We start from the raw sequence: 144179 nt of genomic DNA on the forward strand, positions 1-144179 counted from the left end.
TTAACCGAGACCATTATCATCTCAGTTTCAAAATTTCAGTGGAGCAAGATGGTTAAGGGGGTGATAAAAATGTGCTATCGCAATAATAGTACTGAAAGGGGATTCAAGAAAACGTCAAAATGAAGAGTAACTTGTTTGGAAGCCATTCGGGGTATTAAAATTTTCTCATTTACGGCCACAGATGGTGATAACGGTAGCCGCAGACATTTTCCAATTTCCCTCTCGGCTCTCTCTCTCGAATCTGTTAGTCACGATTTCGTTATTTCAAGGTCAAGTCGACCTTCAAGCAATTGCAAATAAATCTTTTCCTTTTATATATGTGTGTTCACGCACTTGCAGACTATAATAAAAAAAAAAAGAAAGAAAGAAAAGGAAAGTGTACTGCTCGTCTGACCTTAGTCTACACAACACAGCGGTTGGGTTATTGCTATTTTTTTCCTACCTTCCAATCAACGGTATTAGATAAGAGGACTTACCTGCAGCTACGTTTATTTGTCCTTGATGAGAATTTCCGTTCCCTACTTTCTTGGGGGGTCTACTCCCGCGTCCGAATCACGTGACCACAGGAATTACACGCACGTTCCTCATCTGACGAAGGCTACCTTTGGCAGATTTCAAGTCTCCCAAATGCTAGAAAGAGAACGTTGTTATCCATAAGTGCTCTTCAAAAATAAGAATGTATAAAATGAGAAATTTTAACGCATATTCTGGATTACAGAATATGCAATAAAAGTAGTCCGATATGTCACTAATGCTAGCTTAAAAAAATAATAATAAACTTCCTCCACTTTATTTTGCTACTGCGCAGACATAAAATATAAGATCCTGAAACCTCCACCCCTCGCCATCCACATTTTAATTTTTTTAATGACAGTCTTACCACGCTTTCATTATTATTTTTTTTTTCTTACCCCAGTCTATTCGGACCGCTGTGGAATGGGGATGTACTCTCCCCTGAAATTTTCCATTAATAACAAAGCCACTTTCTTAATGAAGTCGTTCAGAACCAAATTCCATATCTGCTCCAGTACTTCCGAAATTGCGTGATCCCGCCAATTTCAGGCCGTGAACCCATGCTTTGCGTGCCTTCCCCCACCCACTAACTCCAGTCCACGTCAAGTAATCACCGGTGTCGTGTCCACAGATCGCTAGTTAAAATTTCCAGAAATTTAAGAGTAGAAGGATGCCCAACCAAATCACGTAGAACACCATGCGACCCTACCTTTGTAGACGCACCACCTTCGACAACCCCGCCTATCCGGACAAGCACGTTGAAATACGTGGACTGCATGTAACATTGTCCAAAAGTCCAAGGCGGGCGCACAAAAAAAGTGTTTGAACAGCAGAATGAGTAACTACTGCTACCAGATGTGTGGAGGCCAAGTTGGTAACCTTTGGTGGGTCTCTCTGGAAGTTGATAACAGTGCTCGGCTTCTCATAGCGCGTGACACCAACAGAGATTTCTTTATCTACGTTATTGGCTTGCCACACGACAGTAGATCACATCCATTACCCGCTGCAAACAAAATGGCTAAATTTGCAACGCTCCTCTCATGAATTCCAAAGTACTTATTATTACACATCCCATTTCGCTTCCGTGACAGTAGACTGTGTTTAACGATTGTCCTTTTGTGTAACCCTCTTGGTAGCCAAGTACGCTGGCATTTTTTTGTTTATTGTAACTACTTTGACATTATAAAAAGTATTTGCATAACGTTCTAAACTCCCATACTGCGCAGCCGCCAATCTTCCATCGGTTGAACTTGCTGTAAACGTCCTCCTCCTCCTCCCCCCACCCCACTTTGAATTTGGATGATTCTACCCTTATTAATACCCTTTCCTCTACATTTCTCAATTCTTTAAAAGAATGGAGAAAGTTTGCCTGTAAATTTTAATGAGAAACTCGTGTATTGCTATCACGTGTCTGGAGCCATTCATTCGGTAATAATATACCAAAATGTTGCTTTGTTCGTGTATTATTAACCAATCACGATTGCCGATTTCTGCCTTAAGTATCGCATCGTTCCCCAAAAATAGATGGCTATTAAACGGAGTAACTACGAGCAATTACTCGTTAATGACCAATTAAGAACATTAATCCATATTAATACAGGCAAATGATGATTACGTCATCAACCGCAGCAAAGAAAAATGAGACGAGTAATATACATAATGGCCAGCAGTGGATTAGCCTCGCGCATATGCAAACGATAAATGATAAACGCATAAATTTGAATGATGTGCAATTATGAAGATTAAAAACGATATTTTCGTGAAACACTTCCAAGCATATGCGTTTGGTTGGACTGATTTTTATTGCGAAACCAATAAGGGAAACTCATAAGTGAAAAGTTAAAGGCGATGGCGATCATTGATCAAAATAAGCTCGCCCAAACTACTATAAAATTCCTCGATTGCTAAGAAATAAGCAGACCCAATGAGGAATAAATCTTAATTAGGCTTAGCAACATCGCGCTTGAGTTAGGCCTAACCAACTGGCCATATTTTCAGAAACGAAATTCTAGCGAGAGGAATTTGTCTTATGAGCCGGTCCCGCGTGCCGGGTATTGTTGGCACGATATATCGCAGTCTGAAACTCCTTTATGGAAAAGGTTTGGTATCCCTGAAGTCTTCTTCAATCGTGGCTGAGATATTCCGGGTTTTTCATCCAGAATAACGCAATTCTATGTTAAATTCTTTGTTGTAAAAGTACAGCAGACCTAATTGCTTCAATTTACAGCTATTAATAATGCACAGCGTGTTAATATGTACTAGATGGATCTAAGTCGAGCATAATCGATACAAATTACCTTGAAATAGGAGTAAGACGTGTAGGACTTGCAACTTACCTACTATAGCTTTAAATTGCCATTACTGAGAGTTAAATTGTGTTTTAATTTTACGTTTGCTATTCCGTGATGAGAGAAAGAAAAAAAAAAGCTACTATTCTCTATCATGTCGAGGAAATGTGTGCTCAGTGCGAACATCATTAACCGTTCCCGGTGCAAAGGCACATACTCCTACACACGCATGTCTTCCTCCTTAATGCACGCTTCCATTATGTCTTATTTTCACAAATGATCGTCTATTTAAACATTGTTTTGTTAGGTGGACTTCTATATACGCAGTGCCTTACAATGTCATTAGCAGTTATATATATTTATCATGTCTTCCCACCCCTTCTTTCTTCTTGTAATATCAACCTTATGTTTGCCCTCCTTATACTCCACTGCTCTCTATTATCTACCTCACGTTTTCAGTTTAGCAGACGTTCCATCCCATAAATCTTAACGTCGACTGAGAATTAGCCTTTTGCATCCATGTTGTTTAGGGTTGCATGGCGTTACCGCTTTTTGCTAGAGAATTCCTGCTCTCTTTCGACTGTTCCCTCTTCATGCGCTTTTTGTCCAATTACAGTCAAATCATGCATGTAGGAGGGGAGGATATTTATGCGATGATTGGGGTTCCGGGTTGGTGGAGGAATTCTCCTTGGCAGCAAAACCTAACAGTGCTGGGAATGAGGGAGTTATAGTGAGGAAAATTCACGATCATGCATTGCTGCATGGCTTATTGTTCGTTAACTTCTAAAATATTAATTCAATGAGGACTATTTTACAATCTTCAACGTTTTGGCAAATACCGATGAATAAGTTAATTTGAGCACTAGTTGAGTCACTAAACTATTAAAATTAATAGTGAATGTGCGCGAGGCATTTTATTCCTTAGATTTTAAAATGAGAATGTGCAGTTTGGGACCCTAACGCTACTAGGAAAGAATTATTATTTTATTACCCATTGGCTGTTGCCAATGGATAATAAATCTTAATAAATAAGTGTTAAATCTTCAGCTTTATGATTTTAAAATCACCACTGGCATATACAATAGTCTCTTGTGACATTTACATAATACATTTTGGCTGTTAGTAACGAAAACAGAGAACTTCTTCGGGTATTTACAACCTTATGTCCTAAATTTAAATTGGATTACTTATGCCTATAAAACATATAGAAATAAGTGCAAATGAGACTTCATTTTTGTCAAATCTCTAAAAAATCTCTAAAATTCTCTGGAAAAAAAAATTACGTATGCTTGCTATTTCAACGAGACAGATGAAGAATTCTTTTAAAGAGAAAAGACTATTCTAAGAAGCTGCTTAGGAGAAACAGAACAGCTTGTTAAAAGCATTACTAATACGATCAAAAATACTAAAAAGATTTTTTTCAATAAAAACAGAACAACTCGATCGCACTTAATCCAGTTAGACATCTTTGAACATCGTCCACCTGCATATTCAAGACGATCTCTGAGTAATTGATTTAAAAAAAATAATAATAATAAAATAATCTTCCATGGGAGGAAATAAATTTAAACTCTTTCCTTCTTGCCACACAACGCATTTCGTGAAATAATTTCTAAAATGCAGATGGTTTATTTCGTCATCCGAAAACTGAAAGTATAGGTACACACGCAAAGAGAGATTCTTAGATCACATAAAGCAAGCTCTAGATGTAATAAACTAACCACTGCCAACTGTCTTGCACCAATCAATAACAAGAAAAAAAGGAATATTCCTCATCGTTTTACGTACGTTACAGTAAAAGAAATGAAAACATCGATACTTAACCACCCCTACAAATCGCATTAGTTATAAACACATTATATTCAACTGCCTATTTAAACACAAACGAAAAATAAAAACCTCAGCGAGTGTAGATCTAAGTCTAAATGAAACATCTATCATGGATGCTGAATACGAAATCATACCATCAAGAGGTGTCCATTCCTCGCGACTGTAGTTTAAATAAATTTAAAATACCTTAATTTAGTAAAAGACCCGGTTTTCTATATTCACCCTTGACTAGATTTTATTTAACAAATCTCGTAATATTCGCTTAACTCAAAGTTATCCCAATACTCACTTGTGGTGGTTCTCTTCCTGCCATTCTCCTACTCGGCAGGCCAAACATCAACGGCATCTTTGGTGAACCCTTTCCTCTCACGCACAAGATCGTACGGAGCGACTTACCTAGCAAAACCTTTTATGTTACGATTCGTCTGTCTTTAAAATAAGAGCTCATTATCTCTAATAAGCTCTTTCGAAGTCACGGCTAATCTTGAGCATCCTACGTACCAACCCCATAAAAGACAATCTGGAGCAACCTTCCAAACTCGCCCATCAAGAGCAGATGGCAGTGTTTACTCTCGACTAGTCGGCACACTCGATCTGTTCTCCGTAGCCTGTCCGTAAGAGCTGAGTACACACAGTACACCTGGCTTCGAGTGTCTCTTGGCCCTCCTCCCCCCCTCTCCCAGCTCTATTCCCGCCTAAAGTTTTCTTTTTCTTTTTTTGGTTCGCTTAACCATTACAGGATCTCATTTCATGGCAGTTGTCCCCTACCGCCCCCACGTTTGGTACCAAAGTCCGTGTGCGTCCAATGAATTGTTTGCTGCTGGCAGTTCACAAAACACGCGGTCATTAGCGGAAGCTGATTTTAACAGTACATATTTCGCTTCCATCCCTCCCCTTACCTCTTTCCTCCCTGAATAGGTCTCTAAACTCAAAGTTCACCTCGCCTACACTACTGTATTGTCTCTCTCGTGCGTGCAGACACTGCTGAGAGAGCCCTAATACATGATCGTGTGTTTATATCTGTAATTCAACCAGGCCTGAATACTTTATGTTTATATGAGATGTTTGTATTAAAAATAAACAGGAAATAGTTAAAGTAATTCCTAGCATAGAACTAATTTTAACTAATAAATAGTACTCTGATTGCCAGTTAATTACAATCAGAGTACTATTTATATATTCAAAAATCATCCAGTGTCTAGCAATCCATCCAGTCGTGTTGTATCTTTGTCCAAATCCATTTCGACGAAGAATCACGCTCAGATTTATCTATTCTTATTAAGAATTCAAAAGTAATTTAAAAAATAAATAAAATCATCTTACCAGAAATTTTATTTAACAACCACTTCGATTCGCATTGGTGACTACGTGACAACTTTTCTGAATACACCAGCTCGCATCAATAATGCCAAAGTTTTAAATGAAGGCGCACACTGTTGTCACTTGAACAATATCCAAGGGCAAATAAATCCAATGGATGTGCCTTTGTTTGATGAGCAGCTCGTGGTTTCAAGAATGTATCAGGCAAGTAAAGTAGGATATATTTCTCAATTTGTTATTAGTAATTTTGATAACTGATTGCCTATACTTGTCTCTTTTCTGTCTTAATCTGATTCTCAAAATTTTGAGGTTTCTCCTTTGATTTCTTATCTATTTACGCTTGATCTTATTACAAAATCGTCTTTATAATTCACAAGTGGGTACACAGTTGAGTCGTATGCTACGCCCATCTCCTGCCCCACCTTTTTATATATATATATATATATATATATATATATATATTATTATTATTATTCTGTCAAGCATATCCTACTAGGTTTCACTCTTCGCTAAGAAATGTTTGTTTAACTGCACTCGGATACAATTTCAAGGCTACTAGAACCGTGCCAAGTTTGTTCTTCGCGTACATTCATTTCAATGAATTAAGTTCTTCAGTGAACCCCTTTGTAAGCATTGGCTGGTTCACTATTCAGCATTCATGCCAATTACCTTTTATCAGTCTTAAAAAAAAATAAAAAAATACATATATATACGCTCAGTAATCATTGAATTATGACCACCCCATTCGCAATGGACTATGCTGCATAGTTTGCACTATAAAAACCCTAACAGCTTCGTACGCTGTAGCAGTGGTAATTTGCATTAACCGTGTAAGTGATGGAGCAGTAAAGATAAAGCAAGCATGATTGTGGATGCTCGCGCATTGGGTGCTTCTATATAGGAAACAGCATGTCTTGTAGGTTGCTCACGCCCACTGTGGTTAAGGTGTACAAAGAATGGTGTCGAACAAGTCAAAACCACCTCTTGCCAGTAGAACTGTAAAGGATTACTCCACGTGGATGATCCTGATAAGCAGAGGGTGCAGCGTTTTGTACGGACTCAACGGCAGATCACTGTTTGACAGTTGACATTGCAATACAATATCGGGAATGAAACAACAATATCCCAAATGACGATGCGCCGCGCACTCAGACGTATGGGGTTCCACAACAGACGACCCAAGAGATTCTGCTCACCGCTGATCATCGACGAGGGAGAATGCTGTGGTATGAACCACCAACTGGTTGGACATTGGAGAACTGCAAACGAGTGGGCTGATTGGATGAGTCTAAATGTCTGGTGACTCATTGGATGAGTCTAAATACGCAGACGGACACCGTGTGTGGCAATCCATGGAGCCCACTATCCAGGTAGGTGGTTGTTTAAGAGGGAGTATGTTTTGCTAGAAAGACCTAGGACCCCTGGTGTGTATGAACCAACGTACTGGTGAGGTCTACCAGCCGCCTCTTAGGAGACCATGTGCATCCTGACATGTTGCATTTTTCCCGGACAGAAACGGGACCTTCCAAGACGCGCCGTGTCATCAGGCCCGCGCTGTGCACGAATGGTTCAAGGAACACAGTGAAGACTTTAGCCATCTTGATTACCCTCTGTCCAATTGAATACCTGTGGGATGTTTTGGAACGGAAGTGAGCTGTATGGACACGCAACCATCATCCCTTCCGTCACTGTGGAAAGCCTTGCAGGCACAATAGCTGCAGATCCTTAAAGACATCTTCCGACATCTAGTGGGTTCAATGCCTAAGCGGATAGTGGCTCTTACTAGTGCGAACGGACGTCCAAGTAGGTAGTCATAATTCAGTGATCACTCAGTGTACATGAAAACGCGTCTAAAAAAAAAAAAAAAAGAGCAGTTTATCCAACTGCAGTATACCTTGGATTTGCAATCACCACGATTCTTTCGATGGCTATTACAATAAAGTAAATAAACATTGATATTCGTTAGTTAGCCTCTACGCATTCGCTATTTAATGGTTGACTAAGATTACTGGAATTTGAAACTCCAATTCTGTATTTCCTTTTCTCGAATAATTTTCTTTAAATAAATGTAAGCGCAGGAAAATGCGCGCCTTTTTATCCCCCCTCTTCCTCCGTCCCATTAATGAAATCGCATCGTTCAAGTCTAATTTCGTTCGAAGGAGGAATACATCTTCAGTCTTAAGAAAGCCCTTCTCTTGTTCAACTCGTCGAAGCGAAAATATAGAATTCTTCATACGACCAACTTGGTGGGTGGGGTCAGGTAGGAGGATGTTAAAGGATAGTCCCGCAGAGCGAAGTGCAAAGATCAATAAATATCGATGCACTCTCGAGAGAATGCTGTAAGACTCTACCCATGATGCCTCGGCATTTTCCTCAGATAAAACAAAAACTACACACCAGAATATCGAGCTACTAATTTTTCATTAGATAGAAACAATCCCACTTGTTAATATCTTTTCAATGCCTCGATTACGCAGGATAAAAAGGAAGTAGGGGGTGGAGAAGAGTAGAATGGTACAACTGTTATTGATTAAGCATTTGGGAAGTGGAGTCGTTGAACGCGTGCAACTTGAAGAATGGATATTAGAATATCAACAGTTCTTTGTGCGCTCTGGAATCTTCAGAGGATAAACTTTTTCATCTTGGGATGTTTGTTATAATAAAGTTAATGTCCTTACAGCGACGACTTAATAGAATTACTATATTGTAATTCGCGGCAACTAGTAGATGGATAGAAATTGCCACCTCTTAAGATGTATTGAAAGAAATTAAATATCCATTATGTATTGGCCCAACCAGTTCCCCCCATAAGTAATTAGGCCTGCCTTCATTTTTTTTCTTTCATTTATAACGCTCTGCTCGCATAAATCGAACACGGTTATCAGGTGTACTCAGTTTGGTGGTTTTATAAAGAGAAAAGTAGACCCAGTAAGTATGTTACAGAATATTTAGCTATTAAATTTTGAAAACATAGACAACATATGCATTACGATGTTAAAGCTTTGGATCCGCAAGGATACAAAGCTTTAACAAATTGTTTGACCAGTTCCAGCTTGATATGAAGTGGAAGCAAGGCTTTGTTTCTTGGAACAAAGGGAATGTTGACTATATTGAGTGCACCAGGCTACAACTGAATTCTGACAGACTATTCTGTTCCCTGAGCTACTCTTCTATAGGCAAAGAAAAGCAAGGGAACTTGGTGAAATCATCTGGTAAACTCAGAAAGCGCCTCAGAATCTTCAGGCCTCCACAGACACCATTTATAACGATCGTACTTTATCTTCTCTAATACAAGCTTCACATTTCAGTAACCTTCTTTAATATGAATAGAGTGGGCAATAGGGATTGATGATTGCATATTCCCAGTGTGCAAAAATACAAGTTTTTTTACTTTTACTTGAACTGTCTATGAAAACACACCGTAGTTCTGGATTTCCACCAATAACAATATCAATTTCTTTAAAGGGCCAATCAGAAATTAATAGAACAATAGCACACGAACTTGAACACTTTAAAAATGTGCCAGGTGACATTTTCTGTATGTTGTCTTGCAGCTGGAATCAAGTTGATTCTACTCTTTCCAATGAGATTTCTGGAGTTCTACATTGGATTTCATTAGAACTAAGTCCTTCACTAATAGTGACTTGGTTCTAACCGAAGGGAAATGTGGTGCATTTCTTGAACAGACTTCTAAGGTGTAATCCCAATTATGCTGGTCACCAGGTTCATAAATAACTTCTGAAGACTCTAGTCATAGCAAACTTTAAAAATCACTTTATTATAAGAATACCAGATGCTTCATATGTCACTGCTGTTTTACGGCTTGGGCGCATGAGCAACTTGGGCCATATTGCGCCGTATATATTGTATTCCTAAATTGCCCATGTTCTGTTGTCAATTTGTCTGTTTGCTGGATGAAAAATCATACAATATACACCGAAGAGGACATTAAAAGAAAATGTGACAGCGAATTGGTGGCGAAAAGTTCAACTGTGCTTAAAATGTTTCCTTCAGCACCATGAGCGATCTCACAAATGTGTAACTTCTCACAATTATTACTTTGAGAAATGTAAAATTCTTTTTTGAATTCCCATTTTTCTTTAAATCAAACTGTATTTCTCAAACTTCTAACCCAAGCGAACCCTAAAAATCTAAGACCAAGTGCTACCATTAACCCCAAAATTTTGAGAGCAATTCCCATTTAAAGTCAATTTACGATATTTGAAGACAATTACCATTTTACCATCTTTCAATTAGTTATATTATGAGTTCGTTCCAAGTGGAATTGATCCTATAAACTGGTCGCAGCACTCAATCATGATGTATCATAAAAAGTATAAGTATTATATATATATTGGACATTCAGACACCCATTGTGATTAATAAAATTTTTGTATTACTTCAAGTAATTGGTCTTCCAAACTTCATTGTCCATCCAGAAAAAATAACTTTGTGCATGTTAATACGTTGTTCATACTTCATGGATGCCAAAATCACTCTTATTGATTGCGCTGCAGCTATTTTTATTGGTTGTAAGTTTTACTGCTGCTTGGTTATTTCCATACAGACTTTTAATTAGATATAAGAGGCTATTCAGTATGCGGCTGGAGCTACTTAATGACCCATTATTATACGGCTTAGAGTAGAAGCATCCAAACATCGTTCGCTATTTATAGAGAAATACCATCATGTCTTCACAGATTGGACACTCATTAAATTTAAATACACGAATCCCATGTCCCAAGATGGGAAAATTTGACCATCATTTACATAGATGACAGCATGTAGATGTTGTGAATAACAAAAATATTAATGAACTCTGTCCCATTTGGGATTCATCGAGTAGCACAGCAATGAGCTCTGCTTCTGCTGAATAGATGGAGAGAAATCGTTTACTTTTTGCACGTTGTGTTATCACCACAATCTTAGTGGTACAGAAGTAAATACAAAGAAATGACGACGAAAAACTCCATCTCCATAATTGTATGTCTACCAACTCTTGTAAAAACTTTCATTTGCAGATATTTAAAAGATGTTTTAGCGTATTCGGATGACGCAAAGACCTTTTTTTTTTTGTGCCTTTCTCTTTTTGACAGCTTAAGAAGTCTAAGAGAGTAGAGATGAGGGCAGCGAGCTCTTTGAAGGGCTAATGTGATTGATGATGACAAAAAGGATAAGTAAAAGAAAAGAAGTTGATGAGCTGCTTAAAGAATGTTTACCGAAAGTGCGTACAGTATTTTAGCAAAATGTCCACTTGTCAGTAATGGAACGGATTACCATATAGACAGGTGAGTTAGAGCGATGATGGAGAAGCGCAATTTACCAATAGAAAAATTTGTAGCCTGTCGACATATCTTCGGAGGGTCGTTTTTTAAGGAGAAAAGACAAGCGATATTAATTGAGCTGAAGAAATTAAGCCCACGCTAACTTCTGTTAGCAGGACATACCACAGACCGCACAGTTATAGGCGAGAAATCCTGCTAGAAACCACAGATGAAATGCAACTCCCATGATTCCAAAGCATAAAGACTAATCCCACTATTTCCTTTTTCTGTTTATACTCTGGGACGGCTACACAGAGTATAGAGGAGTTTACAAGATAGAATATAAAAACTCCACCTTATTTAAGCCAAAAACACGATCAGCTCAAACTCATGTACTCTCACATTTGACATATCGGCTACGACAACCATCATATACAAGGTCATTCCAAATAGGATTAAGAGTAATTTCCTTATGACCATCAACCAATGAATCGCTGATATTATATGAAGGCTGTAGTTAATTTAAATTAAATATTTTAATTCTTGAATTTAAAATATAACGTAGGATTCGAGACTGTGGACTTACCTCTGTGGAAGGCTAGCAACCATACTGCATTTGTCGAATGGATCAGCTTCATAGAGAGCAGTTCTAGAAACAAAAAGTAGTAATTAAGATCATTGGACTTAGTGATCACTGTTTTAAATTTAAATACTTCAATTAAAATCTTAGCAAAGTTTACAAATTTCGAAATCATTTACAATTGTTGTTTTTCATTATTTCAACGTTTAAATTTTAAAACCACAAAAGGAGTACACTTTACAATTTGCTGCCAGAATGCATTTATTTAACACGCTGCTCGATTCATTATCAGAGATTGGAACCATAACTTTCTGAATGTGGTAGTCAATGGCAAATCAACTCAGTTAGTCGACTGACTTATTTATATTTTGTTTGTAAACTACGCGTATACTATAGTCGGTTCATCCCATTTTGCAGATTGTTGAAAAGCCCAAGTTTCCAAGAGGTGAAAAAAATTGCGTTAACCTTCGTCCGAGAGAGGGACTCCGCAACTGAGTGAACAACGGTCAAAAGTTCCTCACGCTTAGACTGAACTCGAACCCAGGCTTTTTGTCAACTGTCCTTCGGCCTTATCACTCCTTCACAACTAAATTATCCAACTATAAAAGAGTTCCACCAACATATTACACGTGTGGATTTCCTATAATTAGAAGAGTTCCCCTCTATACAATGAACCTCTTCAATAACGGCTTCAATCTGTTTAAATAAAAACTTGTTTCCATTACTTCCCTCGCATCAACACATCGGGAGTTCGTACGCCTCTGTTTACCAACCAAGGTGATAACAGTGAGTCACTGTAGCTCCAAGGTGTGACCTTTCTGCCACAAGGTCATACAAATACTGATAGCAAAAACACGCCAACCAGATTGCTTTATTCTTTCCAATGCGAAAAACCATGAAACTAAAACTTTGATACCTAATCCGAAGTTCGCATCGAAGATTACACAAATGGCTGATGGCTTGTGTTTGTTCACCTGATACTCACCAAGTCAAAACGAGGGTGGATTTAGTTTAAGAATACGATTGCAGATTTTCTTTTCGGGCCACTGACCAGAAGGACGGTAGCGGGTCCTCAGAATTTACCAGTGCTAACTGAGGAGTCGATCCAACGTTCAGGAGCGTCCCCTTCATCAAGTAGAGGCTCCGAAATGTTTATGTTCCCAATAAATTGGAAAGTTATTGCACTTACCACAAGATGGCGAAAGCAGCCATTGCGCAAATGTCACTAAGATTTATGAGGATAAAGATGTCGAGAAAAACGTTTATAAATAAAACGCGTAATAAGAAGAGACATTATTTCATTAAGGTAGTGAATTAGTATCGTAAAAGCCCTTCCACGAAAGGGATAAAGTATTCTTTCTCTGTCCGTGCTCAATCCATCTTCCACTTCCTGTGATCGAGATTAAGCGTGTTTTCTGAACAAGTCAGGTTTGCCCAAGTTGTTGACAACTGTCGTTTCAAGTCGTCTGATTCTGTATTAAAGATAAGGAGGCACACACACATGAGAGGACCACCGAGCGTTTGAATGTTGATCACGTGCTTCGGTAACCACCCCTGTGTTACAAGTAAGGTGACTTTCAGCAACCCCTACTTGTAATGACAGCGAAGGCAGCGCAATTAATTGACTCGGTGTAAGTTATGTGACGATTACAGAGAATCGCACATGAATAAAACTTGCGCGCGCCCGTTGGTAGCCTTAAGAGGGAAGTTGGAATTCCGACAGTGCATCAATGAATAAAAGCTTTTGCTAACAGAGAAAGAAATAAAGTTTTTTTGTTTTCTTTTTAACCGCTTACCATATCTGGCGAAGTTTGTTTTAGATTTTCTTGGATGTGAGTACCGAGGTTTCCTCTAAAATGCCCTTCCCCCCCCTTTTTTTTAATAAAATCCCTTTAAAAACTTTAACCGCATTTGTTTAACTACAGAAATCAAAGCAGAATGTACAGATTAAACTATTTCGGCTCCTGATGGCTGTTTCTTAGATTAAAATAAAAACGCACACAATGTTCAAGAATGGAACTTTATTAAATGCCAATAGACCTAAAGAATAGATCTCCAGCACACGGATACTGCGAGTCACTTATGGAAACAGTAAGGATGGGTCAGTGAGAAGGGCGCTTCAACTGGTACTAAAAAAATACAGCGGTTCTACGAATTGGTTTTCTGTTAAGCATTGTCCATGTTAGAGCCTGATGGAAAGATCTTCAAAGATTACCGTTGGATAGTAAAATTTTATCGATGCATCCGATGGCATTGCATTTGAAGCAGAGATGGCTGTTTCTTGTAAGCTGAATCGGTCATTGTATCGGCTGAGGATCTGGAATAGGAGTCAGGAGCACTCATTTAGCCAGGATCGAGTCTTTGGGATTAATGATAAACTGCGATGGAGGTTGGTGTCGTGGGGGGGAAGAGAAGATATGGTATACTAGGCATTTTATCACTGTCCACTCACCTCAAGATCCAGCACTCTGTGCTGTGAAGATCGAAGATATCAAGAGGAACCTGCCCAGCAGAAACAGAGAGTGATAGAAAAGATGATGGCCCAAATTTAAGCGTGGGCTATCCAAGTTAAAATCAACATAGAACAGGATTATTTTTAACTTTGTTAACTTCAAGGTGCGTGCAGAAGTTTAGTGCATTATCTCCAATGACTCAAGATTGCATTGGAAAGAGATTTCTTTGGATGGCCTTACCCTTAATGTTATTCGGACATTTGTTTGATACCGGAATTAAGTTGGCAATAACTTTTTATAATTTTAGCATTCTCCAAACTGACATTTTCTATACATGCTGGGAGAAGATGAAAAACTTGAGATCAAGGAGATGGGCAACAAAAAAGGAACCACGCTGCAACCAGTCCGATTTCGACAGAAAATGTCGCCGCTCGTCATTAACTTGGCAGGATGCAAGTCGATTATAAAATGAAATCTTAGATAATGACGAAGTTGTAATTGAACTGAGTGCTGCTACATTAATTCCTTTCTGTCTGTGTGGCCGTCCTGGAGTATAAACAGATTTACTTATTCATAAAACTACCTCAGTTCGTCCAAAAAATATTCTATGTGGATATGATTGAGTTCCTATGAGATATATCGTACAAGAATCACAATGAGATGAAAATAAGAAAACAGAAGACGCTGTTTTTATTGACGGTACGCCTGATCAATGAACAAGAAGAACTTTTATGTTAAGCACGGTCTTCCGAAACTCATTAACTCTTTCCGGTTTCCATTAATTGTTTAGAATGTGCTTAGGTCATCAGAATTCTTTACCAAGGTCTAGACAAGAGTCGTTCTCATACAAAAATCCAGTGCAGCTACCCTAAAGTAGAAGGGGATGGACCACTAAGCAATTTCGACTGCATAATTCTAACTCAAAAGTTCCGGAAATATCTGCCCATGATACGCATTCACAACTGGGTGGTTCCCCTGCCCTATTGCAACATCTGGAGCTAATTCTTCCAGTCCCTGAAGGAAGTCATAAGGAAGGCTTGTTCTCGTCACTTAGCGCTAAACGTTGGTTTCGAAGAAGGCACGAGGTATGGATTTCCCAACATGCTCCTAAACAACTTTTTTACGAAACTTTATTCGAAAAACTTCTCATAAGTAAAGGCTGGCCAACCTTTTCTAGGTAAATCGTCTTGTACCACACATTTTAAACTCACACTAATTATCGGGTACGTGGAGTTGTCTTTGTATGAAAGCATTTCTAATGATTTGTACTTTACCATTCATTGACTACCGGTTCTTTTTACTGGAATGTTGATATCGTTTGAGCATCATAAAAAATAGAGTCAAAACCCACCGAATGTCAATGTTTTACCATTCTTAATCTGACACGCTGATCGATGGGCAACTACCAAAATACGTCTTTATTCAAAATTATCACGACACAATAAGGCCCAAGTCAATTCTTACTAAACACACGAAAGGGTCTACACCTTTTCTACTTTTGAGCATAACTTCAAAATACATACTTAAGATTCAACGCTTCTCAATCGCTAGGGATTAAGGATGTCCGGGTTCTGGAGAAGGAAACAAACAAGTTGGGAAACAATGGCTTAGTAAAGATGTGATTAGTGGGGGTGGGCTTCTAGAATGTTTTAACCGGATAAAACAAAATTTCCCCGCAAAAGTCTTTGAAAAATAATGAAGGGTTCTTTTAGCTTTTGTCATCAATAGTTGAATAAGAAGGATATTAAAAATTTTTCACAATACCGCTCACGTGAAAAATTAGCAGTTATTCCGTGGTTCTATTCTTCAAAAAAATTCCCAAAATACTCACCCCATTTGCCTTTCTTCTCAAATCATAGCTAGGCCACAGTATTGCGTATATTCATCTCCACATGGTTAGAGTTATCTCGCGCTGTTTGGAATATCCCAAACCCTGGACTCAGTTGAATACCGATGTTGCTGATGGATAGAATCACTCTCATACGCGACCGAGAGAATACAAAGTTAACGCCATTCTAATTTACAGAACAAATCACTTAACTTGTTACTAAACGTAAACATTCAAATGCATTTCAGAGGAGTAACGTCCTTACGCTGACGGAAAGTTCGCAGAATGGCTTCCAACTGAATCACGGTTATTCCGCTTCCGCAGTACGAAGGACTTGCTGCATTTCTGCAGGTAGGTTGACTTAGCTACTAAGTAACTTCGTATTTTAAGATGATTTGATACTCACTGACCACTAGTGATTGTTTTGAGTGGTCAACGGCTGAATGCTCTGTAAATCGAGTCTTCCAGTTTCTGTTTTTGGAAGAGGAGGGTGGAAGTTTTGGCATATTGACTACTTAATAATGCATTAGGTGTGCTACTTCGTGTGGTTTTTACTTTGCAGCCTTGGCTAGGCTGGATTGAGTACTTGGTTGTTGTAATGGGTTATCGAGTAGCTCATCCTTTTAAAAAGATTTGTCAACGTTGGTGTAAAGTCATAAACTAACTTTAACTCAAAAATAAGTGGGAAGAACGCTTAGAAATATATTCCCCACAAAACTTCAGAGATTTCAAATTTTTAAATCAGGTAATAAATGTGCCATACCTTGGGAAGGGTATGCTAACCACCGTACCACTCTTACGAACAGAAATTCCTTCAAACTGCATCCTCTATAATCAGCACAAGAGGAACATTTGAAATCCTGTCGAAAAGTGGACATGCAGTCCTGCGTTGCATAAACGTGTCTGAATGCTCTTAGCAAGCCCTCTAGCGATTCTCATGAGTATTAACTGAGTGAAGAGCAAGCTTTTGTTAATTGCCATAGTTACCTCATCTCCGGCGCACCTAAAGTCGCGCCTACTACTATAGGTCTAAGAACCACAGAATAACCAGTCTCCTCTTAGACACGTGCGCTATGGCCACTCCCCGTCTGAGATGACGAGTTATAAGACTACGGTGACCTCACAACGACCTTAATTTGCGAATGTCAAGATTCCCGGCTCTTTATAATAGTAGGGGAATGAACCCGATGAGATCGAATGGTGTTTATCCGTTGTGTCAGGTGACAGATGCACACTTTAGATTTTTCGTGAAGAAATTTGCCTTATCAGGAATCCAATTACTCAAGACCAGTTTTATTCTTAACTCGGTTTTCCTCGAATCAGAAAATGTCATGCTTTTATACGCGTGACAAATTCGTTCTGCGTGCGCATGCGTGCATAAAGAGACAACGGCTTAATGAACAAAAAAAATACCGAGACTGATCTCGAGTTGAAATTAAGTTGCAACCAAGTATTACGTTGTAACAAACATCATTAAAGATCTTGATCGTAGGATTAACAGTACATTATACTTCTCTTGACTGCTGCTGCCTTACAAATGCATTTGTAGAAAATCGGCCACTGTTGGCTCTCCTTTTTGATACCCTGTAGTTAAACTCTGCTTACAGAAGTCTATTATTTAAAAGCGTAGAGAACTGTTGAAGGAATGGCAATTTTAGCGAAACCCATCATTCTCGTTCTTCACTTGCCATTTATAGAGATAATTTTCACTCCAGTCAGTCAATTACAGGTCTTAGAACCTCCGGTCCATTGTGATATTGTTTTTACTGTGCCAGTAGTCGGATAACAGCACCCCAGAGACAGATAGTAGAAAAAATACGTTTGATTTCGTTGCTGCAAAGTTACTTTACATTCCAATTTTACGAGTTGCAGTAGCTGACAACTGGAGTTTTATATCCTGGAAGCTCTCCTTTAAAATGCGACTTTAATCTAGTTTTATTCACAATAAAATCGGATACCAGGTGCAAATGTGATGTTTTATTTAGAATAGGGAATGCCAAAAATACCATCTGTGTAATATTTATACGAACTGTGCAATATTTCAAGTTTCTTTCATTTTACAGCTTGTTTTCGCTGACGGTTTTATTGCTTAAACAGATTTGGATGAGCTTCAAGGAAAGAGATAAAAACGGTGATTTCAAAGCCAGTCTGCTATTACCCGCTTTTAAATCTTTCGACTATTTTGCCTCATTTTATATTCAATCAGTGTGTCCACTGGATTTCCTTATCCAAAACAAATTTTGAATTTCAATATGGTGTTTCATACTAAAAACTGAGATTATCGCCAAATAGTCAAAGATCCAATTACAAGGATTTATTGCGAGAGTCAGATAGTCTTAATGCAGAAATGAAAAACAGAAATGCCACTACGAAAATGGGACAGGAAAGATGCATAACAGGAAGTCCAAAGGCAATAGACACTTTCAGGTACACGCAGTTACCAAAATAAGCGGGATACGAGTATTTAATGCTAAACTTATGATATCCGCATCCTCCTTTCATGTATTCCTTATAGAAACGTGGAAAAAAGACATTAATTTCTTACGTAGTTTGTCATAGATTTGTTGTATTTGTAATATCAATAATTAAGATTTCTGTGGCGTTGTTTAAATAATAATTATTTTAAAGGTTTACCTTCTCGGAAAAAAAAATAATAAAAGAGCGAGTCTGGAATATTCCCGTCCTTTGACCCTACCGCACGCCGGCTCACTTTAAATATACACCCCCATCAACCTCTTCCTATCAGCCGTCCTCTTTCGCAGCCTGTCTTTGTCTCAAATAAAACTCCATCACCTCTTGAGATACGAGGCAGCCTTACATCTTATTAAACGAGACAGGAAGAGGCAAGCAGCCTTCCGACAGTTACGTAGCGTTCATGTCTATATGGCATCAACGTTCTCGAGTATTTTTGGAAGGCCAGAGGGATCCAGATGTTCAGGAAGTGTCGAGACAGATGGATTTTGTGTAGCTGCATTGTGGAACCTGCACGCTCAGCTAGAAGACCCCTACGTGAGGTAAGACCTTGCCCTGTTCTCACTCTCCCAGAGGGATTGGCGCACCTTGACATAAACACGCACACATGCCGCAAAAGATACGCTCTAAGGCGTAGGTGACAAGGGATGCTTCGACAGCTCACTCTGTGACGAGTTCAGACCACACTTTACTATCGGAAAGCCTCCTGTGACAGGTGCTGAAGACTTTCTCTGAAAAACGATGGCGACATCCCATTCAACAGGGATGTGGGAACACCATAAAAAAAGCAGTAAAAGAAGACGCTGGGCGAGGCTTATTGCGGACTCCTAAAAAGAATATGGGATGCTCCCTTCATTAAATATTATTGCCACAGTTAACTCACTTTTCTTTGTCAAGCGCAGATGCACTGCAAAAGTATTCAGCTCAACATCCACAATGCCATATAAACTGCATCTATGGTAACACAGGTTACATTAATAATGCTTATGTTATAGGATTCTTCATCCTCTCTATATTTTAACGATGCTATCTTGTTTCTCTGGAACAATACGCCATTTTTAGACGCGTATTAACAGTTCTGCATTACCACATTGTCAACTTTTACTCGTAGAAATCAAGAAAAAAGTTCATTAACGGTCATGTGGTGTTAAGAATCCTCTCAAGACTAATTAAACAGATTTCTACGGTTGTCAGGTGTCCCGAAACGCTTATAAAATCCCTCAATGATGTCTGCCATCAATACATGGGGATTTACTCTGCTCTGATGTACAGAGAGAAAAAACAGAGCTGACATTATAAGCATCGACCCTCCCGTTGTGCTTCGCATCACATTTGTTTCATTAAGATTAAAATTCCATTTCGAGCATGACACTATTTTTGTTGTTGTTAATCTTTCTCATCAATATTTACCGTATTATTAAAGCTTTCCTTCGCTAGCATTATATTAAACTTTTTTTTACTCTCATCCCCGTACGATTCTTAATTCTTAGCAATGCACCAGTATTTATGGTAATATCCGAGATGATTTATTAAGCCATGGCCGAAAAAAGAAAGATGGAGAGTAGGAAACAGAAAGGCTGTGTTGAGAATTGTAGAAAAGTTAGTGCAAAATACGATACCTGCACAAAATGATGTTGTTGTACGAGGTGAGTAATCTTCGTGGTGGCGCACTTAAGGCTATTCCCATAGCCACGACCATAATTAGGAGTATTAAAGTATCGGATATGTCAGACTTCAGTACGCATGATGGACGATGCGGTTTCACGAGCGTCACTCATGCGCTTTACAGCTGATCTTGCTATCTAAACGCGAGATTTGGAGAGACAAATAAACAAAGGGAGAGGCAGGCCGAGCGTTTAGAAAAACGATAAGTTTATCTGGGAAATAAAATTATGGAACTCTCGCCTGCGTGAGACAAAGCGTCTCTCCCTCTTACAAAGCTCTATATATTTCCGAAACAGTAATTCGACACGTGCATGATAATATATCTGAAATAAATAAATAAAAATGGCGCTTATACTTTATACAAATTATCCTTAAGATTTATCGGCTTGGGTGGGAAAAAGAATATTCTATTTTTTTTAGGATGTCCCAAAAGTCACTATCTATTTGGCTAAATAAGAAGAATTTCATGAAAATGTCCAAATGGCATGATTATACGCATATTTTTCTACAAAATATAGGTATTTATATTGTTCTACAACTTTTAATAATTGTTTAATATTAGTTTTTCTTTCCAGACCCAAATATGTATACTATTGTCATAAAAACATTTTAAAAAAAAAAAATCGCCTTATTTAGCCTAATGGTAAACCCTGTCAATAAATTGTTTTAATACTGATAACCAACAGATAATCTTTAATAAAAAAATTAAAAAAAATTTTGGTGCTAGTTATAAAATAAAATAGGTGTATAAATAAATCCACGTTTTCTAACTAAACTTTTAATAAAAATTGCCAATATTTATAAAGTTTAATTTAATTTTATTCTTCAAATATTGTTTTTATAAAATTAATCATAAATAGCAGCATCCTTATGAAGATTTTATTCATAAACCCATTACTATTTCAATTTTTAAGTGAAATTTGGCGCCTGGTACACATCTGTACCAGGCACCAATGCTATATGAGGCTATTCTATTTTCTTTTTATACCATCCATACGGATACATACCAAAGGGTATTTAGAAACTTCATTAAGATATCGGTGTTCTCTGCCTACATAGGATTAACAGCCTTTGTCTTAATGTAAGTTCTGTGCACAACGTTCATAATTTATTTTTTCCCCCTCCTTGTTTTGGACCATCTGTTGGTCTAGCGTCTGCACTTCAATCGGAACCTATAAGGAAACGCTGGTCGCGTTCCGTCGCTTTAGGCAGCGATCTGGTCGTCAAACCCTGCAATCAAACAAGTAATAGGCAACTATGCCACTCTCAGTCGTTCCTGTTCCCTACTCCACCCTCCCTCCCTCCTTCTACTGCATTCAACCGAGGACTTGTGTATCTTAGAGAAGTACAGTAATACTGTAGATAGTGTAGAGATAATTATAAGGGAGCAGAGAGGGACTGAGGAAAACCAAGGGAGAGGACAGTGGGCTGTAAAGCTTCCATTCAAAGTAATGGAAGCAGTCAGAGTTTTTTTTACTGAATCACCAGAAACTTTATTGTAAATCTGTGTGAGCATTGGCCATTTCAACTAATGCAGTACCAAGTTTACTTTATAGGAAGTATGAATATTGTTCTCCACCGGATGAACGGAAATAGTAAATAATAATAATGAAATTGCAGGTACCAACAAGGTAGTAAAGTACAGGTACAAAATTAAGGTAAACTAAATGAACAGAATAAATAAAATTAAATTAAATAAAGTAAAAGTAGCTTTTGACTCGAAAGCTACTTTTGCTTTATTTTATTTAATTTTATTTATTCTGTTCATTTAGTTTACCTTAATTTCGTACCTGTAGTTTCTATTAAAGGTTCCTACCTTGTTTGTACTTGCAATTTTATTATTATTATTTACTACTTTCATAATTCCTATGCTAAGGTTTCCAAAGTTGGTTGGGTTTTATTGGCGCATTAGCAACTAAAGCTATATAAACATATTCCGAATTGCGAAGGTTCAATTTACTTCCACATGTCACACCCAGTAAAGTGGCTAGTATATTTATGAATTGTAAATTTAAATTAAGGTGTGGCATTTTAAAGTTATTTTATTACAAATAAAAACAATTTCTTTCTATTAAAATCGTGCATTAATCTAAATTTATTCATTTTAATAAATAAATAAAAAAAAGTGAAAAATCAAATCCGAAAAAAACAAAACAAAACAAACAAATCCGTGATCCGTGAGGTTTCACTATTGAGATGCAATGAAATAAATATTTAAGCACATTTTAATCGATTTAATGTGAATAATTCAAAATGCATGGTTATCAAAGTGCGCCTGAATGAATTTATGTCTGGAAAGACGAATGGATTCTAAATTAGATATTTCAACCTTTTTAGTACTTAAATAGGCCTACCAAATAAAAACAAAACACAAAAACGCGTCCCACTGGTGGTACCCGTATCGAAAAGAAATTGAAAATGCTTCCTGTAATCCTAACAGTGACCTTAACTTCTTCAAGGTCACTATAAAGAGAACTTCTGCAGTCTTCAGTCTCCGACCCCATCACTCCACCAACTCTCTTTTCACCTGTCAACAATCTCGTACAGCAGTGTTATCCAGACAGGGGCCATTAAAATTCTTCTTTGGCATGCTCAGACATAAGTAATGAAGAAAAAAAAAAAAAGGAGAAAAATGTAAGAAAACCTTTCTTAAGGAGGATAATAATCCCGGTACCCGATGTACCATATTCTTAACTGGAAATTTCGAGGAGCATGTACCAGAAAACTGCACGTGCAACACAAACGGTGATATTTATAGCGCCGGGGTCATTAGATTGCGCGCGCGAAATGTGAAACACTGATATAAATGCTATTCCTGTCTCTGTTCAGGCCCACAACAGGCGCTGCTATTAGGAAGAAAGCTACAACAGAAGGGCTCTAATTAGAACATGACAGTCATAATCTTCCTAGCTAAATTCTTTCAGTGAGCTGTAATTACAGACCAGCTTTTTTTTATCCCTTGAAATATAATATTCAGAACTTCTTTCTGAAATAAAGGGGAAATTGCCGCTTTTTATGCGAGAATGTCATGTGCAGGTCATTACTCAAACTAGCTCTTGTACAGTAAGAATTTTTTTTAAGGAATTCAATGGCCACCTTGCGAGTAAACATCTTCCTCTACAATCGGTTTCTTTTCTTTCATTCTGTTGGCTAAATTTGTCTTCAAATACTACTTCGGTCCCTGCATTTCATTGTTTTAAGCTATCATTAAGGCTAAATTAACGCTGGAAGGGCAGTGTTTTTTTTTTTTTGAAAGAAAAAAGGTGCTCTTCTCAAATTAGGATCCAGTTAAGAGGAAGTGACGAAGGGTTTTTTGTACAGGAAGTTTGGATATAGCAAATACCTTAAGAGATGGGTTTGATAATCATTTTTGGCTAGGAAGTAACATTGTTGCTTCTATGATAAAAAAAATAATAATAATATGTACGAGTCGGGGATTCAAAGCTACAACCGGAAACGGAAAACAATGAATTCATCGCGCATGCGCACTGGAGATTTCACATGGTGGAAATTATGAAATATTGCGCAGTTTTTGTTCCATATAAGTTTGACATGCATCTTGTCAAACCAAAGTCCAAAAATATGCTTCTAGCTAATAAGGAATAAATAAATAAAGATGGAGCAACAGCAGATGAATCCGTTTTTTCATATAATATATATATATTTCGTTTTTTATTTCATTTTAGTATAGTACCTTCTACTATACTAAGAAGCATAGTACCTTCTGGATTTTATTTCATTAAAAATCCAGAAGGTACTATGCTTCTGAGGATGTCGGATTTATGAGGTTCTACTTTGGATTTCCCAAAACGGGACGAGCTGAAGTCTTTTTACTAATATTCTCTAGGGCATCTTTAAGGGCCACAATATTTCAGATTCTGCTTGACAATTAATTAATTACAAAAAATCAATTAATTACAACATCTTTGTCCCTTTTGTAAACTGTAATATTGCGAGCAGCAGTGCATCGTAGCTGCAATTTAAATGGCAGAATCTCGGCCGAAAGGTCAAAACGCAAGGAACAAAAACTGTGCAAATCTTCAAGGATTCTCATAAATATCAGATAATGCACGATTTTTTTTTTTTTTTTAATTAGAAACTGAATATCGGTTCAAAAAATATTGAAACATTTTTATTATAATTTCTTTCACAACTTAAGGCTTTTGTTTTATTAATTAATTTTAAATTATTTAATTTTAAGGTTTTTATTCAATTTTAACAGATAAAATACCAAATAAACTTTATTTGCTGCCTGTAGTTTGACAATGACCAAGTTATTCACATCCTGTTTTAAAAATATATCTGAAGAGACTTTATTTGAAGCCTGGTGGCAGATAAAAGTATAATAAATTGAACGCCGTGAATGAATTTAGTGGAAAAGTTTTAGCATTTCATTATACATTTGAAAAAAGAAATATATAATTAATCAGAAGCCCTTTCACAGTCTATTAGAAAGTTAACAATAAACTAACTCCTAGTTAAACATGAAATATTGCACGCACGCACAAAGCTTTTATTTTATTTTATTTCTTTTTTTTAATATTATGAAAGGAAGGCAAATCGTTGCTTGGAAACAGTAACAAACTCAGAGACAGAATACGTTTTCAATATAAGCTTTTCGTTAAGCTAGGAGACGACTGTCATATTTGAAATAAATTACCTTTCGCTGGATGTCGGCCTATCTAATACTTGTCAAAGGAAATACCGTAAAAAAATCAATTAATTACAACATCTTTGTCCCTTTTGTAAACTGTAATATTGCGAGCAGCAGTGCATCGTAGCTGCAATTTAAATGGCAGAATCTCGGCCGAAAGGGCCCATTTAAGCCAGCAGTGAACGCGCTTCAAGTACAATAGAACCACTTAATCGAACCCTGTGAGTTTTGTAAATTGAACTTGCCCAATGAAGAGGTACAGACCCGAAGTCAGGAATCCGTTTAGGCAGATAGCGTAACAGAAAGAGAATCCATTCTTCGAATTCTTTCTCTTTTCTAAAGCACAGGGCAAACAACAGAAAATTAATTGACTTCTGAAGCGGAGATAGAGTGAATGAGTGGAAAGTGTTTTCCAGGTTTCGTAATCTCGCTCGATAACTACTACAGAAGTCCAAGTAGCAAGTTTATTTGTTTTAGATGTTCGTTTGTTTTAATTTCGTCTTAGGAGATTTTTTTTTTATTTTAATTTTCTTACGTTTTTCTTACTTTTTTTTTCAGTATTTTCTCCTATTCGGGCGTAATTACTTCTTTCTTCTTACTATGCAAAGTTTTAAAATTAAGTGACAAAGCACTTTCCATTTGTTTAAGGCGGTCTGGTTGCTGTGTAAACTTCTGAGATTAACGGAAGCATCTACAGTTTTTCCACGAGACCCTTGTCCTAAGAAGGGAATTCGGGTTGACTCTTCTATGCGAAACTTCCTCAATCAGCGTTTTTCGATTCCGGTTGCGATCTGAGTAAAGAGACACCTGACAAACTTAAATTTCCATTCAGAAGTTATGACCTTTATTCGACCTCTACAGCAGTTCACTACCAAAAAAAAAAAAAACGTATTTGATGTGGAGAGGTGGTTTCAGACAACAGACTGCCAATTTAATCGAGTTTTATACAAAAAAAATAAGGAAATGTTGTCATTGTAGTACTATGAGGGATGTTTGAAAAGTTCTGCCACTATCCACGCTTCGGTGATGTGAGCGAGGGGGTGGGGGATGGCACGTGTATCAGTAGCAATGGAGAACTGAAACAGTAGCATGGAGATCACCATTAAACCGATATAGAGATTTAAAAAAAGAAAGAAAAGAAGAGCCACTGCCATTACAGTAATGAGCATGCGGAAAAAAAGGGCACATGCACGTATCTGAGAAGCGGAAAAAACATTTTAGGAAGTGAATTAGATGTGAAGGCTGCTATTTCATAAAGGAAACTGTTCTTAACGCTCTACATATTACAGAATCCAAATAACAAGTACAGTCCCAGAACTCTTCAAACATCCCTCGTATATACTAATTCTTACTTGAGCAGATCAGGCCATTTAAATCACGGATGTATTTTCTTTGAGATCTCTGTAGGCAGTAATAAAAGAAGGGGAAAAAAAAGTTTTCTTCCACTGAGTCAGCTAAAGTTAATGGAAGAAACATTAAAATGCACAGGCATTAAGTGTGGGAAGAAACCTTGTAATTTTAAACAAGCAAATAAATCAAATTTTTCTTCCATTGTGGCAGAACATAAAAACAAAATTCGAAAGCGGAAAAAAAAATAAAAACGCAGCGCGTGTTCATTTTTTTGCAAGTTGTTAACAGAAGTTCACAAACAGGGGAAAATAAGTAGGAGAAATAATAAACCGAGAAGGACAATCCAGCTAAATAACAAGCAACTTAAGAGGAAACAAAGTTAAATACAGGAAGCAAGAAAAACCACGGTGTAATAAAACCTGGCATTAAAAAAATAAATAAATAAATAAAACCGCCTTTAATTCCTTCCAGCCAGAACAGTAAGGGAGTATTTTACTTTTTTTCTTTTTACAATTCAGGAGTTCAAACGTTGATCCGTTCATCGTAAAGGAATGAATGGTAGGAATTAAGGCAGCGAAAAGTAAATATAGTAACTGGCCGAGTTGAAAGCATCCTCGAACGTGTCCAAATTTCAGATTTGGTCCTCCTTGTAATACACAGTGTGGACTTTGATAGCACCTTCCCTTCATTCCACGATAAGTCTAGCTTGGGGCCAGGAAGTGAAGAAACCCTCTCTCATTTGTCGCGGCGTTGATATAATAGGTAGCAACCACAAGCGGAAGCTGTTATCAGGAGTTGAATACCTGACTAACTGGGCGTTCAATTGTTTTCCCCCTTTTTCTTTCTGTTCCCCTGTCTTCATTATACGATCAGAATAGGAGCGCCTAGAGGGATTCGTTGCCCTGTTAGCTTTGCAAGTAACTGGCCACAACTCACAGTCCAGCCACTCTCTTATATAGATATTTCTTTGTTTATTTTCTTAATCTTTCTCTCTTGTTCCAGCTATCAAGTTCCTTTCTTCTCGCTTCTTTTCCTGTGGCATTACCCCACTGTGTTAAAGGATATTATTTGCGTAATCGGAAATACTACATTAATGCTACTTCACAGTGTATACATGCCAGATTATTAATGGTAACCCTATTTTGAGCATTCAGAAATGGAGTGTTTTATTTTTTGTGGGCTTTTTTCGAACCTGAGACCTTCTTATTTGTGGTCGCGCACGCCAACTACTGAACCAGACACAATTTAATGAAAATAAAATAGTTATGGTAATTATTTATTTATTTATTAGGAGCATCAGCAACTAAAAAATTAATTTTGATCCGTATATACTGTCTGTAAATTGCGTGTGTTCTGAGATCGATTTGCTGGATGAAAAACCCTGGTTTATTGCAAGATTTTAGGGTGCAGGCTTCATCGGAAGCAGCTTTAGTAAATTCTATGCAGCCTTTAAACCATGGGAGGATGACGTACTGAGATGAGGGTGGTATACTGAATAGATCCTCGTAATATTCAGGACTGCAACGATCAGTGAGAAAGCGAACCTTAATTTCAGGTTATCCTTAAACTTTTAAATATTATTTAGGCAAGAATCGGTCTGATAAGGCAAACATCAGAAATGGCGATCGGTACAGGCGTGGCTGATCGCCAACTCCAAGCTGATGGCTACGGTTGGGCAATCCGTCAAGCACTGTGTTCCAAGTGGTTTGGCCGGGAGATCAGTGTATCCGTCATCTTTGCAGTGAAGACAAATTTGTTGATCAATCAAGTACAGTAGTCTTCTTATTTTTTGCGCGTTTTGCCAATTTATTTGTTTTCTGGGTGGAAGGAATCCGAAGATTATATGAAGCCAATCTCAGTAGCCAGTATTCAGCTGTTTAGAGTCTCTTAACCTTTGTTAGGGGTGGCAGATGTCCAGGTTTCAACAGCATAAAGGATTACTGAATACTAGGATGTTACCAATTCATGATCCTGGATGTAAATGGCACACACCGCATGGGGGGACAGGCGTAAGCGTGTGTGAGTTAAGCGCCAAAGCAGCTACTCTATGATGGGGCAAGTATGTTGTGTTTGTAATTGCCTGTATACTTCGGTCGGTTTGCTGTTTCCAACGAAAATCCTGGCTTGCGGGAAAGCAGCCTTTAACTGCATCAGCCAAAAAAATAATAATAAATAAATAAATAAAATAATATAATAAATAAAAATTCTACCATTTATACTTCCTTGTCGCCAAATAAATGTCTATCTAATCCCGCTTTGACCTTTACCAACCTGTCAACCTCGACCACTGTCGCAAGCAATTCTTTCCAATGATCTACAACGCTCTGCCCGAAATCAAACTTTATTAGTCCAGCTTCCTATTACTTCCCAAAATTTGTTCCTGTGTCCCGTGGATTGTTCTTCTGCCAGTGAAAATATATCTCCCTCGTTTATTTCACTGATTCTCTCCAAGGTCTTATATACATCTGTCAATCACCTCCTAAGTTATCATTGTACATATTGTATTTGTCAGTTGCGATCTTATCTGTCTGCTTTAGTGGATTTAAAAATAGAATTTCCCAAATGGGAGTGAGAGTGCGGCGCATTCCTCGTCCGAGACAAACTAACTAGGCCATGGTGTAATATACATTCTTCCCATCTTAACGGGATTCGAACCTAGGTCTTTTCGACACAGCATGGAAAGACAGCAATTGTAGCTACTGTGCTACCAGCGAGGGTGGGTACAGTTGCAATAGCGGAAATGGAGAAATTTGCAACGTGTTGCAATGGTATTCTTGGGGCCTGACGCATATTTTAGAACCCTAATATGAGGTCGCGAAGACCTTGGACCAACAGGAAACAATGCAATTGCATTTTCCAGTGTGCCCACTACCGTGGGTCCCTGGAACTACTGCGCCTTGGAAAAATTCACCTTGACAGCTTTTATACTACACAGGTTGGCATCTTTATAGATCATTATCTTAATTTGAGAGAGCCTCATGGCTAGCACAGTGATCGTCACCGTCCTCCGACATCGGGTGGAAAAGTTCAAATCTCCTCCATTATGCTAGGAATCTTTACAGGCTTTTTTTCATACAATGAGGGAGTTAGTCAGTACCAGGAGAGGGTTGCACGGTTTTTTCTCCCGGAAACTGGGATGGGTATGTAGGGTTAACACTGAGGATTTGCTAGAACACAGTTGTCGCTTCAAAACCAAAGGCCTTTTCTCACATCTCAAGATGTTCTGGTTGACAATTAGACGGCTGTATTTTCCAAATACTGTACTCTAAAGAGGCTCAGAAATTCGGTGGATGCAGGGAGAGGGGGTAGGTTCTGAATCTCCAACTATCAGCCTGATCTTACAAGGGTCCAAGTTTGCTCCCGAGATTCAGTGTACAGTTCATGGGCCTTTTGGACCATTTCAAAATATCTCTCACTGCGTATAGATATAGTGAAATCGTCTGGTGAATAGGTTATTTTCAGGCGTAGCTGTAATGACAGCATGGTTCTATGAATAGTGTATGGAGTAAGAGCCGGAATCCTGTGTTCTAGCAGATTAAAGAGTGCTGTTTTCCCTCAGCTAAGGAGAGCGCGTGTTTGGTTTGGTGTTGGTTTGTGTAATTTTAAGAAAAACCGTAGTACCGGGAGAGAACCTAGATGAATCCAAGCGGAATAACGACTTATTCGATGCTGAGCATAAAGAAAGACCGCATATGAAGATTTTTCTCTGCTTTCTAAACTGATTCGCATCGTTTTGTCCAATAATACTCCAAAGCATCGTTTATGAAAGAGAAAAGGAAATAGATTACAGCTTTAGATATTAATGCGCCACACGATAAACAGCCACTGGCTTTAATTCCATCTACCTGCACAGAAAGAAACAACCTTACTTTAATATTCCCATTCGTGTGGAAGACAATCTCGCTATCCATCATGCTGTTACTAACCTACTGCTTCTTTCGTGGGTGATATTTCCCCTGCAATTATTTTTTGGTTATTTTTCCCCAGCCGTCTCAATCTACCGAGTCAATAAAAACAAAAGAATCAAATTAAAGAATCCTTAATTAAATGCTAAGAAAAAAAACTCTCTCTCGACCGTATAATAATGAGAACAGGAGGAAGGGGAAGGAAAAAAATCTTCCACTAAACGTCTCCCCAATTAAATGAACTCTTTATGTGAAATTGGAAGCTAAATTAGAAGTTGATAATACACTCCAAGAAAATTGACTATTTCAGCTGCTGCCCGTTTTTCAGACACAAAACGTAAGCGAAGATTGAAATTATGCTCAGATTTGTTCGGATTTTGAAGTGCTTTTTTGCCAGATTCTTATTACAAAGAATGAACTTGTTTCTGCTATTACACTTAGGAACGACAAATAGCGAAAGATAATCGATATCTTGTCAGAGGGGATTGGTTTCACCGAACACGCCAATCGGAACTTTATCGAATGTATGGTAAGCTGCTAACTACAAATTGTAACTATATTTTGTGGTCCATCCAAGTAGCAATTAATCTTCCCCGTGATGGAAGCAAACGAAATGGATTTGTTCAATGAATTTATTTTCTCTGGATGAAAATCGGCTTTTACCGTTCTAAACTTGAACTCAACCAGGTAATCTTACGACCTGTAATATACAGTTTATTCACTAATATCCGTATAAACATGCACTGGGGGTGGTATTTATTAATTGTACAATTTAAAGTTACGAACCGGATCAGCTCGCACGCCAGAAGATTGTTTATTACTAATGCGATTAAGAACAAAAGATTAAATTAAGATGCCGTACCTTAAATTTCTTGAATTTTGGGCTTAATAATATAATATCTTGTACTTCATCATTTTTACTTTTATTTTTGGGATGATTCTTCTGTTTTGTTTTCTTCAGTCCTTTGACTCAATGATTTTGATTTGAAACTCTTTCAAGTTGAGTCATTAGAGAGTTGTTTCTTTCTCGCCTATTTTGATCCACGTAATTATGAAGGTCTGCGTTTCTGAGTGACCTAGTCACATCCCATCTTTTTATTAAAAAATGATCCACTCTTTCTCTCTGTTCTGCTTACTATTTATATATTTCCATGGGGCTTGCTTTTAGCACGTTAAATGCTAAAAATAAATCTTCAGAAATATGGACATATAGCCTTTGTACACTGCAGGGTTTTGTGCTTTATTTCCCTTGGAAGTGTTCAGCTACATTCATTGGGGATCTCATTAGATCCATCTCCATGAGACAATTATTTTCGTCAGGGTCGTCTGGTTGGGTTTCAGTCGCGTGTTTCAGTTATGTGTGTGTTCTTTACTCGATTTGCTATTTTATGGACGAAAACCCCGAGTTTCCTTGAAAAAAAAACCATGCTACTCTTGCCTAAGATATACAAACTTACCCACATTTTGAAAAAGACCCATGAAAATTCCTCGCGTCACTGATTGTATTCGAACTCAGGTCTTTTCTCCCCCGGTATGGGGGAGGACAGAGTTTATACCAAATGTGCTACCCACGAGGGCTCGGCACGATCAATGGACGTCTTTGGAGTGTTTATTGATTCCATATCTTTCAGGTTAGCGTAGAGATCTTTAAATGGCGAGCTGGTTATTTCCTACTTTGCTCAACCATCTCAAGAGTCTCTGTTTTGTGCTATACAACTCCTTTCATAGCAAGGAGAACAGAAACTAGATCTCACGGGCATAACGGGGTTTGGACAGTAAGCATCTCTCTTTATATGTGTTACTTTTTAAAATTATGTTCGATTGTGGATTTAATTGTTGTATGATTAAAAATACGATTTTTTTAAACTTATGAATGGTCTTTGAGAAACAAGTCTCGATCCCATATGAACCCTACATTTTTGTGCATTAAAAATAAATTGTTGCCCACTTTTCATTGTTGATTTTCAGTCCAGTCGAATTCAAGTCTTTGATGGAGTTGAATTAAAAACAGTAGAGGAAGAAAGGGATTTGGGAGTTACAAATATAACTGGACACGAAGTTCTCCCAGCAGTGTAGACAAGCGGAAAAGAAGGCCCTGGTATCCTATGGACGATTCATCGCACATCTGTTTGAAATGTAAAGATAGGGTCGTCATAATTCCACTGTACAAGGCAATTGTAAGACTGCAACTCTAACGCTAAGTAAAAAACAACCCATGGGGGAGGGGGGGGATAGGCCTCTCAATCACTGCTACTCGCAAAGATCGATCGAAAGTGGTAACAGATTGTAACCGACCAAGACCGACGTGTACCACATAATTCTCCCACTATATTTCATAGGACTGAAACCTGGACTCCGGTAGCATCCTCATCCATCATATACACTTGTTCAAATGAGAACCAGGTGCTACGTCTACATTTATATACAAGCCAGCTCTTTTACGATAATCTAAGGCTACACTTAACGGTACCCACCACACCAGATGTCATCAAAAGCATGGATAACGACCTAACATTTGTCAAGTACCGCAGTTACAGAAGGAGAATACCGTTGTATGTAGTTTAATGCTGCATGCAATAAAGATTATTATTATTATTATTATTATTGTTAAATTTAACATATACTATCCCTCCCAAAAGTATTAAAACACTATCACGTTTGGAAAAACACGAGTTTTAATGACTAAATTAATAAAGTGGAAACCAACCTTTTGCCCATCCGTCCGTCTAGAAACGTTTTCGACCAATTTCTTGTAGCGAACAGCAAGAATTTTTGTCCATTCCTTTTACAGGGAAGTCGCCAGTTCACCTACAGAAGAGAGGCATATTGACTGTGTCCTGATCCGACGTTCCAGTTCTATCCGATGGTGATCTATCGGATTCAGGTCTGGATTTGGAGCAGATCAAACGAGTTGCTGAACTTCATTTTCCTAAAAGCAAGCACGCTGTGCTGGAGGGGTTTTATCTTGGTGGAACATGGAGTGGGGAAGCTATTTCACAGATCTTCCAGAGTGTGAGTACCACGAAATTGTCCAAAGATGTCAGTGTTCAACTAGGCACTAGTGGTCTTTAGTAAATACAACCAATAGTCCGAAATTAGAAACAGCCCAACACCTGACTCCTGCCTCCTCCGAACCTGTATGCACGTAAATAATATTCATTTATTGCCGAATTTTGCCCTCACTACCTGCGGAAGTTGATGTTCTCAACATCCATAATTGACCATCAAATCTAAAAACTACAAAACGCGATTCGTCGTTCCATTCAAGGCCGATCCAAGACGATGAATTTGGCACCATTGCCTTCAGAAAACCGTAAACACCTTGCCGCAACTCAAGCATGTTTGAAATATCTCTAGTATTGTCTACAAACTTAAAACCTGTTCCTCCTTCTTTGGATACATCTCGTTCGAATTGCCCAACGCAATCAGTGGGACCGTACGAATACTTCTGATTGAGTAGCATCTGAACATACAAATCTAATACATGTACCTGTAAAACTTCTTGGTCATAAGGTATCCTTAGAGTTCAGTAATCCAACGCGTTTTACCTTATATACCACTGTGGTTCAGTGATAATAACAATGCAATAAATCTTCGACATACCATTAAAGTGAACTATTGAATTAAATGCACTTAAGCTTGGTCCTTCCATATCATTTTTTAATTCTCCACAGATTCAGCGTACAGAATCTTATTTGCGATAACCTATATTAGAACCCAGATCAGATGAGATCCTTCTAAAACAAGGCTTCTCACAGATGCAGACATCAAATATGAAAGAAATAACGAGGATTACACCAGAAATATGTTATAAATATACACTCTCACACACACACACAACTATTGTTCTCTTGCTAACAATGGGTCGTTATCAAACGTCAAGAGCGAGTGCCATGAATTTCAAGCATCATCTACAACTAAGGTCATCAAAATTGCTACCTAGAATGTGTGATAGTATTTGGTTGGATGCTCAAATATTGTGAAGTCACAACATCTTGAACAGATTTCTGATAAAGTCACTTGTTGACGACTTCTTAAATAGCATTAATTGATAACAGAAGTGTCTAGTGTATAAATTTATATAAGCCTTAACTCAGGTCAAAAGATAGGTGTATAACTAAATTTGCAGTTAGTAACCATTACTATTAAAAAATTATATTTCATTAATCTTAAGTAAATTAAAGAATCAAATGTGGTTTTATTTTTTAAGTTATTATTGTTTATTCTAATATTATGCTCCCCAGCCCGACAATAAAATAGAGTGGATACTCTTGAAGGTGTGGACACTGAGTGTGGTTTACGATATTGGTCATCAAGGTCCCCAGAAGTGTTGCTGTTTTCACTAGTAGGTGTGACCATTTCTAAATGCGACTCAAGAAACTTTTAGTCTGTGGTCCAGCATCTGTAATGGCAGAGACTCGTATCTGCAGTGAGATCGGTGCTCCAGGTTGGTCTCATTCTCTATTGGATGTTTAACAACTACTTTATTATATCTGCGGTTACGCCTTAAAATTTATGGTCCGAGACTCCTTAAAACGTCTCACGAGTTCCGGTCGCTAACAGCTCGCTTCATAACTGACGTTTATGGTGGTCCACAAGGAGACCAACTTTTCATTATGGGATTTCGTAGGAATGGTATTATGCTAGATATTTTCATTGAAAAGTTTTTTTAATTTAAAATATCCATTTATTTTTTCATAAGTGCTAAGAAATTAAGGTCATGAGGCTTCGGTATTGTGTTAATTGCGTGACTTCTATGGTCAGTTATTCCTGTTTTGCAGGATGAAAATCCGGAGTCAGTATTAGGAGAAAACGAGAAAAATATATTATTGCGTTGCTCTTTCACAGTTATAAATTACAGTATATGAAACAGCCATTTTTGGAGACGAATGCTGTATAAGGAAACCTACAGTACCGCTTAAAAGTTTTGGCTTCAGTGAAGAATTATGAATGCTGACGAAAAAGGGGATGCTATAAATGGCTTCGCAGATGAGTTCTATATTTTAAATAGGACTAGACTTTTAGAATGAGCAATGTCCTTGTCGAGTTTACTTTCGCATAGCCTTGGCGACATTCGTGGAAAACTAGGTGGGCCCAGAACTGGGCGCAAGCGCAGAAGACCATTTTCGTATAGAAAGTGTAATGAATATATATTCCAATACACGAGAAGAGGTGATTGGTTGATGGCCGATTGGTTGTGGCAAGTATAATTCTTTGTCCACTTCACGATAGCTCGCTTTAATAGGATTGGCCTAGTTAGGGGTTGCGCTGTAGATGGCACTATTTCGTTTCTCGGAGGCTGACATTAAAACCTCGATTTCTCGCCCTGTTTAGTGGTTCTTCCAGGAAGTTCGACCCGAATTGAATAACCCAATTAAAGTATTCAGCCAGACACAGACAATGTTTAAAATAGCGTGTTCACTACCAGGAAAGGGATTTTGTGTATTCTAGTTTGGCCACACAGACCGAGGTATGGAACGAAAAAAGGTGTGAGGGAAGATTAAGACAGGAAGCGAAGAGGCGGGGGAAAAAGCAAAGCAAAAAACATGTACTAAATGAGAGAAATCCAAAAGGCTAACGCGAGAGAGGAAGATTACCATTACTTATTATTAACAGTGGTGATTTGGACATTCAAAGAAAGAACCAGCAGTATGTCAGCTGGACGAGGCAAGTACACGATTATATGATCTACCTATCCTGTTTCAGTTTCTCTCCTGGAACTTGGAAAATTGCCCAATGAAAGCTCAGCATGACGGCACTTTTGCTTTAAGAAGGGTTTGATAGTTCTGAATACCAATGGCAGTTATAGGCTGTCTGACAGATGAGCCAAACTCATGAACAAAAATCCAACTCCATTTCATGAAATAGTTTCACAGATAATGTTGATAACATAATTCACTAACTGGCGTAGTGGCCGAAGCAGCTATTCTATACTAAAAGGTATACAAAAAGGTATACTAAATAAAGTGCTACGTCTTTTTTGAATCTGCTTCAATATTTGAATTTAAAGCTACCGTAATCCAGGAGCATTATGGACTTTTTGGAAAGGGAACTTTGCCAATTATACCTTAGTAGCTATCGCCCAAACAATTTCTTTTAAATCTGATATATCTAAGAGAATTTAAGCGTTTACATAAAATTAAAATGTTGGATATAGTGCGGTATGACGCGCTAGTATTTTATGGCATGATTTTTATGTGATAATCGCAGATGATTCAAGAAAGATCATACGGAGAGTGTAAGAAGCCATCTGGAGAAGTAAAACACTTGCCATACAGCAAAGCAGCTTTTACATCAAGTTTTATGAGAGTCATATCGTAACTAGAAGTAATGTACGACAAATTCGTGGATGGGGACCTTAACTGCTAAAATCAGTGGTTCCTAAGCTGTTGCGGATTGATTTCAATGGCAATCACTCTTTAGATGTGCCACGAATATAACATCTTTTAATTCCAAGTGCAACTCAAGTGAAAAAAAGCTCGGAAACCACTGTTCTAAGCTGAAGAATCTGCCTATTAAATGTTGGATCCATACACAGAGAGTGTCATTGACTCAATTTGAACAGCTACTCATTTGGTACGACCACTGTACATCAAAAGGACCTCTGATGGGGTTACAAACACATGAAAAAAAATAATAATAATATGAAGACAGAATGATTATGTAACTGATAATAGGTTGTCAATAAACCAATGGGAGAATGTCACGAATCTTTTACAAGAAAAGGAAATTAAAAAAGAGCGAAGAGAAAATAATAAGAGAAAAAAAAATCAGTCACTTCTTACAAAGAAGAAAGATTTAAATAAAGAACAAACTTCGTATTGGAATTGCTGACGGATAATGAAAGGTGTCTCCAAGCTTATCAATGAAATCATTGAAGAAAGACTGCATGCAATGTATTCATTATTTAATAGCCAGCATAGCTAAGGCTTACGTGATGGTGTTATTGTAGGTAGTTGGGTCAGGGCCAGTCGCATTGTAATAGCCCTGACAGGATTCTAGCAAGTAGAATTGACACTATGTCTAGGACACCAACCTTCTGTTGGAGATACTGATAGTGCGTGCACTTCCAGCGTACACCTCCCCCTTAAGAAGGGCAATTTATTAAAAAAAGAAGAAAAAAAAAAAGGCGTAAACATTGGAATGTTAAACAGCAATAACACGACCTCGTGTAAGGAACTCATTCAGAAGAATCCACGTGACATTTGTTTATGCAACACTTCCTTAGTCAATGGCGAGGTCAAAAAAAAAAAAAAAAGGCATTTTGACTTCCGCCATTATAAGAAATGAATGCCTAAAGAACCTTTCCTGCGTCAATTACCCGAAACTAGATAATGACGTCATTATCGCGTTTTCTTAGTGACGTCGCATCCCCCGGCCTTCTCAAATCCGTGGTGCCATGAAGAGCGAGTTCAAATAAGCTATTTCCTCTCCTCTAAGTGTCTTTTATATAAAACGATTTACATCTCTACCCCATTTTTTTTCTTCTTTACCTTCCCCTGCCTCCATTAGGTTCCCTAAGTACTGATTTCCTTGCGAAGAATCGAAAAAAAAAAAAAAAAAAAAGGGGGAAAAAGAGCAACAATTTTTCATTGACATCATTTCAGTTGAAGGAAAAATTCTGAACAAAACACCCGGGCTGCTCTGTGAAATTGACAGCAGAGAGCACGTGTTCAAACAATGGCTTTGAAACTAACAAAACGCATGCTTTACTGAGGCTTAGTGTCGAGAGCAGTTCGAAGAAGGGATTCGTTTCTCCATGAATAAAATAATTTCTGCGAATACACAAAAACACAGTTGTTGTAGAGAGTCAGATGAACGAATAATAGAATGAAAGCGGAAATAAATAATAAAATGCACGAAAATAATCAATAAATTTGAAGTGGGGAAAATGATGTTTCAGGGGAAAGAGTAGCTAACGATTTTGTTTTAAATGTTGACTATCGTGTTATTGTGAACTACAACAGAAACTGCAAAAGTGAACTCTTCTGTTGGAATGAAAGGGAAATACAACTTGGCCACAGTGCAAGAAACTATCATATTTTTATATTTACTTTTACACACGCATTTATATTCCTACCATTCCTCGTTCGATTATATTTTTGCTATTTTTCTTCCCAACATACTTTACTGCTTTCTATTTCGTTCTGTCCTCATATGTCTATTTCTCACTTTTTGATTGTGGACAATAGTGTGAAAGTTAGTGTGAAAATGTTGCTTTGATTAAACAATAATTATTAATATATTGTTTATAAAATAAGTCGGTAAGCTTTAAATTAAATTTGAATAGTGAAAACTAAGTTTATTTTTTTATTTAGAATAATTATTATATATAAATTAATTTGAACACCTCTTAATTTCTAAAGATAGCATTTAAAGTTATCTTACGCTTGAAAACTATTTGAAAAGTCTTCGATTTTGTGTAAAAAAATATTTTAATTTAGTTATATTTTCTAATTAATTAAAATATTGTAAACTAAAACGGACCAAAGAGCTTATGTATTAATGTAAGCTATCTTAATATTACTGAAATTATGGGTTGTACTATTGGATAACTCCTATAAAAATGATTTTTTCCGGAAAAACAACTGCAGGAAAAGTTATGATCAGTGAAATGCTTATATTAGCGACAATCAGTATAAGTTTCGTGTGTTCTAAGGCCACTTTGTTTAAAGGAACAAAACTTGGGCTAGGAAATCCCTGAAAATCGTATTCGCTACCCAATACTAGTTAACCCACTGCACCTCTAAAGTGACCACATAAGGTCTTTATTCACGGGTTAAAATTCCGTCGGTAACAGGATAAGAAACCGAGTACCGTATTTGTCGGAGTATAAGACGCACTTTTTTTTTCTTATAAATACCTTAAAAAATCGCCCTGCGTCTTAGAAGCTGAAAGTCGCAATACAGAACATCGCAAAATTGAGAGTTAACTACTATATTTCATTTAAAATAATAATAATAACGTCGTATTATTATTAATAATACGACGTTATTATTATTATTATTATTATAGTCCCGTATTATTATTAATAATAATACGGGACTAGAAACCGAGTACCGTATATGTCGGTATATAAGACGCACTTTTTTTTTTTTTTACTTATAAATATCTTAAAAAATCGCCCTGCATCTTAGAAGCTGAAAGTCGCAATACAGCACATGCGCAAAACTGAGAGTTAACTTATATATTTCATTTCAAATATCATTAATAATAATAATAATAACGTATTATTATTATTAATAATACGTTAGTACACTTTTCAATAATTACCAGGCTGTTGTTGGAGTAAGAAGTGAATTCCAGTTATATATTTAAGCTCTAATTAATGGCAGGTGCATCAAGAAGGCAAAATTATACTATTGGATTGAAGTTTAAAGTAGTACAATATGAGAGTGACAGTGATACTAATGAAGAGGATCGTGATGATGAATGATACTAAAATAATAAGAGTAATAATCCTATACCTTTTTTTTATTGACTTTCCAGTTTTATTGAATTTTAAATTTCTATTGCATTAACAATGTTTTTTTTTCTTAAATTTACCGTTCCAAAATTAGGGTGCATCTTCCACGACGCAGCGTCTTATAAGCCGACAAATACGGTATTTTGAAACGGCTTGTGAGTAGCAAACCCTATTATAGTAAAGGTGAAATACAACTTGGCCACAACGTATGAAGCTACCTTATTTTTAAAATTTGAGGGTTTAGTGTTAGACAACGTTAACTATAAAATTGCATTTTTGTTTTGAGACAACTTTAGTTTAACTTTATACTAACAATGCGTATCATGTCAAGTTACCTTGGGCTATAAGCACATTTCCCTTAAACCAAGAAAATGTAAAATTACTTTTTCTTGATTAATTACAAAAACCTTGTCTAGCACTAAACCCTCGATTTAGTTTTGCATGTGTTTTACTATGTACTTTTATTTATTTTTTCTTTTTTTTATCCATATACTTCACTATTACAGAGAAGCTTCACTCAGTCTGTTACGCCTTTGATAAATAGCCAATGTCTGGTTTAACACACTGCTGTTCTTGGGGATTATATTCCTACCATTTCTCGTTCGATTATACTTTACTATTTTTATTCCCTACATGCTTTACTACTATTAGTCTTTCTATTTCATTTTCCTACATTCTGTCCATATATACTGTACCTATATCTCAATTTTTGATTGTGGGAAAAAATATCAGGTTAGTGTGGAAAGTTCGTTTTTAAATTAACAGTCATTGATATATATCGCTTTGATTGAACAATTATTATTATTTATGTTTATTATAAAATAAGTCGGCAATACTTAAGTTAAATTTGAATAGTGAAAACTAAATAAATTTTATTATGTATTTTATTTACTATATGCAAATTAGTTTAGCACCTTTTTAATTTCTCAAAAGTGGCATTTAAAAGTTATCTTTAATATTTACAAATAAACGATTGTAGCCTACTATTGTAATGTTACAGATTAAATACTTTTTTCTTATATGAACTTTTCAAAGAGAAGAGAACGATGAAATCACAAGCAGCCAATCGAAAGATAGAGAAATTAAACTTAGCTTTATAAAACTGCACTTATGCTATTCAAACGAATGCGGTGCCCTGAGAAATTAGCAAATCGTGAGGTGCTAATATTAACGCCAATCAGTGTATTATTTGTGCAAGTTTCGTGTGTTCTAAGGCCACGTTGAAGAATGACAAAGGGAGGATGGAAAATTCTCAGAAAGTCCTATTCGCTGCCCAATACCAGTTAACTTACTTGATCTCTAAAAGGACCACAAGTTTACTCCCGGGTTAGAATTCCGTCGATAACAGGACTACAAAGAAACATTTTCAAACGGTTTGCGAGTGGCAAACCAATTTGAAAGGCCCAATTAGTCAAACATACAGTCCCTGAAAAATCATATTTTTAAATATGGTGTTTAGAAAGACCAAGACAACATCGCAGAGAAGCTATTGGAGATCAGGGCCCTTGACCGGGGAGCCAAAAACAGAAGAAGAATGAGGCAAAAAAAAAAAAAAGTCTTTAATAAATGGGCGCCCAAAAATGTCCCTGTCCAGGACGCTATATACCTTGGTCCGGCCCTGTTGGAGATTTCATTGTCTGTATTTATTTACTTTAAAAGGAACAGTTCTGTAACACTGCTGGATGGAAGGATGGAAGCACCCACTATCCTGATTTTGCGATCGATCACAAAGTAACCGTCTCTGTCTTTCTTTCTCTCTCTGTCTCTCTCTCTCTCTCTCTCTCTCTTGCTTTCATTATTCATTGATCATTTCTTAGGTTTGCTATTTCCTCCAACGAGCACTTATTTTTTTTCTAATTCCCAACTTGTTCTTAATGTTATTTTCAGCTTCTCAGTCACTTAACGTTGTTATTGTCAGATTTATCCTTACATTCATCGTTCTCTCCCTTGCACATTTGTTCGCCTCTTTTGATATACAAGTATCAGCTGACATAAGCCATTAAAGGCAGCATCGCGGGCAAACATCATGAACCTAGCCGCAATGTGCCGCTAGCCAAGGACGATTACGCCCACCTCCACAAAATACGATAGGCCAGGTTTCCTAGTTTGGGTCATTAAAAGCATTGAATCTCTCTCTTTCTCTCTCTCCCTGCTGCGTCCTTGTAATCAAAAGCAACCAAAAAAGCAAAATGGAAATGGATATTTGTAAAATGGCTTCCCTTGAATTTAGCAGAAACACTTCACGGTCAAGTATTTTTTTCCCTTCTTGCTCCCTCCCTTATTTCTGCACACCCCTTTCCCCCCTTATCTCACATCCCCAACGACATTACAGATTAGAAGGCCCAAGAAAAGAAATAGTACCCTGAGGTTAAGTACCTCAAACGAGTATTTCTATCTTCCCCCTGCTTTGTTGTCTGCGCATCCTTTTTATTTTTTTATTTTATTTTTTTATTCCTCGTTGCATTTAGTTCTTTGAACACTTTTTCATTTCCCCTGTATTATCATGCAGTCCTTGAATCGTCTTCAAGTGCTCTGCGCATGCGCGTCTGGATTTAAAACTATACAGTATTTCTTTTATCTTCAGGCACGCTAAAACAATGAACTTGATCTAAAACAATTTCTTACAACAATTACGTGTATTCTTTTATTATCGTTTGGTTTGCATTTGTTAGATCGTTTGGTTTGCATTTTTTAGATCGTTTGGTTTCATTTGCTACACATTATTGTAAAATGTCTACAAGAAATAATTATTACGTTTATTTAGAATAAAAAGCGTAATCCCTACGCAATTTTATTTTTACCTTTTTATACTTTGTCAGTAAATATCAATGTATTTAATTAGTTTTGGCTGTATTTAAGGAGAGAATGAAAGTGAAAAACGTTAGCCAAGAGAGAAAATGAATTTTTGCAGAACGTAGCTCTAATTCTAAACCAAAAAAAAAGAGATTTTTTTATAAAGATACATTGGTGTGTAGTTATTTAGTACCAGCATTGTCCCCTTCATCCCTTGACTGACTTATCTAATAATGGAGTAAAATATCAGCCATATAATCACTAAAGACATTAACGAATAAGTATCGAGGTAATGTAGCATACCAAGTTCTCCGACTTAAGTATTCATTAGGTATAAATTTCACACAAGGCGCACTCAAAAAAAGAGAGCCATAAAACGGCGGGAATTTTGGGCTAAAACGTGCAGCCGGAAAAAGAAGCCAGCCTAGCAATATAATGAATAAGAGAGATTACGTGTTAAACATGAATAATTCATTAACGTCTCTCAGTAAATACACGCTGTTTGATCCACAACAACACTTTAGGTTTTTATAGCTTTCAACCAAATTGGATATCCAGAAAAGTTTTATTTTTTCTCTCCCAGAAAGTGTACTCCCATGATGATCCCTTTGACTTCAGCACGTGCATTTAATGCTGCACTTATTAGGAGAGGCGTGGAATAAAATATTTCACACTTCTTTTCTTTTCACTCACTTTTAACATCATCTCGACAAGGTCCCTCTCATGAATCCAAATTGGTGACTATCACACATCGCGGATCCTGTTTTTACATCGTATTATTCGTCACAGGTGAGCGCGCGCAGTCTCTCGTTCTCTATCCATCTATCGCCGGTTATATTCACCACAGACTCTCATTTCCTGTATTTAAATTACTATTATAGGGAAGCTTCACTCAGTCTGTTACGCCATCGATAAAATAGCCAATGTCTGGTTTTAACACAACTGCTGCTCTTGGGGAAGGTTCGGGCTGGTAGTTACTGCAGGAAAAATCGCGTTTGATTGCCCACTTCCATTGCTCTGCGGTGAAATTTTAGCATCTTCTGTTCACCTTTGCGGTTCTTTGTCTCAGGTCCTAATCGTAAGGTTTCTTATCCACTGCTCTTGATTTCTCCTCAAAAGCATTAAAAAAAAAAAAATGGCGCGTGTGCTAGCACACGCGGTAGATGGTTTTATGTGAAACATCCTTCGAGTTTCTTTTAGGTACATATTTTGATTTGCATATGTTGATTACGAAATAACAATGGAATGTAACGAAAATACGAGACGAAAAAAGAAATTGTTGACAAATATTTGTATTGTTGCAATCAAACTGTTCAACAAATGGCTACAATCAAATGGGTAATTAGACTATTGGCTTGGATCTTGAGCCTCTTCGGATGACGTCACTTCCGTGACGCACTTTTCGTGACCGATCAGATTTACTTGGTTGTAAGTTACCCCAAATATGTTTCACATCAAAAAGATTTTGTGCAACACGAAGTCAGGTTAGGGCTGACAACGTACCTTTGGTTGATCCAGAAAGGGATCTCCCTGTTAGCTTAAGAAATGGCTTCCATAAAGACTGCTAGTCTTTTGAAAGGCCTGTTTGGATCCCTTCGATTACCGCTAGAATTGTTTTCATTAAATCTTTCTTCGATCTCGAAGAACGATACGCGGCGTGTAGAACGTTGAACAAACACGCTGTCCACTATAATCAAAACATATTAAGGTAATAATCATTCGCATTTTAATCTTGTTTTTAATGAGAAATTTGAATAAAAAAATTAGCAATATAGGCCTTATCACTTTCATTTCGCTTAATTCAAGAATAAGGTAATATAATTTATATTTATTTTTACTGGAAGAATAAATTTACTTTCTCATTAGCAAGGCAATCCCCCCCCCTGAAGTTTATTATTTCTATTTTCTCATGATATTGTTTCCTTTCCTTTTTTATTCATTCCATTTTCCCTTCATTGTCCTCGTTCACGCCTAACTCTATTCTGTAGTTCATCTCTGTTCTATTTACCGGCTTTTTTCCCCCTTTCATCTTTAACAGCTTCTTATTATTTATTTTCCTACCTATTTTATGTCTGTCTGCCATGCAATGGTTCCCTTTGCTTTACTAAGTTCTGTTTTCATTCGCTTTGTATTTTATTCGTTCATAATTTCCATATGGCATTCCGACATGCTTTTTTTCCACTCTTTTTTATCTGCAGCTAAACAATTCCTCCCGAATCCTCATTTCTCTGTTCTTCCAGGTCTCTCAGATTGCCTTCAAGCAATTTCCTTTCATCTTAGCGTCTGTGTACTTTGAACTAAATTAAAAGTCCATGTTCTTAGGAGCTTCCAGCTTTAGAAGTTAACAATGTGTATAGAGCATGTTTAGGACTCAAGTGTAGTGGTTGATGTCTGCAAGCAAGATGCCCTCCTCTGTCTCTGTTTACTGCCCCCTTCCCCATCTCCTTTATTTGTGTCTAAGGGTGCAGCTAAGCTAGTACAATGCGATCATTTCCTCTCTTAAGATTTCTTTTTCTTGGTCTTCGCATCGCACGGCATTTTGTATAAAGAAGGCAACATTATGATGTTTGGAGTTAAAGGCGAGGCATATGAATTCACTTTTGCTTTTATTAAAGTATTTGGCCATAAATGAAAATTCCGCGGAGCCTCTTGGAATACGGTAAATTGCAAAATGCTTTATGGGATAGCGAATTGTTGTTTAAGGGGAGGGGGGAAGGAATGCGATGTTACGCTAACTTTATTATAATTTGTACAGCCATAGTTTGAGGGTTAAGTACAATTAGGGTAAATTTCGCAAAGACTTACGATAATATGGAAATGAAAAAACTCATTTTCGTTGTAATTTGCGTCATCTCTTTTAGAACATTCGGAAGGGCTATTCTGAGATCGTTATATTTTAAAATGGAGGCATTTTATGTTCAGTTTACTGTTGATCTGAAAAGAAATGGACTCAAAATTACTTAAATTAAAATCCATATATTTTAGTACATGAAATGAGTCGATTTAGGCGACTCCAATTTGTTTTAAGAACGTTGGAAAAATGTCAATCCATTGAAACTCGCTTTAAAACCAAAAACATTTATCTAATTCTATCCATCGGCTCTTTAACTTCTGATAAAGAAATAATCTTATACAAATAATGGCTAATTATTGAAATAAGTTGCCTGCATGGGTGGTTGAGGCTGAAAGCTTGGGGCAGTTCATAGCCCAGCAGGATAGGCATCTATTGAGGTGGGAATCACATATGCAATTAAGTAACTTGCAATTAATATTTTCTATCATTTAATAGAAAACGAAACTCCAATTGACCTAACGTGGTGTACCACCATATGAAAATTAAAATACTGTTTATGTTAAAACGAATATTAAATTTATATTAAACTTATTACTAGCCCCCATTATTTATTAGTACTCATTATCAATTACCTTTAAATAAAGTAAAATTTAAAAATAAAATAAATAAAAAGGCATAAGTGTTCATCCATTATTGTGCTTATAATATGCCTATTGTTTGCGCATGCGCAACAGTTGCTTAAATTTTGGTTAATATCATAAACTCTAATACGAGTTTATAACAGTTTATAATAGATCAACAAAATCACGCAAAGTTTTCATCAAAAAGTCACTTTTAGAAAACTAATCAATTTTCCATCACGAAACTAATATTCATTATATATGTTTTTATTTATTTGGTGTTAACTTTCCATTAATAATTTTATCTCCAATAAATTAAATTTGTAAAAGCATTACACTTATTTATTTCTAAATTTTAAATTTCTTTTAATTTAATGAATAATTACAATTTAGACTGCTATGTAGTTAATAGACAAATATAATTTGCATTTAAATTTGGTACACCACACCTAATTGAATATAAAAATTACATATTAATACTTTATATATATATATATATAATCAACGCGTCAATTAAGATTTACAGACTTTCTTGATTTTGTTTGATCACACTGGACACACCATCTATGGAAGACATTGATTATAATTCGTGGATTGTCTATTGTTATCCGAATAATTCCACCGAGATACAATCCCGAATTAAAAAGGAAAAGCGTCCATCAATGAATTTTTAAAATCTATCGTGCAAAGTCAGCAATCCTCAACTCTGACAATAGAAGTGACCACGAGTGGGGATATTGTTTGCCACACGAGCTAAAAAAGATCAGATAAAAACTGTAGTTAACCATAATTACTGTTCCCCAATTTCCCGTAACCTGACTACGCTCCACCAATAAATTCCCTTTTCGGCAAGTCAGGCGTTGGTTTGATGGATTGCACGACTGATTACGTTTTCTGGTGGCGTTTAAGGCGTACGCCTAGCCAATTTCTGAAAGGAAATAGTTCTCTTGCTGCAGACAAGTTGAAAGCGTTTTTGACTGAGCGATGTCGTCCAATGCCAACGGAAAGTCACTCTTCCCCCCCATCCAAATCCCCCCCTCTCTCTCTCTCTTCCCATCTTACTTCAAAGTAAAACTTCTTTCTTCGCACTTTCTTTTCTTTTTTCTTTCCCCTCTTTTCACCTCCTCATCTTAGAAAATTGAAAGGTAAAATGTCAGCTCTGCAGAAGAGAGAGAGATGTTAGAGAAAATATGAATACTCTTCGAGATGGGAAAGAATCAAAGCATTCTGCGCGAATGTTTCAAAAATAAGACATATTAGGAGAAGAGAATTTCAAGAAGAGTTATTATCAATCAAAGCTCGATAGACAAATATTTATAAATGAACTTAAATTTGTTCTCAATATCTTTTGAATGACCTTTAACTGGACGAGGAGGATGCTTAGCCAGATCTTTTTCCACAGAGATCTAACGCCATAAGAGATGAAGTCAGAAAACTGAAAAGTACATTGAGGAATATTTGGAAAGTTTTTCTATAGCTCCTTCGTCTTTAGAGTGATTGTGGCATCAATTAGTGATGGCCACAATTTTCGATTTTAATTATAGCCTTAAAGATTGATCTTTTAGAAAACTATTCTTAATTGAAAACTATTCTTAATTGCCGTAAAATAATGTATTAATGACCATATTTCTTTAATGATTTTCAATTGAAAGCCTACGCAGTTTTACCATACGTGTAATAGGAGAATGCATTCATTCGTCAAACGCAGGTTGCTTAAAACTGGGACGTTTCAAATTGCACAGTTGCCGACTAATTAAAATTTAAAATAAAGTACATTATCCAGTTCATAAATTATAACTTGATTTCTTTAGAAATATTCTCGAATCTTGCATTCAAATTACCATCGCCTTAATTGTGTGTTCCAAATCTAAAATTAATCTTTAATTGTTTCCAGCATTTCTTATGATATAACGTAGCATTTCAGGCTGGTTCGATGATTTTCTTCAGTTACTCTCTTTTATTTCTGTGATTAACAGAAGTGGAAAGTAAATATAATTATCATTTAATTACTAAAATTATAACTTTATAGAATAGTTAGTAAAACTTTGCAGTTTTACGTCCTCTAAACTTAACCGTTCAGTTTAATTACAACTGTATTATATTTATATACTTTTTAAAAAGTCTCTTCTCTTTCTTTTCTCGACGTGCGCACCTGTATGTGGTGAAGTGGACCTCCCAGTGATTCTTCTGGCCTTCTAGATTATCATCACTAGGATCCAATGCCAATACTTTGGTTCCAGGGTTACATCATTGGAATCTGGCGTGTGCAGCCATGCACCACGACTCGTGGAAATTCGTAAAAGGGACTGTAGTGGGCGAGCGGTCCAGCCCTAATACATTACTTTGGTTCCTGCTTCGAGAAGATGGGAGGTCCAGGACCTAGCCAACCGGGATTAATTAGCGGGTGGTTCTTACTGCTAGAGTAAACTGTATTCCAATAAGTCTCATCCCCATTGGTCCTTGGAATGACTCAAGACTTACTAGAAATGTGGGCATGAGTCTCTGACCCAAACTGGCGTTCCATTCGGGTACGCAGTACTTTCTAGTTCACGAGTGGGCGTCCCCTGGCAGGGTGCCGTGGTGGGTGAAGTACTTAGGGCATCAGAAAATTTTATATTACTCCTATGAGTAATATAAATCTCTCTTTTCTTTCCTTTTTTTTTTTTCTTCTATGGCTCCAACAACCATTGGAGTTATCGGACGCCACCGATAACTACAATACAAAAATACCCCGAACTGAGAATGTACCATCAGTGACACCACTTTTCCTCATTCTACATTCTATCGAAGAGCAGGATATCTGGAAAATGTCACCCTTTTTCATCCAGAAAGGATTAGAAGGGTTGGCAAGATTCCCAAAATCTGTGAAAAGGCTATGATCTAGAGATCTTTTAGTGGAAGCCTCGTGTGTGAAATATGCCCAGCAATTTCTGAAAGCCATATCCATAGGGAGAACACCTATCACCTTACCCCGACTCTATAAAATTCTGAACTCTTCAGGTGGTATCATATTAGAGTGGGATCTTAATGTCTCTATAGGAAAGGTCTGCCCTGGACTGAAAGATCAGACTACTCGAGTTCTCATCATTACATTCAGCACCGCACAACTTCAAAGTTCCATCAAGGTAGGCTACTTAAACTGCCCAGCAAAGATATACATTCCAAATCCACTGTTTCGAAATGCCAAAGTACTGCCACTCTCAAACAACCTGTCGTGGAAACCCTGCCTGTGCTCGATGTGGTGCCAAAGACCACGAGAGCAAGGAATGTTCATTGCATACTCTCAAGCATGCCAGCAGTAAATTAGCAAAGTTGGTATAATTATCAACCTCCCCATACCGAACCAGAGTTCAGATCCCGTCAATAACGAGGAGAATTTCTATGGGTCTTTTTCATAAGGTGGCTGAGTTAGTCGGTCTCAGCAGATGATAGGATGATTATTTAGTCCAATAAACAGCATGTTATATACGGTGCAATATGGTCTAAGTTGCTGATACGCCTAAAACCCTTCAACAACCAACCAGCCAGCCAGCGGTGGAAGGAAGAAAAAGAAATTCAAAAGAAATTCATAAATTTCAAACCTTAAATAACAGTAATTAATTGCTGTACGTCCAGAAGGTTTTAGAAAAGTTTGCATCGGAACAGAAATAGTGATGATCATAGCAACGTCAGAACCATTTTATCCCCTTGCCCATCATTTACTGAGTTCGCTGAAACCAACTCAAAAGAGCCAATTAACTGCCACACCTATATCCATACTTCATGCACTACTACCTCCGAAAAAAAAGTGAGTGAGAAAAGGAAAAGCAGTCCAACCCGCTCCCGTCTCAACCACAAGAACAAATGGATGTAGAGCAGCCACAGAAAACTCAGTCTTGAAACTTTTTTTACGGAGGAAGAAACGGATACAGGACAGCGTTGATACCCCCCCCCAAAAAAAAAACAATAAATCCAAGGCTGAGAAAAACTAAGCCCTCAGCAATTGGAAAGCCGATCGACGGATCCACCAACACCATATAATGGCTAAATTCCTACAGTGGAATTTTTGTGGATTTCGGCGAAATGCTGATAACATCTAGTCCCTCCTGCAAAAATGAAAGCCAGTTAGCTTTGGCCTGTAGAAGACATATTTGAAGGCAAATGAAAAACTCTCCTTTCATAATACTACTATCATACATAAGGACAGAACTGGGGATGGACCTGACCATGTAGAAGGAGTTGTCCTTGTGAGCAACCCAGACCCATTTCAACCTACCAACGTAGAAGCGGTAGCAATTCTTCATAATGTAGGGTTTTATTAACAGTTTATAAGAATTATTTGCCATCTGGGACTGACATCTCCCAGAAAGACCTTGATGATATCATTGCGCAGCTGCCCTCTCCTGTCTTCGGGGATTTCAATGAACACGATACCCTGTGGGGTACTGCTGACATTAACGCGACATTACCCTCATTGGAAATAACTCTTCCTTCCAAACGTGAGAATTAACATCTTCTTCCATATGCCTACACGCATGTTTTCTGCTATTGATCTTTCTATATGCTCCCATTTTCTCTCCCTTTCCTTCACTTAATTAGAAGGTGGAGGAGACCCCGTATGGAAGTGATCATTTCCCCATGATAACCAGCCTATTTAATGGGAAACCATGTCTTCCTTTTAGGTTACCACAGTGGAAGATTGATCAGGCTGATTGGAATGCCTTCCAATATTTCGCAGCGTTTACCATCACGACACTCAGTCAAGCTTATCAATAATGCATTGGCATACATCACAGAAACCGTGTCCATGCAACTGCAATTACAATTCCGAAAAACCATCTACCCAGTTTCTAAAATCTCCCGAACCCTGTTGGAATCCAAAATGCACAGCATAGTGTACATAGTGTTGAGGGTCAAGCGTCATTGGGGGTTTGCCCCTTCAAAAAGGCTCAAAACAAAACTTGGGGAATATTTCGAATATATCCTATTACACTTAATCTCTTAGCCTTTAAGCGTGCATTGGATATGTATCCCGTCGTTACTTCCAAGTTCGTGTATCATCTACCTTCTGTCGCCCCTTCAGCCAAGAGGAGAGAGAGTACTCCAGAGATCAGTTTCAGCGTTACGCTTTTTTTGTCATCAAAGTGAATTCCATCACGGAACAGCTTCCTCCAGTTGTAAACTGTGCCCTCTGTGTTGACGAGTTCAACATATTTTCTCAATCCTGCAGCATGAGGGTTATCAATAGACAATTGTAACATGCTATTGATCGCCTGAACTCATGGGCAATGAATAATGGCTTCAGGTTCTCAACGCAAAATACCGTTTGCGGTCTTTGGCGTTGGAGTTTCCTCTAGTCAGATGCGAATCGAAATTTTAATGACTAGAGGATCCAAATTTGTCATATGTACTCTGGCAAGACTGTAGCCGAGTAGGTGAGTGAAGCTGATTTTCTAACTTTTTTTGTTCTTAAATCTGCTTCACTTCTTGGCCATTTCATCAAGTTTTCTTATTTCACGACATTTTGGTAAAATCAGAAACTTTCGGCATTTTTTTGAACCTCAACAGACAACTCGCAAATTTCTAAAATCATTTCTCTTTTAGCAATTGTATTCAGTATTCATTCTGCGTGTGACCAGTCCATTTATGTGAGAAGGAAGCCATCTCAAGCAATGTTAGAGTATAGGCTGCAAAGGAGAAGAGAAGTTCTCTGAAATTTTAGTTTCCTAATAGTTTGGAGGCCTCATTTTATTATACAGGGTGTTTCAGTTAAACGTTTCAGAACTTCTAAGAGGGGTAGGGTACATCCTGACAACTCGAAATCATATAGCAATGTGGGGTCGGAAATGCTTTCCTGAAGCGGTGTTGTACACAGAAGCACCATAAAGAAAAGAGACCGTAAGTGAGAAATCGTTTTAATAATACATGAAAAGAAGCAAAAGGTACATGGATTAAAGTAAGTGTTCGAAGTTTCTTCCACGGGCTACAATACACGCCTCACATCTCCGACGCATGGACATCCGAACATTCTGGAATACTTCAGGCGAATTTCGAATTTCTTCGGCAGCTACTGCGATTCTTGCAACCAGCTCCTCAGCATTGCCAACAGGGGTGTCATAAACTAACGATTTCATATGACCCCAGAAATAAAAATCAAGACATGATAGGTCGGGTGACCGAGCAGGCCAACGCACGGGACCACCACGTCCGATCCACTGTTGACCAAATGTGACATCCAGGTAGTTACGAACATCTCCGCTATAATGGGCAGGGGCTCCATCGTGTTGGAACCACATTGTCTGTTGCGTTGATGCAGAAATCTGTTCATCTCTCAAAAGTTGTGGCAATACTTGCTGCAGAAAGATCAAGTAGATAGGTCCGGTTAGACGACACGGTAACAGGTAAGGTCCGATGAGGTGATCTCCCATAATACCGGCCCATACATTGACCGAAAATCGAATCTGTGCTGCACGTATTGCATGCGGGTTCTCGACCGCCCAGATATGGTCGTTATGCATGTTGAAAATTCCTTCCCTTGTGAAGGATGCCTCATCGGAAAACAACACTTCAGCAGGAAAAAGGGGATTTGCAGCACATTTTCCAAGGTACCACTGTGCGAAAGCAATACGAGGTTGAAGAAACTTCGAACACTTACTTTAATCCATGTACCTTTTGCTTCTTTTCATGTATTATTAAAACGATTTCTCACTTACGGTCTCTTTTCTTTATGGTGCTTCTGTGTACAACACCGCTTCAGGAAAGCATTTCAGACCCCACATTGCTATATGATTTCGAGTTGTCAGGATGTACCCTACCCCTCTTAGAAGTTCTGAAACGTTTAACTGAAACACCCTGTATAATTCAATAGTTTTGGGCCGTCTTCACCATAGCTCCAGACTGAAGCAGTGTCTTCTCACCACTATACTGTCACTCTGGCAACATATGAAATCGAAAGAGGTGGTCAACCATTTACCAATGCAATCTTTTGTCGAACTTCCATCGTAACCGTGTGGTCAAACAAAAGGGTACATTTGTATACACGTTTGAGCTGACCATGAGTGAAGGTCCCGTGACTGCTAAATGCAGTAATGTTCTGGTATTCTCTTATTCTCCTTAAAGTCGGCTGTCCCGTACTTTAAACAGAATTCATGTGTTTTATTTGATTATTTTTTTAAATTGAATTCACAATTTCTGTTTTTCAACACGATTTTAGCAGCCAGTTGGATTTCGCAGTTGTGGATTTATATATAAGGTTTCCGGATTACAAAAAAAAAAGAACAAATAAATGGAAAATCCATTTTCCATTGACTCTTACTTTCTGAACTTAGGAGAGAATCTTGTTTGAGATTTTGATATATGAAATATTTCAAGGAAAAGTTGCTTTCAGTAAGCTTATAGGATCAAAGACCAGTCGACCTTCAATTGTCGGAATCGGATAGTATCTATAGTTTTTATTAGACATCGGAGTCAGAAAGAAATCTCCATATACATATTTTCTGATCTAATTGCAGCCCGTGATTTGGTTAAAACTGTTCTCCATATTCCACGTATAAGGGTTCCTCATTTCTCTTTCAACGATTCTGTAACCGTGAACTAATATCAACTAACATCGGAGCTCTTAAGGGTAGTTTAATCTCAGTACTCCTATTTTTCTCTTCATTCCCTTCTTTTAATTATACAATTTTTTATAGAGTACTGACGACATTATCTTGCTCATTAAGTCAACAAGGTTGACAAGGCTGCGATGAGTCTAGCCAAATCTGTGATTGATGATTTTGTTGACCACGAATCCTCTTTTAATTTATAGATTGACAACACCAAATCTTCATTTGCTCTCTTCTCCTTATCTCAAGAACTAAGTGAGAAGAAAAAAACTGTCATACTAGGGCCACCCAAGAACTAACTTGCATGTCCATAAATTGCATGTGTTCTGACGACCATTTGCCTGTTTTTTCTGGTCTAAAAATCGGGGAGAGACCGATTAACTCAGCCAAGGGGTTAAAAAACCAATAAAAATTCCTATCATTCACAGGATTCAAATCCCGTGCTTTTTCCACCTGGAAAAAGCACGGGATTTGAATCCTGTGAATTGATAGGACCTCCCGTCTTTAATAAGTGGGAGGGCAGTGATTATAACCACTGTGCCACCCGCGCAGATCTGTGTGGGCGAGGGAAACAATCATCTGTCAATGGAAGTCCGACTTCTTTGGTTGAAGAGGTCCAATTCCTTGTCGTAAATAAAAACGCTAAGACGCTTCATCTGAATTTTATCTGGGGTCACTACTATGCACCAAAACATCATTCATTTTTCTTCATTCCCTTCTATATGTGAAATAATCTAATAGGGTATAATTTCTGGTTAATTATTTTCTTCCTCTTCTACTCAAATTATTCAGAACTTCTTATCGAACAAATACAGCATAATAAACATCTGAGTTCGAATTCTGCCAAGACTCGAGAAATTTTTAAGGGTCTTTTTCACAACGTGGCCAGTTAAGTCGGTCTCGGCGAGTGCAGAATGGTTTTTTATCCCGAAAAGTTGGATTTTTCATCCAGCAAACAGAAAATCGATCACCGATACACGCGATTTATTTTTAATATAATTTTAAAACTATTTTGTATTTCAATAGGGCCACCTGTCGGACACTCAATGCTTTTCAGATGGGAAGGCTGACATTTCTCTAAGTCTGAATTCTGCTCTTGGTCTATATAAGCGTCTATATTCAGCACCACGTTCGCAGTTTATTTCATTCTAACTACATTATCAAAATAGCATTTGGTGGACTGCTGTGACTTATTCAGTATTTTATATTCAAAGGAGAAAGGTTTTTTTTTATTTTTTTTTCTCCAAAACTTCTTTTTATAACTCACTTTAATTTCTTAAGTCTGGGCCTTCTTCCAATGCCCGATATTACTTCGTAGAAAACTTTCTAGCTAACATTCAATGCAATGAGCGAAAATGTCGCCGTCGATAAAGCGTCCCAGGAGTATCTCTCTTCGATTTGCTCTTTGCTGCTCTTTTTAAACCCTGTTCCCCAATTTAAGCGACAAATTCCATAAAGGAACGCAACAAAAAGGTTTTTTTTTCTTCTGTATGTGTGTGCGTGCGTGTGTCGCTAATACCACGATGAAAAGACCGTCTTTTGTTTGCCCTCTCTGTCTTTCTCTCCCAATAACCTTACGGAGGAAAACGCTAAACTGTGAGAACACCCTTAAGTTTCTGAAAGACACTTTCGCCCGTTCTTCTTTAATAATTCATCATCTTTCAGTTGCCAGTCAGGCGGAAATTCGCTGCATTCCCTCCCCCAGTAACCCACGCTTTATCCTCCCCCTCCCCGCTCCCTTTTTCGTCCTGTCTTGCATGAATATTCATCCAACTGAATGGTTTCAGAATCGACGAGTGACGTGCAGTTAAAAACAAAAGAATGCTTTTACATAACAAACAGAGGGCCGATGCTCGCGCTGGGTGTCTGGTTAAATCTTCAGGTAGTAAACCAGGCCGAAGGTTTAGCATCGACCCATGGACAGATTTTCATGCTGAAGTTATAATTTAAATCATCGAATTTATTTGTTGCTTATAACTTGTTTGACGCGAGAAAAACAACCGAATCTTCTTGGATGAAGGTCTCATCCATAAAATAGGAAAAAAAGATTCAAAAATATTTTCTAAACTCTAATTCCAACATTTTTAAATAAATACGTGAAGGAAAATTATTAAAAAAACACTGCGCCATTTGTTTTAGAATGATAAAAAAAAATTTACGTTTTTTTTTTTTTTTGGGGGGGCATTTCTGCTGCCGCCGGGATTTGAACTGCTGGATTTTAATGCAATGGTCTTAAAATATTAAAGCATCTGAGATATTAAATTTTACTGTTAGCATCGGATAAACATTTAACAAGTTTAATAATAATTAACGAAAACAATTCTCGCAAATACTTAATTCTTTCAGTACTGCGAGTAACCAGGTGTGTGTCATCTTCGCGCTAATGAGATCATCCGTCTCATTAGCGTAAAGATTGGGAGTAATTATTTGCGCTCTTGGATTCGCTAGTAACATTTTCTGTTGCAACCGGTGAATAAAAGACCGCATTTAAATTATGGCTTTCGTATTCGTAGAAGAATGCTTTACAGTAGACCGAGGAATCAGTTACTTAAGCGGTGACCTGCACTTTAATATAGACTGCATTAGCTTCCTTGTGAAGGAATGGGGTGCTCTGTGACTCTGGTGAAGGCGCAAAGTGGGGAACGGCTTACATAACATTGCAGTTCGCACACATGGCGATCAGTTTTTGAGTGTCTGCGAGGAGGAATGGGTCAAAGACATGCAAGTTCCAGTATTCCACAATAGCCAACACGATTAAGTGCTCCCATTATGTGTTGTCACCGGTCTACCGTGACTGCCTCAACGGTGGTCGAACAATCAACCAAAAGTCACATGTGCGATCGACGAACGTAGTGAGTGTCGTATGTTTTGTCTCGTAACAGGGCGACGCAGCACACAGGCCCAACCAATAACCCAGTACAACGTAGGAATAGAAAAACTAATATCCAGACAGATTATATGCCCGACATTAGCTCGTGTAGTCTACGCAGTCGACAGCTGTCATGGGTACCAATGCTCACTGCGAAACACAAGAAATTGCATCTTACTTCAGCACATTTGTACCAACACTGGGGCGCCTCCGTAGCCAGGTGGGAAGGAGCAGCAGTGCGTAGTACACGCTTCTTGATTAGACCGGGGTTCGAGCCCGTCACCACCAAATACGGAGGATGCGGAAAGGTCAAGGAATGACCACCGCATATCCCGGAGCAATATGGCCTTAGTTGCTAATGCTCCTAAAAACCAAATAACTAACTAACTAACCAACACTGGACCACCGACACGTGGAAAATCTGTTGCCTGGCGTGATGAATCCCGTTCCCAACTTTATCATGTTGATGGGTGTGGCCGCATCTGAAGAAGGCAACTTGAGGCCATGACACCTGGATGCACTGTTGGAGTTCGGCAGGTACTGGGTCTGGGTCCTCCGATCACCATGATCAACGGCTCGATGGGAACGTCTACCTTTCCATCGTCGCCAAGTAAGTGTACCCCTTCATGATGACAGTGTATCCACACAACTGGGGCGTCTATCAACAAGACAACGTGCCATGCCACAAGGTCCAGCATGTTGCTAACTGGGAACATTTTTATAAATTTTCCGTCCTCTCGTGGTCCAACTCATCCAATCTCAACCCAGTCAAGCATGTTCGCAACCTACTGGAAAAGGACATTCGATGATACTACCATCCACCGGACAATATTCAAGCCTTACTGGACACATTGAGCAACTCACGGGTAGAACAACCACAGGACACCTTGCAACACCTTGTGGAGTTCATGCCAAGGCATGTATGGGCTGCTGTATCAAGGGCAGAAAGAGACCTCACGAGGTAATCAGATATAATGCCAAGCCAACTCACTGTAAATTTACGAAATGGTCAGCATCTACAAGAGAGAGAGAGCTACAAAACTTCTTGAATAAAATGAAAGTTATAGTTATAATGATATTTATTTAATCTGTATTGCAATGTATGTTCTTATACTAATGTGTTCATATTATAAGTAGTAATATGGGTAATATCAGAGGAGGAAAACAGCTCGCTCAGTCTTCGTTTTCTTTAATTTTGGCAAATAAAGAAGCATAAATCTAAAGCAACATTTCCAGGGCAAGGAAAAAATCTTTCAGGGACGAGGAAGAGGCCTGACAGACACCAAATCAGAACTTCTGGTCTTACCACGTACTCAAATGGTAAGATCGTAAAGTCATAGAAAACTCCACAAAAGCTAGCAAGGCAAAGTAACGTGAGACAGATTTCAAATTCGAATAGTTATCATATGTTTAAAAAAAACTGGTTATCGCCCACCTCAACGGCTTTCTTGTGCGCTGAATGATGATGATCTTGATCTGAGACTTCAGTTCCATGAATGAGTTTGGTCACACGAGGACAGGAAGTGGTTCCGACAAATATTATTACACCTTTTCTGACGAGACAGTTTTTCATTCGAACAGTCTGTTAACCGTCATAATATCTAATAATAGGATAACGCTAATCCGCACATCGAACCCTAAAACGAACTACGCCCTAAAATACACGACATTAAGATGTCTAATGTTGTCTGTCTCAATCGAAACGTAGGATTGGGTTTCCCGAACACAACGATCGTTTTAGATTAGCTCTAAGATCAAAACACGTTCTAAAAGGTCGGTATTTTGTTTTTTTTTTGGGGGGGGGGTCAAAAACGGGAGTTTCTCGGTTAAAAACCTGCGACCAACGCAGCGCTGCTCTCTGAGAAAATCCACGTAGTTTTACTACTCCGATAGACGACATCGGTATGTTATTCTTATCGTCTCCCTCTGCTCAACAGACTTTCATCTAAAAGCATTCGCTGCACTCACACGCGACCGCTTCAACCCCCTCATTCACATCCCAGATACGTGACAATGGGGATCGCAAGCGAGGACTACGTGACAAGCAAAAGCTGGAGATCAATTCTTCAAACAGAACGGGACAAAGTCCAGAAGCTAGTTACGTGTTTGCAAAACAAAAATGTTACAGAAAGGTGATGCATATAAGAGTACATTTAAATTGTTAATGTTCGTGTTGTGGGGTGTCTTCGATATTCTTCGCTGTTACCATCCCCAGTTTCGTATTTATTTATTTTTCCTGACCAAAACGCCTTCATAAATGGCCGTGTCCATTAGAGTTGAAGGCCAATTATGCTCCACCTTTAACTAAAGCCTTATCGATGTGGTTGCAGCGCGGACCTAAGGAGAAACTGATCTAATGGTAATACGATCCTTCCTTACGCTGCAGGGGGAGCCATGGAAACATGAATCTCCGGTAACGACCCAGTAAGGATGTGATGGGAACATCCAGCCAGTGGGCATACAGAAGAGAATAAGAAATAGCCACGATATTTTCTTTCCTTGAGCAGTGCCGTGTATTTCCTTTCCCACTGCAACTGAATAGGTACCCGAAGGGAAACGTATATCTCCCACCCAGGTGGAGCTTTATACTCGCCAGTGAAGCTTGCCCTTAGATGATGAAAATGACTATTAACAAAATGACGACTTCTTGGAATTTGAGAATATACAGGTAGCCATTTATTTATAATTCAAATGTAAGGTTAAGTTTCGGCCTTCCTACTGATTTTGTGAATATTCTTAAATATTGCACCTTTATTTTAATGGCATAAATTTTATAAACTTATTCTTGCTTGTATTTTGTAGGTTTTGCAGTCTCCGGATATAAAGTTGGCAATATTGGTACGTAGTAGCTGTCGTTTTCAAAATGGCAGTCAATCTTTTACTGTCTGAAGGAGTCGAAGTCTTAGATTGCAGTTTAGAGGCACGATCTACTGACAAGCATGCAGAATTTTTGGTTTTGCTCCAAAAGGAACTAATATTATGAAGCATTAATGTATTACTCTGTAAATTCCGTGTATTCTGTCATCGGTTTGCTTGTTTTTCTGGATAAAAAACCAGAGTTCCCGGGTTTTTCATCCAGATTTTTACAAATTTTCACGAGGAAAATCGTAACAATTCCTCCTGTGGACAGAATTCGAACTCGGGACCTTTTATACACAGCTTGGAAGGACAGCGACTCGCGAGGATGTACAACTACACCAGATGAACATCGGCCTAGTTGAATGAGTGATGCAACAAAGTTTGAATGAAATTTGTGATAAATTGAATTTTCTTCAAAAAATCGAAACTTCGGAAGGTCGAAACTTAAACGGAAGTTATCATATTCATGAATTAAACCCCACTTCATTTTCCCTGATCTTCTGAGGCTACATTTTTTTAATTTTAACATTCTTAAATGATTTAAAAATGCGCTTCTGAGAGCAAGTTCAAAATGAAGAAAACACGCTGTCAGGATTCTATCCTACATCAGTTCAACTGTGATGAAATCAAACAGGTTTGCCATCCGTCGGATTAAATATGTAGAGGTAAGAGTTAATTCTATCGAATTTACTTTCATCTGATTTGACTTTCCCTGGCATGTTGGAATTTCTAAAACACACCGCGGTCAAAAACGAACATGATACTTAATCACGGCCAGCGTGTTTATCAAGATAATTCTACCTTTTTCGTGTTGTTCAGCGCAGATTTAATGGAATTGTTTCAGCCACCCTGACAGTCTGTACACTGAGAAACGCGATGCATTGGTGTATTCTAAATTGAGTGCATTTTCAAGAGAATAACAAAAAACTGGGAATCGTTCTGTCTTTCGAATCTTAAGTAATAAATGGAGCTTAATGAAACAAACAATCCTTTTTTGTGTAAGGTAAGATAAGGGAGGCATTTGGGGGCTACCGTGGGGTGGGGGGAATTATATTAATCTCGGAAATATGAAACATTAGACGAAAACGCAATTCTGTATACGTTTTATGAGAAATAATGAGAGAAGATAAAGAAGGAAAAATCAATTTCTTAATGAGATTTGGAAGCAAATCAGACAACACCTGAACGATGTAAACGGGCGCAAAACGCGGTAAATGGTGAAATTTCAATTAATGGTGGGCACGAGCGAATGGAACTGCACTCCCACGATGTTTTTCCTCCCTATTCGTTTAAGGAAAAAAGGACACAAAACAAAAGATCCTTTTTATACCGCATTTGCTCAGCTGCCAGTTCGAACACACTCTCTGTTAGAAGCAGTTCAAAGCAGGCTACAGAGAGAGAGAGAGAGTGAAATTATTATTAGAAAGGAATTAAGAAGGAAGAAAATATCCGAAGACAAGAAACAAAAATGGCAGACAAAAGTTTAACACAAAAAATGGAATGCAGCCATGCGGGATTTCTCTTTTCCGGTTTTTTTTTTTTTTTAGATTTACTGTTCTAGGGGAAAAAAATTACTTATTGCATTTTATAAGCATTCCCTGACTCAAATATTAGTGTATTAAAATTCTAAATTACTCCAAATGAAGAATAAATTAAGATTATCCTAAGTTTAGTGACAATCTCATTTTATTTTCTGTTTAGGGGAAGACATTGTGCTCTCATCGATGTGATTAATCTCTGAGAAAATTTTTGTCTTACAATGCTACGCGCAGATTCAAATTTCTGTGATATGGTCAATTTATTGCCCATGAGCAGCAACATCCATCTGCGCAAAGAACTGACTCTATACGCCACAATAAAAGCAAACGTCGTTTGGAACGAGCTACGTTTCAAGAGTTTATCCTCTATCCCTTCTTCAGGCTGAATAAACTATTTATACAAGTACGTTTTTAACTAAATAAAAAACAGAAATATATTGTGGTTGAGATATATATTGGTTTTTTTTTCGATATAATTCTGGGAAAAGTTAAAGTATATGCATCATCACGAAGTGCACTGGGGGGAAGCAACATTCCTCGTTCCACTACTGTGTGAGGAATATCACAGACGAAAATTAAAATTCCAGCTAACGTTAACGGATTCCTCGCCTAAAGAGAGAAGATCAGAATCCATAGATTCAATCCATCTGATAATTAATTCTCCACGATCTTATCATATCCGGTATTTTAATAAAGAATTTACAAATCTTGATATGTATGCAGTAGCGCTACCTACCGACACAAGGATAAGCGAACTGAAGCTTAATATATTTATCCTAAAAATTGTGCAGTAAATTCAAAAATTTAATATCAACATGTCAGGCAGAAAGATGAGCGTTTCATAATAACCCACACTCGCGAGTTCCAAAGCCTTAACAAGTCTTTCATCAAAAAGGGTGACTTAAGAATACCGACCCAAACATCTTATCAAGTCTCACCGATATAACTTCTAAAGTCGAATTTAATCTAGAGACTTACCTAGAGGAGGGGACGAGAGTACGGAGGGTGGAACCATGAGGAATTCCCAAGGCGTCTCCCTTTACCTGTCCTGTTGTCCGTTCAGTATCTGGCACGAACTGTACGACAACACCTGATGTCAGCACCTTCTCTCTCCAAAAGGATCTTGCGCCAGTGTTGCTATGGTTACGAGGCCGGTCGACCTTCACCCTGCGGCGTTCTGTTCTTGGAGACGTTGGTTGTGGGGGGGTTGAGGTGGAAGGGGGGCTCCTATGAATGATAAGAGAATCATTGTTGTTTTAACTTATGGCGAAAGTGAAGAAAGTAACATAAAAAAAAATACAATTCTTAATTTTCCTCCTTCAAGATTATTTTCCCCATCCCGAGTTTCTCTTTTCGTAGACAGTGTCTTAAGAAGTTCCGGATTAAGCTCTTTTGGGAGCAAATACACCGAGCCGTAAGAGCTATTTTTAGAGTCACGAGCAGTGACGTAATCAGAAGTTAATCGACTCCAAACAATACAAAAAAGAAATCGATGGCCACACTGAGGGAAAGGGAAAAAAAAAGTGGGCAGGTATCAAAGCAAGGTGAGCTAGCACACAAAAAGGAACTCTGCGAGAGAAGAGATTGTCGTCAAAGAAGAGGCACACTGAAAGGAACGATTAGAGCGACTATGAGTATACATTCAATGAATTTCGCTTTCGTATATCAACTCCTATATTTAGAAGCCATTTGGATCATGCCTGGACCACAGAAGAAACTAAAACAATGAATATAATCATCACCCGAGACATTGGGAGAGCATTTGTGATGTTAGTAATTTGCAGTCCAATACATACAAAATACATCAAACTACACGTTATTGAAGTATTCGTGCACTGGAAGAGAAGATTGGTCATTTAGTAGCAATGTATCAGTTGGTTACCAGGCGACTAAGTGCTCAATGACCGATATTCTATCGTTAGAAATCCTCTTATACGTAACGTTAGCAGGAACAACTATAGCTGCTCTAAAATATAGGCTTAGAAACAAATAAATAAATACTACCACTACTCTAAAAGAAGAAACATCATAAAGACCACTTGTTTATGTAAATATATACCTTTCCTCTTAAAATGAGACCTGATAACGCTATTAGTTTATACTCTAAATAAGTTAGTGGGGAATTGGAAACTGCAAAGGAAAAGGGACGTGCGTATTGCAATGATGTGAATCTTTTTGAAGCACGTTAAATCTGAAGAATTTTGCTGCATTTGTTTGGAATCATTAACTTCGCAAAAGGGGCAAAAGCGTTTATGTTTATCCCCCTAGAATAAGCATAATTATATGAATTTAGTTTAATAAATTTAATGCTTTTAAATGACAGCTGAATACGCGTTTTAAATGACGCTGTTATACACGTGAATGTATTTTAAAATGTATTTACTGAAGTGTTGCAGCATCAATCTACACTTAAAATATTGACAACGTTTCGAGGTTCTACTGGGCCCCGTCTTCAGCTCTTTATAGGATGAGATACTCGCCTCAAGTATGGCTTCCAAGCAGCCTTTCCCCGCAAGTAATGTTTTAATATATATATATATATATATATTTAAATATTACATTTTACATTAATATCAAATTAAAAAATGAATAATTTGCGATCAAAACTCTCAAAAAAAAGTACAAATAACACGAATCTTTATAAGGGTAATTAATTTTAAATTCAATTGTTTTTTTAAGAATCTTAAAGCTACAGTTCTTTTTTTTTTTAATCTATCTTTTAACTACGATGCTCGTGGATAAAAACATGTATATCCACAATATCACTCATTCATCTGTACATGAACGTTCGCACCACTCTAAAAAAGTCGCAAAATATAACAACAGAACTCTAAAGCATTTTAATAATTTCTACAGTATTCACTCGATTATTTTCTTCTTCGGGTTACATATCACTTACAAAATATCACAAAAGAGCCGTTTCTGTATCGATCCGCATCTTACATTGTAATCAGTAAAAGAAATACGACTATTACTTTGTTGAAGCAAAACAATCAGAGAAAAAGAAATAAAATTCTTCCATTATGTCGCCCAGACTACTGAAACATTTGTAGAGTTCATATTTTAACGTGGTCGAACAAGCATTGTGGAATCTCGAAATTATACTTCAACATACAAAACTACCTCCAGAATACCATCTTTGTTTTGCCTCTGATGTGTCCAATAACAACGTTGAAGTGTTGCGATTTTATTTTTATTTAACTGAAACGCTCATGGCATGCAGTAAAGGCATACTAAGAAGTGGAATTTTACAATATTTCAGCTTCCAACCCGGTTTTTTGATCAGTATAAAATGTCGGTAGTAGTTTGGAATGATGACCATGCACTAATACAGAGTAATCCAGAGTCAAGGTATACTTTTATTTCTTCCTTGACAAAGTATAGAAACTGAAAAGGTTTATTATTTAATAAACCGAAAATTTGATATAGCGAGGCATGTAAAATATCAAAATGGCTTCCTTTAGCTTCATCGCATAAAAGCAGTCTTTTTGAACGTAAAATGTGATCATCTGTGGTGAGTTTATCAGTTATTACTCTTTTAAGATTCTCTTCAACATGTTTCTGCAATAGACAAGTAAAATTGCCACACAGAAAATAAATCTGCATGGGTTAATCTGGTAATATCAACGGCCACAACACCCCGTCCACTTGTTTGACAATTTTTCCTAAGCAATTTCCTAACTTCGACGATATATAAGAGAGGTCCTTTCCATCAATTTTGGGACAAACAAACCCTTGTAAGAAAGCGTTCTTGTGGATTTTTAGGGGGAATATCGATCCAAAGCTTTCTTAGCACGTGTAGCATTATTTTCTGTTTCAATGTGATATTCCGTTTCCAGGTAGATTACCAACACTTTCTCTCTCTCTCCTAAAAAGGAGAGAGAAATAGCTATCTCTTCATACTGTTTGGAAAAGACTTGAGTTCGAATCCAGTTTCGATGGAAAGCATCCTTGAATACTTCTTTTTTATCATATCATGGCCAAAGTAGTCGGTCTCAGGAAAGGACTTATGTGTTTTCTCCAAAAATGGGCAAATCGACCACGGAACACATACAATTTACAATACACCGACTGCTAACAACCTTAATTGCCTTGTCAGAAATTCAAGAACGGCGAATGAAAGGAGCCGTGTTTGTTAGGACATAATGGCTGAGCGCTGCACTGAGAATACGACTGCTAGTTATATCAAATCAGCAGTTGCAAGAGTGCTGCTGTGGTTTGGACCACGAACGAATCCACTGTACGAGTAGTTCCATATTCATTGACACGGAATTCATATTGCGCTTTGTACTATACATGAAAGAAACCACTCTGAATTTGGAGAATCTATGGCAACGGATATATCTCTGCAAGTTCCTTAATAACTTAATATTGACTTCAAATACATTTTTACTTAATGCAAATTAACGAGACAATGTAAATATTGGACATGAATGGAAAGGGTTTTAAGTACCTTGCAACATCGATAATGTAACCATCACGTGATGGAGTATTCTCTCATTCTACGAAAGTTACATATTTTAGTCGGCTGAGAGGTTTCAAGAAATTCAACTAGAGTTATCTGGAATGTATTCAGTAAATTAAATCAATCATCGTAGTAAATCGCATAATGAAATATCTGGTCCAGACAGATTTAAGTTTTGGATTCATTATTCAGAGGATGAAAGCTGGAATACTGCAAAAAGGGTTACTTCTGCTAGCTACTTCTCATATGTTTCTATCGTCTAAGAAGTAACTAGTAGAAGTATTTGTATTATCTTGTTTCACAAGGAGCACTTCTAAAAGTGGCTAGATGCTTCCTGTTTGATGCTATGGGCATCAGGCTCAATCAAAAGTTGAAGTCACTCGAGGTTTGAAAAGATATTTTATCTAATGGCTGGTTCTCATTCTCAAAATGATACATCTGTATAAGAAGAACTCATGGAGAGAAATTAGATGCGACTTTTAATCCATCATGAAAGATGTATTTCTGCACCATTTGGGAAGATTTGTACACAGAAATTGGTCTTTTAGAGTTTCCTCCGAAGCAACTAAGTCAGTACATCGTCGTGTCTGTAAATTGCTTGAAATTTGTAGTAGGCTTGCTAGATGAAAAGCTCAGGTCTTCGTGGGACATGAAATAGTCGCTCGAGACCAGCTCTACAAAGTGCGAAAGAAAAACATCCTGTAAACTGAACTTTGGTCGGTTTTATACAACAGCAGCGAGTTATTTTATTTTATTTTTTTTTAATATTTCTCTCCAGTTATCCAAAAGAAAATTTAAAAGATTTGCATCAGAGAGATTCATCAGGCTGTGCTGTCTCCTCTTCAATCACTTTTCTGGTCCCTTTAGAGCCCAAGCTGCTGCAAAAGGTTTCAGAGAGAACTTTGTGCCTGCTTTCACTGATGCTGCACAATAACATGCACCCGCACTAAGCAAAGATCTCCAAAGACTTCCTTCGAAGGGCCTTCTAATGTTGCTCGCTACCGTCTTACTTATCAAATATGAGACGTGGCACTGTCCTTCCCACATCTAGTAGAAAAAATTCTGGCTTCGTATGCCATTAATTACATGAGGAATTTTTAGGACCTTTTTCACACCATGGCTGAGTCAGTCGTTTCCAAGCAAGGATTGCATGGTGTTTCTTCTCAGAAACTCGGGTTTTTCGACCAAAAAACAGGAAAATCCACAACACAACACGCGCAATTTACAGCCAATACATACGGTGCAATATGATCTAAGTCCTGATGCGCCTAAAACTCCACAACATCAGATATGAATCCCGAAACATGTGTGTGAGATACTTCACAGTTTTTCAAAGTACATTCCCCTTCCAGCACGGTTGCGAAGCAATGGGACATATCAACTCTAATGAAGCAACCCTCTCAGCAATATAGTATGTCCTCACGAAAATGTAAGATGAGTTTACAGTAAGTTTGCTATTTTAAGATGGAAAAATCAAGTTTTATTCTAGTTCTAGAGTTCTCTCATAAGTAGCCAAGCTACTAAATTTAGTTTGATCCAAACTATATAATTTATCTGGTACATTTTTCCTGAATAGCACTTTTTGTATTTAATATACATAAGCTGTTTCAAACCTTTTGTTGGCTGCAAAAATCTGTTGTTGTGGAAGTTGATATCTTAAATAAATTCCAGGAAGAACTAGACAAACTACTGGGGAAGAATGGATAGGTGAAATGGGAAGTGTAAGTTTTTTGTTTGATGAAGTATACCCTTACTTTCTTGCATAATATGCCACTACTAATGTTAATACAAATTACATTTAATATTCAAAGTATCTCGCCAGCTATCATAGACAGATTAGAAAGATAAAAATTACCATTAAAAACTCACTGTACAGAATATTTATTTAATATTTTTTAACTTGATATAACTATAACATTCTTGAAATGTGATATACATCTTTATGAGTACGCTGACGTAGTCCCACTTTTCTAAATTGGATCAGTGTTATTTTAAGACCCATCAGAGTAATTTGAATTCTCTTTATGATTTTTGAGTGTTTCTAGGATTGTCCATTTGAATGTACAAATTATTCTGCATCAATTTCAATTAAAATTGGAGAAAAACAGCTTATGGAACGTACAAAATGCTTAATAGGGCATTCGGATGGTAAGTAGTGGGTAGAACGCGAGTTTTTTTTTAAGTGGTACACGAAATTCAAAAAAGGTTTCACCTCTGTGGAAGATGCAGAACGTCAAAATCGTTCATCCATGACCAATTCCACGATTTAGCTGGCTCATTTGTCAAAATTAGGAGTCTCCCCATATTTGGGAGTACAATTTGGACTCATCTATGGAACCAACTAAGTCAATCTGAAAACGAAGTTTGCAACATGTATTGACCGATGATGATTTCTGGCCAATAAATGGTTTCTGGATGACGATTGGATTTCTGGATTTCTGATGATGGATGATAATTTCTGGCCAAGGAATCATCATCGCTGGTTCTCGCATCTTCTGTACTCATGAGATTTAGCTTCTAAGGTTTTTATTTTCTACTTTAAATCGAAAGGGAGAATTCAACAAAATTGGAAAGCGCAACTGCGAGAGAGGAGTTCCAGAAATGCTTCCAGCAGTAGCCGCTGGACAAGGTGTATTACCTCGCGAGGGGACCATACTTAAAAGGGGACGGCATGAAATAGGTCGTAAGTGGAACCATATTTCATTTTTATTACAGTAGCTACGAAGAGAATTTCTGAAGTGATAGTCACAGTTTCAGAATTTACAATCTCGCTTTCAAAGGGCTCTACATTTAATAAAGGGAACACTTTAGGAGGGAGGATAGAAGGACGATGGTGGAGTAGAAATTGGCAAATGCATCATAAGAAACAGGATTATTAAGCAGTAAATCGAGTTGGAGCATACATAGCGTTATTTACACGAGCCTTCAGATTATATTGAGTTTTATGCGCCTTTGTGTGGGATCGAGGCAGTGGCCATTTTATTAACGTAGTGGATATGGATTTCTCCTGTTTAAACCAGCGAACAGCTGCCCTTTCAGACTTTTCCTGTAGAAAATCAGATCCGATTGTCAGCGGAAAATTCATAGAGACAATGCATAATACAACAGCAAACAATTGATTAATTATATATGATGATTGCAATTTCCACTCTGTGACTGATTTCCAGGATGGCTTTGCTCCCCGCTGCCGGGTTCAAGTTACAGTTTAATTCAACGCGCATATGGCCAAATGGAGCGGATGTGTATATCACATTGCTCATTACTGGATCATTGGTACGCTGCAATTGTACGACCAAATTCCCTCACTAATTAGAGGGAAACCAGTGAGAAATGTTAATAATTGGTTTGTTGACAATATTTCAGAAGGCTGATCAGGTTTCGCTAGCTGTGAGAAATCGAATTAATTTAATACGCGAGCAGATAAACTTGGAACAGCCTCTGGATAAAAATAGAGGCGATGGAATGTTATCTTGAAGTGAAAGAAGGTCTGAAACGAATAAAAATGTCCGTATTGTCACTCTTCCTGATGCACAAGGTAACATCATACTGCGGTTCATTACATGATGCATCCAGGGGGTGGAAAGGGGGGGTTCTTCCGCAACTTCGATCTCTGAACGAGTAGAGGTCATCCACGTGGCGAGATACCAGTTATTAACGGTTAACTACCGCTGTGCAAAGAGCCAGCTAACGGGTGTAATTCATCCCGTGCAAGACAAAGTTTCCTCTTCGTGTACAGCCAGACATTCAAATGCCTCTATTATAAAAGTTAGGATTTTTATCCAGCTGAACTTTCTTATATTTCAATTTCGGCCTTCGTGTTTAAAAGAAATGTAAGCCAATTCAGACAGATCTGTAGTCGGCCCTAAGCCGACGTCTACAAAACCAAGGTCTTGGAAGTTTTTCTCTCTTTCTTTCCAAGCCTTTCTCAAAGAACGCTGCTACATCGCTTATTCACCTGAGAATGCTGCATCGACAGCTTGCACGTGTATTTAAATCATCCGTTCGCTCAGTCAGTAATCCCGTAGGCGATGGGTTTTATACTGAATTTTGCTAAAGCTGGTGTAGCGTAAGTTGACAGATAAGATAGTAAATTTCTGGTCAAAAATCGGAATTTTTTTGGAGAACTACTCTCTCTCTCTCTCTCTCTCTTTCTCTCTCTCTCTTTCGATAAGCGCTGATCGTCAACACACGCGCATTCGGCAACGTCTGTCGTTTCAATCATCAATCGCTTATAGCCTGCGCATCGGGCGGCGTCCACAAAAAGTCGATAGCTGTTTCCAAGCCGATGACCCCCCTCCCCATCCCTCCGCTCCTTCCATTTCTCCCACTTTCTCCTATTCCCGAAGAAAAGAAAAGAACGTGTGACGTGCTACAAGGAATGAGTGGTACGTAGGCTTATGCCGAGTTGGGAACAGTCAACAAACATGGCACAACTTATTAACAATTGCAGTAAACTCTTTAAAACCCGACACCCTCGAGGATTGAAAGATATCGGATTTTAACAGTTTCCAGATTTTAGAGAGATGTATCCAGCTATTGAGCAGTTTTGGAGAAGTAGATTTCAATGAAAATTAATATTCCACTAATGTCGATTTTAAATGTGTACCCAGAAAGAATATCAACGAATGGGCTTTTGCGCAATAGTTTTGTGGAATTAAATCCATTGTTGGTATCCAGCTGTATACACACCGGACATTTTCTACTTCTATTCGGTCTCAGCTGCTTTAAAGTGGCGTCAAGCTGGTCCTAGGCTCACACAAGCGCTGTATGACCAGCCACGTAACAGCATTTTGCAAGAGCAGTAGTCGTATTGCTTTGAATTCAGTGCAAGTTTACAATTACTATTTATCTGGATAGTAACATAAAGGGCCACTATATCAAATAACAATATCAGAAATTTAAAATAAATGCAGTATATGGTTATTCTATTCAACTGGTATTGTTTGTATGATGAGCGAATGGCAAGACTGTGTTATAACCATTAAACAGGTTATGCAGCCACATTTAATTTCTTTTTTCTTTTGTTTTAATCAAATTTTTTCAACTGTTTTAAAAATACAACAATTTTGCTGTTGGAATCGAGCAAAACAAACTGCTCTTCAGTATTATATTTTACTTTTTTTCACTGCAAACTAGGATATATGATTTGAAAAACAAATTCCACTATATATCTTAAGCAATGAATAAGCTTGGAAGAACCGATTTCGGGTGCTTGGAATCTTAACGTGTGATATATATAACACTTGATAAATTATGTCCACAATGAATCAGAAAGACGTTCTATTGGAAATAATGCACATTCTGTGGTATGCAACAACATGTGGCATTTCTATTTTGGGACGAGTTAATATTAGAGCGGAAGATAACAGAAAATGGGTTCCGTTAAAGAAAACGGAATTGATGGAAAATCTGGTCGAAAGAAAATTGGTCTAAGAAAACAGATACAAGTGGAGAACACGAAAAGCAAGAAGAACGAATATATCACATTTTTTGTTTTTATTAAAAGTTTTCTTTTATTTTTAAATAACGTATAATAGATTTCTGAAGCATGTTTTGTAGAATGCGAATTAAAATGATGATCCAAGAAAAATCGATATAACACTTCTCTAATGATTTTAAATGGAAACATTTGAGTAATATAGAAATTAGTATCAGCAGTGGGAAATGATGAAAGGAAGCCCAGCTTCAGCCAAAAAAAAAAAAAATAATAATAATGATCATAAACACTATGCACCTCCTCTATCCATCCCATTTAATAGTTCTTCCTTAAATTTGTTGAAACTATCCATTTCCGCGACAGTCAATCAATCCTTTTTCAATTTGAGTTTGTCTCCTTGTACGCGTGTCTGAGAAGGAAAATATCACCATCATTAAGTTTAATCAATCCATTTAAAGCTTTAAACACTTTAGTCGGGTGCTCTCGCAATGCCTGGTCACCAAGTGCTGCAATTTGCAAAACCAAAGTCTTTTGTTGTAAGAGTACCAGTTTGTATTCTTGGTCAATCTGGTTGCTGTTGCCTGCACCTGTTCCAAGAGCTCCACATCTTTCTTAAAATGAAGATTCCAGACCTGTATGCAGTACTCAAGATGTGGCCTAACCATTGCCTTATACATTGGGATAATCACCTATTTTGTCTCTGCTGACAAAGTTCTTGTATATCGTTGACAGAATCTCCATGAGTTGTTCTAGCAGCCCATCTGCACTGCTCAGAGAACTTTTATGTCGGATTGTACAATTACTCCTAGGCCCTTTTCACTCTCTACCTTGAGTGTGTTCCCACCTAACTGGCATGTTATTCTGGGATTACTACTGTCCATATGTTATACCTTGCATTTACCAATGTTAAACCTTAGCAACTTCTCAGCGCATCTGCCAGATTTATCTAAAGAGTTACAGCACTTGATTCAATATATTTCTCAACTCTATCCTCCACCATGAATTGGGTGTTCTCACCTTTGTGACGTAATGGTCAGTTCCAAAGAAGCAGGTAGCAATACCAGTTAAAACCAGGGCATAAAAGACGTGCACAGTCAGTGTAGATGGAACAAAATGGGAAGAAGAAAAGATCTAAATTTCTTCACAAGCTGTGTGAGCTAAATCCAACTGAATATTCAACTGTTTTTTGATGTTTTGGAATCATTTAAGAGTCAGAACAAGATTTCCTAGTATTAGTAAGCTTATGCAGAAAAACAAATACTCCTCATATCACCTGTCCATCCCCACTCCAACAATTTGTCTGGTTCTTTCTCTCTATTCAAACTACCTACTTCCACAACACCCTTTGGAAATTTATTCCAACAGCCTACTACCCGCTGGATGAAGGCAAAATTCATTCCGTACATCTATCCTGCAATCATCCTTCCTCAATTTGAATTTATGTCTCTTCATGTGTGTACTTTGCGCAAGAGGAAGAATGTCATCGGTATTGAGCTTGCTCAATCCATCCAAAACCCTAAACACCTCAATAAACTTTCCTCACAGTAACTAGTCTCCAGATGCTGAAATTTGCAGAAGTGAAGTTGTTCTTGGTAACTGTACCCTATTTTCTCCATCCTTAATCTCGTTCCACTTGTCTGCACTCATTCCAATAGATTCATATCCCATAGTTAAAAAAGAAAATTCTTTTTTCTATCCAGGTGTTTTTTCCCAATAAATGTTGGCGTATAGTGCATATCATTTACATTTGAATGTAATGGAGAAGTAATAGACAAATGAAAACAAATGTAGTAAAACTGGTGATTTGGAACAGAAAACACTTTAATGGATCTCTCAGTGCTCTAAACTGATATGTTAATATTTGTATTTCGCATTTTTGTATTTGTACAGTTGTATTTTTCTCTTAACTCAACTGAGCACTTGCGCTATTTTCTATGCATAATATTTTCCATCAGGATAAATTGTAAACAGCGGTTTCATCCACATATGTATACATAGATGCGAATAACACGCGCAAATGCTAGTTGTCTGGTTAGAGAAGACTGAATAGTATCAGTCTGAATGAACAAATGGATCTGTAGGTTGTATGCACCGTATTTTTCTGTCTATAAGACTTGACAAAGTTTATTTTAAATCGACTCACCGTTATACTAAATCATTCGCTCTTTATTAATAACAATACTCCTGATTTGCTCTACTGTTCACGTCCTTTGATTTATTTTTGTTAAATTGGAATGTTACTGCCGACTTCAACCTGATTTCTTCATTTAAAATACAGTGTCCTTAAAATGAACCAGTTCTTGCTGATCTGCGATCCATCTGACTGATCTTTCCTGTACTTTTATTGATGGATGTTATTGTTCTAACCCTCGGATGGTACGACTTGGGAAGGGGGTGAATAATTTGTATTGAGGCGAGGTATGGTCAAAAAGCTCCCTGACTGTATTAAAAAAAAATTGGCCTTATCAGGTATTCCATGTCACCCATGAAATAGTCCCTGTAAGACTTGATGGGTCAGTGTTAAAGTGGTTTCCCTCCCCCTTTATATATCGTGATCGTAATTTGGTCGTGATTTTTGACGTTGATGGAATCGGGGGAATTTGTTCCATTGAGCTAAAGTCTCAATCAACATGCCTACAATCAAATTCTACTGCAGGTATTGGAATATGGGCTACGAAAAGGTCTGATAAATGGCGTGTTGGAGATTGGTTCTGCACCACAACAGCACTCCTGCAGAAACCATCCCTGAATGTGTGATAATTTCTGGCCAAAATCAGAAGAGCTGTGTCCTTTCCCCCCCCCACCTCTCATTCTGCTATCTCAAGATCTAACATCCTCTGATTCCTTCTTGTTCTTAAAACTAAATTTTTGGACAGAAATGGCAGAGATTACTGAAGGAGATGCTTCCAATAAGGCAGAATCGCTGGGCTCATCGTATCCTCACATTCCATTCCTCTCAAATGTATCTACGAGTAATTTTATATCATTTAGACACTTTACCATAATTTGGCAAGATCACACTCAATATAATGAATTCGTTCCATTTCTTTCAATATGTCAATAATGAAACCCACTTCAATCTTATTTCTAAATGGCCAATCGAAATATGAATATTCCTTTCCCCTCTTATTACATATACTTCAAATGCTATTTGATGTAGGCTGGGCTGTAAATAAGTTTCTTTGCGGCTTTATAAAAATACAATGGCGATCTTATAAGCCCACTTTGTCAGGAGACTAAAAATAGAAACAACATCGGTAAATAACTCGGTATTAAATCCCTCTCAGGCCCTTTTTTAGGTATGTATTTCAATAATGCTGTAAAATTTAACGATTTCATTATATGTATGTTGTATCTTTCATTATATGTCGTTTATTCTGACAACCCCCCTCGTCCATGTACAAGGACAAGCTGCCCACCAAGGCAGCAAGACTCCACTGGATTGCAAACAGCATTTATATTACCTATTAATGAAGTCACAACTACCAGAAAATATATAAAAACCACGGTATACGCTCCGCTTTTATATGCTGCAGAGGTATGGGCAGCTGCTGCCCCTAGCACAACTAGCGACTTTTCACTGCTCAGTTTTGGCTGTTAAAATGGGCCATATACAAATATAAACTTCCTCCACAGTTAAGGACAACTGAAATGGCCAGTTTGTTATAAATTCACAGACCCTCCCCCCACCTATGCTGATTAGGACGAAACGCTTACCACGACTGTTAAAATGCTCGTTGGTAAGATTCCAGCACCATCATTCTGGAAATTGTGTTCTTGGAGAGCCCCTCAGAGAGACTCCAACTCTGTGCCCACATTTCAGCCGTCTCCACCTATCTGAGAGATTTCTGCCTTTTCAGCTACTCTCATGTGCTCAGTCCTTGGATGCTGACCTTAAGTTTTCTAGTAACAGGAATACAGTCGCTGCATCCTTGAGTTTTATTTCCCTGTCCCTGATTCTTCTCCTCAAAGCTCATCTTAATACCATAAGCCAACAATAACCATCTGTTAAGAATGGGATACTAACTTAATCAGTATTACGATGAGTAATAATGAACTTACTTTTTATTCTTCAGTGCAAAGAACGTTACCTGTTCTGTATTACAACATGTTTATTTGTTTTCACTTACACTGTGCTTCCACTTTATTAGGTACACCCTGCTGTGCACACAAATGGTTTGTCCCACAACGTTGCAAGTCACATGATCACAGTTGTGGATATAAATGCAGCAGAACAACCTTTCTAGTATCAGTTAAGCATAAAAACCGTAGCAAGAATGGGGAAAAGGTGTGATCTAACGGACTTCGAACGTGGCATGGTAGTAGGTGAAAGACGTGCTGGACAAAGCATCTCTGAAACGGCAGGTCTCCTGAACTTTTCACGCACCACAGTTTCAAGGGTGTATCGAGAATGGTGCAACAAACAGAAAACATCCTCTCAACGGCACTCCTGTGGAAGAATATCGCTTGTTGATGAGAGAGGTCAGAGGAGGATGGCTAGAACTGTGCAAGCAAACAGATGGGCCATAATGTCGAACATCACGTCAGAATACAGCCTTGGTGCGCAGAACAAAATATCGCAACGGACCACTAGTCGCACTTTGTCGTGAACGGGCTACAACAGCCGACGGCCACATCGCGTACCTTCAGCAACACCAGCACTGGACTATGGAGGATTGGAAAACAGTTGCTTGGTCTGACGAGTCGAAGTTCCTGGTGAATCATGTTGATGGAAGGCTCAGAATTTGGCGAAAACAACATGAATCCATGAACCCGTCATGTCTGGCGACTACTGTGCAAGGTGGTGGGGACAGTGTTATGGTGTGGGGAATGTTTTCTGGGCACACGTTGGGTCCATTGATACCCATAGATTCACGTCTGAATGCCACATCATATCTAAACATCGTTGCTGACCAAGTGCATCCGTTCATGTTGTGACAGTTTATCCTCAATCAGATGGTTACTTCCAGCAGGATAATGCGCCGGTGCACAAAGCCTGAATCACTATGGAATGGTTCCAGGAACATGGCAATGAATTTTCTTTGCTGCAGTGGTCCGCTCAGTCCGCGGATGTGAATCCTATTGAACATCTTTGGGATGAGCTGGAAAGGGCTGTTCGCTGCAGGCCTACACCTCCGTCGAATCTCAAGAAAATGCATGACACACTCATGTCTGCATGGTACTCCATTCCTGCACATTTTCAGCATCTTGTTCAATCCATGCCTAGACGAATTCTGGCTGCTTTGAAGGCTAAAGAAGGCTCAACACGCTACTAGGTAGGTGTATCTAATAAAGTGGCAACACAGTGTATGTATTTCCTTATGTTTAATTTATGAATGCTCTCTGTTATACTGCTCGACAAAATTAACAGAACACGTGGAAAACGTTGTGTAACTCATGCAGCTTGCGATGAAGAGGAACAAAACATAGGGTTTGCGGATCTGTTCTCGTTACCTCTGTGTTGTTACTGTACCCTTTCAAAAACATGAAGAGGGGTGCTGCCGTTGATTATTATTCCGCTCCACAAACCGCCTCTACCGTAAGTGTCCCCTTTTCTGATGTTGAAGGGATAGTACCGCATTTCTAGTTGTCTCCAGATGAAATAACGTCTAGAATCTCCTTGCAGTCTAAAAAGGGATTCGGATAACAGAACTGTACCCTATTTTTTCAGGGCTCCAAGTCGCATGTTCATGGCACCAGTTCCGACGAGCTGTGCGGTGTTTTGGGATTAATTGGGTACAAACAACTGGCTTCCTTGCATAGAATCCACTTGAATTGAGCCTCGTCAACGCAGAAATGTTTTCACCTATGGTCGTAGCAATATCAAGAGACATTTGAAGATAGGACATCGTAGGGTTCCTTCTTGCTGTTAGAGCCAAACAGCGGTCCGTTCGTTCTGGCCGGCGTAACCCTTGGTCGACATTGGCCTGCTCTTCTTTTAATGGTTCCTGTCTTGGCACTGTGGAAGCAGTGCCAAGACAGGAACCATTAAAAGTGGCGAGTAATGCATAGTTTTTTCTCCCGGAAACTAAATATGTGGAATGGAGAACGACATCTATGATGCATGAAACATATCTAATTAAGATCCACAAATTTTATGCATTATTTAAAATCACGTTATTTCGAAGGAACTGTTAAGGTATTAAATTAAATTGTGGATTCTTTCATCACCAAATTTCTTCAGAACACACAGCGAAAATGAGATTGGTAAGAAGAGACACAAATCACAAGAACAGATTTGTTGATTAATTTGACAATCGGGTTAAAGAATACGAAAAACTGATCATCGTGACATCTTCATGAAAAATGATATTTATTACAGTATTTAACGCAACCCAGACATATTGGTAGACTTGGGTTCATTATAGCGGTAACCAGATGAAGGAAAAACAATAACAAAACAGTTGCTTTTTAAAGATGCAGAGGGTAATCGCCATGCACGCAACCATCAACAGTCTGGATAGCTAAGGGTTTAATTGAGAAAATAATCCTGGGAGAGTAAAGATTATTTTAAAATTAATGAGCCAAACGTTAAAATTATACCTGTGCAATATAAAGTCTGTTTGATCAATAACTTTAAAGTTTCATGTGAGGTAAGACTGATTTTGCTAACACTTTTTGTATATCAAGCACAGAAGAGAGTTTTAAAATCTCTGCAATTTCCTTTATCCACTGGTTTAATTGAAAATGAAAGTGGCCATAACTAACACTTGGACTGAAACTTTGTCCAAAAGGATTTTGAAACATTTCTTTCAATTCGGATAATAAACAGTGGAAGTTGAGATGAACTGAACCAGCTGTTAAAAAAAAATAATCTTGTTCTATCATGATTATGAGATCGATATTAATTAGATATATTCACATCTAATTTTAATATCGTTTATTAGTATCGAAGATTCACAAAATAAAGTTTTTTGTAATCTTTGGAACTAAATGAAAATTCAGATCATCTCAACAGTAAAATTCCCTTTAAGTCTTAGTTTTTCTGCAGGAATACCATTAGTTATATAACCTAATGTACAAACTTCTTTCTCTATCTAGTGACATACACTGTGGTCGTTGACGTTGTAGTAGGAGAGTTTTTCAAGAGAATCAGCGATTAAGGCCATATGTTCCATATATACTGTCTGTAAATTACGTTTGTTCTGAGGTTGATTTTCTGTTTGCTGAACGAAAAACCTGAGTTTCCGGGAGAAAAAAACCATGCTATCCTCGCCAGAGACTGACTAACTCAGCCACGTTGTGAAAAAAGCATATAAAAATTCCTCACGCCATCGAAGATTCTCGAACTCGGGTCTTTTCCGCCCGGTGTGGGGAGGATGGCGATCATACTAACTGTGCTACCCACGAGGGCCACTCTATGGTGGTACACTCCATGAAATCGTTACCATCTCCGTAACAAATGCCTCTAAGTGTACAGAAAACTCACTGAACATACCTCACACTGCAAAATATAAGTTAACCCACTTTAAAAAGAGATATAAAAATATTGGTATTAACTCTCCCACCCTTAACGCGCCCATAACCATAAATGTATTAAGCCTGTACAAGTGTATGTGTGTGTGTTCGCTAGTCGATTTGCATGTTACGCGGGCTGAAAAGCCCGGAATAACTAATGGAGAAATGAAAAATTAGTTTATTAATTGCTTTGACAATTCCTGAACTTATTACAGAGGTAACGTTTCAGGATTCTTGCTGAATCCCGTCATCGGCCCAAAATTTCACTTCTGCATTAAGTTTAGGAATTAGGTCAGGCTCTCCGCCTGTGCTCAGCCAACAACAGTCTCGGAAGAGGACTTTAGAAATTCTTCCAGTCATCGACGGGAATCGAACCCAGAACATCATGCCACATTCCGGAAATTATATGATGCTAAATGCGATCTATCTATTTAAACCAATTATAAAGTCATCTATAATCAATTGACGTAAGGGTATCATTGCTGTAAATCGTCCACTGATGATTAAACTGCAAACTCAGAGGAATAAACTTGTACCTCCCCCTCTAATTCCATTATTTACAACGATGTTCCTCCACAAGAATTTCCGGCAACCTACAGATATTCAAAGTCCATATTTAAGAACTCTTTTTTTAATTTTTGGAACTGCAGAGTAGTGTTAAATTAAATGTAAACAATCATTAGTCTTAAGAAAATATTATATCCTCTTAAAGAATCTACTTCTTTAGAATTTTCTTTGTAGACTGAACTGTCTCCTACCTATCCCTTTTATATCGCGAGAAAACAACTTAGATTTACACTTAATCGTTTCAATTTGGTTTCTATTAATAAATTTACCTACCGAAATAATTCAATTTTCCCCGTCGTCCGTAAAACGACCTTCGCAAGAAGGTCAATACTTGTGACGTCTCCACACTAATTAAGACCGCTACAGTGTCAAACAAGAGACGCAACAGGTATTTAAATATTTATAAAGTAGAAAGATCGTAGTAAGCACTAAACGAAGTTATCAGTTTGCTCTAAAGAGATGGATTTCTTTAAACCACGCTGTCGAGATATAAAATATGCATAAAAATCTTCACCTTTCATTCACGCAAGAAATGGATCTAATCTAGTGTAAAGTACGTCACCCCTTTTCTGGTTTTCACCTCCCCCCAACTCTTTAAGTCATTTCCAATAATTTCAATGCTGAAATTAGTTTTAAAAATTTGTATTGTTTTAACCTTGCCAAACATGGACGTTTGTGAATACCGGATATACCTGGCGCCACCTCTCGGAAAGCAGCGAAACTAACAGAAATGCGTTTAACAATGTATATTATTATCTGGTAATGTTTGGAGTAGCAGGTATTGGAGTAAAAGCAATTTTATCTGGTTAAAAGGAACTTGATTGCCACTAGTGATGCTACAGATTTTGTGGGTTGCCTACAAGGCCTGTGGCGACGTGAGGCAAATGATAAACGCCACTCACATTTAACAGTTTTTTTTTTTTAACCACCACAGTCCCATTACTTCAATCATTCGTTGGGACTTTCTCAGAAAACATTAACAGTTAGTCAAGGTAAACTACGCCTCTTATAAATCGTTAGGTAGCCATGTCTTCCACCTACAGAAACGTCCGCACCCTCGACCCCCAAAGGAGTGGGTTGAATGCTGTCATGGTTCGAAAGAGCGTAACGTCCACATGTTGAACAGTGACTAAGCGAGGGGGAGAGGAAGCATTTTCATCGCTTACTTACTCAAATATCCTGCTTGGATGATGCCGCCAACTCCCTCCGTCTTGTCACTCGATACGAAGCACTCCCCGAGCTACCCACTGTACTAAGAAGTTATAAGAAAAGACAGACTTTGCTTTTTAGATCTTCCATTTGTTTCTTTGATTACCTACGACACAGATGGATAGAGGAGTCCCCTTTCCTCCCAATGAGCAACTGACATTGGCACTTAGGGAATCTCCCACTTCTACTTTAAGTATGTTTATGATATTAAGCAGTGCCGGATTAAGGTACGGGATATCAGGGCCCTTGCCCGAGGCACCATTCTTTAAGAGTGCCAAAAACAGAACAGTGAGGGAAAAAATATATATCTTTAATAAAGGGAGCCAAAAAATCATTCTGCCCTGGGCGCCGATTTACTTTGATCCGGCACTGATATTAAGAGTTTGTTGTTTGTTTTGTTTGTTTGGTTTTTAGGAGCATTAGCAACTAAGGCCATATTGCTCCGGGAAATGCGGTGGTCATTCCCTGACCTTTCCGCATCTTCCGTATTTGGTGGTGACGGGCTCGAACCCCGGTCTAATCAAGAAGCGTGTGCTACGCACTGCTGCTCCTTCCCACCTGGCTACGGAGGCGCTGATATTAAGAGAACGAGAGAGAGCGAATGAAAAGAAAAGTTGTTTATGCTCCAATATGACCCTATAGGGACCAGAAGACCTCACACAGATACATCTACCGTAAATGACTAATTACTGATATTTTGTAGCTTCGTGCAGGTTTGAACACGCGATGTGTGAAACTGCATCTTCAAGTTACGACTGTCCTTAACGATTCAAAGCGGTTAGCGACAACAGGTTCTGCTTTGTTTGGAAGAGATAAGAGAATTGTTTACAATATAAGAAAGTTTTAAGAATTTTTTTTTTATTTTCTCAAACTTCTGTGTTCTTCCTCGGATTAGTTGGCAGCAATAAAGGATTGTTTGTATATAATATTTCCTTGATGTAAAGTTTTATTTAGAAAGGCTTAGTGAGGGAAGGTTTCGTGAAGATAAAATGATTACTCTCGTCTAAGGACAATTTTAAAATTAAGTATATGAATTTTTTTTTAAAAAAATAGCCAGGAATCTGAAAAAAATAAATAAGTAAAAAACTCTGAGCACACTAATGAGTACAGTTAATGGATTATGCTGGTAATATTTTCTTTTCTGTATTGAGACATAAAAGGAAGAGGAAAAACAGCTTATTATAAAACTTGAAATCTCTCCATGACCTCATTTTTCAATCTTTGATATCTTTAAGAAAAAAAAAACTAACTGTGGAGGTTCAATATTAAACTAGAGGATTTCAATAGCAGCATCGAGACAGCACAATGTAGTGGCTAAAAGAAGATGCAACGGACCACTGAGTGACTCACCAGCGAAAACAAAAAAACACTAAGCCACCTACTTTGGTAACCATGACCCCTTCCTGTCACTGAATGTCATTTCTAGCTCAGAAGAAATACTAAATGAATTACAAATGAACGATAAAGGTGATAAGGACAACCATTGCTCCTCACCCACACTCGCCTCTAAAATACTTTGTAGCTGACATTAGCAAAAAAGTCGCAGAAGTTGAGCCCACTCGGATGATGTCACTGCTATGAATTCTCAGCTAGAAAACGATTCTAATATGCTCAAGGACACAAAGGTTCAAATGACACGAAAGAAAACTGCTAGCTTAGTAAAACGAGAGGTCTTAAGTACTCTGATAATACAGGAAAATGGAAATTTCATGTTATAATGTCATTAGGCTAATGAGGATGGCAATCGAATATCCTTGTCGATAGTCAGATGTTTTTGTAGGAGCCGAATATCCACTGGGCTGGATTGTCTGGAATAATAAGAACGGGCCATGAACTATCAGTACTGTTCTGTTAAATTTCGCGTATTCTGAGATCGCTTTTTTATTGGTTTTGCGGGATGAAAAATCCAGTTTCGAGAGCGAAAAATAAAACCATCCACGTTCATCTGAAAAAGACTAAACTTGATCACTATGAAAACAAGTCCATTGAAATTTCTCCCATCGAGAAGAGGATTGAATCCAGGCCTTTTTCACGTAGTGTGTGGGAAAATTTGACGTAGCCATTGCGCTGGCTGAGAGACTATAAACTGTGAGTTTGTAAATTGAAAGACATGGATTGAAAAGGATGGATGATTGCAGGCCAGATGTGAGAAAATTGCCTTTCAACCAGAGGGTGACTAACTTGGGGGAAACTACCATCTGGTGTTGTGGAAGTGGGTAGTTTCAATAAATTTAAGGAAGAATTAGAGATATTATATAATGACAAAAGAAAGATGGTGCAATAGAGAGGGAATATAAATCCATGATTATGAGGATCGTATGGAGATACCAAATCAAGCTAAAACGATTTGTTTACGATTTGATTATCCGGTCTTTACTGGTAGATTATTGTTCACCGTATGTGTGTGGGTGTGGGCGCGCGCGCAGTCCCTTTCAGTCTCCCAAAGTAGTTTCATTAGATGAATATATGACATCCAGCCTCTTTGCCATTAAGCTAAGAATGTCGTGTCTAACCCAGGAAAGACTAAAACTTACTTGTGGTCAATTCTGAGTGCCTGTGTTTACCCCTGGGATAAAATGACTGCCATGTTTCCCTCGCTGTGTTGATGAAGCTTTCGTGTTTGCCGTAACCCAGTGGACGTGATGACAGAAGTGACACCAGGCGGATAAGAGGAGATGCAATGGGAAATCTCCTGAGAATAGGAGCCGAAGCATTTGACACTGATTGCAAGCAAATCTGTTTCTCTACTTTCGGTTTCAAACGATGGATAAAAAACCAAGAGTATATAGCAAAGAATAAAAAGCTCAAGCGACCACAGAAATGGACGTAAGAGGAAATCATCTGTATGGGTGACTTCTTCTTAATTGAGGCTTGCGGTTACATAGATACCATTTGGGAATGCAAGGAGGCTCCAGTCGAAAAACTAACAGTAAGATGAACACGTGTGTAGAGTCAGATACAAGAATAATAAGAATGTTTCTCTCCCTCCCCAGATGATTTGTTTCATATCCTCACTGGCCTTTAACAAATAACTCAAATTAACCATCTTAAAATAAAGATTTCGACGCGATACCAACGTAATATTTTTACGTTCCAGACTGATAAATTTCCAAGTCCCAAGATGAAAGAACCACTAGTTTTTGGATGTACATAGTTCTCTAGATTTTTAGTAGAAGACTATTATCAGGATTATTTATTTATTTATCTTAATTAATCAGAACAAGCTCAAGTGCAATCTATAGAATCTAGGAATTCCACATTTTATGGAACTTCACTGTTATTTGGAATATTTTGGTTATGATATGTCCTGGTGAACTTTAGATTTGTTTGGCTTTTTCTTTGTTCTTAATGTTCTTTGGTTTTATCATTGAATTCCCAGAGAATCATGTTTGATATTACGTATTAATCAGGAACCCACGAAATCCAGAAGGAGATGGATTTCGTGGGTTGCTGATAATATAGCCTCAGGAAGGATTAGGAATCCAAGTCGGCGAGGTGGAACTGTATCGAACTTTGCATATAATACTTAAGTCTTAAAGTATTATATCCAAAGTCAAAGACAATCATTTACGCCCTTAAGAAAGTTACACTCAATGCAAGTAGATATTGTACATATATGGATACAGGGTGGTTTCCGACTCCCTCAAGGAAATGGAGCCATCACGTGTGGTTATTTGCTGCAACTCTGCATTAGTATCCGAAATCTCTGACACGAGTTCAACTAGTGTGAAGATAATCACTCTGCTGTATACCGAGGATAGTTGGATAATTACCATGACACTCTGGCATCCGTGTACGTAGTGCCGTGGTAACGATGGATGGCTTTACCCCCTCCCCCCACCGTTCCAGTCTTTGTGTAACTTTACTGTTAATTTTCTTGGGCAAATCTTAAACACTTAAGGTTTGAAAAAGTGTTTATAAAATGATGCGCGCTAATAACCTGTTAATGGCGTAGTCTCAGTTCGCTTGTGATAAAGCACGTGACTGCATCGTTCGTTAACCCTGCAGTCGATTAATATTTTTTTGCGCGATGCAACTAATGGACCATAATTTCTCTTCCCAACTACTTTACCTTAACTACAGCACTTATCACGTGAACAGGATTAGGGAAACAAGAAGCAAACATTCTGCGAAAATCTACATCAAGATCCGACAGATATCACCAACAAGTAGATGTTTCAATTTAGTTCTTCAAAACTCGTGTGGAACTGAGTACCTTTTGGTAATTTCTCACTAGTCGGCGCTGCAGATCATTTAAGTGCAGAAATTCATCGTTCAGTAGCTTCTTTTCATCCTTTTTGTTCTTGGTTCTATTTTTATAAATGATAAAAACAAATATTTATCCCATCGTTCTGTTTCTGTCTTTGTTATTAAAGCTTTCTCGTGTCAGCTTTATATAGCGAGGGATAAAGTTACATTTTGAAATCTGTACAGTTAAGCCGGTGTTCACTTATCCGGATTTGTCTTAACACCAATTAATTCGGTTAATTGTCGCTCTAGGGTAGTCCAGTGAAGGGATGGATCGATTGACTGATTTGCAAGATAAAGGAAGGTAACGTGAAGCTAATTTAAGACTTCTCATCTCTTTCCAATGCTTGCACAGGCCTAAAGCAACTTCACTGTAGATACACCTGGAGGTCCACACATCGTATACGATGCGGAACACAAATCTAAGCAACCGTTTTCAATCAACAATACGGACGCAAAGCCATCTCCAACAACAAAGAGGTACTTTCAACCTCGTGAAAAGCACGAGCGTCGCCCCATACCTTCGACCACATTCACACGCGAGTCCGATGGAAGGGACATTAAGTGCCAATGCGTTAAGAGAAGCGAGAGTACGAAAGTGAGCGTGAGGGAGTGGGTATGTCTCTTTTTTTTTTCTCCCTCTCTCTCTCTCTCTCCTTTCTTTCACTCATTAGCTTCGCTCTCAGCAGCATGGTTTTCCTTCTTTCTTTCTTTCTTTTTTTTTTCTTTTCGTCCACTAGTTTTGTCAGCTGTTGATGATTGCCCCTGCAATGTAATGTCCGGGTCTTTATTGGCATAAGAAAGCGTAGTAGTAGTAGTAGAGAGAGAGAGAGACCGTCTATAATTTGCGAATTAAGGAAAAATAAATAAACCAGCAAATACTGTGAGGCGTTCCAGTAATCACTAAAGTTGTAGGGAACACGCCAATCACTCACCTTTAGTTTTAAGAAGACAACACAAAAGAAAAGCGAAAATAAACGGGGCAATAAAAGTGGTGCTAATTATTTCCACGAAGAATTTAAATAAGGAAAAATAAACTGTTTTTACACTCACGCCCTTTACTGTTTTTGAATAAAAACTAATCAGAAGACGAATGGCGAAAGTTGCGCTAATTTTCGATTTTTTTGTTTCTTTTTCGTCTCATTCATTCGCAAGAACAACGCCGAAATTTAATTTACCGCGGTGAGAATAAATAAGCGGAAGGAAACGGAAAATGCGCTTAAAAACACCTTTGAGCGCGGCTGGGTAGTTCGAAGTTTAAGTTCGGCCGCCAGGTGGCGCTAACGACCCCTGCCGAGAAGCCACGAAATGATCAATATCTGTTTTATAAGAAATGGCACGGAGTCAAAACGTAACGGATTTTAGTTATCCACGTGTATAATCCTCTGGTTGGTATCACTATGGAAACGCATTTTTGTACTCAGTCACGCGGATTTTAATTTCATAATGACAACTCTTCCTTATCGTCTCCTAATTGGGTATGCGTTAGAGAAGAGAAAGTTACTTCGAACAGAAGGCAGAAATCTGTTGAGAATCTTTGTGGTACTACCATAATCACTGGATTTAGAATAAGAAATAAAAAGTAAAACTTCGCGTGCGCAGTAGCCTTGACATTTAACACCAAACTTGGAAGGACAAGACCCACCTTCAACGGCTGAATGTTCTCGGAGGGACAGAAAACAGCTTCCTAGTGGTTGGGCAATGCTTACTTCACTGATGCCCTTCATCAGGAGGATTACCAATGAAGACAAGGAGTGTTTGTTAAGCTTTGTTCTAACTGTGGAGCTTTTAATGAACACGTTTCAAAATACGTTACAAACAAGAAGCATGAAATAGAGCGGTTAAATTATGAACTGTTAAAAGTTATTATGAACTGTTAAAGTTGTTATTATGAACTGTTAAAAATTGCTATTAGGAACTGTTAAATTATGAACTGTTAAAAGTTATTAGGAACTGTTATAAATGAACGGTTACAGTTGTTATTGGGAACTGTTATAAATGAACGGTTACAGTTGTTATCAGGAACTGTTAAAAATTGCTATTAGGAACTGTTAAATTACGAACTGTTAAAAGTTATTAGGAACTGTTAAAAATTGCTATTAGGAACTGTTAAATTACGAACTGTTAAAAGTTATTAGGAACTGTTAAAAATTGCTATTGGGAACTGTTAAATTATGAACTGTTAAAAATTGCTATTGGGAACTGTTAAATTACGAACTGTTAAAAGTTATTAGGAACTGTTAAATTATGAACTGTTAAAAATTGCTATTAGGAACTGTTAAATTATGAAATGTTAAAAGTTATTAGGAACTGTTAAATTATGAACTGTTAAAAGTTATTAGGAACTGTTATAAATGAACGGTTACAGTTGTTATCAGGAACTGTTAAATTATGAACTGTTAATATTAAACTGTATTAAAGTTGTGATATTAATCTCCATATCTATCAGGAATAGAAAATATGCAAGCTAAACTACTTTACCTATTTTAAATTTGGATTATACATAAGGTGTGACTATAATGAAACAAGAATCGTTGCTTACCAATTCCTTACTACTGCGCATGTCAAGAACATTCATACCGCGCTGTAGTCTGTTTTTTTTCCTGTACAGATCAGTTTTTGTTTCATAGCAATCGGTTAAGTTTTGATTGAACTGTGCCCATTAAAATTCCCATTTTTCTTCAATCTTCCGAGGACTTCCGCTGCTGTTTTAGATCCTGGAAATCGCGAATGGAGAGTACTTTGAAGATGATAAACATTGAAATAGTTGTATTTAAAATAAATGATTTTAAAGAAATATTTCTCATTTCTTTTTAGCCGCACTTTGTATATAATGTAGGTCCCCATTTAGCCCCCATCAACAGCATTACACAGGAATCCCGTCCATTTTGTCATAATTTCTTCTTGCAGTTGTTTCAAAAATGGATGGTATGGATCTGTACTCCGAAGAACTCGTTCCATCTCATCCCACAGGTGCTCAATTGGATTCGGATCTGGTGACGATGGAGACCACCGCAGAATTCGCTCTCATGTTCCTTGAACCAGTTTTCACAATCCTGACCTTGAGACATGGCGCATCATCCTGTTGGAAGAACCCATTCGCCGATGGGTACATTGCAGCCATTATGGGATGCGACGGCCGGAAATAATTTCCAGGTAACCTGTCGCATTCAAATGTTGCTCCACTGGTATTAAGCAAGGAAATGTACACCATAAAAACACTCCTCGCACCATTACACTGCCTACAGTGTTGCTATCAGGCAGGATGAGTCCATGGACTCATGATCTTTTTAAAAGTAGAACTGGGATTCGTCAGACCAGGCAATATTGTTCCAGTCCACCAATGTTGATATTGTTGAGTCCACTGTGCTCAACATAAGAACTGTTGAGCACAGCGCCAAGGTCACGAGTGAGAGATAACTAGCAATTGAAAACCAGTGAATCTGTGACTAATTAAAGTAATTCCCAATCAGTTCGAAGTTTTTCGCTTTTCTTTGTGGGGCTACAGCATTTGAGGGCTTCTCCAATTATACTTAGGCCTCTTGTAGGAGCCAACTGGGGTGAAAGATGCTCGTTTTCAAAGATGAGGTTTTTAAATATGTTCGACTATAATGGATCGATAATTATTCCCTGTTTTCATTTGACGTTATATTCTTTGCTTTGTTCAATCATGACACTCTCCTTAAAATTGAACGTTATCTGGACGAAAATCAGAATTTGAGGGAGAGAAAACAATGCAACCCTCTCCTGAACACGACTAACTCAGTCACGTTGTGAAAAAAGGCTATGAAAATCCCTCACGTATTTGTCCGGATTCGAACTCAAGACTTTTCCACCCTACGTGGGGAAGATGGTCGTTATATCCACTGTGCTATCGCGAGGGCATTGGGAGGATAATTATATCTGAAATCCCTAGTGTAGAATCACAATACTGCTGCGCGGTAATAGACTTCTATGACAGAACTGTATGAAATGTGTCCAATCCACAGTTCAAAGTCCATAATCTAAAACTCATCCATAAAAGTGTAAAAAGGCGTGATAATATTACTGAACAATGCTTTACAGATTAAGGCTGCAATGTGTTGCGTTTGCAGATGCAGTGCGTTCTGTGGTCGGTTTGTATGTTTTGCAGATGAAAAACACGCTTGAGAAAACAAAAAAAAAAAAAATTTTACAACCCTGGCTCGAAGAAGGGTCAGTTAACTAAAATGTGAAGAAAAAAAGCTCACAAAACATTTCCCCCGTATAAACGGGACTCGAATCCAGGCCCTTTCAACGTGGTATGGAAGAATAGCAGTCGTAGCCACTCTGGTAGCCACGGGGGTATATATTATACTGCAGATAAGGGTAGGGGAGGCAGAATAAAATCTTGTACACATTTCGCTAAAGATTTTGATCCAGTTTTCCCATCATTCTTCTTTGTTGTGTCTTAAGTAAAAAGTCTGTTGCACCCGGACTGCCACTGGGTGGAAGCAGTGAGAGCTGCTTGGATGCATGCAAGTGTTGTGAAAATGGCGTCAACTGAAGTGCGAGTGTTTTTGGTGGGACACGTGTTTCGTTATGGAAGTAATTATTCACTCACCACAATACAACACATTGATCACTGCCTGGTCAGAATGTTGGTGAATGGTACGCGACCTCACGAAGACGAGTAATCGGGTCCTATTTCTTTGACAGCACTATCAGCTTAGAATGTTATCCCGATATGTTTCTCTGTATTTGAATAAAAATTAAAATGCAACACGTATTTTACGTTCTGTGATTTAATGAATTAAAGCAATCACAACACATTCTGCAGAGTATAGTATGCTGTCAACACCTTAGTAATATACTTTACTTATTTCTTCCTGAATTTTAACAACAATCGAATATATTACGTATTTCACGTTTCTGCTGTGATTAATACAGTAGTCAAACAGCAACGATTCATGACATATATTTAGTAAACTGATAATAAAAAATCGAGCTCCTTAAAAAGCAAGGCGTTTTATACGGGAATTTTCATTTCATTCACTGCTGCAATAGTATATGAATAAATAGCCTATCTGATACATATGGAGGTAAAAAAAATACAAAAAAAAAAAAAAAAAAAAAAAAACAATACGAATAATAATTGCCTGAATTCTATTTGTACGATTTTGATGAAATTTAACGATGTTCTCACCTCTTTTGGTTAGAACAATCATTACAATTGCTTCTACACTTTTATAGGAAAGGCTTAGGTTTGAGTCCGGTCTAGAACTTTATGCTCTTTCTCACACCATAGCCAAGATTCTCGCTAGAGAATTACTTTTTTCCCCCCTTACAAAAAACTTAGATTTTTCATTCCGCAAAACAAATACAGACAATACTCCTCCAGAAATCTTAGATTTTTCATCCCGCTAAACAAATACCACAAAACGAACACAGTTTATAGACAACACGCAAGAGCCTTATGTACTTAGTTGCCTTGGTAAGGGATTTCAATGTTGAAAATTAAAATTGCAAATTCTGAATTGAAAAATATTTCCATCCTGTGCCTCCTTTAGATAATTTTATTCGAACTGAGCGCCAGCCTTTAAGTCACTAAATCAAAGAAAAACACGAACTTGCTTGGAAGAATAAAAAAAAAGGAAAAAAGGCAAAAAAAAAAAAAAGAAAAAGGGTTTTTTTTTTTTTTTTTTTTTTTTTTTAATCCCTAATTTCTCCCAACTGTGGTTCGCTTTTGGGTAAATACAAGCCCAAATGCCTGCCGATAATGTTCCATCCTTACAGGATTTGCGCGTGCGGGAATAAAAAAAAAAAAAAAAAAAAATACCAGAAAGTACCACGTAGTAGGGTATTTCGAAATCCAGGCATAGCGTGACTTTGCATCTGCACGCAGTATGCCGGTTGGCGATAACAGTATTATACTATAAACTCCTCGCGCCTTTTTCCGCACCTCAGGGACGCGGAGGTAATATTTTAGGATTACTTTCAACTCATTCTTTAATCCGTCTGACATCGTTAATGTTTTCATTCATATCCCATAGTCCCCTAAAGTTTCGGTAATAAATAGAAGTAGGGTTTTCATCATGGCGCGCACCATCGTCGCCATTGTGTTCCCGATGCGATGAACAAGCGCCACGTATAGGCGACAGGTGGCAATACAACTTATCTGACTTCGGCCTCATCCATCACCAGCGTTTGGGAAGCACTAAAGAAAATTATCTCTTCATATGGAAACTTTCCGAATAGTCCTCGCTTTGTTAGTTCATTCGCTCTCTTCGGCGAGAACGCTGCGCAGTCGATAGTCTCGATACCGAAGAATAAAAAAGTCTTTATCGGAGAGGCGGAAATAATCGGGATGTTAGCGTTTTAAACGGGTGTAAAAAAAAAAAAAAAAAAAAAAGAGAATATTTGGCCAGGGAAAATAAAATCGATTGGCAAAGTGATTAAGTAAGAAATGCTGTAAAGTTAACGATGTAATAGCTGGAGAGACAAGTTATGTTGTCTCACTTCGTCTGCTAATATTAAACGAAATCATAAATATATAAATTAGCGTCAATGTTTCTTTAACAGCAAGAACAAAATCCAACAACTGAATTAACGATGCTTCGGAGAGTCTTTTCTGGTAAAAACGCCAGTTTAATGCATAAATAAGTTTATTTTAACTTTAAGCTATATAGAGTTGTTATCTTTGCAGTTCCACTACGAAGTTTGCAAATAAAATATTGCACGTGGCCCGAGCACGCGCGATAGATGGTTTTATGTGAAACATCCTTCCATACTTGGCAACAATGGAATGTAACGAAAATGCGAGACGAAAAAAAGAAATTGGCGACAAATATTTGTATTGTTGCAGTCGTATGACCAATACTTGTATTGTTGCATTCGTATTATTGTGACGTCATTCTGTTCAACAAATGGCTACAATCAAATAATATATAAAATGTTTAAATGAGTTTATTTTAACTTAATTAGCGGTAAGCTATATAGTTTTATTCTACTACGAGGTTTGTAAATAAAAACTAGCGCGTGGGCCGACCACGTGCGGTTTTATGTGAAACATCCTTCGTTACTTGTCAACAATGGAATGTAACGAAAATGCGAGATGAAAAAAGAAACTGTTCACAAATATTTGTATTGTTGCAGTCATGACCAATACTTGTATTGTTGCAGTCATGACCAATACTTGTATTGTTGCATTCGTATGATTTGACGTCACACTGTTCAACAAATGGCTAATTAGGCTATTGGCTTGGATCTTGCATTTCTAGCAGAAGTCGCGGATGATGTCACTTCCGTGATGCATTTTTGTGACCGATCAGATTTACTCGGTTGCAGGTGTCCGTCCCCAAGGATATTTCACATCAAAAGTATAGGTTAAACGTAAAAGAATACATCACACATCATTGGGCCAACAATACACTGTCCAGCATTACTAACAATTGAGTTTGGACAACAATGGAATGGCAGACGTATTTCGCTGTTGAGTACAATGTCTTTATGCAACAGTATGCAGCCGACATTACTTGCATTATTGTTAAATTCTTCCCAAGTTGGCCTTTTAATTCCAAACAGAATATAACACCGCGTGGAACTCTGCTACTGCACTGGGTCGCAGAATCCATTAGGTGGCTGTGCAGTATTGCCATTTAATTTTCTGAGCCCGCGCGCTCTCTCTCTCTCTCTCTCTCTTTCCTACCTTCCCTTCCAAACACCGGTGAGGTCATTATCAGCTGTGCAACTTAATGAATATCATTTTTCACTATCAAACGTATTTCTGATGTGTCACAGCTATTAGTATCTCATTGCTTCGTCTCAGCGAAGGGAGAGGGGAGTACAGTTTCCCCACCCACACTCTTCAGTTGCTGTAGTAGCGCCAATGCTCTAACTCCGATTTTTATCTTCCGTCTTCCAAGTCAGGAGAAAAATCTCTCTTCTGCAAAGGGCCATAGGTGTCATAAATATGCGCACATCCACAGCGGAGGATGATTTGCGCACAGATGATTTTGACTGCGAACACTGCGACACGCTAAGAATGCAGTGAATGTTTGTTGCTAACTGCTCCAATTTAATTACATTAATGAGAGCTTAAACCAGTGTGAATTTAATTACATTGAAATTTAATTGTGGACAGTTTCTTCCATTTGATCAATGAATTTGGTCGCAGAGTTGTCACGTGAGACTAGTTCCGGTCGGAACAATAGAAGGAAGAGAAGTGCGATGTGGACTTCTACCCCTCCCCAGACACTTGAGATTCATTTCAAACGCACGGAAAAATAACTGAAAAACGTTCTGAGATTATTTTGGATGATGATGTTGGGCCATATTTATTATGTCTGTTAATCGCATGTGTTCCGTGTTGGATGAAAAGCCCAAGTTTCTGGAAGGAAAAACCATGCTATCCTCGCCTGAGACCGACTAACTCGGCCATTGTGAAAAATGCCCATAAAAAAACCTTGCTTCATTAACGGAATTCTAACTCGGATTATTTCCCTCCGTTGTGGGGAGGACGGCGATTCTACCAACTGTGCTATCGGCTAAGGTCGAAGTACAACTGCACTGCCCTCCAACGTCGACTGAACCACTAAAGACATTTGGTTAGAGAGGAAAAAGAAGACACGTGACAGTATACTGGTTTCGTCACTTGTCGCTCGTTTGAAGAGCTGAGTTCTAATCCCGTTATACACTGGACGAATTTCTAAAGGTCCATTCAAAAGTAGGGGCTTTTCTCGTAAGTCTTTCAAGGTTTTTAAGCACTCCCCCATAACATGCAGATCAGACCTTGAATTCCATACTTCTATAGAGATAATTCACAATGGCACATTATAGCCCAAATTGTTGATGTACCTAAGAGCCAAAAAACAGCAATCACACTGTTAACTTTAATGGCACTAATAATCCTCTGAAAGACACTGTCTACGAGATTTTTGAAAGCTGGAACCTTGCACCACTCCTCTCTGTGTGGTCCACACAACTTTCAAATGTGAGGTACATTGAGAGCTTTGTTTTCTGCTAGAACTAGGATGTGTTGTTGTAACCGTCAGTTGTTCTTTCAAAACGTCCCAAAAGTGTTTAGTTGAATTCCTATCTGGTCTCTGGGCTGGAAATAAAAGCTTTACCACATTACAAACACGGCCTGTCACAAAAGAATTGGCAGAATGCAGGTGAAAAAGACTCGTTCAGAAAATCAGGATATTTTCAGGAACTGATTTTGAATGTCCCAATCTTTCAATGTGGCGAATGTGAGACAATAGGTGACACCCTATTGTCTTACCCTTGCTGAAGAAATAAAAATCCTTTTCCAGTTCAATTCTATTGCCTCTACCTGTCACTGAGTGCACAGGCCTTTTATTATTTTGTTTCTGATGCTGCCATCTACTTGTCATGTGGACTATTGAATTAGCTATTACCTCCTAGAGGTGAAATACCCCAAATACATGTAGATGGACAGCGGATACATTCAGGTTGCTTAATGTATCCACAATTGCTGAAAATTTGATGGACACTCATGATTTCGATACTCCTGTGTGTTCTAGAATGACAACTGTCTGGTTCACTGGGTATCATTTTAAATTGGCACGAGTCACACGAGGCAATGGTAGGCATTTAAATTGGCCAACGGAGTCATCAGATTTAGATTCTACAGAGAACGTACAGGACCATCTTGAACAGAAAATGAAAACACAACAGCATCCATTAAACCTGAATGAATTATGGGCTCAATTATTTTCGAATGGCCTAATACTGGTATAAACTATTTCAGAGGTCCACTGAATCTATCCCAATGGGAATTCATAAAGTAATTCTCACTAAAGGAGACGTTACACGTTATTAATATAAAAATTACACAGGAGTCTAATTTTTTGCCCGGTGTCTATAAATACTGTATAAATAGAAGATGCCCTCTTATCCGACGTGATCGGGGCAAGCAACTGGTCGTTGAAACCGCAGAATCATAAAAAAGTATATACCTTAAGAATTTTATTTTCACTTTAAACATATACATTCATTTACATAAAATCAGCAACTTTCATCTGTTTAGATGATGAGCCTGTGTCGTGTTGTGTGTAATTTTTGCATTGCACAATTTTATTTTACAATAAATCTCCACCGATTTGATGAATACATTGTTCAATTAATTGCTGTGTATCTTCTTTGCTGTAAATCTTCCTAACCTTCAGTTGCTTGAAATCATTTACGAACCTAACGTTCTTCATAATCTTCTTATAGTTCTGGACTTTCATTAGATTTGTAAACCTCGGGCCAAAGATTTCTTCAAGATTCAGTAGACATTAAACTTGTAATTTCGTTCCATGCTAGCTCTAGACAACGAACACGTCTTTCAAAATGATGACTTTATCGATTCTGTAAGCCCTATATTCGTATCTTCTATTTTTCTCAACAATTGAGCTCAAAGATTCTGTCTCTGTCACCTGTTTACACATTCTAGAACCCCTTGATCCACAGGCTGAATCACGGATGTTGCGTTCGGTGGTAAAAACATGGCTTTTATGTCCTCTTCTTTGAGTTCCTCAAAGAAGAGGACATAAAAGCCATGTTTTTACCATGTTTTTATGTCCTCTTCTTTGAGTTCCTCAAAGAAGAGGACATAAAAGCCATGTTTTTACCACCCAAGGCAACATCCGTGAAAGAAGTGGACATAAATTTGAAATGTCAAGGGGCGTTATTTGAAAGACTGTAATGTAACGTGAGCATCAGACAGCATGCTTTAAGTCCTCGTGGGTAGCACAGTTAGTATTATCACCATCCTTCCCACGCCTGATTGCAAAGACCTGAGTTCGAATTCCATCGATGACGTAAAGAACTTTAAAGGCATTTTTGTAATGGGACTGAGTTAGTTGGTCTCAAGAGCCGGTAGCATGGATTTGTTTTATCAGAAAGTCGTGTTTTTCATCCAGCAAGTAAGCAGATCGTCCATCGAACACACGCTATTTACAGAAATAATATATATAAGGCGAAATATGGTCTAAGTCTCTGATGCGCCTGAAACCTTACAACAACAGTGTTTTAAAGAGGGAGTCTGGTGTCTGTTAATCTGACGATTCGGATTAAGGGAGTTTCTATTGTATTAACACAGCCTGAGCTTGATTCTCTAAGGAGAATTGGACTATTCGACATTTCTAGAACAGCAACCTTTGGCATTAAGTCCAGTGTTAATAATCTATTTGGCTTTTTATACTGATAACTTCGACTTTATCTAGTTCGAAACTAATTATTCAGTAGCTCATAGAGGATTGTACGAGAAGCCATCTAACAGACATGGATCAGCATCAGTATGGCTACTTAAGAGCTCACCTGAAACTCCATTCTGCATTAATTACAAAATTCAAAGTTTTCAGCTGAATCAGCAAACAGTCAAATACCTAATGATATTCTGTAAAGGCAAAGCGAGAGAGGAAAAGTATTTCTTCCTGCGGGCATTTCGGACGCGTCTAAAAAGGAAAAGAAAAGAGGAGGAGGGATGATTTAAAGCACGCGCTTTTAGAATTCTCTGTAGTCTGCTGAAACTGCACAGTTAGCGCTCAAGGTTGCAGTTTCAGGAGCGTTTGAGGACAGCGAGTGAGTGTGTGTGCGAGGATAAGGAGCTCATACTCTACATGCTCAGCCGTACCCACCACTCCACCCCCTCCCATTATTGTCGAGAGAACAGTTTAGAAGCTGGTGCCAAGTGGAGGACGATGGGAAGAGGGAAGGAAGGAGGGAGGGAATGAAAGAAAGAATGGAAAAAAAAAAAGATGAGTAGCCAAGAGCAGGGAGGGTGGTGTTGAGAGTGAGCGAAGGGCTGAGAGTATATTTGTGCTTGCACGCCTGTTGAAAGATATGCAGGCGAAACTGCCGAGTCAACAAAACCCACGCCATAGCTTCCAAAAGGTTCTTTCAAGCCGCGTGGTTCAATGGAAAATCTTACCTCTATTATGTAGAGATTGTCCGATATTACGAGAGACAGTTATCTTAGAAGATTCTGCACGCACAATGGATTTATCGCTCCCTTTTGTAGTGTCGTTAAACACATTTCAAACTGGGCTCCGAGGAATTAGTTTAGAATTCTTAGTTTTCAAGACAGTCAGCAAACTTGACTCTGAATGGCCGGCCACCAAGGTTCTTGTAGTGTCACGAAAATCTTGCTGACTGCATTCAAACACCCCCAAAAAACCTGTCCCAGGAATAGTTTTTATAATTATTCGTTACGTCCCTGCATACGAGGATGTGGATTTGGATTTATATCCCCTCCAGTTCCACATGATTAGAATAATAAGACCGATTATATTTGCCAATACTTCAAGACTGGTTTTTCCTCATCCGTTATCATCATATTTATACACTCTCTTATTAAAAAACGGGACGAGTTTTGAATGTAATTTCAGGGAGACCCCAGGAACTGAGGGTTCGGCCGAACAGAGAAATTAATACTGAACAACTGCATGTTCTTTGGAGTATTGACTACCTCTGTGTGTGTGTGCTGGCATTTTGCCAGAAAGATGGAATCAACAAACCATTGTGTTGGAGGCGAAGTAGCTACTAACTCGGGGACATACTTGAGCACACAGGATGTGTGTTCACCGTGACAGCTTCAATTCCTTTTTTCTGATAGTGGGGAAGGAATCCGAAATAATTTTTTTTTTTTGAACAAACATATAAGATGTCGCCCGTGTCTTGCTTCGCATTTAAAAAAACCCGAATTAAAAATAAAAAGTCAAAAAATGTCCACGAAGGACTCTAGAATTGCCGGAATAATTAAAACAAAAAAGAACACACTTTGAACATTCGCAAATTAGAAAACTAACTGTATTTATCTCTACGTGCAGACAGGGCATGCGTAGAAACAAGCAAGCAAGAAGCTATGGATGGTAAAAAGGTCTACTGTGACGACTCCTTCCATCCGGCCAATCATCGCCGGCAACCCCACATAAGAAACAACTACCAAAAACCCGGCGACCATCACGTAACGGCGTACAAAAGACACTTCTCCTTTTTTTTTTATTTTCATTTAAAGCGCGTGTTTGCTATCCTAAAAGTGGCCATTTTGATTAACAGTGTTCTTCAGTTTCCTGCACGTCTCCCGAACTTCATGCCAGTTAGGAGCGTGAACAAAGGCGCCATTGAGTAGTGCGGGGCATAAAGAGGCCGCATATTTTAGAAGTTATCACGTGACCACAATAAAACTTGCTTCTTGGGATTAGCGACGACCTTTCTTTTATTAACACGAAGCAGTCAATCCTCATTAGGAACTGCGGAGAACTGAACATGTGCCACGCCGTAAACTGCTTTTGTCAATTGTTGTCGATTTCAACGCTAAGTCCTCCCCGTGAAGCGAGACGAAAAAAAAAAATAAAATAATAAAAATAAAATAATAATAAAAGAAAAGAGAGCGAGAGAAGAAACGTGCCAAGCCAAAGAAACATGGAGTTATACTTAACAAAACAAGATGTATTCGCGTTGTATACGAGCTGCATAAATGGAAAGAGAGAAAAGCGAGCTTAGCGGTTATACTCGGAAAGTCGTTAATTTGTGAAAAGACGCCGGCTTTTCCAACCCTGCAAAATCAATATTTCGTGCGGGCCTCTTCTCATTAAACTTAATGATAAATTTGAGCCGGATATTTCGCCTTCATCTATCACTAATGCATTTTTATTTCACAATCTTTCCATTTGTTTATTTATTCCTATTCTGTTTTTCGAACACGATTTTTATTTATGCATTTAGGGTTTTATGTTTTATTTCGTAACCGAAACCAGCGTACTGTGCCTGAAAACTTTTATTCTATGGTTAGTTTGTCCTTCATCTGACAAAAAACCCAAGTTGCCGGAAGATAAAATCGTAAAACTCACGCCCGGGACAGACTAACTCAGTCACGGTGTGAAAAACGCCTATAAAAATTTCTCCCAGTCCATTTTGTTGTTCTTCTTGTGTTTCAGGAGCATCAGCAACTGAGGCTATATTTCTCTGTGTATACTGTCTGTAAATTGCGCGCTTTCTGTAGTCGATTTTCTGTTTTCTGGATGAAAAACATGCTGTCTGAGCCCGATAAACTCAGCCGCGTTGTGAAAAAAGGTCCATAAAAGTTCCTCCCATCCAGGAAGGACATATACGTCGCAATAAGGTCTAAGTTGCTGATGTGCCTAAAACCCTACAACAACAGCATGCACCAGTTTAGAAAGGGTTCGAGAGTTACTGATACAAGAAAACCATAACCAATTTTATGATGAAGTTAATGATTTGTGGATTATTGTGGTTTAAACTTCGATCCATCCAATTTTTATTCGTTAAAGCGAAAAAATTTACGCATTCTGAGCAGCACTCAGATGAACACGCATTCCCTTTTTACCAGCTTCCTTAAGAGCTATTATGATACTCTAGAGAGGTGAGATTATAATGAAGAAACAGTAAAAAGACGAGCACTTAAGGATATGATAGCGAACGTATCCAAAAACAGACTGAGGCGAATGCTCTCGGCTACCATGACTCATGAGTTCCTGGTTTTCCTTCTATCACGAGTACACCCAAAATACACTCTAGTGCCATTCACATTTTTTCTTATTTCTTAAATCAAAAATCCGTTAAATTGAGGTCATTATATCCTACGTTCGTAAATAGAGATCCATTATATCCGATGTTCGTAAATCGAGGTACGCTAAATTGAAGACTGTTAAACTAAGCTTTTATTGTATGTTGCAGGAAGTTAAGTTTGGTTATGCATGTCTTAGAGTATACCCTAATGCTCCGTGGTATCAAAGGACTTCTTAGTGTCAAGAGCTAAGGCAACAACGTTGCCTGTATTAGGGTAAGATGGTTACCGCGAGGATTAGATTGCAAGAAGTGAGTAACAGGAGCAGTACTTCTTCATCTGGTTGCTGGAACTCAACATAATATATTCTATCAGATTCTGAAGTGTTGCTTGTTGACGTCATTCTACCCGTCATCTTAGTTCAGCTAGAGTAAATAGCCGATTACAGGCGTTATTTGAGGTAGTGGGAAAGTATAGTTTTGCTTTCTCTCTTCTTAAATAAAGGAGAAAGTTGAAGATAGTTGGAAGAAAGAGTTTGAAGGAGAATTTAGCTATTTTCGAAATCGTTTATAACTGTCCGTTCCACTGGAGTGGAATGAGGCAGAAATTTCCCATTAAGATGTTTTATTTTTTTCCAGACAACTCTACTATCTGTATTTTTAGTAAAGGTGGAAAATGCGTGCGTTAAGTACCAAAGAAACCTAGGCTATGAGGCGTCAATATGTTGTGAATGTAAACTGGATGCATTATATGGCCGTAATCCTCGCCTGAGGTCGACTAACTCAGCTACGTTGTAAAAAAAAGCCCATGAAAATACCATAACATCGATTATGGTATTTTCATAATCGACAAAAACAAAATGGGTAAAAAAACACGATATAAAAAAGATGAGAGAGAGAGAGAGAGAGATAATAAGATTCTTTATTAATAAATCGTATATAATCCGCTAACTAGGACCTGCACTTACACAATTGTACTTTACAAACAGGAAGATAGGCCAAGATGTCATCTCGATATGCCTTGTCAAAAGACCACAGATCGATGTCAACGTTGAGCTAGTTGAAAGTGTTCAGAGTCACATTTGGGAAATGTTTCTTGAAATTCTGTGACCTTTGGAGAACAAGGAGGGAGTATTGCGGATGTTTCTTCCTGGCAAACGCCAACCAACCGTGTTCCAGATGTTGATGTCATCATGTTTAGATGAGCACAGATGAATGAACGCCTTTATTTTTAGCACATGGGCTCTGCGGACTGTGGGCGTGTACTGCAAGTTGGAGCAGAGTGCAGATTTAGATGTCGTGTAGATCTGGTGAGACCACAAGTTGGTCAGCACCTAGAATTCGAGGTCCTATAGTTTGCTGAGACTGTTGGGTGGTGCCGCAGACCAAACTTCCACGGCACTGGAGAGCACACTACTGAAGTAAAGTTGCGAGGTATTTCCTGATTATTTGTTTATTGTGAGTTCTGCACAGATCTATTTTCATTCCCCAGAAGGCTCGCAAGGCTTTGGAGTACTGAGCTTGGATTTGTTGTTTACAGGTGGGGTTCACATCAAGAATTACTCCTATGAATTTGACACACAGAGAAAGAGAAAGTTCCGAACTAATTTGCATATAATTGATTATTAATCATTTCATTAGTAAAATTGTCAATTATTAATCATTCGATTATTAATGTAGTCGAGTATCAATCATTCGAGAATGCCCATCGTATTGCGATGGGCATTCTCGAATGATTGATACTGAGGTATTGCGCCCATTCCAACCTTGGGCCCAAGAGCTAAATTCTCATCCCATCACTGTTTTTGACTAATAATACAAGAACGAAGCATTATACCAGACAGAAGCAGAATGAGGGGGGAAAAAAAAGAAAAGAAATTCACTGCATACTAGTGTCACTGCCTTCACGAACCGCATGCATACCATTGTCGCTTCACAGCGGGTTGCAACGGTTACTCCACCCTCGGCCATGTCTCACTACAAGGGGATTTTCCCTGCTCGCTGATGACAAAACACGTCATAGATTTATTCAGGCGTGACCCAGCAGTCGTCAATGGATCGAAAAAGTCATGTGGCATTCACAAGATGACCCCACACCCCTGTTTGTGGTTTACGGAGAAGACAGACGATGGGGTGGAGTGTGGAAAAAAGAAACAATGGAGGAAAAAAGTGAAACAAACCCACCTGTAATTGTATTCTTTGTATAACTGACATGAAAGAATTCACGACAAACGACACTTCGTTAGTTTATGGTTAAATAAGTCACGTCAGCCTTGAATTTAACAATTGAACATCCTCGGGACACGTCCGACCATCCATTATAGTCGTTATAACAAGATCTGTCATTCAGAAATCCATTACAGAAACTAATTTCAGCGCGCATGTACGCCATTTTGAATTTTAAGTGTGGAATGCCGATTTCGGGGCCATCATCAGCACCCGACAGATAATTGTCACTGTTAATTCCTTTTTGACCCTTCACCGATTATTTAAAACGTAACGGATACAAATTCGACTTGTTTGAATAATGAAATAGTTCTCAGTGGACTCGAGCTGACTCGCAATTTCAGTAAATCCTCCGACTCCTATCGAGCAAACGTTGCACGAGCCATTTCAATGATGATTTATTGGGATATGTTTCTTCTTTAGTGCCTCACATCATTCGTGCTGACATTGGACATACGATCTAGCCTTCTGGAAAGCTTACGTGATGAACATGTCTTTTGCTGTCGAGCATGCGTACAGCGAGAACCACTTTAGGTCTAGTGGAAAGCTATTAACTGTGTCTCTAGCGAACAGACTTAGTATTGAATATAAAAATTAATCTTAACTTTTGTCTTGTATTATTTGAGACGGGAAAATGAGTGTTGATAATAAAATCCCTGAGTGGGTATCTATGGCTCGCAAGACATGTCCGAAAAATGGAAATTATTTAAAAGTTAATCAAAAATTGGCTGAGAAAGAGGATTAATAATGTTTCTTACCAAACTCAATGCAATTTACCAACTTCTGGTGAGTGCAATGACATATCATACTTGTTAGGGAAAGTGCATTCTTCACGTGGGCAAACAAATGAAAAAAATCTCCCGTTTACCCTAACTGCTTAGAGTAAAAACAGTTGAAAAAGGCAACATGGTGGACTTTCAGGAGTAGCCAAAAGTTTTTTACCTTCCTGGAATTGGTGGCACTCAACCATCTTTGGAATAAAGATGTGAAACTTGAAAGAAAATGATTTCCGTCTTAGTCAGCTGTTTTTTTTTTTACGTTAGCTTGGACTTCATGAATCCGGGAACTGCCGGCATCCACTGGCATTCCACCATCTCCAGTGGATATGGACTCTTTGTGGTTTTTACCACCGACCGTCATAGTAGGGGATTGTTTTCATCCGTAAGATTTGTGCTACTACCTTTGGATGATGAATACAATCCATTGAGGATAGTACGTGTACAGATGTAGCCCGCCTCCTAGTGGCGTGGTCGGGAAGCAGCCTTCCTGGTGATCGCTGCTTCCGGAGTGCAGAATAGCCAGAAGAAACTAATCAACAAATAAACTAATCAATAAGACACACCTTGGAGGTTTACTTCTTATTTGTTAAAGCGTAAAATACAGCGACATTATAAAATGCAGTATTTTTGAGTATATCATAACCTGCAGAAGCGAATAGACCCAACCTATATATCATAACATGTCATGGGTCCCCGATAGTTCAATTTTTTCCGTGCAAACAGGGTTCTCTTGCTTAACTTGCATCGCGATTTGTCTTCATACACAAATTGACTAACAAGACTGTCTATTTTGACTCCTTTAGGCTATCAACTGTTATTGAACAATCATTAGAATCATTGGATATTTCTTTAGGTGTTGATTATCGAACGAAACTTTTATGGAGCTTATGTTTGGTGCAATCGTATAGTCGGTATTCAGATATCCTTCGACTTAACGAGGTAATAAGACAGTTAAGTGTGGAACAGGAAGACTTAAAAACCATTAAATGATTTCGCTGACCCAGTACAAGGCTGAATTTTAATTGAGCTTGTAGAGATTATTAATGGAGAAAAAATTATGTAATTTATTTCAGTTTAGGAAGCTCATGAAAAAAAAGCAAGGACGATCCTTAATTATCGAACAGTTCACATATACGTTAAGTCATCTTAGCGTGAATGTCCAGAACGCAAACTGAACACTTTGTGGATGACTGCAACAGATTTAGGATGACAAAGAAAAGGTTAATGGAGTTCTTTTTTATTTATTAATTTTGTTTAAATAGTTATAAAGACCAAAGCTTATTCAATCCTTAAAATTTCTCTTTTTCTTTTTTTTTGGACTAAAAGTCAAGCGGGTGGGATGAAGCATTAAGCAGTTTGTGCTCAGGTAGTCGGGAATGTCTTGTAAGATGCCAAGTTTGACAGAAAGGGGTAGGGATGGAAATAAAGGGGAAAAAACACGAAACAAAATTACGCCAACAAGACAAATACAAGAGGAGAGAAAATCCTGGTCGACCGTCTCGCGCTAGAGGGCATGACGGTCACGCTACGACATGCCTTGTGATTACAGAAAATGCAGAGATCACACGACCCTGAACAAGCCGCGGTGTATCTCAGAACCTATAATTTTTTGCCTTATCAGGTCATGGCGAGAAAACGCTGAATTCTAGAGGAAACGGGGAGACGCGCAGAAGATTAAGAAATGGATGAGGTGCTTTCAAAAGACATTATACATAATGGTTTACATAATCCCGTACAAGTCGTAGAGATCCTATGGGCGATAAGAGATAAATAGTTTTAACGATACCGAATAAAGGTCTTGTTTTCCACGAATTTGTACCGCCACTCTAACTGAGGTCAGCTTGTCAAACATCGCGGATGAACACGTTAGCTATCCACCTAATTAAAATCATCGTCTGTTTAACTGGTTTAAAGCTGACAGGCACACCCAGAGGAAAGGAACTCCATGGTCGAGCGCACAGTAGAAGAAATTAAGGATCTAATGACCTTGGGGCGGTCCGTTCAAGAGACATTTTGAAAAACCAATACAATTATAACACAAGAGCCAAACTATTAACAACTTTAGACAATTTACTTCGTTCAGAAAACTGTATAAACAAACAGAGGAAGACCATAGGTTCCATGGACTTATAACAACATTGCACAGTTTGCACTTGCAATGTTTTAGAAAAGATCCGATTCTAATAATTTTGCAGAGCAGTGTAGTGTTTGTACGTTGTTACTGGAGGATCCCTTTCCACATATCGATTTCTCTAAATATCATTTCTGCGTGTAGGATAAAAATGCATGGTGGTGGCACACATCCTTATCTAACTCCTTTCTTTATCCCTGATAATGTAAGATCTTTTGTTCTTATGACTGTCGTTTGGTTCAAGCAAAGATTAGCAATTAGTTTCGATTTTTTCTATCTATTCCTATATCTTGAATGCCCTTTATTATTTTATCATGGTGGACTCTGTCAAAAGCATTTTCATAGCCTACAAAACATATCAGAACATCGTTTGTCATTTCTATAGATCTTTCACAAATAAATGTTTCTTTTCCATTTCTATCTAAAGCAACTATGTTCTGAATCTACTTCAATATTCTATATACGGTGTGTATAGAATACACAGTATATACAATAAGCTAGATACGTTGTACATAAAACGCTAAGGCGTATCTATAAAAATGTCATAATTTAGCAAACGACAGAAGGGCCTCTAACGGGGCATTTTGGAACTACAGTTTAACGCTACACACGAACCCTTTTAAACTATAACGATGTCATCAGGGGCAAGTTGGTCCAGCGAATAAAAGCAAGAAAAAAAATTGTTATAAATAGCAAGTTTGATGGGAATGGGCCAGGGTCACGAATAAGATCCTAAGGGTTCACCACCTACTCCTTTACTGTTTCTGATATCCATTAACGACACTGATGAGTGTATAGCGAGTTTGATGATAAAGTGTACCGATGATAGAAAGAGCAGGAGGGTGGTTAACAGTTGTACCGAGGGTATACCGATTCGAAATGACCTAGATGGATTGTGCAGTATACTTGAAGTCTCCCGCTGATTTCCAGGGACTTAAGCAAACAGGATGGGCAGTATCCGCACTAATAAAATAAATTACAGGATCTGCAAAGTTATAAAATACATACTTCTACCGCTAAGGAATACATTAGCTGCCTTCATCTTCTTTTGCTTCTCACCACGATCTTAATAAAGTCGCCACAAACCAATCCAAGCCGGAGCTATTACTGCACGACACGATCTCAGCGAAATCCGAAGTTGATCACGTTCGGTTTTTTTATTGGTTGTAACCGGTCCGGGCTCGTGAGGGCGATAATTCCGGCTAAGCAATGAGCGCGTATATCTTCAGAACGGCATCTGCGATCAATAAGAAAATTGACTGGCGAGTGTACATTACCGAGATTGGTTGACGAAATTTAGTTTTTATTTGTCATTGGTTTGACACCCTGCCATACCCTACAGATGATATCACGGTGGAAACTTCTTTTTAAGAGAAAATGAAGAAGCAAGCTTTCCAAGAGTTTCTTCTTCACGGTATTATGAACTGTGACTGATGCTTTCCCATTTGTTCTGTGCTGTTATTCAGTAACTTCCTTTCAGTGAAGTCAACTGTATTCCAGTGCGCAAAAGAAAAAAAAAAAAAAAAACAGGTTAATGTACGCAGTGCGTTACAATTCAGCTGCATTTCATTTCCCCCCACCCCCCTTAAATTAACTGAATTTGGTCTTTTTCTTATAGTTATCTCCTTATTTAATTATATCTTTATAAAACACTTAATACAACTTCATAGTGTTATGTTTTCTAAACTTGGCCGTTCAAATTTAATTAAAACTGTATAATATTTATTGTTCTTTTCCATGTACAGTACTTTTAAAACCTCTCTCTCTCTCTCTCTCTCTCTCTCTCTCTCTATATATATATATATATATATCTGTTTACAAATGACACCACGTTCACGAGTTTTACATATCAATACACGCGAAGCGTGCACGGACTGTCTAAAGCCAACAATACTGCATTATAATTAAATTAAATTATATGAATTTCTCTTTTCTATTTAAGTGCATGAAAAAAAGGAATAATAATTACTGGATTTCTATTTTTACGATTTTAATGAAATTAGGAATGATTCGACAAATATTTTTATAAGGCCTAAATGTAAAATTTCATGAAAACTCGTCCGTTAAGAGTCGAATTGTTACTTGTGGACGGATAGACGAACATGGTGAAGACAACAGGCGTATATACATATGCGAGCGCGCCTAAAAAGAAAACATAAGTAGCCTTCGGTATTGAGATCATCACTTGTAGTTGAAGGTCATAAGAAAATCATTATGGAATAGCTGAAACAATACCGAATAACTGGTTAGCTATTGATTCTAGAGGCTCTTTTAACGATCTAAAGTCAGCTGAAGGGCTAAAATCCTGACAGAGTGGATAAATTTTTGTTGGACATTTAGAAACAAGATGGCTGCCATTCGAATTAGGAGCATTATCCTTTAAATGTGGTTTGGTTCGGAATCGAAGGATAACCAGACGTGGTCTTATTTAGATCAGCCATCTGGAAACTAGGTGGTGTGCCATAATTTCTACATAGAAATCCTTGTTCTGATCATAAGTGATTACATTTTGATCAGCTAACGAAATTATGGATAATTCTAATTGAATTATTGATAATCTTTCACTTATTTTTGAAATATATGCCGTGTACCCGGTACCCCGAAAAGGCCCGAATACGAATCCTAAGGACTGGATGCCGTTGAAAGTTAAGTACCAAGTATACACACATCACTTATAAATGGACTTCCAATTTCAAAAATTCGCAAATGTCCCTAGAGTGAACTCAGTGTCCAAGGTTCCACAACCGAATGAATCCAACACAGCATTCCCGAAGGAGGATGATTCATCAGGTATTTACAACCTTATATTCCTAAATTAAGAGCGTTTCCTGTATTTATAAGAATCCAAAGGGCAATGAAGAAGATGACGTATGCAATCACAAATAAAAAAAATAAATAAATTAAGGGATTAGAAACAGAAGTTAAGAGATGCACATCACGTAATTTATTACTCCAAATATAATTTGAGATCGCCAATTTTAAACCAAATTATTTAGTGGAAAAAGGACACGATTACATTTGTCATCCTCTTGACAAGAGAGCGATCATTTGACCCGAAAAACAAAATATTCGGATCTACAAAAAAATAAATAAAAAATAAAATAATAAGAAGAAAGGCTTATTGTACAAAAGAGAAGCTCAGCAATATTCTTTATGTACAGAAGAGCAAGTACACGAGTTCTGCGTATGTCTTCATTAGCACACTCCCTGAATGACATATAGGGGCCATCATTTCAACACTAACACCGAAACCAAGGTGGGCTGAAAGATACTCCACATGCAGAAGGGAAGGGATTAATGATAAAACATTCAGTTTCTCTTTCCATCCATTCTGCTTAGCAAACTACTAAATTACATCAACGGATTCGGCTCTCGGAAAACTCTTTTCGCAGACACGACAAAGGAACGTATTTCTGACTTCAATTCAGTCCCCCCCCCTCACATCCGTTACGTCATAACTATGGCGTGCGTCGTGATTACGGGCGTAATATATGGCTCTTGTCGTCCATTTCTCCGCCGTTAGGCGATGTTTGGAGGCAGCTCGATTGCCGCACTGCGTCCCCGTTCTGTGTACGGTCGCCAGTACATCCAAATTAGTCGGAAATTTGGAAGTTTTCTTCACGACAGGAGGAAAGAGAGAGAGAGAGAGAGAGAGAGAGAGGGAGAGGAACGAGACCTTATATCCACTGCTGCCGCACATCGATCGTTCTCTTATCGGGTCCTGCACGTGCCTGTTAGCGCGGTATCGATAACGTGAGATAGGAGTTTAAAGTTTCTTTATCATCCCCCCCCCCCTTGCCTCCTACTACTTCTCTCTAACCATCTCGTGAGTTGCACATGTACTGAGAAGAGAAAGAGAGAGAGAGAGAGAGCGGGCATGGGAAAACAGAAAAGGATACAAAGTGATAAAAAATGAAACGAAAAGATTAGAAATACAAGAAGAAAGAGCGAACAAATAAACTGAAAAAAAAAAGGGGGGGGCAATGAAAATAAATTAACCGAATCATAATTTGAAAAATGACAGATCAGTACTATTTATATCACTAGATGGCAGCAGCGTGGGTGGATGAAAATCCTTTTTTTCGCATTCGCGTGCGGGGGGGGAGGAAGGATTAAGTTTTAAAATAGTCGCCGAAGGAAGGCAACCCCCCCCCCCAGCATACTTTGTTTCCTTACAGTAGAATCTTGGTGCTAAGGGGGGGGGGCGCTGTTATTTACTCTCGCCACCAGGTTGGATTGGAATCATAAAGGATTTTGAGCGAATTAAATTCGGGAAAACTTTTGGTAGCAATTTTGTTTGCTAAGCGTCCATTAAGTTTTAATCTGTCTCTCCTATCTCGTTGACACACGGCGGAGCGAAACTAACAGCTGACGTCACTGTACACGCACGTCACAAGTGGATAATTGCAATCACCGAAGCAGCAACACTCTACCAAGAAAAGAGAGAGAGAAGAGAGCTACCAGGCAAATGCGAATAACGGCACGTGCTAAGAGCAGTAAAGAGAACACTTTATATCACTCGGTGCCCGAACAGAGGGAGATTAAAAGAGGTGAAATGCATCTAACTCAACGGGGATTGTTAGCTTAGAAATAAATCTGGTAGTTTTAGGCCCGGATGGCAGGATTAAGCATCCTCTGATTGAGTGAAAGAGGTTGGGTCTATGAAAAAAAAAAAAAGACTTCTGCATCCCCTCCCCAACGTGGTTTTTTTAATTTTTTATTTCGATTAAAGAAACAAAACAGGATATCCCAAACACTATCCTGGAACATTGTTGAATCTGAAAGCAGGACAAGACCCTAAAACAGATGCGCAAAATGGCTGCCATCATAATTCACGCGTGATCAGCCCTGGCTATTTACAACTAACACTGAGACAGCCCAAGTCCGTAGGTCACTTCGCTGTATGTACAGCTTAATATTCACTCACAACTTAATATTCACTCCAGGGTTTGCGATACTTTTTAATACGGCGCGTGATATGCAACATATATTCGGACTCTGAAATTTAATGAATTAAACAAATTAGTATGCTGTCTACGCTTTCGTAATGCACTTTACTTACTTCTTCCTGGATTTTAATAACAATTTAAATATAACACATATTTAACGTTTCTGCTGATTAATATAATAGAGATTCCTGATTTATGTGTTTTGTAAACTGATAACCAAAGCATGACTTTCAACAAACCGCAATGACTTATGCGCGAACCGAGAACATTTCGTTTCTGCGCATCCGCCATATTGCCAATTCATCGCCTCAATCAGCGACGCTAAATATTCCCTTCACGAGAGCTTGTCAAAATGGCAGCGTTCTTCTTCGGTATCCAATTTCGATTTGAGCCAACCACCTCTGAACCAACAATTAGATCCAGAGGTTAAAAACAGCTCAACGCATGACTGGCAATACCTCGTTGCCTAGACAACAGCGCCGATAGCATCGCTACTTCATATAATTAATTAAGCGCTGTTTACATTGCTACGATCATTTATTTTTGTGGCCGGCCATTATCGCATTTTGTTTGTAAAAACTATTCCCCAGATCTGTTTCATCAGCAATAAAAGTTATTTACCTTACTCGACCATGGAAAATAGGGCGTGACTAACACGAGCTGTTTATTCAAATTTTTCCAGAAAATCCGGAATGGTAACAAAGGAAAGTTATCTGAAAACAGCTCTAAAAATGTAATCTCTCTTCAACTTCAGTTAGAAGTTCCTTACGAAGACCAGAGATACGTCAGTTGCAGTTATGAAGACAAGATGAGCAAAGTTAACCTTATAATTTCATTTTAATATTATTATGGGAAATGAGAACTGGCAATGAAGAAACTTCAGAGGCATAAACTATCGAGATGTATCACAGTTGTTGTTGGTTTTAGGCGCATCAGTGATTTAGATAATACTGCGCCGGAATGGCCGGGATTCGAACCCAGCCTTTTCCACCTGAGGAGGACAGATGGACTCCTCACAACAATGTTATTAGTTCATTGCCGGCCTAACAGACCCTTATTGGATAAACAATGACAATGGACCCAACAGACAGCATCGCAGTGCATTATGGGAACATGACGAATGGGCAATATCCATTCCGGGAGTCTTAATCAGGGATGTGCTACCAGTTTGCTAACAAGGGGCTCGGATAACCACAAAAATTTTAACGAGGGCGTCCGGAGGATCCTGCACCTTCAGCACACACCTGGTACTGCTCTTTGGTCTTAAATTACATCTCTAACTGAAATATACATAGTGATGTAGGCCTATAAGCACAAAAGAAACACCTTTGTCTTCCTTCAAACTATCTGAATCTGTTACTTTTTATTTATTTTTCCCCAGTAAACAGCTCCGGCGAAAATTAAATACTAACGCCGGGAATTGCGAAGTTCGACAACGCCGTATGGATCGAAAATGCAATTTTTTTTCCGATGCCATGGTTACACACTTTTATCATTCGCTTTTTTTCCACTTATGCATTTTATAGAGCAATAGTTTCTTTATGGGGTAATTTGTGTAGCAATTTTTTCACGGAAGTTTTCCCGAATTCCATTTTCAACAAACCGTGGATTTCATCTATTTTTTATTATCCAAACTATAAGAAAACTTAATGTAAAGGCCCCTAAGAATTGCAACTAGTCTCGTGGAACATCTCGAAGACATCAACATATTTCGACCATTATTACTTCTATTTATACCCGTGCCCATAAACAGAAGTGGAAACGGGTTGGAAAATTTATTGCGCACGCGCCAATTTGCAACGTGCACGGGGGGGGTCCTAATTTATAAAGAAAGGATTGAAAAAAAAAAAGGTTGAGTTATTTACTTAAGATTTAATTTTCTTAAAAAATTTCTTAAAGACTAAGATTTCTTAAAATTTTCTTTATAAAATTTCTTAAAATTTTCTTTATAAAATTTCTTAAAATTTTCTTTATAAAATTTCTTAAAGGCTTTCTTAAGATTTCTTAAAATTTTCTTTATAAAATTTCTTAAAGGCTTTCTTAAGATGTGTTTATTTTGTTCTATAATCCTCCTTGAGTATTTACTATACGTTGATAAGTTTGTATTTAAATTTCGACCAATAAAGAAAAATATCTTGTCACAATTACAAGCTGGGAGGGAAAGGAAAGAAAGAAATTGTGCAAATACTTAAAAGAAAAATGCCTAAGGAGCTTGAGAATTTCTTCAGTTAAAACAAAACTGCAGTAAAAAGTAAAAAAAAAAAAAAGGTTACATCATCTCGCTGTTCTTAAAACACCCATGGGATAATAAGGGGACAAGGATACACGTATAAGAAATAAGAAAACTGCCACGTGTAGCTTGTTAACAAAGAGTTAGGTGGGGGGAGTTTAAGCTCGGGAAAAGAGGGGAGGTTAAGGCATTCACGAGTGCGAAGGGCGGAGGAGGAAAAGAAAAAAAAAAAAAAATCCAGCGTTGGACACATTGGCTTGCAGAGCATAAAGTGCGGAAGATGCAGTGATGGGGATCCCCCCTCCCCCTTTTTACATAAACGTCCTTGGCCCAGTTATTACCAGAACACAGTACGATACTGTATGTCATGTAAGTGTCTTCCAAGGATCGGCAGGCTTTCAAAGGCGCTCTGGCTCTCTCAAGACAAAGTTCAGATGGGTGCCAGAAGCTTATTAGCGAGTGCGCATGTATTTTAGTGCTAATCGCTTCAGCTGTTCCAGTTTCTATTTCCAGGCCGATCGTGAATGGTGTGTTGTGTAGACGTGTCACAAACGTCGTGTTTGATAACGGCAACCTCTGGGGGGTGCCGATCTTGTGGGTGTAGTGTGAATGAAGGGCTTATTTTTCTAATCAGGTAGCCCAATATGTAAACATGAGCTTGTAGCGGTCTGAATGCAGCAATGACATGTCAAGAAGAGATTATTTATACAGAGTCCCTCGGCTGGAACACATGAACGAAATGTTGACAGAGTAGTAGTAGTAGTAGTTACACGTATACGCGATAGATGGCGTTTGTAGCGTGGGGCTACGAGCAACATTATTGGGCAGGATTCATTATACTTAAGCCTACTTTCTATTTCTTTCAAAGTTAAGCCTATCTTCTATTGAAAACGCTTGGCAAGCGCCAAAGACTATAAACAAAAAATAATTTAAATATAAAGCCAAGTTAATACAAAAACGTAACGCACTGTGGTCTAAAAGAGATCACTTGGTAAGCCAAAACCACACATGAGAAACAAATTTAAAGGGGGACTCCTAAAATTAAAAAGAGGAGATCGAGAGTGTGTGGGTACAACTACTCCAGACGCTTCAAGTGCAACGGGCCTGCAGAATGCGGTTTCACCGACTGACTGCAAGCTTTCAACCACAGTATTAGATCGATATCGGCAACCCGCATCTGCACGGATGGGATCCATGACGCTCTCGAGACGCCAGAGAAAACTGCTAATCACCGAAAAGAATGGGATACCTCTCTGAGGCTAACCGCCGGAGTAGGTTAATAGAAGATGGAGAGGGAGCGCGTCTGAAAGGAGAAAAATCTAGCGGCATTAGTACCGGTACTTAATGTGCCAGCATTACTAACAACTTTGAAGTCCTTGTATTTATAGTTCAGGAAATACCGAGAATAGAAACCAAGCCCGTTAACTCATAATGTTTTCTTTTCATCTTACGTCTATATTTTGATTGCGTAGTTTCATTTAAAATAGAACTGAGTGCGCACCAGCACGCCTTCTGAAAGTACCGCGAAATAAATTCCACGCGCTACAACAAAATGTAAGTTAACAATTGGTAAAATTAATTAACAATTGTCGCGCGCGAAACAATGTTTCTTCTGTCAAGCAAATACCAATTGTTGCGTGGTACAACAATTGGTTTATTCAAATCATATATAAACAGCAATTGTTGGACAATTGTTGCGCGTACAACAATTGTCCAACAATTGCTTTATTCAATCTTTTTAGATTTTTAAAAATGTGCACTAAATAATTTAAATTAATCTGGCCAAAAATTAGGAGAAATAAAGTTGTTTGGTGTTTCTCAATGTTTAAATCTTCCAAGTAAGGCATATACAGCTAAATATAGCCGAAACATTTATTTATTGGTTTCAATTCCATTCTGGAGAGAGACTGCTCTTTTATGGACATGCTATAGACCAGATTATTCCGAGAAGATAAGTTAAAAAGAAAGAAACAAGAAAAGACAGATAGAAAAAAAAAAAAAGAAAAGCTCTCCTGACTTTTAAAACTAAGGCCTCACGCAATTTGCCGTAGGCACGAGGATCCAAGAAGACGCCAAAAGAAACGCCGTACCAAGCAGGTGATGTGCCAGTTACCAGCGACAGCAAGCGCAACAGAGCGGGACGCAAGGAACGGCCGCTTCGAATATTGGCGTCGATCGATTTCCAGTAGGTTCCACAAGGTCATGTCATTAGATTGATGCTGTCCACTCTGGCAGTAGCGTTCTGCATCGTACTCATTGTGTGCGCGAGATGGTTATTCACTCGTGGACCAGTGCGAAATACGGGCTAGCGATGCATCGATAGGTTTCCCGAGATGCGAAGGATTTCTTTACCCCATCTCTTCCTTACTTCTGGCAGATGTTTACAGAAACAGTCGGGATAGGTTGATGACAGCGGATCCGACAGGCACTTTTTTTTTTTCTCCCTTCCTCTTCAAAACGTGCTACATCTAGCAGATGTTTTTCAACCGGCACAAAAAATTTATAAAAATATCGATTTTTTATTTGTGAAATCTAACAAAAACATGTTTACTGTAATATCGATAATGGCTCCCATGGTAAAGGAAGTTTTTTTTTACTCTCCAGAGATTTTTTGTTGGTGTGACGCCACTGAAAACTTTTACCACCGCAGTTCGAAGATTCTTTACTCTCTTCGATGTAATAAACCTTCTGAGAGACAGGAAATTTATTAAAATTAGTAATTAGTGTGAATTTGACATCGATGACTTCTATAGGGAAGAGAAATTCCTCAATGAAATGAGAAATATTATTATATACGTGATATGAAAAAAAAAAACAGGGATGCGTTGCCAAGGGATCCGTTGGGTTTGTGCAAGTCTATTGTATTTTTAATGCCTTGGCCTTGTCCGTTGTTATGATAATTAGTCTGAGTTATGAGCAGCTGGTTTTAGTTGGTGAATTCATCAATAATTTCTGTATACCTATTACCAGCCACCAGATGTTTGTTTTTAAATTAAAAAAAAAAAGAAGAAAAAAGGTATTCTGGATAATTTTATTCCATGTCCCTTAAGAAGAAGAACTGATAGTAACAAAAACAAGAGTTTACGACGTCCATGACAGCAGAAATGGTCAGTTGTAGAGAAAGAAGATTGAAACTAACTGGAATCATCGGATGGAGATAAAAGTAATGGAATTTGTAAATATAAAATGATAAAATCAATATACATGGGTGAAACGCATCATGGTTGTACAGCGCGAAATGTGAATGAAGAGGCATAAAACGCCATCAACAGTTGTCTGGGTAACTCAATTCTTCTGATAGGGAAAAATCAAATCATGGCGAATAGATGCACCACGCCTATCATCTGAAGTTCGGTCATCATTAAGGAAACAGTAAAAGGAATACTCAAAGATTATAAATGACACGTATTTCCTCGGGATAAAAATAACTCGCATTATTACTAGATGGATTCCAGAAATGCTTTTCAGATTACGAATCGAAAGCAATTTCTGCAAATCCAATTCGTATTTTGATACAAGCGAGGTCATTGGCTTCTAATCGATATGAGTGTACCTTACTGAAGCCATCCACCTCTTCCCCCCTTTCCCCCTACAGATGATCAGAATAATTTAATTAGTCCAGGACAGAAACGAGTCAAACGTGAACCATCAAATAATATCTATTAACTGGGATGGAAAGATACAGAATTACATCCGGGTTTCAGAGATTATTAAAGAAAAGACATCTCTAGGGTGTGGATGCGCTGGCTGACAATTATGGAGTGAGTTTATATTTTCATCTCTTTTATCACAAGAAATAGCGTGACATCATTAAATTCTTCAGCTTCTTTAAAAAGTTACAAGTTCTTCAACTGGCATTACACCATGAGAAAAATGGCACGGAGGATCGTCATTAAGTTTTTCCCCCTTTTTTTTTTTAAATAAAAAGTATAACAGACTGAAGTAAAAACGAGTTCTAATAGTTAATCGCTTAAATGCCTTGCGTTCTAGTGGATCCCTTAATGGGAAAGTTGTGATAAGAAAGTGGACTGTTTCCCCTTGATAAATCATCGTGGTACAGCGACAGAATGATTAGCGGGTGGAAAGGGATAAGCTGTTAACGGCTGTCTTCGTTGTAGCTACATTTAAACCCTTAATAACAATTGTCCTAGATTTTCATTGTCTAGCGAGTGATCGTTTGGTGTTTCCACGAGGATTTTCAATTTTCTTTTGGTACAGTAATTTGTATTGTTACATTGTGAACATTAACGGATAAAAAACGGAAGTAAAAAAAAAACATTTTTAATTAATAACAAATTTGTTTAATAAGTAATTCGGTGGGTTTTCGCTAATTAAAGATCAGAGTCGCTATTCACAAACCAGGAAGTCTGCTACTTGACTTAAATATTAATGCGCGCTTTGATTTCTAAGGGTAATGGCAGTGGGAAATCTGTCGTTAGAACAGCTGATCTCTTTCGAGTTATTCAAATGAAGGTAATAAAGAAGGAATTAACAGAGGGATTTTTAAATTTGGGCAGGGATTAATGGAAGAGACACATTTATTTGGTCCAAGTCTCCAAAGTCGACGCATTGTTTGTCCACAAGTACAAAGGGGGCGTCCGATTCCTATAAGCCATAACAACAAATAACATCATTATCTTCTCTGTCGCGCTGCCTGTTTGTATTAATAACTTCTGATGATTAAAATATTTCCAACAGTGGACACCAGATGGCGCTTCGAGCTCCAAGCGGGAAATTTGTCGGAGTCCTTCATATGCGCTTGTTACTTAGAAATGTGCCCAAAGGGTTGATATTTTTTTCATTAAAAAATGTCGTCTACGTTTACTAAATGAACCTAGACAATTCAGCGTTACCACAGTTGAAATGGTGTCATCACAAAGACATTGCAATGCAGTTTGTCAGGATTTACATCCAGAGAAGATGGACAAAGTTTGACAGATGACTCACAGGTGACCCAGAGGGGACATTTCCATTGTTCTGATACTTCTGAATGCATTTACAGTTGCGTGCCTTTATCATGGGACAGAAAAGGAGTTCTCCGACTAATTCCATACAAGTCACTCACTCAGACCTTTCAGGCAATGTCATGTTTTTTTTTTTTCTACAAGTGTCCCCTACGCTATCCTCGACATGCAAGCACGAGCGTAATTTCTAGCCGTGTAGGCAGTCTGTCTTATGTTACTATTATTTGAAACGTTGTTTGAAAGGATCAAGGGCAACTTTAATTATTTTCACCTTGAGCTCAACGTTCTTAAGGGGTTGAAACTAGCTCCAATATTTTTTCTACGCGAAACTTCCAGTGAATTACGCCCCAACCGGTACCTTATCTAAGTAGATTTGTTTTCATTTTTTTCTTCTATGGCTTTTTCTTTTTTTTATTAAGGTACTTACATCCACTGATTGGATGAGGTACTCTGAGTCAAAGAAAACATATGCGTCAAGGCAGGATCAACAGAACATCGGGTTATTGTACTTGCTTCTGAAAATAAATAACAAATTGCTGCGCAGCAAATAGCAATTAATATTTTCTACGGTGGCGTGGGTTTCAAATGAAATCTAGTGATCTTTCTTTTCCTTTTTTAGAGAATGAAATTCTCGAGTAATTAGACTAGTAATTATAAGACACGCGTGATTTATTAAGTCGTTAAGAAGAGTTGGCACATCATAGCAATTGAACCGTAGCTTTCTAATGTTTAGTTTTCGATAAAGAAACAAACTGTTATTTATTTATTCGTCTTATTTAGTTATACTCAGTAAGATTTATATAAAAACAGAGTTATGGAATGGTTAAGCTTCATAACATCCATCTGAGTTAGACTTTAGCGGTAAATTATCCGTGGATGTTAGAAATGGCGAGCTGCCACATCCAAATGTCATAGTCCTCGTATACCCTTGTGGGTTTTGGGTTACTTAGATAAGAGCAGATGCAATTCGTGACATAATCAATATTTTCTGTAAATTGTGGGATGAAAAACCACTGCATCCGAGTCCAGCTAGCTCAATCCATGGTGGAAAACCTTAGAAAATAGTTCCTCTGGTTATTGGCCGGATTGGAACCTCTCCATTCAGTAGGCCAAGGGACTTATCGACTAAGCTACGGAGCACTACCTTAAAATGCGGCTACAAAAGAAAATGGCGACAGGTGAATCACGCTGAGTGTTCTTTATATGCAAATTGTTGAGGAAAATGGTACACAGATTGCTGTTTAATCATGCAAAACGGAAAAACAAGAATGATCCATGTTATTAACCCAATTATTAAAAGGAAATCAGTAACAGGTTCTCGCTCCCAATCTGTATTAGTACGTTACCGGAAATAATAAGGTTTATCCTTGCTAGTGCCTTGAAGTTTTCTAAGAAATGGATCATTCCAAAAATGTTAGTTCTGGACGAGTGTAGTGTGGCCCTCATTAAAACTAATATAACAACCCAAAAGCATGTTCAGGTCAGCAGATCTTCACTCTATATATTAATGCATACAATAAATAGAAATACATCACTAATCCATACCAGATCAGCCATTGCCAATGGTACTCTAGTTATTGAGAGAAGTATAGATTGTTGTTTAGTCCGCATGAAGTCCAAGAAGAATTTCGAAATACATTTTATGGATGGTGGATTCAAAATCCTAAAATCTCCACCAGTGAAGTGGAATAAGCGTGATAATCAGCTTTCCGTTATTGACCTTCAATGATGTACACTGTTTTTGAGAGAGAATTAGACAATTCGCAAATCTCCTTATGCCAAAAAGAACGGGGTCGATTAAAGAATATGTCCAAAAGAGGACACTGACTCTACGATAACACTAAAGAGCTCGGAAAGAGAGACAGCAAACCCTCTCCCATATTTCGCAGTCCTCGAAGTTAACCTCCAACGTTAACTTCGGAGGTCGGATGTGAAGAAACGCGTGAAGATTCGAAATTCGGTGGAATAGAAGACACCTATGTGCACTGAACACTACCCGATACCTCAGGTGTAAACAGTGCACACAGCTAGCGGAACAATCGATAGAAGTTTAGGTTCACGTACAGGAACATGCTAGCAAAGCCATGCACAGCTCCAGTTCCAAGTACAGAGCCAAAATGAGAGCTTACAGCTAATACACAGATTCTAAGTTTACTTCCACGTGAAGCTGTACTTACCCGTGAAACGCAGACAGGATAAAAACTGCGGCAAACTGACGGGAAATTATGTAACGCTACGAGGGAACTCCGCTCCGCGAACTGCACCGTCCAACGACTGAGCACCGACTGTGCGCCTTCTCGCTGAAGGCGGGCGTTTTCTGAGATCTCTCATCGATGACCTGCCAGACGCAGGCTGCGCTGAATGTAGCCCTCTTGTGGTGGTGGTGGTGGTTGTGGCCGTGGATAGCGGTAGGCGCACACACATACGCACACACGGATCCGCCTCTTGCCAAAGTGGTTGGAGAATAAAATCCTTTACAGACCAGCAAGGATGCAAAGTGTAGTCAGATTCTGAAGGGGGGGACGGGGATGACAGTTTCCTTTTCCCCCAGCACTGCGTTACATGGTCTGTGGGGAATTGGATTAAACGAGCGAGTAAAATAAACTGTTCCCAACAGCTGTTTGAAGATTAGCCTCCATCGCACCAACTTTCGCAACTCCCTGCTTGAAGGGAGAGAATAAAAAAAAAGAAAAGAAAAGAAAAAAAAATAAGACAGTAAACCGCACTAGCATCTTGAACATCAGTTCCCTTCTTCAGACACTGGAGCGCAGCAACGGCTGCATATGGTGCATCTTATGGCTTCCCGAGGGTTTTGGGCTTCCCTTTCTGGCTCCAGACAGACTCGGACGTCAGCAGCGTCCAATCACGTTCTTTCTTCGGACGATAGAAGCCCGCCTGGTGGCATGGTTTGCAAGTGGAGGCTGTCAGAAATACGGGTGTCTGTGTGCGTGTGTGTACGCGCGCGCGGAGGAGTTTTGGGAAGGGGAAAAGATGTGGGGGGTAAGAACTGCGCATGATGTCTGACAGCACTGCAGATGCGTTGTTATTTTAAGGGGCAACGAGACGATGGACAGCTGGCTCCGAAGACCTATGCATGTTCTGCCCTGAGAACCAACGTCTAATGACGTCATTCGGTGACGTAATCTCCGTCTGGAAGGACCACATCATTGCTCTTCGTTATGAATAATCTTTCGAGTTAGAGACAGTGTAGAAATGTGTTTCCTTTCTGAACGTTCTTTTTCTCTTTTAAACTCCTTTCTTAACGAACGCTAAAAGGATGAGAAATGTAAGATTAGAGAAGTATACCAGTAGATATTTTGTTTCTTATAATTGCGCTTTTTCGAAAACCAAAGATTAGCCAAAAGAAGCTGAGTCGCTGCACACATTATGTTAATATGAATCCCAGATGACACGGATCGTATTATGATGTCTCATACGTAACTCACAAGAGAAATGCGAGCACCCCTCCTCAAGGAACACTTCAGGAGGTCCACCTATTCGCGGTCCATCTGCAAAGTGTTCCTCGAGGATGGACAGGGAGCCAACCAATCATATTATGTTTCCCATAATGGAACAGACCATGCAGTGTTACAAATTCGGCAATAGAAAATAAACTCCTGTAGATTAAGAAATAATCGACGCTTCGTTAAGCAGAGTGCCAGTGTTCACGTGACAGCAAAAGAAATTACATCACAGTCTCGCAATGTTGTTTTCTGAATTATTTATGAGGCATTTTACTTTCGATTAAGCGACATAATAATTCGATGTAGCCTCATAATGTACGCGTTACTCGTTTATGCTAATAAGGAGATATGCAAACTTAACATAGCGCACTAAGAAAATGTGTTGGGCTTAAGAACAGCAATTACTTCTAGGCACACCGGCTTCGATGATTAATTTGTCTGAAGATGGCGGACATCTTTCGCTCCGAACACGATTTGTTTTTGGTTTCTTTCTGCAATGACCTTGGTCATGGTGTGACCCCGTGACTTCTTAAAAATAATTACGATTATCTTCTTAAAAAAACACCTTGGAAGTCTTTAAGTACCAAGCTTCTGACGATTATTATGCAAATACTTTTGTTGTTGAACTACTCGCCGGATATGATCCACCGGGTTGGTTTTAACATAACTAAAATTGATTTTTATTTGAGATAAAAATGGCAGAAATGTGGACTAAATGATCACCACACATCGTGTTTATAAACACGCTTAAAAGAGTTACATAAAAATTGCCTTAGATTAAAAATCGAAGGCGCGCTACTTATTTAATTAGGAGTTAAAAGGCCACGCTCCTAAAAGGCTTTAAAAGATATTATTCCGGGACTTTGAAAAGATCATTACACAAGCCATTAATTTTCGAATCTCGAAAATGCTTGTGCACCTAAAAGGTCCTCTAATAACCCGGATGCAACTCTAAAAGTGGATGGATATGGTACGATAAATATTTGTGATAAATAACTACTGGAAATCCCATCATAGAAAATCCTAAGACGATCAGTAATTAACGAATTGACAGTCCGCGCGAAGCTCGCTACCCTGTTTATAATAATACTTCCATAGTAACAACTCCTAACAGAGGAAACTGTAATGGTTTGCTCTACTACAATCCGTTTATCACGTCTGTGACACTCGGTGGTACATTAGCGCAGAATATTACAGTAGTGTTTGCTGAACTAGAGCCACAGTTCCAGTGTAAACAATCCACATCCATCACACTTAACGCAGATACTCTTCGCAATGCACAGAGATTTCTCAGTGCAGTGAGGTGTAGAATTATGTGGTTAAATTTATAGACAGGAATTATAAAACTTAGTAAATAAACGTTTCCGAAGAATCCACAGTACACAGTTTTTCTTTTTCAAGGTTTCAGAAGCCCCCCGAAAGTTCTTTCTTTAATACGAAGAAAGTTCTGTGGCAACTAAGCTCACGAGGCGTCGGATGATAAAATCTGTGAGGATTCTATGGTCAGTTTACATTTTCGGAGGGATAAAAAATCCCCATATCTTCGCCAGCTTCATTCGGATTCCATATGAAAAAGCCTTAACAAAGATTCCTACTGTCCAGGTGGGAAGTACCTATGGATATGAAATCCCAGCCCTTCCCATCGTAATAATTCAACCGTCATAGTTTTTGTTCTTTCATTGTTCTGGACTTCGACTAGTTCCAACTGTTATCTTTCGAAAGACTCGATGTCTATTTCAAAGGAAGATGCTTCCACGTTTTCTGAAACGTGTCAAGTCTCAGAACTTGGTTCCCAACATTACTCTTCAAATTCCAAATCTTGTCATTGCATATTTTGTTGTATTCAAATGTAAGATTTAAATCTGAGTGTGCGCGTTCATTATATTCCCATCAGGCAGCTGGGAAAAGGTATAAAATTGTCATAAATATTTCATATTAGAGTTACAAGAGAACAAACTCATACAGTGATGGGAAAAGTCCGTAAATTGCGTGTATTCTCTGGTCGGTTTGTCTGTTTTTCCGGAAAAGCTATGGACACTTAATTTACACTGGAAATAATCTCCATTTATCAAAGCCTACCCCACCGACTTACCTTTCATCACCAAGAACAATTACATTGACAGAAGCGTCATGCATCATTTCAGGGTCCTGAAATGACTGTCCGGTCATGATCCTGTAGTCATCAGTGCAATTTAAAAGAAGCTTAGATCGCTTATGTTTAAGAATCCTACACCAGAGCAATCGGATATCCAACTGTAAAGTTTCGTTACAATTCATTTACAAGGAGTCCAGTTGTTACATGTGGAAAAGTAAATCTTCTCAATGTTTTTCTATATGGGAACACAAATAGATTTCTTTAGATGGAAAATTTGATTGTTATTCAACAGAAACAGACGTAAACTTCATACACTGAATATATGAAGATATGTATTCATGTTTGTAAGTTCGCCATGGGTCTTTGCCACACGGCGATTAAACACGAAGCGTAAATTTTGACACATGTAATTGATCACTCCACCTCAGCAACACCTACGGATCTCCGATCCCATTACAGTCGACAAATCTCTTTGTATGATTTATTGAACTTAACTAATTCGGGCCAATTGCTTCATTGATTAGTTTTCCAGAAGCTTATAAATAAGTGTAATCTCATTCTCAAAAAGAAAAGCAACTAACAGATAAGTTCTGTCCAAACATTAGGGATACATTCTATGACCTCAAAGGCCTATAAACTCCTATGGAATATAGGAACAATGTATACCAGTACTGGTGCATATATACCACAGAAATATGTACGCATGTGTGTTACAGAGACTTGCCCATTTCAGCCTTCCATCTTCTCTTCTGACATAAGTATTTTTGCAGAGGTATCATTGTAGCTGTAGACAAAGATTTGTTGTTGGTTTATGGAAGCATCAACGACTTAGACCGCTGTAAATAAATAAATCTTTATTGTGAGCCAATACATCATAATTTTCCATCACGGCAACAACCGCCAGGGGGGTGAATATGTAAATAACATAAATAGATTACAGGATGGTAGTTACAATTAACAGATTACAATAATAGTAATAATACACAGAACACAGATTAGTGGACAGAATCTACTGTCTTCGAGTAGGCTGGGTAGCAGACTTCAAGTTCCATGTTGGAGTGCGTGATCCTAGCCAGGCTGCTATGATTGTTGATTTCATTGGGATTGCAATGGGAGAAACACACCAACTTGATTATCCGCTTGTAGAAGAAATTCCAGTCTATATTATATATATATATTTTTTGTTCTTTATTAAGGCGGCGAAGTCGCCATCCACTCCAGAGAGCCTAAATCCTTGGAAGGAACCCGTTTGTTAGTGCAAGCCTGTTATGGTGAGCCACTAATGGAGGTGTGGATCTTATCTATGATTGGAGGATTTTCCATCAGCAGGAGTTCTAGATATTTGTAGATGATATCTTGTTGGTAAGTATTTTGATGATCAACACTTCATTTTTCTGAGTCCGATCTCTTGTGCCATGTTGGTCGTTGTAGTGATGGATGGAAGACGAAACTTCGCATTGGCAAATTTCAGCAACCAGTTTTTGGTGGTGTACACGCGCTTAAAGTGAATAGGTGTGACTGAGCCCCAAATTTCTGCTCCACAGAGAATGGCGAGATACTGCACAGATGAAGAATCTTTTAAGGACCGGAAGTGTCACAGAACACCCAGACCGGTGTGGATGAGCATGTAGTATAGCATATTTGGTATTATGTCTGTACAAAGGGATGTTCACGAGTCGATTTGCATGTTCGGGGAGGAATGTCATAACTGTTGTTTAATGTATTTAAGACACAGAGTGAAGTGGAGATTATAATTTATTATAATCTCCACTTAACTACTTTGAGGATTATGGAAGGGAACTCAGAAAATGTGCTTAAACCATGGTCTATTGTAATTTCGTATTGCATTAACCACTGAATGTTTTGTTCGATGGATCATAACAGAAAATGTTTGGCAATATTTTTATCTTATTTCAGACTCATCAGTGAGGAATTCTTTATTGTACAATCTTCTGACTTCACGGTATCGGAAATTGCAGAACATTTCGATTGCCGAACAGTTTCAACAAGACACGATTGTAACTGAAATACAATCAAAAAGTGCGAAGGAACATATTTTAGAAGCCATTTTCAGAATCTTTCCCGGCATTCGTATTCTGGGCACCAACATCTTCAGAAAAGGTCTCTCAATGATGATTCGTGGCAAAATTAATGTTTATAAAATGTAAACCATTTAGCAAATTTCAATAATATCAGTACGCTACCAAAGCAGTTATTTTTAGTATTGTATTGATGTTGTTGACAAAGTAAATCCTAATTAAGATCTAAGTTTTCAAAACGATATACGATCCTCTAAGATAAGTGATGCATTTATGTCCCTGCATTTTAATAAAATGTTTTCGCTTTAAAAAGCTAAAAACAGAATTAGAAACGCAATGTTTCAATCCTTGTTGACATGTGATATGTGAAAGACATATCTCTGATGATATAGCAGAGTTGTTTTACTTGACATACTAATACACTGATATTCAAAAGTTAAACAAAACACTAAAAACGAACATTTCAATCTATATTCTCTGTCTCTTAATATTTGGAAGAGATGATATGATATAGGGGTACAGCAAACTTAGAAAATTATTCGCCAATAAGCATGGTTTCAAATATGCCCTCCACTTTTAAAGGGCCAAAGAACATAGCAGTTGGACTAAAAATCGACAGAACAGTGTTATTTTATCAGAAGAGTTGAAGTTCACCCTCCATGGTTCCGATGGTTGCTCAATAAGGTGGGCGATAAAGATAAGTAGTTCCACCTTATTGTTGTGAAGAAATTTAAGTTCTCAAGCGGCTAGATGGTACGGGGATTCTAGAAAAGGGTGCTGAGTGACAACTTTGCGATTGGAACTATCAACTTAGATATTTCAATCTATATTTTTGAGCTCAACTGGTTCCTACTATAAGGGACAGTTTCCATCAGGTCGCATTTTTTTTTATAGATGACTCAACACCATGTTATCATACATAAAAGATACTTTCTTACATAATTCGCAAGATTATATTCACATTTTTCAGCAGAATCCTACAAGTTTCTTTTAGCTCATTTATTATTTTCAACAACATATACAACAAAATTCAATTTTTGATAGAGCCACTTTAATTCAAATCCAAAGACAAAACATACAATACATATAGTGAACAGTTCATAACCAAATAAATAAATAAAACATAACACTCCATATATTTAAAGTAAAAATCACAGCAGGGAGCCTAAGGCATCATGTTTCACGTTGAAAATGGCCGGCTAACAAGATTTCAACTAAATGTGATGGGGAATGCGGCTGCACAAAAACAACCAAGGCAAAACGGGAACCTCAGGACTCCTTGTCCGTATTAAGCATTATGAGCTAGATCTAACTTAGATTAACAGGTTGGTTGCGTCAGGGAATGGATTCCGCTAGGTGTCTGAAGCAGTCTAGTTTCAGATTTCACCACTCTTCCATCAGGATATTTGTCAGACTTTGTATTGTAGTCGGTGGAGAACTGTGAAGTAGCACTGCCCTTTAGAAATATCCCAGACATCCTCAATTGGATTTAGACTTGAAGAATTCGTCAGCCAGAGTAGATGACGGAAATCTTGGGAACGTTCCTCATGCGATTCAGATACAATTTTTTGCACGGTGGATAGCTGTTGTCGTCTTGAAAGAATCCATCGCAATCCGGGTAAAAATGAAGCAATGCAGGGTGAATTTGGTCCATTAAGACAGAAAGATATTGAAGGTAACGCTATCTTCTAAGAGTACGAGTAGATCCAGTCCGTACCAATAGAACATACCATGATAACAACTTTCTGAAAATTGAAAAGTATACCGTACGTTTAATTATCTGTTGATGCCAATTGTAAAGGGTTTCTAATTTTTTGGCCAGCGACTTATACTTCTATAATATAGTGCTGTTTGGAGATCAATAAATAAATTAGGACACTTGCCATTTTATAGACTTTCAAATAAAAGTTTTCAAACTTTGATAAGTGTTGCGACTCTTCAGAGCTGTATGTATTTTGTTTTATTATCTCGAAGTTTGCCATTTGTTCTTCCAACACTATCCAGATTTTCACTGTACGAGGAGGAATATTTATTTTGTTTTGGAAGTAATGGAGATCACTTCCTGTGATTAAGATACATATATCGTCCGCATAGACAGTTGTCTATGGTTTACTGGAAGAACTTCAAGTAGGTCATCAATGTAGAATATAAATATGGAACTGGTTCGAATACAGAGCCTTGTGGTACCTCTTTGCTGTCCTGGTGTATGTCAGAGAGAGAGTTGTAAATTCTAATCACACAAGGACGTTGGGAGAAATAATCTTTTATAAACGAGTTGGTGTTGTCTCGAAAGCCCAGACAGCTAGGAGTTTTTTTCCTTTAGATAGTTATGATTTATGCTGTCGAAGGCTTTTCAGAGAGAGATAGATCAATAAACAGAGCAAAACATATTCCTCCACTTCCAGGCTCTTTAGTGTGTCGGAACAGACCTCACTCATCTTCAATTAAAAACACATAATGCTACCAAAAGTATTGGGACACTATCAAAGAAGCACACTTTATGTGAACTGTATAGAGAAAAGCAAAGCGTTTAAATAAAGCTCCAGAAAGTTAGGTTATGAGTGTTTTAAGAGACAAAGCAACTAAGGCTTGAGAGGTTAGTTGCTTTGGCTCTTTTTTATGTTGACATGAGATCTCCAATTATTTTGACCGCGTTTAAAGATCGCGTCTTTGCATTTGCCATATGCAAAGGGCTGCATTAATCGAGATTCCAAAATATGGAGCTGTTGACCACAAACCATCATGAAAATTTTGATGTGGAGCGATGAATGGTGTCATAATTGGAGGATATGATCTCTCTGGAGGAGTCTCTTTGGTGTGGCGCCATCTGGAAGACATTATGAAAAGGACAGCACCGTTCGAACTATAAAGTGTGGAGTTAGTGGCATTCTTATGGTTTTCGTCTGTTTCTCGTGGTATGGTATTCGACGGATGGTTTCCTTGGGATGAAACCTTGCAGAGTACTCAATATGATCGTTCTTCGAAAGCATACAATTTAAGGAGCAGCCCTTAAGCTTTTAAAGAGATATATGCTGTCAGAAAATGTGGAATGTGATGGCTTAGTTTAAGGAGAATAAACCTGATGGACTGGCCAACTGAGAGTCCCAATGTGATCCCAACAGAATCAGTGAGGCTCGCGTTGAAAAGACGCGCTCTCCGTGGAGGCCTGCATCATCTACCCTCGCAGGGTAGCACTGGAGTTACTATCGTCATCCTTACGTACTATGTGTGGAGACATTTGGAACCCAGCCCTCCTAGTGCAGGGTGGGTGCGTTTTACCTTCCACCACCCTAGAATCGGTCCTACTAACCATATTACCATTTAAAGAAAATTTGGAGAGATTACAAAAGTGCACGTTCTTCGAATGACCATGGCTCAAGCTTGCATGGCTACTAAATAAGATAATGTTTTTGCATTCTCTTTATTTTGTGAACTCCTCGACCTCAAGTGGTCGTTCTGGAGTATAAACAGAAAATTTTTGTTTTGTTAATTTTGTGCATTCTAACAAGTGCACAAAATTAACAGACACAAGATTTTGATGCCTCATGGCCTTATTTGCTTTGGCGCCAAAAAACAAAATTCGGAAAAGGGTAGAACGTCTCTCGCGAGTCGTATTAAGTTCTTTGACATTTGAATTGGGGCTTTATGCGCGGAGAAATATGGGCTTGAACAATTCATGTCTCAAATACTACTTCACTACTTATTAAGGAAGCCATCACGGGCTTTGATCACTTCACACATTTGGTGTAAAAGTCCCGGGTTGAATCCCGTCAATGACGCGAGATTCTTACGGGTTTTTTTTTCACTCCGTGGCTGGGTTAATTGATCTCCGGCAAGGATAGCAAGGTTACCACCCAGAAATAGGGTTTTTCATCCAGCAAAACAGGCAACTGACCAGAGAACACATGAAATTTATGACATAATATTCACGAGATGAGGTAATTCTCGAATTCAGTTTTTAGTACACATCATATTTGTTTCGGATACAAACCTTTCTTCAGAGGATGTCTGGATTATACATACATGAATAAACATATACATGAATTCAGATTTCTTTATTCAACTGACAGAATAAACTGACAGTACTATACCAGTGATTTTAATAGATTCGGCAATACGAAGGACCTTATCTATTTCCCATATCTACTCTTGACGTTAACTCCTTCGAACATAGTTGGAATTCAATATTCCAGCGAAGACCATAATCATAGTGGATGTAATATATGCGGTGTGTAGTTCTCCTACTCTGCTAATGCTAGTATTTTGTGCTCTTTAGTGAAATTATACGTCTGGTGGACGCTAAGTATGACGGCACATTACATGCCACGTGCTTTGCTAGCTTAGATTGGATCTCCATCGGGTCTGATAACATTGTGTCCAGTAAAAATCTATATAACATTAAACTATACTGAAGTAATCGTTAACAGACATGTATACATGGGTAGAGTATTAAGTATGGCGGCTCCCAAACGTTAGTTCAACTCAACCCAGGTACTTTGTGATGACACTGAACTCTGTAAAACAGCCAGAAGTGTGTGTAATGTTATGTTTGGGAGTGTGCGAGTGTTATTGCATTGCTTAGTTGATTCTGGCCACCAGGAAAGTGGCCAGAAACGTGATGTAGTCGGAAATCCTGCCCGGTGTCCGACTGCATCACGGGGAAGCGGGCCAACAAACCACGAGAAGGCAATTCACTGCAAACTTTGTGTGCCCTAAAGGGTCGGAATCCGTACCCACTAGAGGAAGTACTATACCAGTGAATGCTAACGAATTCCGTACTCATAGCTGCCAAAACCCTACTACAACATACAACAACTTTATCTGGTTGTTTACATCTTGTTTGTCAAACGTTGTGCAATTCTATCCAGATTTTTCTTTATTTTTTAATTATTTGCAGCATCGTTGTTAATACCCAGGATGGAAGTGGGAAGACCTTTCTTTAAATCCAGTGGCAAAGCACCTAAAATCACCTGTAGTGCGCTTGTGGAGACCATAAGGCAGATTCTGTACTTTGCAAGAAGCATTGTACGTTAACGTGATAATAGTTGTGCCTGCATTTTAACTTTTGGTGAATTTATAAAACCAGACTCAACAAGCGTAAGAAATATGAGGTGGAAAGATAGCTTTGGTAACAGAGAGATCTCCATAACAGCTTCTTTGAGATCACCGGTACCAAACAGTTCGAGTAGAATAATTCAAGGAGCATGCATGTATATCAAACCATAAAGAAACTAAGTCTGTAAGGCGTAAGTTTATTGTCGTCAATGAATTTTTATGAGCTTTTTTTCACTCTGTGGCTGAACTAGTCTGTCTCAGGATGGGACAGCAAGGCTTTTTCTCCCGAAAACTTGGATTTTTCATCTAGAAAATAGACAGATGGACCACAGAACGCACATAATTACCACCAATGTTTTTGTTGTAGGATCTAAGTTGCTGATGAGCCTTAAACGCTACAACAAGGTAATTTTGTCAGTTTTATTATTGGCCGGCAACTCAGTTTGGGAATCTACAATCTCTAAATCTGACTAACTTAGTTCCAGATGTGAAAGAACCAAGGATAAGTTCCTCCAACCGAACCACAGACGTTCCAGTTTGGATAGTACCAACCAACACATTCTTAAAGACCACAATCGCATAAATTGAAAGATACCATCAAATGATTTAAGATCTGAAACACAAATAGCGTTGTTTCAGTGCAAAAAAAAACAAACTTCTCTTTTGGTGATCTTGCATGAACGCGATCAATCAGTTTGGTAGATGAGATTGTCCGCCATCTGCTCTTTGGAAATTCAGGCAACACTTCGGAGTTCTTGAAAGTCACACAAAATGCACTTCCCCGTTCAGCTTTTAGCCGTAACGTATGGCCAACATGTCACCGGAAGGAAATTAAGGGTGCTACTCTCAAACCAGAAACTCTTAAAGAGCACTCGGAATGCGCCCCGATGTTAGCGATACGGACGCTGTACGCTAACGATCTTCCCATACATTTAGTAATTTTCTTGGTAATGATCCCATATGAAGAGCTCGTGAATCTATGAAGTGAAATTACTGCAACGGCGGTACAACTGGCTGTTATGGCACGTGCCATTAGTAGAACGCCTCATCTGTTGTCAGTATACTATTTCGGTATTCTCCGATTCCGTTCGTGTGATTTGCGAATGCTGCTAAGACTACCGGATGGTTAATTATAGAACAGGCCGCACTGTTACAGCAAATGGACGATGTAATACGATATAGCATCATATGGCGTGATTAGTCGTACAAGTGGAAACGACAAACCGGTATATATACAGAGATTGAACAATCCGCTGCGCAATAAATATTTCAAGCTGCCAGAAGACACTTCTTCCTTTTGAGTGGAACTCCAGAATCTGCCTCTTCAACTGCCAATAAGTGATCGAAGTCAGAATAGAAATTGGGGCAACGTTGAGGGGAATTGTTGTTGTCTTTGTGGATGGTAAGGATCTTTATTTTATTAAACTCAAAAGGTACGTTGCGTTTATTTTTTTAAATATCATCGATCGGAAATCAATTGAATGGTAAAAAAAGGGTTTAAACTGTTTATAACAAAATTCCGAAGAGAAATTCATTTCGGCGACTGCTAATGATCGTCCTTAATTTTTCCCGAGTCGAAATCACCCTCCAGTAACAAAAATAAGCCCGAAAAAGAAGGTTTTCAGGTTGCCATGACAGCTTAGAGATAGTTGTTTGCAGTACTCAGGAATCCAAGCTAACCAACTTTCTCATTTCGTGCAATAGTCGTTTTATTGAGGAGGGCGCCTTAGGCCTTAATGACAGTCTCAGTTGCATGCGGTATTTGAAAGGCACGTGTCTTGAACACAGAAACATCCATCTTCTGCTTCTCATTTACAGACGCAACTACTAGCTCCACCATCGGCGTAATTAATGCGGTGAGCTTCTGCTTGTTTTGTATTCTTGAACACTTTGCCTTCTCCTTTTCCACCGGAATTCGTTGATATAACCCTTTTATCATCACCCTCCCCCCCCAACTACATTTAGAATCGCGCAACTTTTTTTTGTTTTGTCTTCCGATCGTTTTTCTAAGTAGCCCCATTGTAAGCGTCCCTATACAACGGATCCTTCCATTGGACCTCGAGAGCACAATAATCCACTGCAACGGCTCTCATTGACGATATTTTTAAACGCTTTGTGTGTACGCCTTAGTAGGGAATTCAACTTCATTTTTTTCGCCATTGCCTTATCGATGACTCACAGCACGTGCTCTTTATGATTCCCTTGGCCGACTCAAAAACGCCACGTGCGATCAGGAAACATGAATTTCGGCCTCCCTCCTGTGAACGAGTGTTCCTGATGCATTATTCAATAGTACTTACTAAATGAAATGGTATTAAAAATAAAAAAAAAGAGTTCAAATGCCTCGGATGTAATGCTATGTTTATAGACGCTTATGATGTGGGTTTGAATAGCGAGTGGAGAATCCCCCCTCCCACCCGAAGAATTCTGCATTTCGTTTATAAATATATTTATTGAATACTTACTCTGCTAGAGAATGAAAAGGCTCTTAATTTAGCAAACCAATTTTTCCTGCAACTTTATACTATGGTATAAAAGATAGTTTGATTTCCTTCTATCAAAGAGAGCCAGCTCAGCTTTCGTATGCCAGAATTCGATACTTAGTTCAAGGCAAAGAAGGATGTAATCTATCATATAGGTGGACATTGGTCCATAACAAATACGCTCTGTAGTATGCGAGTATTTCGAAATTCAGAGTGATAAACAATAAAAGTCATGGGACCAGTGTGGAATTCCAAGAGCAACGTATTTAGCAGGTGAGGTCATGTAAGGTAGGCGGGCTATAAAGACACCCAATATCCGTCGAGAACACACACGCTAAAATATGTAAGACGATCGAGAAAAAAAGAATAAAAAACAAACAAAAAGCGTGAAGATAAAGAAGTTTTCTTCCATGGCTGCCTTTGAAATCAAACACCTGTTGGGCATTGTTAAAAACGAAGCTATTAATAATGGCAGGATCACGCGTATCATGCGCGAGATGCTTATTGTTGTTAGATCGAGTATGAATGATCGTCTATTTTAGCAGGATCTATGTTTTATGCATTGTTAGCATAAACAATGACTGATTGAACAGCCTCACGCGAAGCTCTGAAACAAGCTTGGCTGTTCAGAATTAGCCTATATTTCTGGCCAACTTATGACGCTTCAGGATTCGGTTTCAGATAGCATCACACATGCTCTGCGAACGAACAAGACACCCTGTAACCTATTTTAGCGTTGACTTATAGGTACCATATATTTTCTTTCATCACTCCCACGTGTACTGTAAAGTGGGTTAAGATCATTCTTCTCAAAAACTTCTGTTAGAAGAAGCATCGTAAATCAAAATTTTTATATTCTGAAAACTAAGTTCTTCACACTTCGTTTTCTTTTCAAGTGTCTTACGTGACAAGACGTGTAAACGAAATTGGCTCCTACGGACGCTCACAAAGGCGTCTGTATAGAAGTTGGTGAAAGGATTTCTTAAAAGGGGAAAAAGGAGAAGGTGCTGGCGATAAAAGAGTGTGGAATCAATGGAGCGGAAAAAGGCCTAACCTATGCCGATAGAATTAAATAAATAATTTTACTAACATTCTAGTGGTAGTATATGAACTTTCCCCATAATAACAGTAATAATACAATACAATTTATTCATCAAAAAAGTTTTTTTACATATAAATAAATAATATAATTAATAAATATAAATAATAATATAAATTTAAATAATAATAATAAACAACCATCCTGTATACTTGGTAGCAATACAGGGTACTAAATAAATAATATAATAAATACTATAAATATAAATAATAATAATAATAATTAGGGGGATTCGCCCCCTGCTCGCCAACCTGCACGCACACTTTTCTACGTAAAATATAGAGGTATGGCGGAGTAAGTCAAATCTTTTACTACGTAAAGACACACCTGTTGAAACGCACTAATGTTCTTCCTCCCCCCTTTTTATTCCCATCCTTCGGCTATCTTCCTCACTCATGCTTTGTTTTTTTTTCTTTTGGTCTTCATCAGGAAGCTCAGGTGACCCCTGATGGAGAGCAGCCAGAGTATTATGGACAGACAACCCAAGCACGGTACTAAATACTATAGGTTCTAATACCTCTCGTGTTTAGGGTTTTCATAAAAAAAAAGGACTGGCCCGCCTCCCAATGGTGGTGGCGGGCAACGTGGAGTCCACTAGGGGCCCTGCGGCCCCTAGTGGACTCCAAGAAGCCAGCACAAACAACAGAACCCAACATTAAACTACACATGCAACACACAACACTTTTCTGGCTTTTACAGAGGTTCTGTATTCAGCACAAGAGTACTGATGGTGCAGATGTGGGAAACCACAGGTGGCGCCTTACCCAAACACTATGCCACTACGATCGATATCTAATGAGTAAATGACCTTTGTAATTATTTACAAAGTGCATTTGTAGGGACGCAATTACACCACCACTTGTACACGGGACCCGTATTCCTCTTCTCTCATTGGCTACCTCATTCCCCTAACACACGGCATTCTCAAGGTAGAATAAATATCACTATGTAATTATTTATCTGCGTTTACATAGGTCACTTAGTAAAAGGCCTTTTGCTTCGGGTTCCATAATGCATTAAGAATATTATTTGCATCCGAAAGAGAACGACTAAATTATTTACAAACTATACAAATATTTAAAACATTTACAAAATACTAAACTATTTAGAAATATACGAACTATATCGGGTCCCTTGATCAGCTGACATTACAATGGAATATCAAATGATGCTGGCGTGGTCATGTATTACAGAGTATAGCACGTGCACGAGGTTGGTAAACGTTATGGAGGCAGTGTTTTAATGGAAGACACTAATGTAATTATTTATCTGTGCATTTGTAGTGACGTAATTGCCCACCCTCTTCCACTGGCTGGAATAAATATACCACAGGTAGCAAAACTTTTTTTAATGTATAGAGAGATAATAATACAATGAAATTTATTCATAATTGTTTACAATATATAAACTTATATAAATAATATAATAAGTAATATAAATATGAAATATAAGTAATAATAATAGTAAACAACCTCATTATTTATTAATATAATATAATTATTAATCCCAGGAACAGAATCTTCTCGCGCAGGGCAATCCTCAACGCAGGATTTCTTCATTATTTCCAGGCGCTGAAGACAGAAACAACAATAGTTGGTAAATCCACCCTGCAATCGAAGTTTTTTGCAATAACCTTAAAATCACCACATCCACCAGCGATGTTCCTTATATTTGACTGCATTCAATATTTGCGATTTACGGACTGTCGTAAGCTTCCATCATTCCAACAGAATGGGCTGCAGGTATTGAAGACTTTGTTTCCTTTATTTAATAAAACCGCCTTCGGTTGAATCGGCGAACAGCTGACATTCTTCAGCTTTCTGTTGAAATTCCAATTCTTCCATCAGTCCATTTATGTCTAAGAATGCACAAAGGGAATCCTGCACAAAATAAAATGTCATTTTTTTTATTTCTCTATCTAAATACAGAAAATCTTGTATCACAAGCTAGCAAATTCCATCTTTTCAGTCTTTATCAACAAAGATTCCGCCTGTTTCTCTGATAAATTTAAATTATCAGAGAAACAGAAAGTAGATCATTAAGCCCACTTTGTTTATTTAAGTGTCATTTCTTCCTATTCTGTGGAATGCAACTTTAATTTTCCACGAGGTCTTCTTCCTTTTCATCGAGAACGGAAAAATTCTTTAAAATTAATCGATGATAATTTTCTCCATCCAGGAATGGTTCCATTGAGACTCCTCCAAATCCAAGAACATTTTGTAATACAGGAAGCAGTCCAATAGGCGCGTCCAACTTCTCCCTTGATCTCCGTAGTTGCAAGGACAGCACATTGGTTAACAACACTATCCTTCCCACACCTGGTGGAAAACGCCCGGATTCGAACCCATCAATGACTCAAGAAACTTTTATTGGCTTTTTTCACTCAGCGGCTGAGTTATTCAATCTCATTCACGGAAAACAAAGGTTTTTCCTCCCAGAAACTGGGGTTTTTGTCCAGCAAAACGGGCAAACCGACCAGAGAACACGCAATTTATATTATGTCCATCGTACTCCTCCTAGCACATTCCATAGTAAATGTATCGGATTTGAAGGCTCTTCTAAGGTCTATCAGTTGTCATCCAATGGGTAAATCGAAGTGCACCTTCGGTTTTATATTTTTTTCCCCTTTTTTATCTTTTTCTTTTTCCCGTTGGACGAATAAGGAGGGACTTAATCAGCCATCACACAAGAAACTCATTACAGCTGCGTTACAAATGACTGCAGCAATTACAAATAACAATTCCCGTATTCCTTAATTTCCAGGACTTGTTTTTCATTATCGTATTCATTGTAGAACTTTCTCTCTTCTTTTTTTTTTTCATCATTCGTTCTCTCTGCACAAAACACATTTGTAATGGCATTTCTGTGCTTAGATTTTATGTCGGATTCCTCATTACTGTTGGATTTAAGATAATAATGGTTGCTGTAACAACATGCAAAGACCTTAATTAAACCTTTTATTCTGGTTCACTTGGCCAAAGTGGTGGCTTTCTATTGTTTACTATTTGTTTTTTGGTTGTTGCTTCTTTTTTTGTATGTGTGTGTGTGTCGGGGGGGGGGGGGTGGAGAATCGGTTGTTTTTCTGGAACACTCGAAATGGAAATCCCCCGTTTTGAGATGAAGTGATAAAGAGATAATTAACGTAAAATGAACGATGTTCATTAGATTTACATTGTTTGTAACAAGTGTTATATAAATTGGATCGATACACGAGTCTGCATGGCCAAAATGGCTGTTCCGATGTCACTGGAGTGCATCGATAAAGAATTAATCAGAAACGCTGCTGACAACTAATATATGGACGCGCAACAAAAGGCACAAAGGAGAGTCCAAAGAGGACGATGGAGCATCCCTGGTTACGCCTGTGGACTATTTCTTGCGTCATTCGATTCGTTGGCCTTTGTGAGTACTTCTGAAATCACCATGGAGGGACATATAATATTAATAGAAGGTAAACTAAATAAGAATCGATGGCGTTTTAGGATTACCGATAATACGCGGCCCAACTGAGTAGCTTAGTGTCACGTGGAGACATTATACTGTGAAATGAAAGCGTTATTCTAACATAAATATACAGTTATGCAGTAGTTCTGTCTGGTCTATGTAAATATCGACTTGTAGTAATCTATCATGTATTTTTACTGAAGCCGATAACAAAAGTAGATTCATATTGCTACTAGAGTGAGCCACCCAAATAGACAGATGCAGGAATATTATCACTAGAACGCTGCTCAGTTTTAAATGTTGTCTAGTTTTGTTTCAAGCGCATCAGGAACTTAGGCCATATTGCGCTGTATATTTGTAAACTGCGTGTTTGTAAATTCCTCACGTCATTGAGGGATTTGAACTCGGGTGTTTTCCATCAGATGTGGAGGATGGTGATTATATCAACTGTGCTAGCTACGAGGGCGCTTTGTTTCGTAAGGGTTTCGTATAAACATTATAAATTTCATCTTTGGTACAGTGAACGACATCGGCGAATTTCGTTAATTAAAATTTTATGTATGTATTACATAATCGTAGGATTAATTAGACCAGGTCTATGAGATTATTCGTTGATTGGTGGAAAGGATCTGAGTTCCAGTCAAGTTGATAAAGTAGATCTCCCCTTAAATATCTAATTATCAACCTTGAAAACCAACTGTCTAAGCCTTTCTTTAGATGTACATCATCTTGCGCTCATCACTAATCCAATATTCCTTCTTTGAACCATCCCAAGAACATCTGAACAGAACATACCATATGTGGTCTAATCAGCGTTTCACATGAAAGAGGCAATGACGGCCTTCTTCCTACTAAACATTATAGACAGGACACAGTGTGTCCTCTCTAGTTGCTTTTTAAACTGCATGGACGGTTTCAAGTCAAAGTGAGTTGTAACCCTCAAGTCTTTTTCATCTTGAAACACCTTTAGCTCCTCTTCCTCTAACATCCCTAGATTCACAACCTTGTATTTAGAAGAATTACATTTTAGTTGCCATTTTCTTGCAACGGATCCAAGTCTTTTTTAAGCAACGTAGCCTGGATCAGACTGTTAACCACCCTTCCCACCTTAAAATCGTTAGCCAACTCCGACATCTTCCCTTGTATGCTCTCGTCAATAGCATTTATGAAACTTACAAAAGGAACTAACCCAACACAGATCGCTGAAGGATCCCACTTGTTACACTAGTCCACCCTGAAGAGTTTACTAATTGGTCCAGAATCCTATCCTTAGCCACTAACTCAATGATCTTCCTTACCACAGAAATCAAACTCAATGGTCTGCAGTTACCCAACTCCTCTTTAGCGCCACCTTGTGAAGACATTAGTACTTCCACTCTAAGGAGATCCTCCCAGGTCTAATGATGGTCTCATTAACAGGAAGAAAGAAACAAACATAACAGATGCATTCAAGACCATCTGAATCTCCACGAGTCCATGATACCATTCTTAACGAAAGAATTATTCAGCAAAAATAATTCAAAAATGTCTTTATTACCATTGGGGAAACTTTGCGTTAATTTATTTGTTAACATGCAATAGTATAAGATATTCAATTCAGAAGGATGTTTCTCCGGACTTAATGCCTTCCCACAGAGGGACCATAAAACATTAACCAAGAATAAGTTAATTTTGCTGGGTTTTTTTTCCAAATCCATATCCACAGCAGAAAATGGCAATTTATATCCCATTTTCCCCTTTCTCCCAGTGATATGTAGTATTTAATTATCATGGAATGAAATGCGTGCAACTGCACGCACACGCACAAACAATACAGTCCGCACTAGCATGGCTCAAGCTAGCACGTGCCCCTCAGGCTGGTGCCAGCATTTTGGTCGAAGCATTGTTAGCTGGAAACAAAGAATGCTATATCGATCTCCAGAGAAGGAAGAAAAACAAAAAGAGAAAAAAAAAAAAAAAAATACAGCGTCATCGTATTCTATTCTTCAGGGTTACAGCGAGTGAAAAGAGGTGTCTGACGTTTCATTAAGAATGCCTCTCTTTCTTTCCTTCTTTCCTCCATTTCTAGTTGCATCTATCTCTCTCTCTCTCTCTCTCTCTCTCGTTCTCAAGGCATTTTTGTTTTTTGCGTTGTTGTTGTATCTAAGCTTCCTTGGCCATTGTTTTAGTAACAAGACGTGTTGATGGGCACAATTCTCGCAGTTGACAAATGACAGCAACAGATGACGCTGTGGTTTCGCAGACAAAACAGTTAAAAGGGAATGCGTGATAGTGGTCACAGCAGAAGACCCGAATTAACGGTCTACAATGGCTTGGGAAGACTGAAAACAGGTTCGTTTTAACGTCTTAATTAAAAAAGGAATATTTTAAGGTGAAGAAAAGATTTCCACTTTCTTTCTAACGTTTATAATCGAAGAATTCTATTGGTAGAATGCAACTGTCACAGCCGATCGGCCAACAGTTCTTTCTAATAGATTTTACCTTGGCCATAACAAATGCCCCTTTTCAGATCAGCAGAAAGAAACAAATAGGAGAGACAGAGAGCCCTGGTGGCGTTTGACTTACGTGACATTTGTACAGAAATTGTTAGGAATAACACAACACATTAACGGAGCCACTGATCACTGAAATGACGCTGACGGCGGGCGTGGCCGTTGAGAGACTAATGACCCGTACTATAGATATTTTAATAACACACCATTAAACTTCACTTAGAGGACTGAAGGCTGCTGACCAGATAAAGATACTATAAAAGCCACTAATTGGATGACGCCCACCTCTTTAACACCCCCTCTGGTGCTTCCCCCTTGGCTTATATGGTTAGTCTATCAATCTGAAATATTAATTCGTCTTTTTATTGCGATCTTTCATCTGAAAAAGAATCTTTCTATGCGATAGAGCCAGAGAAGATTATTTTAGCTGATAAGAATAAAAAAAAAAACTTAATTTTTACAATAAATGCATGAGGGTTGTATGAAAAGTAATGCCTGTTGGTCTGTAGGAATGTAGCCTGTTGATAAAATTCAACACGCTACTGTCCTGCCTTTTCAGTGCCTTTCATTTCATCTCTGTCATCAGATCGTTGTCCGTCACCGAACTGAAAAATAGAAGTCGGAATGTGCCAAATGTGAACTGTAGGGTGGATGTGGGATAACTGTCTGGCCATTGTAGCAATAGTTTCAGAAGATGTCTGGGAACCAGGTATTATTAAGGTGTAGTGTGACAGAATTGATAATTTTTTTTGTAGCCACTGCTTTATGGAAGTCCTCCATGTTTTGGAGAGTCGAAATATAAGACTGTTGACTGGCCATGCTTCGAGAAATCTATAGAAATAATCCCTTGTAGTAGTAGAGTTTTAGGAGCATTACAACGAAGGCCATATTTCTCCGTGTACATCTGTAAATTGCGCACGTTCTGAGGTCGATTTTCTGTTTGCTGGATGAAAAACTCCAGTTTCAGTGGAGAAAAACCATGCTACCCTCCCCTGAGACCCACTAACTCAGCTACGTTGCGAAAAACGCCCATAAAATTCCTCCTGTTATCGACGGGACTCGAACTGAGTCTTTTCCACCTGGTGTGGGCAGGATGGCGATCCTACCAATTGTGCTGTCCACGAGGGCACGATCCCTTGGTCATCTCAGAAGATTATATGCTTGTGCACAGAATGTTGCGATTTTGACTAAGAAGTCAAAGAAGTCTGAGGTTAGGAGGAAGTGGAATTCCGCCACAACATCGATTGTCGCATAGTCCTTGGATCATAAAGGTACCCCCACGTTCTCCTGTCTCCATCTGTCATCTTCAATTTCTGTTAAGTGATGGCAAATCGGCTTCGCACCACTTTTCGAAATTCTAAATCAGTAATGATTCTTTCAAAGTCTGTCCCCACTTGCATCTGTTGAACAACCTCTCCGATAGAGACTCGTCCACCTTCGAGAATAAAACTTACCATCCGTTATCGATTCTCATCCGGCAATAAAATTCCTTCCGGGTGACTGTGTCCTTTGTCTTATCCCCCAGTTAAATTTCTTCATTGGAAATTGCTGATATCAACTGTCTCTCCACCAGACATCACTCAAGCGTTATTGATGTAAATAACGATGTATCCCTTGAAGAAGAATTCAAAAATGGTTATTGGTTTTAGCTGTGATTTCACAGGTAATGTCCATAGAACTAGAAAGAAAAATACACAAATAATAGACTTTCTAAGCGTGGAAAATTTCCTGAAAAACAATCGGTCTTAAAATGTCTTCAGATTTTGTCTGAAGACATTTCAATCAATATTTTATCGTATTCTGCACGACAACCCCTGCATTACGACAATCGACGAACGCAGATGCATTAAAAATGACGCCATAACCCGCAATTAACTCGGAAAAGTATTGAAAATGCCCCATTTAATGATACATTTTTATTTTGTCCCTGGCTCGCGTCTTACCTCTATTTCCTTTGGGTGGATTGCAATGCGTTCGTTAATAACTTCGCGCACATACGCGCATGTACGTTCAAGGTGAATAAAAACCCCTACCACCTCCGCCTCGGGATTTAAGGAGCGGTGGGTGAGAGAGGTGAATGAAAGCAAAGCTACATACGCCTCACTTTCTCAACCCTTGCCTCAAAAACTCCCTACTTCCGACTGCATCGCTTTAACTTTCATCAATATGTATAATGATAAAGGCCAGATGCGACTCCACCCTGCTCCCTCAGTCCCAGGGGCGACAGAGAAGCGCCTACACCCAATTTCAATGCATCACTCAGGCGCTAGGTCCACCCACTATGATCAGATTCTCTCTCTCTCTCTCTCTCTCTCTCTCTCTCTCTGTATATATACGTTTAGTGCATGCAGCCGGGTTAGGTTTAAAGCAGAATACTCAACATACACTATAGCAATAGCATGTACCAAAATGCTGCGTTAAATGAAAATACCTAAACTGTGTTCTAAGGTCGGTTAGTCCACTTAGACGACAGATTAAAGGAAAAAAAAACAACTTCCTAGACCTACACTTTATTTTTAGATTGCGCACCGAAGGAACGTAGACCATGAGGTGAAGTAAATATGGTTTATTTTGTCGGTTTAACGTTTTGCGGGATGAAAAACTTGACAACTAACTGGAGAGTAGAATCCAGGCCATTTCCACACGATGTAGAAAGGTTCGCCTTAGACCAGCTAATTCATCCTTGATTAAAATAGTTTAAATAAGGAAATATATAAACTGTGTGTTCTAAGGTTTGTTGGTCCACTTAGACGACAGATTAAAAAAAAAAAATTTTAAATTGTGCAATGAAGGAAATTAGACAATGGGGCGTCCAATATATTTCGTATGTAAATGTGGTTTATTTCATTGTCGGTTTGCATGTTTTGCGGGATGAAAAACTTGAATATGATTGGAGACTGGAATTCAGGCCATTTCCACATGATGTAGTAAGGTTAGCACCAAATCAGCTAATTCATTCCTGATTAAAACGGTTTCAATAAGAAAATATGTACACTGTGTTCTAAGGTCAGTTGGTCCACTTAGAAGACAGATTAAAAAAAAAATACACATTATTTTTAGATTGCGCGCTGAGGGAACTAAGACCATGAGGAGTCAATATGTTGCGTATGTAGATGGGATTTATTTTATTGTCGGTTTGCATATTTTGCAGGATTGAAAACTTGAGTATGACTGAATCCAGGCCTTTTCACGGTGTAGAATTTTTTCAATTTCTTTTTTACCTGGAAGTTAGCAATTTATATAAAGTCTTACAATTACGCCATGTAAAATGCATGTATACGAGTCCCTTCACACCACTTTTGTGATACCAACGACTTGGTAACAAATTAATCACGTGGTACAAACTTCAACATGCCTGCTCGCTATTCCATTCCTATTCGTTATTCTTTCTGCGGAGGGATGCACTTAGTGGAAAGCATCGCTCTTATTAATTTTACCCGCGAGTGTATCGCGATTTCGTAGCGGGGGAGGAAAGGAGGGGGAAGGGGGGTTGTAGATTATAATGACAAAACCGAATGTCAAATTGCGTAGAAGAATAAGAAATTATTAAATAAATTACGAATGAAATTCCTCAGCCGATGCTTACTCGTCACGCTGCTAATTAAAGATACAAACTTATTGAGCGATACAATGCCGATAGATAATTGCATCAATTCCGTCACGGCGAGTATCGGTACGGCTAAGTGGAAATTACGGACTAAATGGAAATTATTAAATCATTCCCGGAACTATCTGCCGAGCAGCGACTCGAATATCGATAGCGGCGGAGATTTCAAACTCGGCACTCTGCATCGTCAACAACTGTTTCAAGGGGCAGCCAACCACGAACAAAACTCTTTCGACACGATTGAGCATGCGTGGAAAGAATGGTACGGAATTTAAGATAAATTTAACCTTCACTCACTCGCGCTCTCAACTGTAACAAGGACACTCGCATGGTGTCTATTTAACTCCCTTGTTTTAATTATATATAAAAAAAATAATTTTTAGCAAAATAGGTGAGAAACCAATAATAAAGCAAGTTTTAATCGTATATTTTTTTTTTTTTTTTTTTTTTAATTTTCGGTGACTAGCCTCAAAATTGAAACAGAGCTGCTCACGTGGAGTCTGGCAGACTCCGCGTTTAGCCGGAGATACCAATGCAGTACGCAATATTAGACACCTGTTGCTGCCATCTTACAGACACCACATCGAAACGGGATTTGCCTGGATGACACTTAGACGTCTTTGCTCACCTGGCGTCTGATAAACGCCAAACAAAACTTAATGCCTAGTAATCCACAGTATATCGAAAGGGAAAAGAAAACGCCTGTTAGAGAGTATTGGTGGTGAAAGGTATCCAGGGAGGATTTGATTTATTTTCAAATAAAAAAAAAAATAACAAACATCTTTAAAAAATGGCGTCTGTCAGACGCCGTATCAAAAATATACATTTAGATTTTCAATTTTAGGAAATTCGTAGCTCAGCTGCACTTCTGCAAGGATATGGACAGGCGACCCTGTTAATAGCGCGTTTTTATTTAATCCGATCATCTGCGTTAATATTTGCTTCGCATAAATAACGCCACTTTTCCCCTTAAGTTTCATTCCCAGCTTCCCTGAGCGTCTCATTCCATTATCTAAACAGCGCATTTAGTGAATTTCCGAAGAAAAACGCATAAGCATTTTTAAATCGCCGCCTTCTGTCCTCCCCTCGCGTCCCCCTTTCGTTTCTTTCCTCCTTTGCCCATTATAGAAAGCATAATTTCTCTAAAACAAAATGCTTCTTCCCCCAGCCAAGGCAATCATGATTCCCATTCATGTGAAACGGCCCATTTTGGTTAATTTTCTGCCTCGCTTATCAATACCGACTTGCCATTATACAACTTGTTTGAGATCGGCCTGAACTTCGATAAATCTATCTACTTCACTCTGAAGACCAAACACAAAGCGGAGGACTTCCTCCTCTAAGTACTACCACCATCAGATAAGAATGGTTCACTCAGTATATAGCGTAATTAACGTTCTAGCCGTAACAAATGACTCTCGTGCTAAGGATTGTGACGTCACAATGGCGAATAACCGTTTGGTTTAAGTAGCTGTAAACAGACGCTAAAAATGCAAAAGATTAAATTATGATAGATTCGGACATTTAAATGAAAAAGGGGAAGAAAATGGAAGTCGAAGGAAAAGCTCGCGTCCCACGCGGAGAGTAAAATTATACGGAAAAATGAAAGAGGAATGAAGAAAAGTGGCGCACTTTTCAATCAAAATTAAAAACAACCTTGAAAAAGTAAACTTGTATCGAGGCAGGGGAATTCCCAGAAAGGCAGGAAAAATAGTGACTGTCATGCCAGGGACAAGAAAAAAGAAGAACCGTGTTCGGGTGGACCAATGGGACGAGGAGAAAGAAAGGACAATTAAAAGACAAATATAGATAGGTCTAGAAGAGTGCCTCTCCCTTGTTTCTTACGCTATTACCGCGGACTTCGGCTTTCTCACGTTCTGATGTCCTCGATGTAATCTTTTTATTTCTTTTTTGCTTTCTCTTAAGGTATTTTTTCCATTTCCAGTCTTTTTCAATTGTTTGTCTTCCTTGTTGTCAGAGATTTGTATAGGGTTTACAATTCGTCACATTATTTTAGCATAATTTGCGATTGTTTTCATTGCTGACTGTTATTTCTAGTTTTATTTTATAATATCTAATGATGATTCATCTTAGAATGAAAATTTATTGAAAAATTACATTTCATAAACAATAAAAGGCACTGATGGTTATAATTGGTGTCCTTCCACACCATGTGGAAAAGACCCGCATTAATTACGTCTGTAAGGAGAGAGGAACTTTTATATAACCCCCTTTTTTTTTCTCTCCGCAATCTGTTTGAGTTAATCGGCGTCCAAAGAGGATTGTTTGTTACACTCAGTGGCCAAAAACCTATAAACTGGCGCTCCAACAGATAATTAAATGTTCTTTGGATAAATCTAAGTGGAAAAAGACCTTGTGATATTAGGAGTCTCGATTTACAGTTGTTTGCACTAAGGGTAGGATGAAAGTGTGGCATGGACCTCAAGAAACCGTGCAAGATTGTCTCGTGTTCATCTCTCAAGCAGTGGAAGTAGTATCGTGATATGAAGTATATTCTGTTGGTATGGACTGGGTCTGCTCATTAGCAATTCTTATTACCTCCAAAGAATGTCTTTCTGCGTATTGGACCAACTTCACTGA

General features: G+C 38.3%; 1 long non-coding RNA gene across 1 annotated transcript; it reads right to left on the minus strand.

The window, feature by feature from the left end:
- Positions 1–516: 516 nt before the first annotated feature.
- LOC150091071 (uncharacterized) lies at positions 517–118102 on the minus strand. Its single transcript, XR_016547411.1, has 4 exons — positions 117978–118102; positions 61623–61871; positions 11802–11864; positions 517–630 (listed from the first exon to the last, which is right to left on the minus strand). It is a non-coding gene; the product is annotated as an uncharacterized LOC150091071 (long non-coding RNA).
- Positions 118103–144179: the final 26077 nt, after the last annotated feature.

This window comes from Mastigoproctus giganteus, chromosome 1 (genome assembly GCF_048544385.1).
Source record: "Mastigoproctus giganteus isolate SK-2022 chromosome 1, ASM4854438v1, whole genome shotgun sequence".
Lineage (NCBI taxonomy): Eukaryota > Metazoa > Arthropoda > Arachnida > Uropygi > Thelyphonidae > Mastigoproctus > Mastigoproctus giganteus.